The sequence below is a fragment of the Gossypium raimondii genome, chromosome 11 (genome assembly GCF_025698545.1).
Source record: "Gossypium raimondii isolate GPD5lz chromosome 11, ASM2569854v1, whole genome shotgun sequence".
Taxonomy (NCBI): Eukaryota; Viridiplantae; Streptophyta; class Magnoliopsida; order Malvales; family Malvaceae; genus Gossypium; species Gossypium raimondii.
In genome coordinates, this window is record NC_068575.1 from 3,245,810 (window position 1) to 3,389,988 (window position 144,179).

Consider the following 144,179-nt stretch of genomic DNA (forward strand, 5'->3'; position numbering starts at 1 on the left):
TATTGTTTTTCTTATGTCTCAATTTCCTCCTCCTCCTCCTCCTCAAGACGATTAGGATGCATTTTCCTTTTTCATGCATTTATCTTATTTACATTGCACATTTTCCCATTTCTATGATTAGAACTTAATGTTTATTTTGGTACATGTATGTTAGTTCTTTCTTTCACGTTTCTCAATTTCCATTATTGAACTAACCAAGTTTCTCATAAGTTTTATTTGTTGATTTTTGATATAATAAAAAGCGGAGAAGAGAAGGAAATGTAAATTTTTGGTATTTTGGTTGATTATGTTTATGACTAATCTTTTAATGCCAACATCAAGTGCTCAAATTTTCTCTCAAATCTTTATTTCTAAATTTTATGAAAATCATTATTCAAAAAATTATAAAAATCAAAGTCATTTTATTCAATTTGAACTTTAAGATGGGGAGTAACAAATTCAAAAATAAATTTATCAAAATGTTTTGTTATATCAAAAGGGAGATTGTTAACCTAATTTTATTTGATAACTTATTTTGATATAACAAATAAAAATATTTTGAATGAAATTTGTTTTTGGACAAAGAATTTATTAAGCTCAAAGCATAAATATCATTTCAAGACTTCCACACTCTTTGAAGATACTTTGAACACTTAGAAAATTTTGACAAGATTCAAAAATCGTTTTAAACTCTTAAACTTGATTAAAACAATTTTTATCATTTTGAAAACTGCTCCCAAAACAGAAGTATCAATATTTTCCTAAAAATATCAATACCCATATGAATTTATGGATACTATTATTTTATTTCGATATCATTCTTAATAATATTTTAATTTTTTAACATTTTAAATTTTATTTAATACTTTTATAAATTTTAATAATATTTTACATATTTATAAAAATTTTAAAATTAAAATTTTAAAAGAATTATTTTTAAAATTAAGCTTTAAAATAAATTAACCCTGGACAACTATATGTCCAACTTAATTCCAATAAATTTTTTTAAGTATTCCTTTTAATTTTTAATTTTCTTAAATTTTATATTTTTATGATGTGATGCAATCTAAGCTACATTTTCGGGATTAAAACTATTAAAAAAACCAAAACTGTCAACATAATGAAATTTCAGTACTAATAAATTGAGATAAAAAAACCATAAATATTAACTTGTGAAGAAGTGACAAACTCAGGGGTTAAATGAGTATTTAAGCCTATTTATATTTAAATCAATTTGCACATGCATTAAATTTTTAATTGTGTTTAAATGATAAGAAAAGAAAAAAATATAAATTTTGAGCAAAAATAAACTTGAATAAAACCACTTACAATTATAAATAAAACCAATGATAAAATGTATGATGTTAAATATTTTGTAAACATATTTAGGCTCTGAAATATAGTATAGATCATGAGGATGAAGCATCATTGAATCCTTAATTTGGAAATAATAGATGAATTCCGCACTGCTTTACCTTGCATTTAGACGAATTCCACTCATCAAGGTAGAAATGAAAGGAAGCCACATTGTAAATACGATTGTTTGATGCCTTACTTCTAACAAACTCCCTAACATTGAAACCATCATATACGAGGAACACGTGATCTGACAATCGGCTTCCAAACGTAAAGGAGAAAGAACAGCTAAGGTCATGATTGTCGCCATTACAGGATTTTAGATGACATTCAGACGTAAAGCGAAACCCCATACCATTATAAGAGTCTGGGAAAGAAACAGCAACGGAAGCAACGAAACATGGAAAGTTTATCCAGCTATTATTTGACCACCACTCTGAAGGCAATTGGATGTTTATGGAAGATCCTAAGCTTTTGAAATCAAACCATTCCGGGATTTCACTTCCAGGGACGCATGTAACAATAATTCTTCCAAGGGATGCTTTTTTTATTCTGTTTTTTCTTCGAGGGGGTGCCTGTTTGATTACAATTATTGGAAACATGATTGATTATTCAGAACATAGCTATCTACCAGACTGAAGACATATAGAGAAGAAGAAACTGACCTGATGATGATCTGTTAGTGCAGTGACCATATGCTCAAATGGCATCTCCAACTTTGGGGTTTCAGGACTCCTCACAGCTTTCTGATCCAGTTGGAAACAGTTGGTAAATAGCCAACCCAAGGATTTACAAAACACTACTTGCTTCAAAAGATTCTTTATGCTTGAGACTTCCTCTACTGAAGTGCTGTCATATGCATCTATATCATTCCCCACACATTTCTCACCCAGTTTGAAGCAGTTGCTAAATTTCAACTGCAAGAATCGATTCGATCCATCCTCACAAAACAGTTCTTGCTCAAAAAGCTTCTTAATGCTTGAGACATCCTCTAATGAAGTACAGTCATGTGCATCTAAATATACCAGGCTTGGTGGAAGCTCTGGTAATGATTTCAGTCTCTTGCATTTCCTCAAGATTAACTCTTCCAACAAGGGAAATTGCTTGATGGTTGTGGGCAAGTTCTCAAGATTGCTTTCGGATAAATCTAACTTCTTTAACGAGGATAACCAAGGGAGATGTTTCTGCTTCACTGGTCTGTCTCCAATGGCAGTAAACAAGTTTTCTACGACTAGATTTGAACTACCACAAAGACTAAGATGCAAAAGAGATTTCAATGTATAAAGGCTGTCAGGAAGGCAAACAAGGTTTTCACAGTTGTTCAATCTCAAATACTTAAGACCGATAAGATTGTGAATTGAAGATGGTAATTCCTTCAAAACTGTTCCACTTAAATCAAGATCTCTCAACCTCTTCATGATGTCCAAGATTTCTGGGAAGGTCTCCAATCTTGAGCAATCTCCAAGATTGAATTTCTCAAGAGATTTCAATTTATGAATACCTGTGGGGAGAGATTTAAGTCTCCTGCAACCCCGTAGGTCCAATAAACGAAGATTGGAGAGACATTCGATGGAGGAAGGAACTTCTTCAATTGCAGTTCCACCTAACCATAGCTCTGTTACATTCGATGAAACCTCTGGAAAACTAAACAGATTTGAGCAGCCACTAAGATGAAGTTTGGTGAGGGACGTGGCTTTATAAAAGCTAGGCAGAGATCTAATACTTCTACAATAACTGAAATCCAAGAGAGTTAGCTTCTCCAGATGTTGAAGGGATGAAGGAAGCTCACGCAAGTTAAAACACCCGCAAAAGTTTATCTTTTCAAGATTTGTGGCGCTTGAGAGATCTGGGATTCTTACAAGGTTCTTAGAATTCTTGAGATTGATCACCTTCAAATCTACTAAATCCTGCAACATCAAAGTGTTTGATAAATTTCTATACATTGAAGAACAACAATGCAACAGATATGACCAAAATAATCACCACATTACAACAAAAGATTGAACTATCTACAAAATGGTATAATTAAGGTGTAATTAGTTTGAGTATTAGAACCAACAAGTTTGAGCTTCATTCCAACTCATCCCTCAAATTTTGGTTCAATCTAGATTTGGTTCCCTTTTAAAATTCAAGCTCAATTTAAGATAAAATTGCCTTCATAGCTCATTATTTTTCAACTTCAAATAATTAAAATTTCATAAAAATAATAAATACTTATTTTATAACACGTGTCCCGCTCTTAAATAAAAATAAAATGATCTTATATTATAATAATTTCAAATTATAAATAAATATAATATCAATATAATATTTTTATTTTATTTTTCTATATGCGTTTAAATTGTAAATTATTTTTATTATATTATTTATCATATATTGTTATTTTATAATTTTTTCACCCTCATCATAAATGGCTCATAATTATAAATTTCTTAAAAATTAAATTAATATTAGACCGATGAATAAAATTATTCAATCCAAATATAAATGAAATCGATCATCTAAATAAACCTAAACTTGTTTATAATTTGGAAAAAATATATAGAAGAATAAACCCAAATTTATCTTTAAATTTGTTAAATTTTAGTATGTTATCAATCTTTTATGTAAAATTTTATAAATGTCAACTATCAAAATATATATTTTTAAAATTAAGTGACCGGAAATTTTAAAATAATAATAATAAAAGGTGAATTTAAGTTGAAAGAAAATCATTTTTAACATTGTCATGTATCTTGTGACAATACCTTTTAGTACATTTGATGATCAAAATTTTAATGTCCTTAGCTTTCGCTTAAATGAATTACTCTAGTAATTTTTTTGGTGAAAAGAATTACTCTAATAATTTAATATCAAAACAAACCTCATTAATAGTTGAGTATCATATATGTAATTTATTTATTTTTATTAATCATATAATATTAATTTATCTATTATTCTTTATACATTATCGTTTTAGAGTTATTTTATATTTTCTGTTAGTTGCTAATTAAAAATAACTGATAATTTTACTATAAAAATTTGCTTTTAAGTAAAGACTAAAATTTTGCATTTAAACAACTCTTTTCTTTACTCTAATAAAAAATGTCTAATAATTTTAAATTTAAATAAATTAATAAAAATTATAGAAATTAAATTTGATTAATTTTAACATAAACTGTAAACTCTATTTTTAATTATTTATTAGTTTAAGTATAAATAAAGTAACAAAATTACATATATAATATAATAAAATATTTCAAGGAGTTTATTAATATAAAGGTTTCTAATTGGATTCGATTTTTCCCTAACATAACCCTAATAAATTAATATTATAACTCCTCTTTTGTTTTAATGCAAAATAACTTAAACACTATTCATATTGAAAATGGTCTTTTTTCTTGAGCTATTATGAAAACATTATGACGTAGATTGATATGTAAAGGAAACTTTAATCAAGAAATAGCAATGGAATTAGTTCCAAACATGCTTGCATCAATCTACAGAACACCATAGATTTATATCAAAAGAAAAAAGAGTACCTGTTTTCCCTCCCAGAGTTGCTCCACATGGCTGCAACTCATATCAAGTTCAACTAGGTACCTTGGATGAAACGTGGAGGGCAAAGTTTTCAAAGGGTATCCCTCCCAGCAAAGGTACCTTAAATCGTCAGGAAGTGATAAAAGCCCTTTCAAAAGTAAGGTTCTTCCACACGAATGATAGAATTTGAGGATTCTAAGCTTCCGCATCTTCATAAATGCTACTGGTTCCAATTCCAACTTTGCAAGTTTGGACATATCAAGTACAATGCCTGTGATCGTTTCCGTTCCCTAAACCCAAGAGCAGTTTATGGAGTCAAAATATAGGCAAAATATTAATTCAAGATGTATAATTTAATAAAAAGATGTGTGTTCGAATAAGACTAAAACATGACCGTCAAACATGGATGTGTTCAGAGAAAATGAACAAGGCCCTTACATTGTTTTTTGTTAGCACATCATAGATCTCTTCAGGAATCCACAGCCTACTGCGAGTTTCAGGCTTTGAAGGTGATTCATAGTGAACAATACTGCGACCCACATGTTGCCATATATCATGCATTTCTATTTTATTTTGTGAAATATATATAAGAGACTTATCAATGAGGTTTTCAATTCTTGAATATGCAGAAGGATAACAGGCCTCCATGATCCTTGTTACAAAGTCTCGATCCTCCCCTTTAAAGAAACAAGCAATATCAAGAAATATGTCTTTCTCTACAGGATTTAGTCCATCAAAACTGCTTCTCAACAATTTAAGTATGTCTGGGCTAGGAATCTGCTTTAGGTCTTTTACTGCACTTTCCTGGTAGTTTTTGTTCTTTCCATAAAGAGAGGACCCGAAAACTTTAATAGCCAAGGGGTTTCCATTAGCAAAACTTAAAACCATCCGTGATAGCCCCAACTGATATTTTATAGGATGATTGCTTTTGAAGGCATGTTGGCAAAAGAGCTGAATAGATTCATATTTATTTAATTTCTTCGCTTCATAAATGAGATTCATGCCACACTGGAAAAGCACTTGCTTATTTCTAGTTGTAACAATGACTAGACTTCCACGGCCGAACCGATCGATTCCTCCGAATAAAAACTCGAATTGGCTTAACTCTGACACATCATCATAAACGACTAAAACCTTCTTTCTAGAAAGCATGTCCTTAACAAAGCTTGGTATGATTGTGGGTGTTGAGATATCTAAATTTTCGTCTTCCAGTATATCTGAAAGAAATTTCTTACGCAATTGGGATAAATTTCTTGATTCTTCATGTTCTCTCACGTTTGCCAGAAAGGAGTGGTTTTGGAAACCATTTAAAACATGGTAAAAAATTGCTTCAGCAAGTTTAGTTTTGCCTATACCTTGCATACCCCAAATACCTAGCTTTAGAAAATCTCCAACCTGAAATAATGACACAAGTTGTTGCGTCCGCCGCTCAATTCCAACTAAACCCTTTAAATTAGCGCTTGAGCTTCTACAATCCAGTTTCTTTAATATATCTTTGACGATTTTATCTACCAGCGTTGAGTCAGGCCTATATATTAAATGAAGAAACAAATTATGGGAGAAATAAAAAGGAAACATAAGTACATAAATAAAAATGATATATAAGAGTATTCAATTGATTAACATTGTTCAATGTAGATGCTTGGCATGTTATTCAGTACCTGCCCCTCAACTCGAATCTGGGTAACATGAATCACTGCTTGAAAACAAAGTCCAAGCTTAATCTATTTTCTTCCAAATCAATATATATTTAAAGAAAAAAAAAGTGGGCGTAAAGAAAATAATATAATAAACTTGATATTTAAAGAAGAACAGATTTTTTTCAATTTATATATATATATAGATATATATATATATATTTGCATTTTCATGTATTAAATATTTTATTCATGAGGGAATCGTAGGAAGGTGTAAAAAGTTTGAGTTAAAGAAGAAAAAAAGAAGGCAGAATGGAAAAGGAAGGAAAGAAGAACATTGTTGAATATAAATGCTACATGTTACTCAAATTCTTCATATATTTTCTACAATATGTGTCCGCTCTCCATGTCCACAAAACTATGGTCCTTTTCTACTATTAGCCCTATACTTTATGAACCTTATAGTTTTAATCTCTATACTTTAATTTGGTTATTTTAATCTCTATACTTTTTAAATTATAAAATTCCAATTCTCACAATATGATAATTGTTAAATTCATTAATTAAGTTTTGTCATTTTCAAATATAATGCAACAAACCTATCATCATATGTGTAATGTCATACCAACTTGTAATTTCCACTATAGATTGACAACTACCATTTGCGTCAAGATTGAAATTTCAAAATTTGAAAGTATAAAGACTTAAAATGATCCAATTGAATAATATACTAAATCTAGAACTGTATGCATAATACATGACTAGTAATTGAGTTTAACTAAGGGTTCGTTTGTTTACATGTAAAATGTTTTAAAGTAAATATTTTTTATATTTTCCTGTGTTTGTTTGTTTCACAGAAAACAATTTGGTCAAAAGAAAATGACTTACAGGTCAACGTAAAATAAGTTGTTTTCCCTGTAAAATGACTTACCATTTTGAAAAGCGTAAGACATTTTCCAGAAAATATTAACTTTTCCAAAAAAGTAAATCATTTTTCAAAAATTATTTTTCGAAAGTTATTTTCAGTGAAATAAACAGAACCTAAACGAACAACTTAATTGCTATTGTTTGGGTCAAAACTAAAATTTTAAATTCTGAAAAATATAAGAACTAAAATTGACCAATTAAAAACATAAGAACTAGAAATAATTAAATTAAAATATAGGAATTAAATCTACAATTTTATAAAGTAATAGAAAATTTTAACCTAAAATTTTAAAAATTATCCTTCATGTCAAATATCCGCCCTCAACTGGAACAGGGTAGTATAGATGGATCACTGCAGTGAATACATATTTTGATTCTTGTACTACACATTCATTCTATATTCTATGTTTACTTTAGCTTCTCCAATATCATTTTATCTATCCCTTATCCTATTTCACATTTCTTTTTAAAAGTACATCATCCAAATAATCAAATGTGCAAAAAAGGAAAACTTTAAAATTCTAAAAATAGATAAAAATCCAAAATTTTGAGAACTTTAATTTATAAAAGAATCGTATAAAATTATTTTGAAATTCAAAACTAAAAACAAAATGTAGAATTTATTTTGAAATTATTAAAAATCACATGCATAAAGTAATTGGACAATTAAAATATCCAGATTCAAATGAAGCTATATTTATTTGATTTCTGAATCTAATTTTTTTAGTAATTCTATAATTTTTTTAAAAAATAATATAAGGATTGAACCTCTCTTCTTCCAAATCAATTAAAAAAAAAAAAAAGAGGATCGAATGTAAAGAAAAGGAGTTGCAATTACCGAGTGACTTGAGAATCCCAACCAGATAAATCGGCAGCAGAAGTCAAAGCAGTTCTCCAGGATTTCACCTTTTCAACATCATGCTTGAAATTTTCTTCATGCTTTGCAAATGCATCTGCAAAACTCCCTCTTTGTTTCCGTACATCTGAGGGATCTACACCGTAAAATACAGGAACCACAAAATAATGCCCTTTCAACTTCTTGCAGTTCATGATCTTGACCACCTCGTCCAAGCACCATCTTGAAGAAGCGTAGCCTTTGGAGAAAACAATGACTGAAATCCTCGATCCTTGAATGGCCGTCAACAGTGACTCTGAAATTTCATCTCCTCTTTGAAGCTTCTCGCTGTCTATAAAAGTTGCGATATTCTTTCGACACAAATCCTTATACAGATGACTTACGAAACTGCAACGAGTATCCTCGCCTCTGAAGCTAAGGAAAACATCGCATGTCCTTTCTTTGTTCGTATCTGCAGCAGCAGAAGAAGAAGGTGTTGAAGGAAGCATATTGGTGTTCCGCCGGATTTGATCAAAGATTTTTGGATTCTGAGTAAAACTATTGTTTTTGAAGTCAACTACGCTTACATCAACTGCAAAAGCGTGTGGAACCATAGACATTTGGAGATAATTGGACGACTTTTAAGAGCCTCCGACAAATTGGAAGCTGAGTCTTTGGAAACCATTTATATTCTACTAATGTTTTAACCCTTCCTCCCAAGTTAAAAGTAAAAATATATACATACAACTTTTAAAATTTTATATTATTTTTATTTCGAATGATATTTAAAAATTATAAATAGAGTCAACAAAAAATTTTAAATGCCTAAATCAGTTCTAAAAATATATATTTTTATTAATGAATTGATTTATTAATTTATAATAATTTTATTTTAATATCTCGACTCCTTTTTAATTTTATTCTTAATTTTTCTTGTGTTAATTTTATTTACATATTATATTTATCGTATAATTTTTATATTAAAATGTTTATTTGTTGTAGAGATGTGGATTGTCACATTGATGTTACATTAGTAATTAATTAAGTTTTTAAAATATTAAAAAATATTTTTAAAAGTAAAAACAAAATTATAAAAATATTTTAAAATTTTATTAATAAATGTTAGTTTTTTTATCTATTTTAGGATGATTTGATAAAAATAAAATTTAAGATTTATGGCAAATATATATTTTGATTAATGAATTTGTTTATTTCATAATAATTCCTATTTTAGCATTTGGACTCCATTTCAATTTTATTCTTAAATTTGTCTATATTAATTTCATTTGCAAATTATATTTATCACATAATGTTTATTTATTATATACGTCATATTAAATAATTTTTATATTATATAAAATAAAATTATTTTTTATATATTTGTTATTTTTCTTATGGCATATATCTAAAATCATTCTAATTTTTCCAACCGAAAGATAAGCATCCACCACTACAGAAAGAGACGAAAGAGCAATAATTGCTTTATACTTTTTTTTTTTAAAGAGTTTCATGGAAATAAGGTAGTGGGATATTCGGCCGATATGTTTGAATTGATATGAAATAATGTAAAATCAACGTTGACTCAATTACCTAAATTCTTATTTTGGCAATAAAAATATTTTATTGTTATGAAATAAATAAAAGAGAAAGTAAAACAACCATAAATAGAAAAATAAATGAGAACATATAAATTTTATTCGTCACCGAAATGTTTACTATGATTCTTCAAAGTTTATATTTATAGACATAATATATATATATATATATATATTTTAAACAAAACAAAACTTTACTTCTAATGATTATTAGAATACTAAAGTATATCAAACTTATCTTGATGTTATTAATATTCACTTAATAATAAAATATTCATAACGCTTTCGCTTGATGTCTATTGGTAGATAATGTGTCTCATTAGAATCTTACTAACATAAAAATCCTATGGAAAAAATTTTCTAATGGAGGAAAAAAAGTACACATATTTATAATATGCATAATATGCATAACATATTTATAAAATTTCCTAATGGAGAAAAACCTTATCAGTGGAACAAAACCTCGGTTAATGGGAAAATAGTACAACACGTATTTACTCCCCCTCTTGACATCACATAATATCTCGTCTTCTACGTAAATGTTAGTTTTTCAAATGATCACTTACACGTATTTGCTAAGCATCTATACCACCATTCTTTTGAAAGTCATCAATGAAATTTTTTTGGGGGGAAATATGTTTTGATCTCCTCAATAGTTTTCAACAATAATCATAACAAAACTTTGATCATGATAATTTCATACTAATACATATGTTCAAATCAATTCATATATATTTTTGGGGAGTTTTTATATGCTTCCGGCATTCTAAATCCTTCAAGGATTTAAATACAAACTTCCACTATATAAGTGATTTATATAAAGATTGTAACAACAATCATAAGACACTTGTCAAATCTTTCATGAACTATCAAACTAATAATATATCTAAAGGTTATTGCATTTATAACAAAATAATATTATATTTTCTCATAATCACTGCCAAGACTTAGCAAAAAACTATATTTTATTATTTCATTTTGCAAAACTACTCATTTAATTATACTTTTAGATGCTTAAACTATTGGTCCGAAACTTCACAAATTTAATTATACTTTAACTGTGTCTTTCCGTTTTAGTCAATCTTTTCCGTGTCTATATTTCTTGACAAATTTATTCAAGATCCTCATTTTTTTCATCATTTCAATAATAATATTGCATGCAAAATTGTTGTCGATAACTTTTATTTTCACAGTTCCATATTTTCTTGTATTGACATAACTTATTGAGATATTTTTATTTTCACTATTTTCACTTTCAATTTCAAGTACTTGAAATTCTTTTAGAATTTTAATAATTAGTTATGACTTTGATCTCTTCAAAACATCCACCTCCACTATATAACCATCTATATTTATTATTTTTACGAGAATTTTCTATATATTTAAAAAATTAAAAGTCCTAAAAATATACAATTCAATTGATTTGTATTTGAATTCATGTTAAAATAACAACAATACTAATTCAATTAAAGTTGAATCCCCAGCTGTAATCTTTTTTTCCAATCAATTGGTTGGAATTGGTGTTCACAATAAAAGTAAGGGTAAATTACACCAACAGTCAATCAACTTTCGGGTAGCTGACAAAATAGTCACCTAGGTCTCATTTCAATCACTAAACTTTGGAAAAGTGACAAAATAGTCACTGATTAACAATTTCTGTTAGTGTGTTAATGGGACCGCTGATGTGGCAAGTTAACCAACTGATATGGCCAGTTAACTTGCCACGTTGGTGAAGCAGCTGATGGGTCTTGGTCTGAGGCGGGTTTAGGGGAAAATTTGTAGGGTTATGTTGGTTTAGAGTAAAAAATTAGAAATTGATTCTGATTAAGGGGATTTGGGGGAAAAAAAGAAATCGATTTGGGAAAATTTTGATTGTGATTTGGGTTGGTTTGGGTTTGAAACTGATTTGGGAATCAATTAAGAAGGTTGGTTTAGGGTTAGAAATCGATTCAATAATTGATTAATAGGATATAGGGTTAGAAAATGATTGGTTTTTTCGTTTAGGGAGAAAAGAAGACGAAACCAGAAACCTATCAGTGTTTTTTATTCTCAGCAAAAATAGGGTAAGTTAGAAGCATATACTGTAACGGGTAAGTTAGAAGCATTTAGTTTTTTATTTTTTGAATTTAAGGTTATTTCGATTTAGGGTTCTTTTGGGTTATTTCGATTTTGATTTTGATTTTGATTTTGATTTTGATTTTGATTTTGATTTTGATTTTGATTTAGGGTTATTTCAATTTCGATTTTATTTGTTATTAATGTGCCTGAAAGATTAAGGTTTGATTATTAAAGTGAATGACAGATAATATGTATGGTATGCCATATGCATGATGTTTATTGTTTATATCAAACTGATGTTTGTTGTTTGTATCTGCCATTGTATGAATGACATTATCAAACTGATGTTTATTGTTTGTATCTGCCATTGTTTGTATCCTAGCTGCTATATTGTATGTGGCAATATCAGATTTGTTATTTACCTTCTATATTGTTTTGGTTATTGTCTGTCATTGCCTAGGTGTAGGGTTAAAGTATTTGGTTATTGTCTGCCATGTGCATGACAGAAATGGTTGTGTTTGTATTAAATTATTTTTGTATTAGTTATTGTCTGAAAAAAATGGTTAAAATGTTTGCCTATGTTGTCTGCCCTTATTGATGAGTAATTTGTTTGGAAAATTTAATTGATGACAATTTTAATGAGAATGAAGAAGAAATGTCTGGTAGTGATGTGTTTAATAGTGATTTGTCTTGTAGTGATGCATCTGAAAGTGATGTGTCTAATAGGATAAGAGTTAATTTAGATGGTTTAAAAATGGATGATATAGAAGTAGGTGAACTGTGTGATAGTGATGATTCTGGGAGGTTAGATAGTGCACTTGAATATGACTCAGATGACCAATATTGGCTCGAGTTCAACCTAGAGAATGACATGAGTAATTCTAGACTTAAGGTTGAAATGTTATTTAAATTTAAAGATAGTTTAAAAGAAGCTGCCAAGCAGTATGGTAGGTTGAATAGTTATTTTATTATGTTTCCCAAAAATGATCTAAAAAGGTTAAAGACAGTCTGCAGTGGAAAATGTTCTTGGTTCATATGGGCCTCTAGATTAAATCCTAATGACCCTACTGACTAGACTTGGCAAATTAAGAGTTCAAACCCTCACCATACTTGTTCTAAAGTCTATAAAAATAAGAATGTAACCTCGACTTAGATAGATGAACATTGTCAAAACCATTTTTTTATTTTGAAAAAACAGGGATCGACTTTGAGAATGAAAATGGAGTCGCCACCGACCTTTTATTGAGGTGTGATCGGCTCACATTGAAAACGATTTTGGTCTGCAAAATTTGAGAAAATAGGTTCGGGAGTCGGTTATGCACGAGGAAGGGTTAGCACCCTCGTAACGCCCAAAATTGGTACCGAATCGATTGTTTTAATGTCTTAGTTTCGAAAACTTGAAAAGATTTTAAAATACGATCCTTTTAACTTGAATAAACGAATTGGATGGCAAGACATACTCATTTCAAAGAAATAACTGTCACACTCAGTGAGTTAGGGTGCAACTGTTTAATCTTTAAAACTAAGTTTATCTTTTTAAATTTTAAAATTCATGCATTTTGAAAAGGATATTTGGTTATTTGGGTCAAACAAGAAATCAGAATCCAGTAAGTTAGGGTTCAATTTCTCAAAATTCCTAAACACCGAATATTACCTTTATTTAAAAAATCCTTAATTCGAGGTAGCAAAATGTCATATCCAGTGAGTTAGGATCCAACATTTTGAAATCCCGAAAAACTTTATTTAACATTTGTTCGGTTTTATCACAAAAGAAATACTTGGCTATTTAAATTCGTCGAAAAGAATTGAAGCCTAATAAGCTAGGGCACAATACTCTCGAGAATCGTGAACACCGAGCATTTTTTAAAATTTACGAAATAGAATGATTTTTGTGCTTCAATGAAAGACAATTTTTAAAATAAATGTAGTGTAATTGAATGGTAATGTACACCGTAAAGGATAATTTGTAAATAACACACGCCAATAAATAACAAATAATCAATATATAAATGTGAACAAGTAATACAATGTGCATAATAACAATGCTAACATTTAAGAGTTAATGAATTAAAAAAGTCAAGGCACTAAGTGAATTAACACATACGAAATTGTACAAGTTTTAAAATAACTAATAAAAAAATACAATCGGTCAATCATATGTTACAATAAAATTAAAAAAATATGTATATAAGAATTTTTAAAAATGAATCCAAGGATGAAATAAAAATAAACGCTGTAAAAAAATAGAAGTATAAGAATAAGATTTTTATATGAAATATATAAAACAATATACATGTTAACCTAAATGAATGTTAAATGAAAAGCATAATAATAACATAAACGATAATATGTATACACAATAATATTAACACAAAAAATGAAAAAAAATATAAAGTATGTAAAATAAGGTTTAAAGAAAAGAAAAATTATATGTATAAATTAGTTTAAAAACATATAAACATAATTTTATAAAAAAATAAAGATTAATAGTTATAATGATGCGAATTCAATAATATAATCATAAAATAAAGATAACTTAATAAAAACTATGTATATATAATGGTATAATATAAAAGTATTATCATATAGGTTTTAAAAGTATAAAAATATAAAAGAGAATTTTAAAAAATATTATAGAACTACAGAAAGGATACAAATTATATTAGGTTAATAAAAAATTATTAAATTTAAGTAATAAAACTTGAAAACTTAAAATGATATTATATGAAAAATTTTATATAAGATTAATAGTAAATTTAGAATAATTAATGATAAATTATAAATAATAACACATGAAGAATTAAAATAATACATAAAAGAAACATTTAAAATAATAACACAATAGATTTAAGCAATATCAACAATAAATTTATAAAAGTAAGTTTAATTAGAAATTATACTAGACTTAAAACTAAATATATTAAAAAAACAGAATAAGAATAAGAAGAAAAGAAAATATATATATATTTAACCGAGTTTTTTTATTTTTTTTTAAAAACTAAAATAAGGATTAAATCGGATTTAGAATAAAATTATAAAAAAATGAAAATAAAATAAAATTGAGCGGCAAAATGAAACGTGCGTATTTCATAAGGGACTAAATGGGAAATATTCCCTATCCCTCAAAACGCATCACAACAGTGGGGGCCAAAATCAAATAAAACAAAATGTTAGGCTAGATTTAAAAAAACTAAAATGGACTAATTTGAAATGCATTGTAAAAGTGGAGGGATCATTTGTGAAAATTGACCGTAGAAACAAAAAGCGCGGATCGGAGATTGAATCGGGTCGGGTAATCGGGTCATTGGCCCTTAAACGGCGTCGTTTTGGAGCCATTGAAGCAGGCCCTAGACGGCGTCGTTTCTTTCGCTATACAAAACCTATTTTGAAACCCTAAGTTAGCAGAATCAACAAAATCAAACGCCTCTGCCTCAAAACCATGCTCTCAAACTGGCCGTTCTAAGATCCTTCACTCGATCTCCGATTGCAATGGAGTAAGCAAGGAATCGATCGCCAAGTAAACTCTTCGTTTTCTCACCTCTCTTTCTCTTTTATTTTAGTACCATTAATGAACAAAATCAGTAAAGAAAAAAACAAAGAAAAGCGAGTAAAAGTTTAAAATCACCTTTTGAATACCAGATTTCCTTTTGATCTCCTTGAATCTTTTTTTGTTTTTGTATTCAAATATCCTTGCGTGTAATCGTTTACAGTGCTTTTCTCCCCTTTTTATAGCCAGAGATAAAATAAAATAAAATAAAAATACAATCAAAATAATAAAATTCTAGTTTGTTTTTGCTATTATTTTTCTGCTATTGCGTTTGTTTTCTTTGCGGTTATTCCCTTTTTGCTCGCTGTTTATTTTCTATTTTTTTCTTTTTCTTTTTCTTTTTTCGTTGCTGGTTCGTTTGTTGCATTGCAGGAGCCAGCTGGAGATGGAGGCGCACATGTGGTGGTGGCGCAGCATGCGCGGAGGAAACGATTGGTGGCTTCGGCGCGACGCATGGGAACCTGGTTGCTGCACGGAAAGGTTTCTGGAGGCTTCAGAAGAATGGGCAACTTCGAATTGGGCCACTGTAATTGGGTTTCGGGTTTAATTGGACTGCTTGGGCTTCTGCTTATTGTAATCGGGTTTGGGGTTGAGTTGATGTATTTTGGGTTTGGGTTTTAGATTTAGGCCTGCTGTTTGTAATAAAAACTGGACATTTTGTTTTTATTCTATTTAGTTTTTATATTTCATTTTAATTTGGTATTTATTTATCTATAATTTTGGGCCTGAGCTAAAATTGGGTATTACAAACATTATAAAGAAAAATTTATTGTTGATCCTGATTATTCTCTGAAGTCATGACAACAAGATGTTAAAAGAGATTTATGTTGCATAATCTCACTAACCAAATGTAGGAGGGCTAAATTTAGGGCATTGAAATTAATTGAATGAGCTCATAAGACTCAATATGAGAATATTTATGAGTATTTGTTAGAGGTTAGGATCCAAAATTAGGGAACAACAACAATTTGTTATCCGGATAACAGGTTGTTTCAAATGATGTATGTCTACCTGTAGGCATGCAAAGATGGCTATAGGGCTGGTTGTAGAAGGATAGTAGATTTAGATGGATGTTTCTTTAAAGGCTACTATGGTAGCTACTTACTTGCAGCTTTTGGGATAGATGCAAATAATGACATCTATCCTATTGCATATGCTGCTGTTGAAAGTGAAAACCAAGCATCATGGCTTTGGTTCTTGGAGTTGCTTACAATAGACTTGGAATTGTGAGCTCATACCATATATCTTTTATGTCTGACAAACACAAGGTAAAACTCCATTTATTTATTTTTTTATGTTGTTTCTATTTAGGGTTTAGGGTTTGTCAAAGATTTAAACTATATTTGTTCTAATTACAAGGACTTTTAGAAGCAATATGTATGTTGTTTCCTAATGCAAAAATAAGACACTGTGTTAGGCACCTACATGCCAATTTCAAGAAGGCTGGTTTTCAAATAAAGGAATTGAAAGATTTGCTTATGATTAGTTGAAAGAAAATAAGGCAAGCACTACAAAGGATTTTAAGGATGCCATGGATGAACTGAAGAAAACCAATCAGCATGCTTATGATTAGTTGAAGGACAAGAAGCCTACTAACTGGTCAAAGTCTCACTTCTCAATTAGGAGCCATTCTGACATGTTAGTGAATAATCTTTCTAAATCATTTAACAAGGTAAACCCCTATGTTTTATGTTTCTTACTAATCATTAGCAGTTCACTAATCCTTTATGTTGTTTATTGGTAGATTATACTTGAAGCAGGAGTGAAACCTATTCTGACCATGATAGAAACAGTAAGGACTAAGATTATATTGCTGATTGTCAAGAAAAAAGAAGAAATTGAAAAATAGAAAGGAATGTTGTGTCCAAAGATCAAGAAAAAACTGGATGTCAATATCAAAGATTCATTGAGGTAAAGTTACCCATTTTAATCTTTTTGATGCCTTTATTCTAACATTATGTTGTTGGTCACATGTTGATGTAGTTATTCCTTTAAACTTTTCTATGTATTTAGAAATTTGTTAGAGAGTCATATTCCCATGCACATATGTCTAAAAACAACTCTAATATAAACATTAAATAGTAATTAATTATAAATAAATGCTAATATCTTTAAACTTTTAACTCAAGACCCTTAAACTCGATATCCTAAATCTTAGATTTATTAATATTTATTTATAATAGTTACTATTAATGTTTAATCATGTCTAAATACAATTATTACTATTTATGTAAAAGTCTTCTATATATTTTTTGTTTAATTTAATAACGATATGTCATGTTATTATATATTAAAAGTACACGAACTTATGTACTAACGATACATCAAATATTATTCTTAAAATATTTTAGTTGTTTTATAATCTTTAGATTTTAGCAAAGAGGAAAAAAAACTTAGCAAAAGAAAGAACCAAGAACAAAACCCAAAATTTTGAACTATGTTTTCTTTTGTTTATGTTTGAATAAAGTCAATTATTACAAGATGTTAAATTTCTCAATGCTGTCTTACCAAAAAGAATTCTCAATGTTGAATCTTGCCATTTAACCAAGTTTTGTATTTTATATATTTCATATATATGTATATATATTTCCAGTTATATAAATAGTCAAAATATTAATTGTTGTCTTTTTTTTCTTCTTCTTCATTCATGATTCAAAACTGCAATCTATTTTATTTTGGAAAAAAACAACTTTTCACTTATATCTTAAAAACAAGGGTAAACTACACCCATGGTCACTTTTGTTTACCTTAGGTTACGTTTTAGTCACTTATGTTTGAAATGTTACGTTTTAGTCATTTACGTTATCATGTTGTAACATTTTAGTCACTGAGCCATTAATCGTCGTTAATGGTGTAACGGTAAGCTGACGTGGCACGTTAAATCATCATTTCAAACAAAATTTTAGGTTAAATTATACAATTGATCCCCATTTTTTTTGTTTTAAGTAATTTAATTTTTTTCTTTTATGTTCTTTAAACTTTCCTATTTTTTTCCATTCTCTTTTGTTTCTTCCTCTGTTTTCATACATTTCCCATTTCTTTTAACATATTAGGAAGTCGAATTGGCAATGAAAAAAGAAGTAGGAAGTCAACTGTCATCATTTGCCTATAACCAAAACCCTATAACCAAACCCATAAACCCATACCATGCTTCTTTCTTCACTACCAATTCGACTTCCTGGTATGTTAAAAGAAATAAAGAAGGTAGAAAAACAGAGGGAGAAGCAGAAGAGAATGGAAAAAAAAAAGAAAAAACAAAGAAAGAAAGTTAAAAGAAAGTTAAAAGAAAAACGAGCTTTTGGGCGCCGTTCCGGATAAAATGGATGGAGGTAAGGTGGAGATGGGCTGGTTACGTGCCACCTTCCCCGATCTGAATGAAAATTCAACCGAAATTGAAAGAATCCGATATGCTCGATCATACATTCTTCAAATAATTGGAGGCTATCTCATGGCCGACATGTCACGGAGCCGTGTACATCTAAGGTGGCTGCTAAAACTCGTTGATTTTAGAGCAGCCGGTGAATTTAGTTGGGGATCTGCCGTCTTGGCAACATTATATCGGGAGATGTGCGGTGCGACCAAACCGAGGAGAACAAAAATCGGAGGATGCCTGTCATTACTGCAATCATGGGCACAGTTTCGCTTTCCATTTCTACGTCCTCGAGTGAACCACCCATATACATTCCCACTCGTAACGAGGTAAATTTTATATTACATTTTGAAATTGTTATGTAGATTTTGTAAGAATAAAAGTATGCTAAAAATTTATTTAATTAGGTGGAACCATCTAGCGAGTTATCGTGGATTACCGTCTGAACTTGAAGATATACGGCTTCTATTGGACCAACGGTCGGAAGCAGAAGTAAGTATTATTGCAAATAGATATTTCCATACATTCGCTAGTGGATTGATATTTAGTATTTACTATTTAGTATTATGTATATAAGTAATATTTCTATCATGTTCATGTAGTTTCAATGGGCACCATACGAGGATCCGGCAATCCGGGCAGTAATCCCGAAAGAGTTTTTACAAAATCCGGACGCTTGGCACGTGAAAGTGGTGTTGATCAACTATGCAACTGTGGAGCCCCACCAAACAGACAGAGTCCTACGACAGTTTGGATGTAGACAACCGATCCCTGCGAACCCTGAGGTGTTTGATGAGCACCACAAAATTGACCTTCGGCTATTAGGTACGGATTGGACTAGATACTGGTTAGAGTACACGGAAATGTGGGAAAATCGGCATGAATATCTACCTACTCGAGAACAAATCATCGTTCCCGAGTTAGCGTGCGTTCCAGAATACATGCCATGGTTTAGGATCCATGGGAAGCCATATTTACTTACGCCAGAGGAGAGGCAGCGGCAAATACGCGTCGGAAGGGAAAGACGCGGGCCTCTAAATCCAATGGGACAAGACTACAAGGGCAGCCCATCAACGAGGCCCAGACATTCACCCGGCTCATCATCAGTGGCCATGCAATCACTGTCCCCAACAAGAGCACCGACGCAGTCACCTGACGCAGCAATTCAACAGATGATACCCACGCAATCGCCTTTCTTTATGATGCTAGGTATGTTTCCTAGCCCTTATATGTACCCTAACCCGTACATGTATCCTTTTCCGAATCCTATGGCAGGTTGGAGCCAAATGCCCGGATCAGCTCCATTTCCTGTAATGCCGAGCGGACCACCGATAACTAGGCCATCGGCGCAGGAGGGGTCGCAAGGGGGGCCGTCGGGGAGCTCTCCTTTTTACCAATCACCAGCAACGCATGGCTTTCAAACTCCGTCGCCGTTCATGATGCAAACACCTCTACATACACTATTCTTTGAAGGTGGATCATCGTCCCAAGTCCGACAAGCAGATGCCGAACCGGAAGAACAACAATCACCACCCGAGGAAGAACAACCCTAACTTAACTTAATTAAAAACCCTAACCTAATTTAACTTAATTAAAAACCCTAACCTAATTTAATTTAATTAAAAACCCTAACTTAACTTAATTAAAAACCCTAACCTAATTTAATTTAATTAAAAACCCTAACCTAATTTAATTTAACTAAAAACCCTAACTTAACTTAATTAAAAACCCTAACCTAATTTAATTTAATTAAAACCCTAACCTAATTTAATTTAATTAAAATCCCTAACCTAATTTAATTAAAATCCCTAACCTAATTTAGTTAAAACCCTAACCCTAACTTATTTTAATTAAAACCCTAACCCTAACCTAATTTAATTAAAAACACTAACCTAACTTAATTTAATTAAAAACCCTAACCATAACCTAATTTAATTAAAACCCTAACCTAACTTAATTTAATTAAAACCCTAACCTAATTTAATTTAATTAAAACCCTAACTTAACTTAATTAAAAACCCTAACCTAATTTAATTTAATTAAAACCCTAACTTAACTTAATTAAAAACCCTAACCTAATTTAATTTAATTAAAAACCCTAACCTAAATTAATTTAATTAAAAACCCTAACTTAACTTAATTAAAAACCCTAACCTAATCGAGCACATTTTATGTCGAACGAGTCATATGTCACCGGATCAACAGAAGAACAAAATCGATACGTCATTGACAGAACTTTCATTGGCGTCGTTCCGAAGATTTTACGCCTAATTCTTTTACGGAGTTCTGTCAAATCTATATTTTGGCCAAATGACAGTCGCACCGTATTCTCCGACAAAAAAATAACACCATTCTCGGTGTGGCAAACCTCACCATCGTAGTAAATAACAGCACTAATACGTTCACTCATTTTGAAACTCTAAGTTTCTTAGCCTCTCTAAAATGTTTCTGCTGTGAGTTATGCATTCTAAGAACATTTTCTGCCTAATTTATAGCCTCAGCCCAAACTTGCTACTGTAGCAAAATCGCGTCCATGACGGCGCGATTTCACAATTTCTTCTCATATAGCATCCTGGTATCAGCGATTTTATACTATTTGCTCAGAAAACGTCAAAAAAAATTATTTCTTACATGATCACTGTAGCGAAATCACGTCCACGAGGCCACGATTTCACAATTTCTTCTCAAATAGCATCATGGTAGAAGCGATTTCCCACTATTTGACCAGATACGTCAACTCGAAAAAAATTTTTTCGGGACCCCTAACCCCTAAAAAGCCTGCACCCTAAACCCTAAAAGCCAGAAAACATGTAAAATCAGCGTCAAAATCGCGTCCCCAGTACCGCGCTACGTGGAGGACATCGCGTCCACATCAGTGATGACTGCCGACGTGGAAGGAAATCGCTTCAAGGACGCGATTTCCTTCCACGCCGCAGGTCGCATTGACGTGACGCGATGTCTCGTCACGTAACTCGACATCGCTACCGACGTGGCGCGATTTCGGGGAAAATGGCCCATTCCGGTAAATAATTAAAAAACCGGCCCATTTTGGTAATTTTTTAAAAAAATGGGCTTTTTTTGGTAAATTAGCCTCATATTTATATATTTTTTATTGTGTCGAATAAAATTATCATATTTTTTTCTTATATCATATATCTAAAATCATTTTAATTTTCTCAAGTGAAAAAATAATTTAAAAATATTTATATGAAAATTTTATTCATACTCTATGTTTCTAGTTTACTAACAACTATTTCAGGTAAACAGTTGAATTTATTTCATTTTTAGACTTAGAAATTAGATATTAGGTTTTTATTATATTTAATTTGAGTTTAGTCTAAAATTTAGGCTTCAAGAGTTAATTTCATTAGTCATTTATAAGCCTTAAATTTTAGTTTTTCTGAGCTTTTAAAATCTTAAGTTCTTAGTATTTTATCTTCTATTTAACTTTAAATTTAGAATATTTTAAAATATAGTTTTAGATGATAATTTTGGAAGATTTATTTGCTTTAGTATTAGCTTTTAGTCATGGAATTTAGGTTTAGGTTTCTTTAGTGTTTGATACTAGATTTATTTGAAGTCAGAGATTAAAATTTTCAAGTTAGAAGCTTTAAATACCAAATTCTATAGGACTCTCTTTGGATAGACATTATAACGGTACTCTAACCTTCTTTACACATAACCGTACTCTCAAATCTAAATTTAAGCTTTATAACTATTTTTGGATAGACATTGTAGGGGTACTTTAACTTCCATGCACATAACCATACTCTTGAACTCAAATCTGATTATGAGACTAAGCTTTAGTTTTTAGGACTTTTTTTTTCTTAAATTTATTTTAGAACTTTAAAGCAAGAAGATCATCCTTAACACATAATGATAAAAATGAAATTTTGAATTGAGTCTTGTAAAGACAGTGAATAGTTGCACAAAAGATCCCATAAATAAGCTTAACTACCTAGTGAGTTAAACTCCTAACTCAATTACTCAAGTATGTTTAAATTTTTTATACTATGTATTTCTTAACATAGGGGATTACTAACATTGCCATAAATGTGGTAGTAGTTGTGACAAGCGATAAATTGTTAAGGATGATGAAAGATACGGTGATTGTAATGATTGTAAAGTAAAAGTTATAGAGAGAATTTTAAAATTCTTAAATTTGTTAAAAGAACGAAAGGCTATAAATGAAATGTTCAAACCTTTTCTTATATCTTTTTGAATGAAGTTATCAAAAGTGGTTATAAAAAGGGGGGGGGGTCAACATGCTAAAGGGATATGGGAGGGAGAGAGAGACTAGAGAACACATTTATAAGCAAGGAGAGAAGCTACGAATTTGGTATTGGGGATGAAATAAAATTATAGATGTTTAGGAGGGTAAAAGTAAAAAATTTGTTTGAAAAGGCTTAAATTGAATACTTAACAATTGAGAGGAATTAAAGTGACATTGTTCAACCTAACTAGGGGAGTTACAAAGATTATATGAAACTTACTCTCAATTATTTATGTGGATGTCACATTTAAATTGTTATTTATATGTCAGTGTACTTTTGTTTAACCAAGAAGATATTTCAAGAAATATTAAGAAGTATATTCTTTAACAATGTTCGTATTCTAAGCTTTCAAGTCGTACTCTCTAGAACATATTAATAGTAAAGCATCCTAATAATCCCATCAAACTTTCAAATTTAGCTCCACAACCGCTGCTTAGTTGTTTATCTTTGTAACTCTACCTTCTAAGTAATAAAGAGTATTGCATGCCAATGGGTTTATGTTTTAAAGTGGCTTGCCAAGGAGCTTTGTTACCAAGGACTCACCTTACAAGGAATTATACTAGAATTGTTAGTAAAAAGAATAAAGATTATTTATAAATAATGATAATATGTAAATTCATACAATAGGTGGCACTAATGAAGCTTCAGGCGATATATGAATATAAAATTTGAAAGATAACATCATGGACATTCAAATGCTCTTTCAATGAGAGATCTCTCTCATTTTTAAAACAAAATTATAATGAAATTTCAATGCGCAGTTTAAGGAAATGTTTGATAGTATTCTCCTATGAAATGATAAAAACTAGTTTGCAATTTATTAAACAAGAATAGGTTTGGGATGATGAGCATCTGGTTGCTTGGACTCAAATTTGAGTATCACATACAAGTATGAATGGATTTGATATCAAATACAAGCATATGTCTAACACAGGCATATTCAATCTTTTTCAAACTTTTCTATATATTTGAAAAATTCTTGGGGAATCATATTCCCATGTATACGCCAAAAAAATGTGTCCAACATAAACATTGGACACAAGTGCTTTAATAAAAATTAAGAGTCATACATGACTTTGAAAAAAAAAAACATGATGAGAATATTAACTCAAAATGGAATCGAATCGCATTGATATGCATTATGTGTTGTGCACAGATATTACACAGTTCTTTGTATATGTACTAATTTTGAAAGCATTGAAGGAACTATCTTTTCTGATCTATATCAGCTAAGTTCTCTTGATTTTTTTTTCTTCCAAATGTTGAAAACTTACAAAAATTGAGCAAAATCAAAACAGAGACATGAATTTTATCTCGGACTTAGATTTTCGCTGAATGGGATCTACTTCAAAAGCCAAAAAATATGACCTGATTAGAGAAGCCAGGAAAATCATGCTGGAACACAGAAGGATGAACTAGGAGCAGGAGGCAAGACGCGAACCAGGTGACATCCGGCAGGACTGCAGCTTATACTCACTTCATCGATACCCGGAAGCCCAAGATGAGGAGGGTGGATGTATCCAGCAACAAGGGGCATGCATAATATGGAAATAACTATCCTTGAACCTGGAAAAAAAAAAGACAATTTCAAGCAACAGAAATGAAATATTAATGCTTTCTGCTTAGCTGCAAAGCACAGGAATCGATATTAAAAGGTAAATGGGGAAGCTGTTCCTAAACCTTGCTTCATGTCGAGAGAAACATGCCCTCTTTTCCTCCCGGCAATCATCCATTTATCAGAATTTGCATTGATTTCATATAACATCTTGTCCTGTCATTATAATAAACATAATTTGTAGTAGCTGAATGTAAACAAAAAGTAGAAGCGTTGCACAGTATTCACTAATAGCTTCTCTAAGGATTTTCCTTCTACAAAGCAGGCCATAGTCTGGGGAAAGAGGGAAGGGATTGCAGTTGTTAGGATCCGAACCCCAAATCTGTCAAATGCAACCTCTTGGGTGTGACTAAATGAATCAATTATGTTAAGCCTCGGGTGATGTGGGTCTTTTTTAACGAGTAATATGCCAAAATTTAACTCAACTTCTGGTGCATGGGTTCATGCTTATACCTGACTGAATTTGGTGGATTATAAGATTGTTTTAACTTACATTGTTTTGAGGAACTCTTTTCTCCTCAATGTCTTTCAACCTTTCAACCCTCCATTTCATGGTAACAAGTTGCCCAACTCGAATACTATCGGAAGGAAGAGGTAGAAATCCTACAGCCAGGCACGGGCTAAGGACAGGCTGCTGCAGAACAAGAGCACTCCTGAAGACTAAATTCTTACTAGTATCCTCAGCATTTTCATTCGATTTCATAGTCACAGGTGGGTGTGCCCCAATGGTCCTATCACCAGCAATTTCATATCTTATGTTTAATATGTTTTCTGGTGGTACGTTATTCTCATCTGTAAAGCAAGAGATTGATTGCTTGTCATAAGTATGAGGCAATGTGAGAGGGTACAACTTCTCTGAGAGGGTATAACATATAGAGGTCGATGAATTTAATTTGAATAAACAAGAGTCAAAGAAATAGAAGCCTACAGCCATATACCCTCATACGATAAAAAAAGGAAAAGTTGGTACCTTCAGCAGTTCTCTTCTCCAAGCATAAACAGAAGAGGAGTCCAGCTCTTGAACTTGGAGATATGACAAGTGGAAAGAATGCAGAAATAGGTCTTCCATTACCTTGTCCAGCATGTGTAAATCCATCGTGAAGGTCAAGCCAAGCATCGTAAACAGACAATGTGGCATTCACTTGGGAGTGTAGTGTTACCTGGAAATGACATGAACCAACATGAGCTTCATGCAAAATATGATCTGCCGGTTGACGAGTTAAAATATGTTAGAATTGTGATTGTTTGGCGAAAGATAAATTGGTGTGTTTGATGTGATGATCCTATTGTTTTGTTTCTTTCATTAGCATTGTACTCTCCAGAGGCATTGCTGGGGTTTTCTATTTTATTAATGAATAAACTTTTGCAAAGCATAAAAGAAAAGAATGAGAATGTAGTTTTCAGCATAAAACATTAATGGTAAGATTGAAACAACCTCTCCTATTCACATGCAACACATACATCTACTTTACCACATACAACAAATTTCTAATTCAACATGCACTGCCAGATTATTTCATATGAAGTGGTATAGTCACTGGTTGAGTAATGCCATTAAAAGGTATAAGCTTATCACATTTGTGGATGCTATACATCAAGGTCAAGCATGTCATCTGACAACTGAAGATAAGCATCAAAAGTAGATCAGACAAAAGTAATACTACTTTCGATAAAATTATTTATAAATTATAGTCACTTAATTAAACTGTTCATTGCAATCTCCAATATATAAGAAAATCAAGACATGAGGAGCTTGAGCTCTTATATCTATAAATTATAGTCACTTCATTAACATGTTCCAAAAGAAGCACACATACACAAATGTGTTTGAAACTAAGGACATACAACCTGTAAAAGCAAAGTACTATCATTGCATTGATTGGCGACTCTTGTGCTCACATGGAAAGGATCACTGAAATGCAGAGCTATGGTTCTGCACATAAGAGTAGATCACGTAATAAAGTTCAGAATTCAAATACAAAACCAGTAAAAAGCCAGATAAACAAGATATGAGAGACGATGTTGAGGGCTTATACAGATGCTGGTGGGTGTTCTGTGAATGTGAGTGAGTGAGAGAAAGAGAATTCATACTCAAATGTATAGAAAAACTAAAATATATATATGAGGAAAGGCACTACGTGTCATAGATCTGGTTCTTTGATATCCCAAACTCAAGCTTCAAAGCTATTGTCCTCATTCTGTCCACAATACTTTGTTTCTCAGGGGCCCCTGCCACAGCATGCAACATAACATAAATGATCTATCAGATGCAGAAAACTCTAAAAACTTAAACCATCATAACTTTCTTGTGCTTTTTTTTCCTGACCTGAAGATGACCCTCTTGCAAGCTTATCATCAATAGCACGAATAGGAATCCATAAAATTGAGGATACATCACTGGCCCAATCTGGAAACTCTATTTTACCGCTTACAAGACATAACTGCTCAAAGTGTTTATCAGCAGCTGGAGAACAATCTTTTGCAGCCACAGAACTATCTTTTGTAGCATCACCAGAGTTTGCCGTACCAACCGAGCCCTGTCCAGCCTTTTTGTTGCTCTCCATCTCAATGGAATGTGACTCTTCAATCATTAAACCAGGACCAGTATCAATATGCAAGACAGCACCTTTTAAGGAGTAGTTTATAGGCTGTGCTATAATTCCAATCCACTGAGTTTCATTAATCAGTAAGGCAGATGATATACTTGCAGACAGATCAGCTAGAGGTCTTGGTTTGAAAACCTAAGTGAAAGAGAAAGTTTGATCAGAAGATTGAAGAAATAGAACAAAAGAATGGACGGCTTCCTGATATTACAGCTGTGAATGTTACCAAGTTATATTTTTAATAATAAAAACAGTTTGCATTTTAAAATGATGATGAAAATTATTGTCCTGACATTTCTTAATCCATATTACATGAGAAGACACTACTTCAATCCAAAAGAGAGATGGACAGAGAGAGTACCTTCAAGATAGGCCGGGTTGGCTTCTCATAGCTCATGAAATCATCACTATCTGCTGGACCTCCCTTGGAAAAACTATGAGATCTGAATGTCAACTGTCCAATGTGGCCAGTAAGAACTCCCAAGACATAGGAACCAGGCTTCTGTGGTGGTAAAGGAAATGTGATTGTATTCCTACCAGGCTTTAGTACAGTGGCATTAGAGTTCCGTAACTGAAATATGAATCAAATTAATGAGTCATATCATGCTACACCATAGCTTACAGACATTCTAGCATCATCTTGTCTTAGAAACCATACCTTACCACCTTCATCAGCATTATATGTAGCCATCAAAGTGAGAGTAAGAGAATCGAGAGTTATATCATCAGGAAATCCACTCCAAACGGTCACAGATAAGGTACCAGTATCCCCATCACATAGCGCCATAGGAGGCCCAGGATTTCCAGAAAATGTAATTAACGATGATACATCAAGAGGAACATGGTTCGTCATTTCATTATGTGCTAGACTAACAACTTCTGATTGAAAAGCTTGGCGTTCCTTCGATAAGAATAAACCTTTATCTAGCGAAAGCAATCGCACACAAGATAACAGGTAGCCAGCTTCATCATTGAGTGACTTTTGACATTCAGCTAAACTGGGCAAGACTTCAGCTAATAAATCTTCCCATCCTTCACCAGCATAAAGGGCACAAACCTTCTCATATGACTTTGCAGCTAGGTCAAAGTTCCCACGCTTAAAGCAGACAGCTGCAATTTCACCATCGAGGACAACTCCATATCTTTTCCACCAAGAATGATGGTAATTGTCAGCAGCACCTTTAGTGAGCTCCATATATTTTTGCTGCCATGACCCAAATAGGAATTGATGAGACAAAAACAGAAGATACACAATATTGAATATCAGTGCTCCCACATCAGAAAATAACTATTGGACTATAGAATGAATAAAGGTCTAACATCTAAACTCTTATGGACTCAAAGTGATAACCCCAAGGAGAATGTAATTTTGGTGTAAATGTTTGTTAATTATTTTAAGGAATCAAATATGAATGGGGAGGAGACAGAGATTGTCAAGTATATTCAATTCAACTAGAAAGGGTTGAAGAAGAGATTGTCCTCTCCCTCCCTCCCAAAAAGAATGGTTCTCAACAGTGGAAACATGAACAGTACATGTGTGTAGCCTTAGTTTGATACCTCAAAGTTCTCTACAGATGACAAAATTTTCTGGAGATCAGGATTTGAAATTGTTTTCTTCAGAGCATGTTCAGCAGCAACAAAAATTTCAGCAAGTCTCATAGGTCGACCAATCGAGCAATCGAAATTTCCAGGAGATGAGTATGTACGTGACATCATAAATTCATGAGCTTTATCTGCCTGGGGCATCTTTGCTGGTACATCTGCAGCTAATCTGTCAGAATGCATATATTTACTTGACATAACTTTTAATTCTGAAAAACAAAATGGCAAAATGAAAATGCAAAATCAAAAAAGAAAGGTCAAGTAATTTCTTGAAATGAAAAACTTTCAATTGAATAGTAACTCATCTTCATAAAACAGCCAAGAAACGTTTGCCTTGATTCTTGAGATTTCCTTACCCATCATTGAACTCTACTCTGCCATAAAAAATCTCTGATGAGTTTCCAACAGAAAGCGAAGACCTTCGCTGGTTTGCCTCACGTACAAGGATAGTAGGTTCCAGTGGCAAGGGTTTCCTCTGAATGCCAAAGTGCTTGACTCTAGGAGTTTCTTGCAGGATCATCTGAACCAAATAAAGAAGGTAAAGCTGATCAAAATAGAAAAAGACATTAATGGACTAGATAATTGTGTATGCATAAAGCTTATGACTATGATAACATGCAATTGCAATGATGCTTTATTACAATCTAGAACAATAATACTATTCAAGTGGTATGATCATATAGCACTTTAACTTTAGAAGCTATGAACTTGACATCTGAAAAATGATTGCCGTTAAATAACCTATATTTTGAAGATTTAAAGTGTTACTATGTACTTCCAAAAAAGGGCCACTTTCTTCGAAGTTTTAGCAAGGTAAGGTAAGGTAAGGTAAGGAAAGACCACCGTTAAACAACAGTTCTATGTTGATCTGAAGCATGCAGACAATGAAAGACATAAGCTACTAACTTGATCTAGTTTCTTCCCTCAGAAAAGTTTCTACTTCGAAAAAGCCTACTGAATAAGAATAGGTCATTATAATGTTTTGAATGTTGAAAAATACATGATGGGGAGAAAAACAGAAGCCCTATACTACTTCCAAAGAATGAAACACATAAACCTGCACTAAAATGGTGTAGTTATTATTAAAAAAAAGGATGTTCCTTTTTTTTTTTTTTTTGGTTTTATGAGTTTTTAGATGTGGAATAATTACATGCCTTTTCTTTCACAACCACCTCAGAGGTAGCATCATCTGGAACTGAAGGCCAAACTGCCGGCTTGGGCCAAGGCAGCATGCTTAGAGAAGCACTTCTCAAAAGAAAGAAACAAAAGAATTAGATTGTAAGAAAACTGGCCTCAACTGCACAAGTAACCAAATTCATGGAAAGTCAAAGGTAGATTTGATCTCCAAAAATTGAATGCGTACCTGTTAACAGGACTCCTTTCTATCTCTGTTCCATATCCAATTAGATATGCAAGCCTCAATAACTGCCACAATTATCAATATGTTTCAGTGGTTGTTCTACAAAATGAACATCCCTTATTTATTTAAAACAAGAAATAAAAGTTTTACCTTAATCCTACATAGTGAGTAAAGATCACCTTGAACGCGATAGAACTCCTTTTCTGTCTCAGGGGCTACATCTTCATCATTATATTGAATACTGGTTGCATCGACTAAAGCCAAGCATGCAGTGATTACCCAAACTTCACGCATACAGAAGGGCAGAATACTCTACAACAAATCCATGAGGAAAGAATACATGAAAAATGGAAACAGTGACCAAACTGTTGCTGGAAGAAAACAAACATTATCAAATACCTCATTCGATTCCAAGGCTTTTGAGAAACTAATTATAAATGAATAACCCCTCAAAGCAACCTCAAAAGGATGATTCAGTTTGAATAAGAGCTGCAAGTTAACACTAATCAGTGAGACACAGTATAGGCACATACACAGAAATTTCAACTATGGGCTTGAAATTAATAAGCCAATTACAAAGAAATAAACACACATTGAACATTTGAAGGAAGACTAAAGTTAAATCATATGGAATTGCATAGCCAACAGCTGTTGAAAAATTAACCATAAGATTCCAATAACCCATTAAGAAGGGCACTTTGATAAAATTCTAAAAATTGACAATAACAAACACAAACTCATTTTAGTGGTAATTACTCACGGAATCAGATAGTGAGATGCATAAGTACTTAAAGTCACCTTTGATTGACAAGCAAAGAGATACTGTCTGAATTCAAATTCCCTGAATGAGTCACCTTGAACAATCTGCGTCAATGATTTGTTTCCAGGGTTGAGCAGTGCTGCCCGATCATCACCACAGTCTAGTCCTCCAAACTCCCTATGTTTCCCACCCATATTAACTGCAGTTATATATTAATAAATAAGATCAAGAAGTGCTATGGGAGAAAAAGAAATTATTAAATTCACAAGAAAAGGGAAGCATTTCAAGAAAACACCTTCACAATTACCAGTCATAAATTTGGCCTTATGACAAATGTGCTCACATATCTACCAAGTCAACTCCAAAAAAAGAAACTGAGATATGCAGTCATATCACATTAACATTGTGTCATAATCAATATCTTGGGGCTGCCAAATTTCAAGTAAAAAAACTACAGGAAAAAGTTAAACACTATATAAAGAATAGTTATTTATAAGCTTGTATGCATTGAATGGTTACCTAACTACCCACCCTTATTTAGTAGAAGCCAAATAGTTTATCAGGCTCAACTTTATTGTTTTCAAGTGTTACAAGAAAAACTTAAAAATAGTCATGTGCCAAAATCACAGTGCAGATTGGAAACATAAACAGAAAAAGAGAATATGGAGTAGCAAAGTTAAAACAAAACAAAATGGGCACTCAACACATAGGAACATATATATATTATTCGTACCTGTTTCCAAGTAGCACAATTCTAGTTCATCATATTCACGTAAGGCATCCTCGTGAAGATGAGCAATCTCAAACATAAAAGCCAAGCTTTCCTAAGAAAAAGAAAAATGAAGCACTAAACGTCCAAGGTTAAAATAATCTGTTTTTTCTTTGGGATATGTAAACTAATGTGATAGTTAATAAGGATTTATATTAATTAAACAGAAAAATAGATTTGGCCAAGTTCGCCTTTTCTTTTACAATCTCCAGAGATAGAAACCAGAAAAGGATTATGATATATGTTTAAGATAAAAATGAAGCTGAGTTAACACAAAAGAATGGAAAACCATAAAGTTTATCCCCGGATCAATATCAGCCATGACTGCATTACTTTCAGAAGAGGACCAAACCTTCAGAATGAAAAAATTACAGAAGTTCCAAATCGGCATGAATCGTTGTTCACTAAGCTTGCGTATCTCATCCTCATAGAATTGTATTCGTCTATCCAATGTATTTTTGATAGAATCCATAATCCTGAACTCTAACTCTTCCCAAAAATTTGGTTCAGGACCATATATGTCAAATTTGCAGCACCTAAGTGAAGCACAGTTTTAGAATATCAGAAAGCGACATCAGAAAAGTCAAACACCAATTTCCTGAGGCTGCTACTTTCAAAGTTTCACCTAATTTTTCTTTTGCAAAGATTTGGAACATGCATGCAGAAGATCAAAGCATTACTTCAACAATAAAATCATTGGCAACAATACAAATAGTACTTGTGACATCAATAAGAACATATATGCAAGCTGCTGAGAGCCGCAAGCTTACCTTTCCCTCTTCTTGGAGCTGAAATCAGCTTCAAATTTGGCATATACTTTCTTAGCCATTTTAGTGGCCTGATCATTGTTTGGATGAGCTTTAGATAAAAATATAATAAACCATTCCCGCTCATCATTTTGAGCAAACACTTTCAGGCGTGGTTTAACAATATTCTTGAACTCATCAAGGTCCTGGGGACAATGAACGTGAATAAAACAGTAAGCACACACACAAAAATGAAAAATGAACATCAACATGTAAGATGAACCAGACACTAATAAATAAAATTTAGAAAAAAAAAAAAAAAAGAACCGTTCTATTTTTCTCATTGTGTGGTCATAGGTCTATGAATCTGTAAACAGGTTAACAAGACTGAAAGTACCTCACATGTAACAAGAACCAGAGTTGCATATGGTTCCCGAAACCAAAATAAGTACTGCTCTTGAGGAAATCTGCTACGTAATCTTGCATCAGTGGTTAACACAAATTCAGCAGGCAAATTCTCCAAAAACACAGGGTTACGGGTCTTGTTATTCAAGCAAGCTCTTCTGAATGGCAGCCTCTCCTCGAAATTGTTCCTGACGGCAGGCCATAAGTCACTGACATCTTCAACTGTAAACGGTTCATTTGCAACAGTTAGAAATATAGGTAAGGAGAATATCATAATAGATTCCTTGCTAGTTCATGACTTCATGCTAAGACATGGCTCACCAGTTATTATTAACATACAAACATCTTGCAGAGCAGCAAACTTGGAATTCATCCAATTAGAAAGTAAAAAACTAGACTCCATATTGACACATTTAATAAACAATACATTTAAAATGTACTGATATATTTTGCAGTTTGTATTGTATTTATTTTTACACACAAAATACATGAGAGTGACCAATCAATCCCTCAGTCTTTGAAGAGCCCACTTCGTAAAATCAACTAAAAAGCTTAAAGCTCAAATCATCAATAATTAACACCAACCCTTCACAAATTTCCACAACAAAAATCCAATTAACAACTTACAAATTCCCCCAAAAAGAGAAAAGCCCAAACCCAAAGTTAAAAAGTTTCAATTCAATTAAAAAGGGATTTACCAGCAATGATGAGATGAGCACAAGTGCTCTTTATTGTTTGAAACTGAGCTAAATAGTTCGCCATTGTTTTCTTTTTGAGATCTACAATAAACTAATAAAATCCATAGAGCAAATGCAGAAATGTGAAGGAGAAAAAGGGAAAAAAATGGGTTTATTGCAGTGAGATTAAGTGTTCGTTTCGCTTATACTCCCAACTCTCTCTCTCTCTCTCTCTCTCCATGGATTCAAATCAATCTCCCAAATTCCTCGTTAAGCTTTTCGGTTGAGACAAGTTGGATTAAGTCAAAGTAAAAATTAATTATCTAAAATTTTTATTAAAATTATAATTTAAGAAAAATTAAAATCCCCTTCTTTGAGCAAAAATTTCAAGCTTTTTTAAAGAAAATTAATCAAAAACATTTTATAAATGAAAAAATTTGCATATATTTCTTAGAGGTGTAAAATCCAAACACGTCCTTAACTTCATCTGCCAAAGCCCAAAACATCCAATCAACAGCTTCCACGTAATCACATTTCTAGATGAGGCGCGCCAAAACCTCTCCCATCTTTCCTTTCTGTAACGACCAGCCTTCTACTTTTTTTTCCCCTTTTTCTTTGCAATGGCGTTTCCTTTATCCTCTTCCATTACTCTTTCTTTCACTCCTTCAACTCCAAAGCGCCATTTTTTATCGACCCATTTCGCTTTTCGATTCAGTCAAGCTCGTAGTCAAGAGAATGCAAGACCCTTTCAGCTTAAAGTTCAATGCAAGGCTTCTAAAGAAGCCTTTATCAAGGTTGGGGTTTTACCTTGAATTCTTGTTGAATTTACCTTTATATAATTTGTGGGTTTGATGTTTTCAGTCTGTGTTCAGTGACATGGTACTTCTTAATTTCATCTCAATTCAGAACAATTTAGATAGACCATGATTTATGCCTATGACTAGCCATATGCTACATGATCTTTTTTGAAGTTAGGATGAATCATTGATGATTCCGTATTAACGAACTAAAATTATCCAAGCAGTTTACTAGTTCTTAGTCATTAATCTTTGTGATTCTTTTTCAAACCCAATCCTGTTTTCAAGCTTTTCCCTACATTCTAAAAGTGCATTTAGTGATGCAGGATAAGTCACAATGCCGAAATATTCCTACAAGTTTCAACTTGTCAAATTTGATTAATGGAACGATGAAACTTGAGAATGTGATTGCTGTGATACTTATTTTAGCCGAAATTACCTCTCCATTACCTTTAGCTGGTTGGGACTTCTGGTCTATTTCACCTGCAAATGCTGTGCTTTACTCTCCTGAAACAAAGCTTCCAAGGACAGGGGAGCTTGCTTTAAGAAGGGCTATCCCAGCAAATACAAACATGAAGGCTATACAGGTTTTAAACTGATAATTGAATTCACATATTGTGTATGGTTAGATGCTAATCAGCCTTTTTTTACCATCTTTCTTTTGCTTATAGGATTCTTTGGAAGATATTTCCTACCTGCTGAGGATTCCACAAAGAAAGCCTTATGGAACTATGGAGGGTAATGTCAAGAAAGCTCTAAAGGTACCTAGTAGTTCCTTTTGTACACAATTTAAAGAAGTTAAGGAACTCATACCATTGGAGCTCACTCATATTTGAATTCATCTTTGTTCATTCTATGTTGTTTTCCCATGTCAATATCTTGTTCCTTTAAGTATATGCATATGGTTTTCCTTATTGTCTTTTGATTTTATATCTCTTTGATTAATTTCAGATAGCTGTAGATGGAAAGGATTCTATTTTGGCAAGTATACCAGCAGATCTAAGGGAGAAGGGTTCAACTCTTTACTCATCTCTTGTTGATGGGAAGGTACCGTGAAAGAAAAGAATCATCTTAACTTAAATGAGACACTCGATAGTTTTTATCTTCTTTTGTCTCCTTGAGATCACATTCCAGCAAGAATAACTACAAACTACTTTTTGGTTCACCAAAGGAAGAAAAAGAATGTGATGAGAATTTTAAATACAGTATCAGATATTTAATTTGACCCTCACCCATTTGAATATAATTTGATTCTTGAAGTCAATGGCTAAACTTTGCTCCAAGTTTCTTCGACACCAACATCATTTGTCCCTTTGTTGAGCTAAATGTTCACTTGGATATGATTGCAAGGTTACATGGCTGGATAAAACCTGGTTTGTAGCCAGAAAAAAATTATCCTAATATCTGAAAATGGATTGCTTTTTTCCTTAGATTGCTTTTTGTCACACCAAAATGCTCAAGCAAAAAATTTTATATGGGTTAACCTATGCTTCCGGGGCTCAGTTATGTATATTATGCTTTGGTAGGGAGGACTTTTCCCTGATGAATGGATTCATTCATTTGCAGAGAGACCTCATGGACTGATTGTGATATTCCTTGGTTTACTAGGGTGGATTGGAAGCACTCCTAAAATCTATCAAGGATCAGGATCCAGATAGAGTATCTGTTGGCCTTGCATCTTCACTAGATACCGTTGCTGAATTGGAGTTGTTGCAGGTAAGTACTATACTACTATTCCCTAGTTATACTTTGTGCGTATTCTGATTCATGATTTTCTATAAGATATTTGAAGGATCAAAATATTGATTGGCTTCCTTTACTTGTGTTATAGCTGCTGATTTTATATGCAGAAATTTTGTTGATTGTATGTGTTAGGTTTAGTTGTTAAAATAGTACAAGTATAGTAACATCACAACTTATTATTGTGGAATAGGCCCCGGGGTTGTCCTTTTTGTTACCTGAGCAGTACTTGAAATATCCAAGGTCAGTCTTCTACAGCCAAAGTCAGAATTTCAATGTTTTACTGAGGGTTGTTATATTCAAATGTTTTAAATTGATTGGTTAATGCAATTTATTTTGTTAATCTACTTTTGGTTTACCTATTTTGAAGCATGCAACATAGTTTTCCCCATTTTCTTTTCCACAAACATACTTACATGCAATTCTATTATCTTTTTAATATCTAGCCGTTTTCTCTACTATTTGACTGCTGTTTATATATTTTTACAATTCATTTGCTCTATGGTAACAATTTTTCATTCAGTGCCCGTTTGGCTTGCATGATTGCATTTGTGATTAGTAGGCTTTAAGTTTAAACCGGTTTTGTCTCTACTTTTTTTTATTTTAAATGGTGTTAGTTATGGTCTCTAGGCTAACAGGGAGAGCAATTGTTGAACTTACTATTGAGAAAGGAGATGGTTCGTCATTTTCCCCAGAAGCTGGTGGTGAACTCAGAAAGACTGCCACAATTCAGGTATGTTGAACCTGACAGTTTTATAAATTTCTCCTTTTGCGTCTATCACCTTAAGACTCTATCACATGTCGATAGCAACTGTCTTGCTACATCTCTGATTGTCACCTAACACGTTATTTGGAGCTCAGGCCTCAGAACGACATTGAATACTGCTGAGACAAACAAAATCATGACAATTGCTCTAAATCTGCTTACTATACCATCTTTTGTGACGGGTTGGGGGTGTTGCAAACAATAACAGAGCTAAATTGAATGACGCTTTACAAATTTACAGTTAACTGATTATCTTCTATCAATTCAGGTTGTTTTGGATGGATATTCAGCACCACTAACCACCGGAAATTTTGCAAAACTGGTAAGGTAGTTAAGCTTCTTTTTTTTGACATCGGTTTTTATTGCTATATCATTTTACATTTTAAAATAAATTCAATTAGGTCTATGCTATAAGTTTAATGACATGTTGTTAGTGTCTTCACTATTGCTGTCCATTGACGGATGATAACATGACTATACCCTCATAAAAGCAAATGCTTGACCTAATCAACCCTAATAGTTGGAGCAGAGCCTTAATTGGTTGAGCTATATCTATTTGTTAATGATAAACGTAGCAAGGCTGAAATCTTACTATCTTAGTAGATGAATCGGTTTGTGCTTTGATCTTTCTGATTAAAACCATGCTAGTTTTCTGTATGCGAATTGGTTAAAAATGCTGCAATATCTGTGAACAATAGCAATTTAAGGTGATTGAACCACACATACGCTCCTAAGAATTAGTTATAATTCTTCAGGTGACAGATGGAGCATATGATGGAACAAAGCTGAGCTGTATTAATCAAGCTATCATCTCTGAAAACGATACTGGAAAGAATGGTTACAGTGTTCCCCTAGAAATAATGCCATCGGGACAGTTTGAGCCTTTGTACAAAACAACCTTAAGTGTTCAGGTATGACTCCATAGCTGATTTTTTACATATGTCCAGAAATTGCAGCTATACCATTTTCCAGTTTAGTGTTCATAGTCTCATTCTTTTATTTCTCCTGGTAGGATGGCGAATTGCCGGTTCTTCCCCTATCTGTTTATGGAGCTGTTGCTATGGCACACAGTGAAGTCTCTGAGGAATACTCGTCACCATATCAATTTTTCTTCTATCTATACGATAAAAGGAATGTAAGTATACTTCAAAGCTCCATCTAATTCAATGCTTACTATCTGCTTCCTATGTTACCCAAACTTGGTGTGAGTGTCAAATATGGCTATGTTTCCATCACAAGTATTATGAAGTTTTAAAAAAAAGGTTTTTCCATATATTTAAATGATGAAACTGCGGTAGCCATAACTGAATATGGACCAAACACAGATATACTGGTAAAATAGTCTACTTCTACCATCTGCTCACCCTTGCCTGTCCAATATATCTTCCAGTTATCTGGTTAAAGCTGTATGATGATGATTTTACTTGTTTATAGTCTGGTTTGGGAGGCATATCGTTTGAAGAAGGTCAATTTTCCGTTTTCGGGTAATGTCATTTTATCCTTTGGATTAGATACATCTATGTATGAGCTAATTGTTGGCTAGACTTTTCATATGAATTTAACTTCAACATACAGATATATAACTGCTGGAAGAGAGATTCTACCACAAATAAAAACTGGAGATATCATCAAATCTGCAAAGCTAGTTGAAGGTCGAGATCGCCTTGTATTGCCAAGTGAAAGCTAAAGAACTTCTTCAGAAAGGGTCATCTCCATAAATTTTGAAGTCCATGTATCATTCTCAAAATTTAAGTGGTAAGGCTATTCTATAAGCTGTAAAGGTCATTTTTGGAGTTCTTGCTGCAGTTTGAGTTGAAGGTATTTACTCTTTTTAATATGAATTTTTGTTGTAAATTATTAAAACCACTTTTACTTTTTAAATCAATTCACTGAAGCTTTATTAACAAGCATTAGTTCTAAACTTGCATCCATTGTTTCTTCTTAAGAATTCTTTACATTCATCCACTTTATCCCTTCACAAATACAAGAAGAATGGACTGGATGGAGGACAAATTTGAAGCTAAGATTTTACTTTCTTCAAGCCACATATTTAGGCAATATTTTTATGCATGAATTAATTGATTATTAGTCTAAAATTCAAGATAATGTTAGCAAAGATGCACAGAAACTTCGTAAAAAAGAGTATTAAAGAAAAGTCAACAAAAGTTAAGAAATTTTCTCACAGAAGTCTCATGTTACTTTCATTATATAGATATAGTATCTAAAGTTATCAGATTATCTTGAAGAATGAGGCAGATTTCCGAATCTCCCTGGCAATTTCAAAACTTTTAACAACTTTATAATTAAAGATGTTTGGGTCAATAAAGACCAAAGTGTGAATTCCATGTGACGTGGTGCTACTGCACCGGCCACACCCCCCTTTTCCTAGAAGCTACTTTGCACTGGATTTTGGTCATAAATTTTTTATTTTTTTTAAAGATATAATTAGACCCAAATAGATTCTACTCTCAAAATGAAAAATATAAATAATATTTGTTATTTAATATTTATCACAAATTCGATATCATTTTCCGAATAAGATCTGATGGTTAAAATATACTATATATATAAGTTGTGTACTTAATTTGGTGATTTTTAATCTTTATGTTTTTAAGATTTTAATTCTGATAATATGATAGCTATTAAATTAATTGAGTTAAATTTTATTATTTTCAAAATTTGATGTGCCAAACATATTATTATATGTATAATGTTAAGCCACACATTATTCCTAAAACAAATAGTTAATAGATTTAGTAATTATGGTTTACACAAAAACTAATATTTTAAAATATGAAAAACTTAGCAACTAAGAATAACCTAATTGAAGAATATCTTTACGCATAATATAAAAATAATAACATAATTTAACTAAATAAGTTTTATTATTATTGTATATTCAGGACTAAAATTTCAAAATATAAAAACCAAAAACTAAAATTAAACAACTCGAAAATACCAAAAATAAAAATAATCAAATTAAAATATAAATATTAATTAAGCAATTTACACAAAATATAATGATTAATAATAAAATTTTAACCAAATTCAAAATAATTTTGTATATAGTCATGGCATCATTATCATGTAATAATTAAAATATTTTATTTTTCTAAAAATAAATTTTATTTAATATACATTTATAACTAAAGATGATGACTTCAACATCAATGAATTAAACTATTTGATTGAGAAGGTCAATTAATATTTAATTTAGTTTTGTAACGATATTTTTTACTTTAATTTTGTTTCAATGTAACCCACCCTTATCTTATCTCATAAAGTAAAGTGAAAGTTTTTAGATAACAGAAGAAAAGTAAAAAAAAAATCTTAAAATATTATGGTTGTCATTAATAAAGCAATTATTAGTCTCTTCTTCTTCTTCTTCTTCCCCTTTTATACATGTCGATTTCATTTCTTCAAAAACTGAGCAAAAGAGAAAAAGATGTCTGATTATTTGCCTGCAGAAGTGATCCTTGAAATCCTTAAAAGGCTCCCAATAAAGTCATTGGTGAAATGCAGGTCAGTTTGTAAGACCTGGAACAGTCTCATTTGCAACCCGTCTTTCATTTCAACCCATTTACAAGCTTCACTTTCAGAACCCAACAACACTCCTTTCATCCTCCTTAGGTGCTTTAAAAAGGGCAAAGAAAACTACTTTTTACATTATGATAATGATGACTTTGATGAGTTCAAGCAGCTTCAATTCCCTGTTTTTGGGTGTTTGTCTTGTTCTGCAGTGGTTGGTTCTTGCCATGGGTTAGTTTGTCTTACTTTTTTACCACAAGATGTTTTGAATTTCATTTTTTGGAACCCTTCCATTCAAAAATACATTACATTGCCTCAACCAAATATTTGCTGCTATACTGATGATGTACGTTTAAATTTTGGGTTTGGGTTTGATTCGAGAACCAATGATTATAAGCTACTTATAGTTGGGGTTGAAAAAGGTGAGACGTTGATTGAACCCTATTTGTTTTCACTTAATGAAAATTGTTGGAAAAGGGTTACTCCCGCTTCACCTAAGTATGCTGTTGAAGCAGGGATTTCATCCACTTTTGTTAATGGGGCACTCCATTGGTTAGGGTATCAGAGAGGGAAAAATGGTGGATTCAGTAATGCAATTTTGGGGTTTGATTTAAGTAGTGAGGAGTTTCTTGAGATAAGTTTGCCAGAAACTTTAGTTTGGTTGTGTCCTATGGATTTATCAACTATGAGATATGGGGAATCTTCCATTGCAGTGCTTAAAAGAGATTGGGAAGATGGTGAGTTGTTTGAATTGTGGGTCATGAAGGAGTATGGTGTGGTTGAGTCATGGACTAAGGTGTTAGCATTACATTTGATTGACCAAAGTGGATGGTTCCCAAGGGTATTGGGATTTAGGAAGAATGGGGAAGTCTTATTGCAAGTGGATGATGGAGAGATGGCTTCACTTGATTTGAACTGCCAACAGATGGAGCCTCATGGAGTTGAGGTTGGGGCGGAATTGTTATATGTTGGTAGTTACGTGGAGAGCCTAGTGTTACTCGACAAAGCGGTTGATGTCCGCAGTGTGAGTGATGCAATTCATGCTATAGATTCAAGTGATTCTGACGAATCAAGTGAGGGAGAGTGTGAAATCACATAGGACTGGTAAGTGCATTCACCTCTTATTTTCATAGCTGTCTTAAGTGATGGTTTATATGAACTTGATATTTACTAAGTTTTGCCTCTCTATGTATCTCAAATTCATGCTTGCAAAAGAGATTCGTGCATAACTCCCTTTACGTTAGCTTAATTGATTAAATACTTTAGCAACTTCAAATTAAGCCGTCTATCTCACATCGGGAAATTGTAAGAGTCTGCTTTGATATATGTGTAAAACCTGAAACCCGTCCTTGTGAGGTATTTGTGCAACAAATTTGTGGGTGTGGATCTCCATTGAGATTAATGCTATTGGCCTTGGATAAAGCCTAAATGAAAAGCTATAGAAATAAGGGAAAACTTTAACCTTTGGATCCGCTTGTTCTAACTTCTTATTCAGAGGTTATGGAGTAAACTTTGTTATATTTTCATGCGCATCCTATTGTGCAGGCAAGACATTTGTATGTTCCTTGTAGCATATCTGCTTGATATGTACCATGTATTACATGTATTTAAGCCTGTCAATCTATCTATGCTGCAATCTTAAAGATCAAAAGTACTTTTTTATCAGGCATGCTCACACATGCGCACACATGTAAGCATGCCCGTATATACAAACTCGGGCATGTCTGTTCTTTGAAGATTACAAATATAAACCCCTTGTTTTTTTCATGTAGGAATGGGCTGTTGTACTTATGCTTTCATGTTAGTAGAAAACCAAGACAGTGTGTTTGTTTCCGAATGCCAATTCCTGGAACGATATATTCTCTTCATTACTTCAATGACACTTTTATTCTGATTTCTTACAGGGGTATTGGGAACGCAGCGGATGTTCAAACCGTTGAAGCATAAATTTGCCTTTTCATCAAGGAACAGGCATTCAATATGGTCTTTTATCATATGTCTGCACTGCACTGCAGTGCACTGCACTGCATGTTTTGTTTTAGTTAGAATAGACTCGTGGTTGTACTGAGTCATCCCTAGGCAGTTTTGTGACATCCATTTGAAATGGCACAAACGGTCTTGCTAATCTTGAACAGCCTCTTTAAATCAATTTTAGCATATAAATTAAAGAGGGAATTCTGTATTTGGTTGGTTTTCTTTTTGGGTAAAAAAGAGACGGTATCTTGGAGAGATTGTAAATGTTGATACCTTTTAAAGGTCATTGCATGGACCATTGAGCTAAACCTTGGGTTGGGTTACTTTTTATTGCAATGCAAGGGAAACATGTTGTATCCAAAGATATTGCCTAATATAGCAAGCAGGGACTGATAACTAGTAATGATGAAAGATTGCCGTGTTTATGATGTGTTGGTTTTCTGTTTTTGAACTGATTTAGGATTTTCAGGAAACTGGATGTAACCTTTATTTATTTGCTTGAATGTTTACGCTAATCTTATACTTTTGGCCTTGGTCAAGGCTGTTTGAACCGAAACCAGACTGGCCGGTCAGATAGGGAATTGGTCGAGGTATTGATTCGAAGAAGGGTATTGAATTGGTTGATTGGGGCAGGGGACTGGCCCCCTAAAATTTAGGCTTTTTATAATTTTTATAATTTTAAATTAATAAAGTTAAAATTGCACTGGGTCCCCTACAAATGATAAAATTTTATTTTAATCTTTTAAAAATTATAAATATAGAGGTTATTAAATTGATGAAATTATATTTTTATTATTATAAAAATAGTACGGATTGGTTGTAATAGACAAAAAAACAGTTGAGTCAAGATTTTAATATTTTCTTTTATGATTTTTAATGATTTATTTAATTGAACTTGACAAGTCGATTGAAATAGTGAACCAGGAACTTGATTGGTTTAACCGTTGACTTAACCTAAAAACCTTGAAATTGGTTGAAATTGTGTATGGCGTTCATGATGAGATGTTATTAGTTATAGTACAATCATTGGTTAATAGATGCGGGAGGAATAAATAATACGTATAAATACTTTATTCAATGGATTTAAAATTTAAATTTCTTGCAATCGAGTCTTAGTTTTATTAGTATCGACATTGTTGTTAGTATAGAAATGACATAAATTTGAGTAAGTTGAAGTGTATTTATCTTCATGTTTAAGAATTAAGATAAATTATTTTTACTTAAAAATGCCTAAATGGTTATAAAAATTCTAAATTCCTAATTACAAAAAAACCCTTAAATTCCTAACTTTTATTTTAAATTTGTTTTTACTTAAAAATAAATTATGCGCCACAATAATTATTAAAAAAATAATTTATTTTTAAATGTACTTAATTTTAAAATTATAATTAAATAAACCATATTATTAAGTATTGGAAGATCCCAAAATATTATTTCACCCTTTTTTTATTTAATTTTTGCAGTATAAAAATGTGAGAAGAAAATTTTAGTAAAGTCCATTTTCCAGCCCAATCTAGATTCAATGAGAACCCAAGGGAGCCCATCTCTATAAACTCCTGGACAAGCCCAGGAATGAGGTTTTAGCTAGGGTTTATCAAAGACAAAATCTTTAGTATCAGTTTCAGCAGCAAAAAAACCCTAAAAAAACCCCTACCCTTTGAATTCCATCTTTTGTTAAAACAATGGGGAAGAAACGGAAGCACAGCGAAACCCAGACAGCTGAACCGAAAAAGAAAGATGAAGCAGCTCCAGAGAGACCCAAAAGGTCACTTTTCGGTTGGAAAGACAAGGAAGAAGTTCAGCAACAAACTGAGTCCAATACGGATCCTCCCCAAGTTTTTAGAAACAAGGAAAAAGTTATGGTGACTTGTTCACGACGCATCAATTACAGGTTTGGTTGGTTGGATGAAGAATGTTATTTTCTTTGCTTAGATGTGTGGTTGACTTTGTTTTTCTTATATGGGTTTTAAAGTCTTTTTTTTTTTTATGGTTTTGGGTTTTGTAGGTATAGGCATTTGATGTTGAATATGGTTTCACTTTTGCCTCATTGTAAGAAGGATAACAAGGTTGAATCAAGGAGTAGTAAAGGGGCTACCTTGAATGAGCTTATTGAGTTGAGGGGTTGTTCTTCTGCTCTGTTTTTTGAGGTAAATATTTAAGCTTTGTTGCTTTTAATGCACTTTCCATGATAAAATATGAAATTTGATGAGTTTGCTCGGTTTGGTTCACTGAAATGCATAGAATTATGTAAACCTTGGGTCATATGTAACTTTTGGACATGGTAGTCACTTAAGACTTTTTTAATCTAAAATTAAGGTGGTTTTATTTTGTTTCACTTCAGAATTTTATGCTCAAAATGTTCAAAGTTTATAAACACTTCTCTTGTTTTTGCCAGTGTAGGAAACATCAAGATCTTTACCTGTGGATGGCAAGGTGTCCCAATGGTCCATCTGTGAAATTTTTGGTTAACGCTGGTAATATTTCTCATTTAATTTCTTAAAATGCATTATTATGATTTGGTCCCTATGAAATGAAGATGTTGTTTAGTTAGTATTAGGGTATGATGATTCTTCTTGTTTCTTGTGGCTTAATGAAGTTCCTTTTGTGCATTTCAGTTCACACAATGGAAGAACTGAAGCTCACTGGAAATCATTTGAAAGGTTCACGTCCTTTGTTGACCTTCTCGAGCAATTTTGAGAAAGATGCTCATTGGAAGCTTCTGAAAGAGATGATCATACAGGTACCTTGATGTGGTTTTTCCTCCTTTTAAATAAATGCTCTTTTTCTGGTCATATTTCTCACATTTAGATGAAACATGTACTTCTCACTCTTTGAATGAACTCATTTGAGTTCTCTCCCACGTCTTTCAAACTGTTGCATTGTAAATGCTGTTTCTTGCAAATGATATTTGATATGAACAATAGATGTTTTTATACAATTTACATAGACTGTTCCTCTAATCAGACATGTCCTTTATGAATGCCATTGCATTTTGACTTGTGAAACGGTATGAACATTGTTTGGTATAACAGCTTTTTAAGATGATTCTCTTTTGTTTTCTTTCAAGCCATTGAGATAATGTTCTAACAACTACCTGTGCACTGAGTGTTGCAATTCTGTTTACTGATTTAGTAGATTTTTTTACTTCAAATATACCGCAACTTGCAAGTTCTCCGACACTTTCTTTTCTATTATTTTCTTTCAGATATTTGGGACACCAAAGGAGCACAGGAAATCTAAGCCTTATCATGATCACGTCTTTGTTTTCTCCATTGCTGATGACCACATATGGTTCCGCAATTATCAGGTCAGTGAACTATACAAGATATATGGCACAAGTATGGAGTATAGATTAAATTCTTAGTAGTAGTTTGAAGGTTTTAAGATTTAAACTGGAATCAGAAATTTCATTTATCCGTCTTTCTTTCTGCATTATATGGGCATTACAGATACTGGTTTGGTAATAAACTCATTATAGCTGCCAATTGAAGCATAAACATGTTAAGTGGTGATTGCTCTAATGGATGTGAATTGCTGCTCTAGTACAAGAGTTATCAACAGGAAGAGCTGTAGAGCTTAGTTATTTCCATCCTTAAAACTTAGCTGAGATCGTCTAGGTTAAAGTGGAGGACCTTGACTTGGCTGGACTATTGTAGTTTTCTAGTAAAATGCCTATGTGGTTCTCTTATCTACATTCTCCCCTTGACATCATACGGATTCTTGAATTGAGATCTCATATATTTTAATTATGGTACTACTTTAGTATAATTGAGTCTATTTTAATATCTGTTCTTTGAGACTTGGGAATCTGTTTCTCCTATTGTATGGCTTATATTGTGAATGATAGATGATTCCGCTTGTCTTAAAGCCTACAGAGGAAAATGGTTGATGAAATGAGCAGCATAAGCTTCTGTGATTTTATATGTTTTCATCTTCATTATTTTTTGATGAATGGATTAACATTTCAATTTGCCGAAACACAGTTTTGTAATGCAGACTTCATGTATTTGCACCTTTATTATTTGTTTATGGATGAATTAATATTCAATTTCTCTTAAAACCGCTGTTTCCTAATGCAGATATCTGTTCCTCACAATGAATCAGACAAAATGGTTAGAGGGGGACTTGATAAAATGACCCTTGTTGAGGTATGCACTATGCAGTGATATGTGCTTTATTATAATATATATATAAGAATAAATTATGATTTTGTAGTACTGTGATTGTAATTTAATGCTAGATACTGGCTCTGTATAGGTTGGTCCAAGATTTTGTTTGAATCCTATTAAGATATTCGCCGGTAGCTTTGGAGGTCCAACGCTATATGAGAATCCTTTCTATGTCTCACCAAACCAGGTTCGAGGATTATACTCCTTTACCTTTGTCCTAGTCCTAATATGTGTCGGAAACAGTGTTGTTATATAGACTCGCATTCCTCTACAAATTTTAATAATTTGCCACATTTTCTCTTTCAGATCCGAGCATTGGAGAAAAGGCAGAAAGCCGGGAAGTATGCTAAGAAAGTCAAAGCTAAGACAAGGCGGAAAATGCACGAGCTATCTAATCCTTTGGAGCCTGATGAATTTGCAGATATGTGGAGGGAATGATATCTCAAGATTCTTGTTCTACAAGTTAAATCAAATCATTATTGACTAAAATAGTTTCGCGTTGGCTGCCAAAAATGGATTTTAGTCAGCTATTTTCTCTTCAAAATTTTGTTAGCATCAGCATTCGGTTTTATCAATGGATTGGTTATACAAAATTGATCAGAATGTATTTGTAGTATCATCTATCTACGACTTATGAGCAGAAATTGGTATCGTCTACAGTTTCTTTTTATGTTCATCGTTTGTGAAATGCAGAAATGTTTTTGGTCAAGTAAAAAATATCATTGCTGGTACAATTTTAGTAGCGGATTTCTGTTCATGCTCAATAATAAAATGATAAGAAATAGATTCGAATGGTGTATAAATTAATAGCGTAAGTATCACAACTGAAGAGAGATACATTTGAGCACTCAAAGGGGCTAAATGTTCCAGAACAAATTTACAGGAAGGAGAATAGGCTATTGTTTATTCATGTATTTTTCAGTACCAATAACACCCGAAAGCCTTGCACAAACGCCATATGAGTTAAGGTTAATATGCTCTCCGGATATTTGAAGAAATATGAGTTCCTCAAAAAAAAATGCTGCAATCAGTAAACAATGGGGTTCTAAAGCAAACATTTTCCAGTACGAGACATTGAGTGGTATCATTCAATGCCAACTAGAAAGACTGAACGAGTGCCGTTTATACTGCCACCGATGATTGAAATTCAATTATTTCCCGTTTATTCCTGAGGTGAAAAGAGCCTAGACATCACTGCAAAGAAGCTCTTGCCGGCTTCTAATGATCATGCCATACCAAGATGCCTCAAAGAGCTCAACATGCTACGATGGAGGAGAGAAGGTTAGCCAAAACCCGGCCTTTGCATGCTTCTTTGGGCTTCCATGAGAAACATAATATTGTTAGTTATCAAATGCCACGTGAGTTCAACTATTGTATACGATCAAGTCATGATTGACTATTATTGAAAATATCTACCCCACACATTCCGTAATAATGATTAAATGGTAGGTTCAACACATTAACATCATCCTACACAAGAACCGCCTATAAATACGTTTAAGAATGAGGAAGAAATGACCAACTCTCCAAAGATGTCAAATCTACACCCAACTATCTTACCTCCAGCGCCCGACTTTCCTGCTCCACTTTTTTTTTCTTCTTCCTTATACCCTTTGGCTCTCCGCCTCGATTAGGTGAACCGGCTTCTGTGACAACTACTGTATTTTATTCCTTATCGCTTGATTAGTGTATCAACAAATTATGTTGTTTAATTTATAAAATACAAACCAACATCCAAATTATTTGATACAATGCCAGTAAAATTTTTAAACTTCACAAATACGATTAGAGATTGACAAGTATAATAAAATATTAAAAAATAAATATATATTTTAAAAAACATGTGACAATTTATTAAAACTACTTATAAAATAAAAAATTCATTACTAGTAAATATTAACATTAAAGATTAGCCAAAACCTTAAAAAACTAAATAAATAACCAAACAAGCTGCAACCATTAGGGTGAATTGGTTTAGTTTGATGTTTTTTTATTTAGATTTTATACTTATTTTAGTAAATAAACTTTGTTTTATGAATTTTTAATAAAATTTCAAAGGTTTTTCATAGTATTAATTTTACTTGGAAATTATTTTTATACAAACTTTTAAATTATTTTTATTAATTTATTATAAAATACTTATTTTAATATCATAATAAAATTAAAATTAATTGTAAATACATTATAATAAAAAAATTTGTTCGATTTTAGAAAACTGCAATTTTTTATCCAGTTGATTTTCGATTTTCTTGCTAAATTACCTATTTTATTCCATCCTTTTCCGTTCATCAAAACCCTCTTTTATAGAAACACCTTACCGACGGCAGGGGATCCTCTCCCTCGGAAACCCTTAACTCTTGACTAAAATCGCAAGGTAAGGATAATGGGTAAAATATTTTGTTTTTCTTTTGTTTACTATGCTTTTGAGGTAGAGTATGTTTAGGTCTTAACAGTTCTCTATTTATGTTGATCGGAATTATTTGGGGTTAGCTTAAAATCACTACAAAGTTAGATGTCTCCATCTCTGCAAGTCCCCAATATATATATATATATATATATATATATATTTTTTTTTTTTTTGTGAAAAATTTTGAACTTGGGAGAAAGATATCTAATTCTTATAGATTGGTTTATTTTTCTATATGGAATGGACATTGTTATCAGTTAATCCCAGCTGCTTGATGAATCTTTCTTCTTCTTTGACTTCTCTTAATCTGTTTGGGTATCGTATGCAATGGAACTTCTCTTAATCTACCTCGAATACAACTAAATAAAAATTCACATTTTTTCAACCATTCTTCTGAAAATTTATTGTTTGTTTTGCAGTATCTTTAAAGTGTAATATTTTTTTTCTGGGTTTGATTAAATGGAGAAAAACAAGGATGACGATTATGGAGAGGAAGAAGATTCAGAGTATGTATTACTTGATCTTGAAGCTGTTCGTGGGCAGATTGACATCCCTCCAAATGCACCTTATACTCTTTCTGTAAGTTCTAAATTTTTCTATGTTACAAATTTGTTAAGGTTTTTTTTTTGGCAGTTATGTGAAAAGTAGAATTTATAACTGAATGAGTATTTAGGAAGTTTAGTCTTGAATACATATGACAGATACAAATATTTTAAGAAAACTAAGAATCCGAGAAGAAAGCTTTGCCTTCGGTTTTTGTTGCTTGATGTTCATTTTATATTTGTTAATTCATGAAACGAAAGCTCTTATATTTTTACTGGTCAGCTTATGAGGATTAGGGAATTTTCATGTGTTGATAGAGATCTTAATCTAGTTATATAATACTAGCTATCCTTGTGATTGCTTTAATTATGAAGAACTTAATCTAGATAAACCTTGTTTAGATTATGTATATACTTGCTTTGCACTTGTTGGATTTAATAAATATTAGATTCGGCAATCTGCATTTCAGCATTTATGGTGTTATATATTTATATAAAATTTGGCAAGTTTATAATTTGTATTATATAAAATTTCTTATATTTGCGTATTCATTTAGTTTGCGATATGGTTGATCTTAATAAAAATCAACCTATATATGTTTTTGTTCTTTGATTGGAGCTCTGCATAGATGAATACGGATTTGATTTTGGTGTGTAATTGTAAGCTTCTAATTATTTGTTTAGCGATATTCTTGCCTGGAAATATTGCTTACTTGATTTACTGGTATTTTGCTGTCAGTTTTGAACAAGGTTTGATTGTTGTTTTTAACCCTTTTTTCTTTGATTTATCATATTGTGATGATCAGATTGTTATGAATGTCAGGGTCTGGATACGATGAATCCAATATTAATCATAGACAAAAAAGTGAAGCTGGTGAGTTGTTAACTTTGCAAATCTTGCTATATTATTTAAATCAAGGTCAGTGTCAGATGTGGATCTGTACGTGACATGGATTTACCAAAATTTTCTATGTTTTTCTCTATATTTGGAGGACCATTCCTCCACACTAGTGTCTGAATATGTTATGTATACATAAAGAAACTGAAAAGTCCGAACAATATTAAATCTAGTATTTACCTTGAACAACGAAGGTTCCAACTTCCAGGTTATTTATGTTTTGAAAAGTTTATTTCTCTTGATGACCATACTTACTAAATATCTTAGGACTACCATTATTTATTTATTTATTAATGTTTATTGCTAGAAATTTTAAATGGTGTATGAATGTCTCTGTTATGCATGAGAATGACGTAAAGAATTCAGGAAGCCATAGACTGAATATGGTATTATAAATGGAAAATATTATCTAGAGATCATTTTCCAAATCATTATCATTCAAGTCTGGATAACTGGATAGGTATTCATATCTGACATTTGTTTCCAATTCCGGTAATGTAAAAGTTTGCTTTGATTTGAACTAGGGATTTGGTGGTCCGCAATAGGCCTAAGCTATCGCTTTTATAATTGCTCTTTGATTTGAGCTCTAATAATCACCAACTGATGCTGAGATGAGGGTTTTTTAATTCATGAAATTTTCATGTTTTAAGTTAATTTATTTTCCAAATTACAGATCGGAGAATATGAAGAAACAATTGGGACTTGCTTTGTTTTCTCTGAAGATGGTGAGCAATATTTCCTGTTATACTTACTTTGAGCTAAACCGGGACTTGGTTAACTTACTTCATCCTATTCTCTCTTTGTTATCATCTTCTTGCCCCTTGCATAGCGGAATAGCAAGTTACTTGTACAATCCAGGCACTCTTGTCGTGTTATTATTATTTTTCTATGTCGTATTGCATTTAAGGTGTTATATAGTTTGTGACACGATAAATCCATGATAGATTTTGGCATGTTCGTGCATACATGTTGTGTTCCAGTAGTTGAACTTCAGTCCGTAACATAGGCTGCCTCTTGGTTTATTCTGTTTCTCAAACATTTTGCATTGCATGAATTAATAACTTGTGTGTGAAATTATGATTTACAGAAGCTTCACCTGTAGTACATGAAGAGACAGGTCCATCAGAGGCAAATCTCTTCTCAGGCAAATATATACTAGATCCAAATCAAGCTCCAAGAAAGCAAGTAAAACCGGTCGCTCGACTTCAGAAGATTCTCAAGTTCAGATTGTTACTCGACGAGGATGTTCAAGTCGAAACAAATTCCCAAAATAATTCAATTTTGTAAACTAGCAAACTCAAAATTTGTAGTTAAATGTTGATCCTTAACTTTGAAAGTAATTTAATGAAAATTTGAAAGTAATTTAATGAAATTCAAGCTTAGTTATGCTCTGAGGAAGAGTCCATATTTTTAAGCGGTGGATCTTGTATATAAACTATTTCAGCAAATTGCGAATTATAATGCAGCAAATGTAACTTTTTAGTAATGAAGGTGTGATTGATCCGAGTAGAACCGAGGCTGAGTTAATTGAGTTGAAAATTTTAATTTTCAACATTTGATTGAGTTTTATATTTATAATTTGAATGAAAGTTGAATTACTCGAATTTATTTGATTGACTTGATTTCAACTTAGAAATGGAAGAGAACAAAAATAGTTGACCTTTGACTCTGCAAGTGTCAAAAGTTGTACACCATTACACTTTGCTTGAATATTATTATTACTATTTCTTCATGACAGTTTCCATGAAATTGACTCATAAAAATAAAGTTAGTTTTCTTCTTTTCATTTCTGAATCTTCCATGGCACCTTACCTCTTTCAACTTGGTCTTTCCTCCAGCTTTCTTTCTTCACAAAGTTGTTAAATCTTTTTTCATGGTTGATTTGCGTTTTTTTTTCCCTTCAGTGGCAATCAGAAGTATCAGGTAACTTTAATTTCTAATTCTCTATTTCTTTTGATTTTCACAAATCTTGTTCTTGAAATATTTCTATGTTATTGCTTCCTATCTTTTCTAAAATCTTCCCTTGACTCACTTTTGATTTGGGTTTTGCTTCCTTTTCAACTTTTAGCTGAAAATTTATTCATATGCTTTAATTTTCTGGTTTCTTCATGATTAAGATGCACAAATTTGATCAAGCAATTACCATGTACCAGGATTAAAAACTGGAAAAACCCCATTTTGGTAGTGAATTTAAGTCTATAAAATTGGTATGGGTAAATTCTACCAACGGTCACTCCAGTTTGATATAATTAGTAAAACAACTACTCTGATTTCAATTTAATGCTCAACTTTCGAAAAATAATAAATTAGTTGTTTTAAAAGTTAACATACGCATCCTAGCTGTCGTTTAAGACCTCAAAGCTTCGAACAAGGCTTCAACGGATCACCACCATATTCCAACCGTAGCTTTTTTTCGACCAACCATAACTCTTGACCAGGGATTTAAATAGCGGTCCGATACCGGTATAGTGGCCACTATATAGAGGTAGCGGCACCGTCCAAAACCGCTATTATGTTTTACAATAAGTTGTGCGAATTTTAAAGCGATACCCACAGTAACCGCAATAACATCCATTATCTCCACAACAGCGATAAATGCAACGCGACCGAAAATGCGGCCGCGACCGCAATTTAAATCCCTCCTCTTGACCGCTCGAATCATCAAATTAGTGGTTCGAGTTCTCTAACTCATAAAACCCGAAATGAGTGTGGTTTTCTTCTCTTTTGATTATTTTCCTTTTTAAGTTTTTGTTTTTACTTCTCTTTTGATGCAGGCCAATTTAGGATTCTTATTCTTTTTTTGCTGGTTTGATTTTGGTTGCTTGTTATTTGATATTTTTGTTTTTGGTTGGGATTTCACATGTCTAGAATGTTTAGGGGTTGGGATTTGGTGGTTATGGTGGTGGTGTCTTAGCAAAGGAGTTGTAGTGAGTGATGCTGGTGTGGTGATTAAATGATAGTAGACTTGTGGAGGTGACCAACATTGAGGGTGGTGGTGAGGGAACCAAGAGGGATGAAGAAAAATGGTGAAAAAGACCCCCACCTTTTTCTCTTTCTCTTTTTGTTGTTTAATAGGGGCATGTGAGAGCAATGACAAAAAAAAAAAAAATTCACTGGCCATGTCAGCTAGTTAATTGTCACATTACTTGGAAAATATTAATGAATGATTGATTTGTCACTTTTCAATAACGTTAGTATCCGATTTGTTAATTTTTGAAAGTTGAGTAACTAAATTGAAATCAAAATGTCTATTTTGTCAATTATATCAAAATTGAGTGACTCTTGCTGTAATTTACCCAATTTGTAATTAAACTGAAGTTGCTGGAATTCTACTGAAAGATGTTTTTAAGGGGCCTTTTAATATCTGTTTCTATCTCGAGATGATATCTGCATGCAGAATTTCGAATATAGTATGGGAATGCTCCTTGTATGAAAATACTTTAAAAAAATTATATCCTAAAATTAATATGTACATTTCATTTTTCTTTTTGCAGGTATCCAGATATCATTTCAAGAAACAGGCTTATTTCTATCCAAAATCTGTTTCTCATTTTCTTGAGATGGGTTCAGCAATAAAACATTTCATGTACGTAGAAGTTTTTATTTCAATGTGGACAGTTATGGATTTCTTGATAAGAGTTCCTTTTGTTATTTTTAATCATGTTTTTGCAGTATTTGGCCTTTGATTTATGAGCAGTAATGGTGTTCCCAAAACTGACAAAAGCATGACCAATGCTTATATGGTATTGGTGTTGTGCAGGGAGTTATTTGAACAAGCCGGGAATGTTTTTGAAGTTGGAAATACTCTATGGGGTTTAATTGAAAATCATTGGAAATTCCCTAAGGCATTGATCAGAATGTAAATAATCTCAAGAGAAAAAGTGATCAACTAAATGGTCAGAAAGAACGCATTGAATCAAGAATCAAATTAGAGCTGCGTCCGAGAAAGAAAGTGACGAAAGAAGTTGATCTGTGGATTGAAACCTTTCAAACTCTAAATCACTATAATCTAAAGGCAATGTGTACTACTTTTATAATTCTATTAGTGGAGTCTAATATATATACTCCAAAGTTTTCATTAAATAAAACACAATTTAAAATGATTTAAATCCAAATAATTTTATTTAATTGATTACTCAAATTTATTTAAAAATTAAAATGATACAATAAATCTCAAACACTAAAACCTAAAATTATCCAATTTTAATAGAAAAAAAATCAAAATAAACTACGACATACTATACATTCATTTTCATGGTGTCGGGGGTTTTTTTTTTCTTCACTGGCAAACAGAAGTATCAGGTAACTTTAATTTCTAATTCTTTGTTTGTTTTAATTTTCACAAAACCTGAGAAAATTTTTGCTTTTTCTTGAAATATTTCTATGTTATTGCTCCCTATCTTTTCTAAGATCTTCCCTTCAATCACTATTGATTTGGGTTTTTGTTTCCTTGACCCTAGGTTAATAGACATTTCTGAACTTTTAAGTTTAATTATGCGGACCAAAATACCCCTAACTCATGTTAATTCCCATTTAGAGTCGATGTCGCAGCACATTAAGACATGTGTCGTGACATAGAAGTCAATATACTTTTCTTGGGATATCTTCAGGGGTCGTGACACCCTTACGCTGTTTCGTGACACCATAATTTTTTTGCCTTTGCTTTCTTCTCCATTTCAGTCCCTGTTGTTGGTCTTCCTCCCTTTGCCATCATCTCTGATATTTTTTTAGTAAACAAAATCTCTGATGTCTTAGATCTGAATCTCTATCCTGCCAGGTTTTCGATGAGTTTACCCTTTCTACCTCGGTTTTGATCTTGTTTTTCATGTAAATCAAAACCTTATTTTGTTTATCTGCCTTAAAATTCATTTATACTTTCCTAAGCTGCAAACGAGAAGTTCAACTTTGTTGATCAAGATCTTTCCTTTTCCAATAGTTTATGTTTTGGCTTTGTTGAATTGAATATCCAAAGTCTTGATCTTTAGTCAATAATCTGTTGAACTGCCTATCTGGGTATGCTTTGTTTACATAAATCTGGAAGATTTTCAGCCAGATTTCTATTATCATGAATAACTATCCATTTGGGTCAAATAGTCCTAATTCCTTTAATGCCTATCCAAGGGTTGACTTTGATATTGAATCAAGTAATATCAAAAGAACCTGAAGGTCTAAAGTTTCTTCGTTTTACCCTATTAGAATGATCAAATCCTAGGCTAATAGCTTTTACTACTACTACAAGTTACATCCACTCCTTGTTTTCTTTGTTTCCTTGGCATTTGGGGTCATAATCCTTATAGGTTTATCGCTATATACGCATCACTATAAGATGCTGAGAAATTATAGGAAACTTGATGAGAGGTTCAGTTATTACTATCCCTATGCCAAGCTTAAGAATCTTGTAATGGTTATTAAGCATTCAGTTTATACAAGGAGTAGTTGTGAGAAAGTTGATAAGGAGGATTCTTGGTTTTTGGAGCTATAAAATGGACTATGTAATATTGCTTCTTGAATTATTTAATGACCCGATAGTTAGGGGTGTCAAAAAAACGTATTTTTGGGACTCCGTAATCGTAAACTGGACCCTTTACAAGGCTAACTTAGTAGCTAATTAATTTTTAGATTAGCAAATTTTGTGAAATTAGGAGTTTTGAAGGTACAGGGGCTAAATCATGTAAGATTTAAAATTTAAATTATAAATTGAAATAAACTAAAGGGGATAAAGTAGCAATTGTACCACTTAATTAATGTGGTGCGCATAGGTGGCCGGCCATGGACCAAGTAAAATTGCATGTATATATATTATATATATGTTAACTTTAATGAATATTTTATATTAAGTAATAATAGTAGTTATAATAAAAGAAATAGAAAGAAAGTGGAAAGAAAGAGACAACTGCTAGCAATTGAAATTAAAAGAAATAAAAAAACAGAGAAAAAAACAAAGTGGCAGACAGTAGCAAGGGCTCCAAACTTTTAATTTTCAATTGGTTAGTCAATTTATTCCTATTTTCTTGTAATTTTTACATTTTTGGAATCCCAATACTTAGGGCTACCCGACCCATATTGTAATTTTTAGTATTGTTCAAGGTTTTAGATATTGACATTGTTGAATAGTTTAAGTATTAGGGATTAATTAGATAGATTTTTAAGTTAGAATGGAAAAAGGACTAAATTGTGAAAAGTTTAAAATTAAGGGTCAAATTGGAAAAGAGAAAGCTAAATTTGGTCTGGAGTGAAATTAATATAAAAATATGAAGTTAATTATGAAGGTTAAAATTAGTCTCGATTTAGGGACTAAATTGAAGAATAAGTAAAATATAGTATGAAAATTAAAATTAATGTGAAATTAAAATGTGAAATATTAATGTGATTTAATTGTTTTATTTCACACCTAATGTCATATCGAAATCCTTGAGTAAAAGGAAAGCATAAAATCAATGTCGAATAGCTCATAAATCACGATTTGTGTTTCTATAATCCGAATTAAATAGTATATTATTGCATATATAATTGTTTGCATATGGTAAGCATTTAAGGTAAGTACTTTGGTACTTTGCGATTGAATTGAATTGAAAATTGAAATGAAATTGATTGATTTTATATATTATGAAATATATTGATTATGAATATATGTGTATTGAGAAAGATGTGATTATTATCAAATTGAATATATGCTTATATGTGATGATATATATTCATGAAATTAAGACATTGGTTGTATTGACAAGTGAAATGAATCCCCATTAACTGTACCGGGCTGAGTCGGATATAGATGGCATGCCATAGGATAAGAAGAGTTCAGGGATTACTTCGACCTCAAGTTGATGAGGCACTGGGTGCCAATTTGCTTCGATTTAACCGACGAGACACTGGGTGTCAATTTATATAGTGCTGGGTGCAGTTATTACTTCGGATTTATCCGATGAGACACTAGGTGCTAAACTTGTGTGTTGGTTGGATCCATGCATCCGTCCGAGTCTGTATCGTGTTAATAGGGGAAAGTGAAATAATAATTTATATGATTAATATTGAAATGGCAAAGATGACAAATGAATATGAGACTGAGAAAATATTGAAATGACAAATATGAGAAATCATTATGAGATGATAATGAGATATGAAATGATGAATTGAGATATGAAACTTGAATGAATTCAAGTATTGATCAAAGATATGAATCATGCCATTACATGAGATGATGTATTCAAATGTTAAATGAAATGTCATTGATATATACTTATATATTTGAACATGTAAAATTTTAGTAGATGTGAATAAGGAATGATAAAAAAATTTTACTATTGAATTGAAACACATGAATATAGCTTGTTGCATTTTGCATTTTAAATACTTTTATCAAATTTATGTTATTCGGATTATAGAAATACCACTAAGTTTTACTTAGCGTGCAGTTTTGTTTTCCGTGTACAAGCTAGGTACTATTCAATTTATCACAACTCAACATCAAATCACAAATCTCGAGCTCAAGTGTGGTGATATTTCATTTTGTATTGGCATGTACCTAGGAAGTCTTTAGTTGATATTCTTTATAAGGTGTGGTTGTCTTAATTGCTAGTGAAATGATGCTTAAATGTGTATTGGTTGTGGTTAAGGCTATGTTGGTATGTTAGCCTAGTTTATATTTAGTATGTGCTAGATTAAAGTTTAGTAGCTTAAATGGCTAAGTGATAATCCAGTTATGGTAAATGCGATATGAATAAAAGTCTTGAATGTTTAATATGTTGTTGATGTATTTGAACATATAAAATGTGGTACCAATGAGGGTACATTGGTCAGGCATATTAGGTGAAGAATTTGGTGTATTTTGGGCATGTTTTGAATAGGTAAAAGGATTGGTAATTGAGTTGCTTAGTGCCCAAGTAAGTAGGAAATGGTAAACTTGAGTTCTAAGGTACTTTAGGTGCACACGGCCTGGCCACACGAGCGTGTGTCACACATGGGCAACACACATGGGCATGTGTCACACACGGGCAACACACATAGGCGTGTGACCCAAGTCAGTGAGTTACACGGGCTGGGACACGACCATTTGTCCCAACTTCAAGAGTCACATGGCCTAGACACATGGGCGTATGTCCCTATTTTGATTGTTACACGGCCTGAGACACGAGCATGTGTCTCAGTCGTGTGAGGCACACGGCTTGGCCACACGAGTCTGTGACCCTTGTAATCAAAATTTTTTGTAATGATTTCCTAAACTTCCAAAATTGTTTCAAATTAGTCACTTCCTATTTTTAAAGTACTTTTAGGGTCTCGTAGACTCGTAATAGTGGCTATAAGAGTAACTTTTACTCTGAATTAGAATGGATTAGCAAACCTAAATTAAGTGCATTCCACTAACATCATTGAAGCTAAATTAAAATATAATCATAGACGGAGTATGGACCAACACTTTGATACTAATAATTGAAATAGTCTTGTATGTATCCGAATTTTGACATTCAAGAAGGGATAAATAGTGATAAGAGTGTAGACAGTGGAAGACTAAGTTTAGCAATGTATAAATAGTGATAAGAGTTTAGACAGTGAAATACCAAGTTTAGCATTGTATAACATGAATCATTATTTGATTGTATAATATTTAAGTATGATATGATCTGATTGTTTGTGACTTGCCCTGTATATTATATTGTTAATGGCTAGTATATATACATATGTGTAATTATGATTGATTAATTGTATGATATGTTAGTAATGCCCGTGACCCTAATCCGACGATGGAAAGGGGCTAGGGGTGTTACAAATTATGTGCTCATTTTATGGTTTATGTAAAATTGTTTCGTAAATTCGTGTAACAGCCCGGTTTAGACCCTAGTCGGACAGTAGTTTCGGGGCCACAGATCCAAGTCAAAAAATATTTTAATATTATTTTCCATGCTTATAGTATGTGAATTGATATGTGTGAAATTTTTATGATTTAATTTATCCGTTTGTGTGCTTAATTTGTGAAAAGGGCTAAATCGCATAAAAAGTAAAAGTGACATTCTCATTGTTAATATGCTAATTTGTTATGATTTGATTTATGGGAAGTCCTTAAAAGGTTATTATGCCATTATAAGGTTAGTGGAAATTTATGACCATGATTCAAATGACTTAAATTATGATTTTGTTAAGGTTAAAATAGTAAAAAGGTAAATAACATGAAATTAAATAAAATAAAACATGAAAATGGCCATGAATGTTCATTATTTTTGGCCGAAATTTGAGAAAGAAAATAAGCTTTTGAGCTTTTAGGTATTCGACACTTTGGAGCTTAAAATTAGGTATGTTTCTTGTTTGGTTTTCGATAATTTTTATGTTTTTGAGATCGTTGTTTTGAATACTAGCTAGCCCATGCTTGAATTTTTGAATTAATTGTTGATTTTATGATTTGCCATTGTTGATAACTTGAGATTTTTTTTTGTTTGATGATGGAAAATAAATCTTTGATGTTTGATTATCATGTTTAATTAAGTGATTTTTATAAATCTAAATTAGGGATTTATTTGTGAAATTAAAAATTTAGGGCTTAAATATGAAATAAATGAAATATATGGGCATATATGAAGTGTATAAATATTCGTCCTAGCATGTGTAAATTGAAATTTTGTGTATTTTGTGATTTTATGAAATAGGGACTAAATTGTGAGAAATGTAAATTTTAGGGGTTAAATTGCTAATCGCCCAAATTGTGTGTTGGTGGTTTAAATTGAATGAAATGTGTTATTAAATATCTAAATTTTAATTTATCTAGATCAAGAACAAAAGAAAATAAAATTAAAACGGGGAAAGTCGAAAGTGGTCGAGTAGTCAATTCCATCAGTTTGTCTTCGTCCGAGGTAAGTTCATAGTAATTAATTGTTGTTAAATTCATATAGAAATGTATGTAATTGTGCCGAATTTAATTATAGTAATTATATATTTGTATACCAAATTGATTTAATTATGGGAGAAGTAACTATGAGCTTGAATCTATGGATTTACAATGTCTGAAGGCCTCGTATGAACCATAGGAATAATAGGGATATATATGTCATGACATAGAATTCCGATATGAGTAATCATGTAAGACCACGTCTGGGATGTTGGAATCGATTTGATATTTACGTGTAAGACCACGTCTGGGACGTTGGCATCGATTTGATATTTACGTGTAAGACCCTGTTTGGGACAGTGGCATCAATGTTTGATTACATGTAAGACCACGTCTGGGATGTTGGCATTGTACGAGCTTTCTAAGTTATTTGAATATACTTATGGACTCCGAATGGTTCAACGGGCAATATTGAGAAATGAATGATTATGCAGTAAATGTATCTGATTTCGTAGTGAGAGCAGTAGCAGCTCAGACTTTTTTTCAATTTTTTTCATCAACTAATGCGTTCTGCCTTTGGTTTTTTGTTAAGATTTATTTTTATTTGGATTTTTTAGTTGGGAATGATCATTAGGCTAATTTTAAGTTTTAAAAGATCTAAGTTTTGGTTTTTCATTATTATTTTGGGCCTGGATAATTTAACTCAAACTATAAAAATCGGTTGAATCGATTTCTTTTCAGTTCACAGTCCAAGGTAGTTCTCCCCGGTTCACAGGTCAATCAGTTACTTAGCTTATTCTTTTTTTTAAATCAAGTTACTTAGCTTATTTTGATATAATTTATCGAGTCTATTTTCATTTCATTTATAATCATTTTATTTGTTCAGGAATAATTTCTTTTTAAAACACAAAGAAGTTAAGAAATATAAAATTCAATAGGGATGTTACTGGAAGGTAGTCATTGTAATAGAGTATTGATGTTAAGCTGTTTCATTTGCATTTTTAAAATTGATTCTTCAATTGTGATTTACCTAATAAACTTTTTCATTTATTGATGATCTGACTGCCTGGGAATGTGTTATGTTGTGAATGATAATGCGAGTATAAGGTCTCACATACCTAGTTTTCTAACTTGTTGAGCGAGTATTTTCCAAGAGGGTTTGTGTAAAGTTCGTTTTCGATGAAATCGAAGTAGTGATTTTGAGACCACAAATTTGAGGTCAAAAAAATGATTTTTATATTATTTTATGATCTACAACATGATAGTATTACCGTATAAAAATTTCGTTAAGAAATTTTACCATTTACATGTTCAATTTGATAAAAAAAGAACTAAATCGCGTAAAATGCAAAATTTGTGTTCTATTAGCTAAATGTAACACCCCTCAACCTTATTCAACGCCAAAATACGTTTACGGAATATTACCGGACTTATAAAACAATCAAACATTCACTTTGCATACATTTTCACATTTCATATAGTTATCATTCAATCTCAATCAATATGTCTCCAATACGAACCTACAATGCCCAAAACATGCATTGGGAGTGGTTTGGGACTAAACCGATAACTTTGGAAACTTTTTGAACACTTAACAAATTTTCTTAAAAATAGGAGACTCACGCCCGTGTGGTCTAGCCTGTGTCTCACAAGGCCAATAGATGCCCCCGTGTCACTAGCCGTATGGACATTTGAAATGGGAGCATATGGCTGTGTCCCAGCCCGTGTCCAACCCGGTGTAACTCTCTGACTTAGGTCACACAGCCAACACACATGCCAGTGTGACTAGCCCTTGTGCCCTAAAAATGACCATACACGCCCGTGTGCCAAGCCGTGTGCTAGGCCGTACCAATCCTGTAGGGTATACTAACTTATACCATACAGCCAAGTCACACACCCGTGTGTGAGGCCATGTGAAGTATACTGACTTAATTTTAATTTCAACTCCAGGGGACACATGGGCGTGTGTCACACACGGCTGAGACACACGCCTATGTGGACAAAAATAGGCTATTTGCCAAGCCATCTTGCAACCCAAATTTGCATACACCTACATCAAACTCAAATGCACCAATATATAACATCAATAGGCATTTAACAGAAGCTCCAACCAAGCTCAACTCACCATTTCAATACCAACAATTTACATATTCACATTACCATGTATTGTTAATTCAAATCATAATAATTCCTCATTCAATATGCATTATTTCAACCAAACATTTTACTATGCCTAAAATCACAAACATACAATAACCATTTCCAGTCATTAGCTAACTTAAATACTAAACTACCATAAACCATTTGCAAGCAATTATGAACCATATTATAGGCCATTTTCACATGTATACATTTACATCCAAAACAACCAAATTAAGCCAACTCTCATAGCTATATATACAAACTAAAACATAAGCATTTACAAGCCAATTGATATGGCTAGAATCATTAGCAACACATAACCAAAATGACCATAATCCTATACACGCCATATGACCAAAACACAAGCTCAAAAGTATCAAATTGATAGTTGGATTGTGTGACGATGTCTCTGAATGATCCCCGAGTTTGAGCTAGCTTTAAATTCACTATAAAACATAGAAAATTAAACAAAGTAAGCTATATAGCTTAGTAAGCTCATATAAAATAAACTCAATCTTAACATAAATAAACAATTCATCAAATTGAACAATATCAACATATAATTTATTTAACTAATGAACTATTCACATTTTCTATCATAATCTTATGTATGGACTTCATAACTTCTTCGTTTTAAGCTTATACGGTTCAAGTACATACCTGTACCATTTTGTATCAATGCATACACAACCACGTCTTTCATTACCCGTTGAACCATTCAGAATACTATCGGATACATGGGAAATTCACACCCAAAGTGCCACATATATAGCCGAAGCTATCTCAATCTCATATCACACATACTGCTCACACTAGAGCTATCAATGGGCTTGCTCACACAAGCTGTGGGTCAAGAGTAGCTACACGGTACTGCTCTCAGAAGTTGTCAAGTAACCGCAACACATGCCGGTATACTCAGCCATCGGTAAGATGTACATGCCCAGCACCTGGATCACATAATCACAATCACAATAACCCCTAATGACATGTCATTTGTATCTTATCTATTCCTAAGGTTCAATCGAGATTTCCAATGCTGAATTGTCATCAAATCTTAGTCGAACATGTCCATAAAGTTGTATTCACAATTCATACAATATCAAAGTATTTAAAACATAATTATAACAAAGCTTATTGCATACGAACTTACCTCGGATGCAAAAACGGCTAAATTGGTCGATTAGTCAATAACTTTATTTTTCCCTCGATCTAGATCCAAATTTCACTTTTCTCAATCTATATGCAATCAAAATTAACTTATTTAATCATCTCTATATTCAATTTAGTCCAAAATTCACTTTAAGGAATTTTTACACAATTGCTCGTAATGTTTCACAACTTTGACAATTTAGTCCTTATTTCATAAAAATACAAATTAATGCAATTTAAGACTAACCCATGCTATCCAAATTAATATTATGCCCCTATAAGCCCATATTTTTCATTTATTTCACATTTTAACCACAAAGTTTCCACATTTCACAATTAAATCCCTAATTTACATTTTCACTAAAAATCACTTAACAAAATTTGTATAACTATCATAAAAAATTCATAATCTATCATAAATCATCAAAACACACATGTATTTATTAATGACAACATTCAAAATCTTTATCAATTTTGCAAAATAGTCCCTAGGCTAGCTAGACCTAGTTGCAACAATCTCAAAAATATAAAAATCATTAAAATAGATAAAAAATACGTACCAATCTTGCAAGAATTAGTTGCCGAATGCTCAACCTCAAAAATGGCTTCTCAAGCACTAAATTTCGGTTCTCCAATGAAGAAATAAGGGTGATGTTTGGTTTTGTTTTATTTAATTATAACTTATTTACTAATTTACGTAATTAACCTTTTAATTTCAACCAAATTTCAAAAATACCAAGCCATCATATTCCACTATCAATAATTATGAGCTAATTATCACTTAAGGACCTCCACTTTAAAGTTTTATAACTATTAGACACCTTTAGCTAAAAGAACTCAAGTTTTACACTTTACATAAGTTAGTCCTTTTATCAAATTAAGCATTCAAATGATAAAAGTTCTTAATGAAATTTTCACAAAAACATTAAATCATACTGAAAAAATAAAATAATAAAAATAATTATTTTGACCTCAGATTTGTGGTTCCAAAACCACTGTTTCAATTTGACTAAAAAGGGATGTTACATAAAGATATTAAATAGCTATAGACCTTTAAAGTGGAAGTCCTTATATGAAAAATAGACCATTAAATGTGATATTGGATGTGCATGGCTTGGGATTAGTGTAATTATTAAATGTTTTAAAGGTTAATTTGGTAAATAGGTAATAAATGATAAAATAAACAAAACATAAAGCTTTCATCTTTATTTTTCTTCTTCAACCGAAATTTCAAAGAAAAAGGAGCCACGGAAGCTTTAACTTTTGACCAACCTTATTTTGATTGCATGTGAGTACCGTTTGTCTTATTTTTAATGATTTTTATGTTTCTGGGATCATTGTAGCTTAATCTAGCTAGCCAAGGTACTAATTTGTAAAACTATTAAAGTATTTGAGTTTTTCCATTGATGAATATGCTAGGGTTTTGAAGTTTAAAGGTAGAAAAAGAATGGTTGTTGTTAGATAAACAACTTTTGTAAAGGAATTTTTGGTGAAATTATCAATCAAGGATTTAATTGAGAAACATGATAAATTGTGTAGTGAAAGTGTGAAATTTGAAATTTATGGGTTGCTATAAGCATGTTTAAAATTTAGCTAGGCTTGGGTAGGGATAAAATTGAATGAATTTCATTTTCTGAGCCTAAGGACTAAATTCAAAAGAATTAAAAGTATAGGGGCAAAATGGAAAATTTTCTAAAATATGTGTTGGACTAAATTTAATGTGACTTGAATTGAATTGAATTAAATTTATTCATATAGATTCGGTTTGACCTCGTACGGAGTTAGATCGAGGCAAAGAGAAAATCTCAAATTAATCGTCTTCGAATCTACGTAAACTCGTCGAGGTAAGTTTGTGTAATTAAATTATGTATTTATATGCTTTAATTGAAATACATATATGTGGATTGTATAATTGCTATGTATAATTACCGATCGCATATCCAACGACATATGGCGATTACTGAGCCCGTTTAAACCTTAGGAATCCATAGGATACAAAGGACATGTCATTAGGGTTACCAATTTAGTTGAGGTCCTGCATGTGTTGCGGACACACCACTGATCGTATGAGCTTATTGATTTGTAGCTCTTGAGAGCTTACCAATTCTCAGCTTTTATGAGCTTACCATTAATCAACTCGAAAGAACTTTTTATTTATAGCTCGCATGAGCATACATGTATAAGAATTGATGGATTATAGTTCAATACACCTCTTATGTACTATCCAAGCATCTAACGATATTCTAAGTGGTTCAACGGGCACAGTTCTATTACGAGTTTATATAAGTTTGATATGAACTAGTACAGGTCTTTACATGAATTACATGGACATGGTTTATATATGATATACAGATACATGGTATAGATGTTTAATGTACATGAAATTTTAATAATTGTTGAACTCATACATGATTCTCTGTTTTTATATGAATTACATGGCTAACTTGGTTGATGAATATGTGTTAGGCTTTGGCCAAATTGCATTGTGGTATGCTTTGAGTTACTTACCTAATTTATGGTTAAATGGTAAGTTAAATTCTATGTTATATGAACTTACTAGCTTAAATGCTTACTCAGTGTTATTTTTCGTGTTTTATAGTGGTTCAGAAGCTCGTTCGGGTTGGAAGTTTGGTAGAGCTATATCACACTATCTATTGGCTATTTTGGTACTTTTGGTTATCTAATTTTGGTTATAATGGCATGTATAGGTTATTTTGGCTAATAATAGCCTACATGTTTTCTTATGTTTTTAGCCAGTTGAATTGACTTGTGTTTTGGTATATTTTGTTATGTATATATGTAAATGGCCTTTTCATGTTTGGTGTATGGTTATCATGTAAATGATTTATTTTGTGATTTGGCATTTTGGGTACCAAATGGTTGAGCTTGATAAATGACATACATGTTAAGTTTTGGTACAATTATGTATATATGTATTTGGTCATTTAGGTAAGTTTGGATACATAGTTGACATGTTTTTAAATGTTCATTTGGGGTGCCTATGGGCATATTGGTTGTATGTGATGATATTACATGTTTTAAGCTTGATTTTGGTTGGTTTTGAATGCCTATTTATGTGCAAATTTTTGTGTTTAGGTTGGTACCAATTTGGGTGAGAAGTATGGTTTGGAAAATGGCCTAGTTTTGTCCACACGGGCAGAGACAAGGGCGTGTGTCTTAGGTGACAAGATCGTGTGTCCCCTGTATCTTAAATTTGTACAAAATAGAATGCTTAGACATCCTAGCAAACAGGCGCGAGGCTTGGCCGTGTGACTCAAGTCACTATGCTCAAAATTTTCACACGGCCTAACATACGGGCATGTGGTCGGGCCATGTGATCCAAGTCAGAGAGCTCACAAGTTTGGACATAAGCTGGGACAATGCCGTGTATCCCTATTTCAAATACCCACACGACTTGAGACACGGGCGTGTGTCCCTTGACCTTTGAAAATTTTTAATATTTTCTGAAAAATTCTTTGAGTACCCGATTTAGTCCCGACTTATTTTTAATGTTTATTTTGAGCCTCGAGGGCTCGCATAAGGGACGATATAACTGTATTTGATTGGTTTCTGATATGAATGTTATATGAAATAAAATGTTTGTTTGTTTGATCTGTAAATTTTGGTAATGCTCCGTAACCCTATTTCGGCGACAGATTTGGGTTAGGGGTATTACAGTTTGTTTTTTTCTATTTAAGGTCTTTTTAATGTAAGGTTCCTTGTAAAGTCTTTGCCTACAATGGTCAATTGCTTTATATGTTCTTTTCACTAACAGGAACTTGTTGAAAATCGAGTGGTTCTTCCTTCCTTTTTTTCTGGTGTTTTAGGTGGAAAAACAACAACATGAATATTTGATGGCTCATGAAAGTAACTTAGCCAGTGATTTATAGTATCTTTATGCTGTATTGAGGATATAATTGGCTTTACGTTAAATGAATTATGAGAATTCTACTAATTTAGTAATAGAGATTTGGTACATGTAAAAATGAAGTTGCATGAGAGTTTGTGATTACTCATTTACTACCAGGATGAGGTTTAAATTAATATTGAACATGCTATGTTAATTGACTCCAAAGGTTGAGCCTATTGAATGTTTGACGACTCTCTTGACATGCTATGTTGTAAATGTGGCATTTTGTAAATGGTATTACTGTTATACTTTTCATTGTGTAGGTTTTGGGTTGAAGTGGAATGGATTGTGAAGGGTTTGAAACTTATTAAATGTTCGTTACATAAATAAAAATTAAATGTATTAAAATTTTAAATGTAAATAAAATACATATAGTAAATTTATATTATTCATTTTTATTTTACATGAGATTCTTATATTATATATGCAAGTTTAGTAGCATAAAAACAATTTGTAAGTTAATGAAAATATGTCAAAAGAATATGTAAAGCATAACAATTTCATCAGTTGTTTTGTTGTATTTCAACATTTGTCTCTAAGTAAAAATATTTGAGACAAGAGAAAGACACGTATTTTCCATTTTCCCCCTTTTCTTTTAAATTGTTCTTTAAGTAACATATAGATTATGACATATAAATTAAATTATTTGTTTCATTAATGATATTCTAGCATATTAAATATGAATTGCATTAAAAAAGTAGGTTATATATTATTTTTCTAATATTATATATTTTTATTAATTTATATTTAAATAATTATTATATTAAGAATGTTATTAAATTATATATTATTATTTTAAATTATATTTAATAATAATTTTATTAAAATATGATTAAATTATAATCCTATTAAAATTAAATAACAATAATCATCCATCTAAAAAGGTTCTTCTAAGGGTACTCTAGTTATTTCAACTTCTTTTCTTATATTATTACAACTTTATTCCATTCAACCAAACACAAGAATACTATTATAGTTTTATTCTATTTCATTCAACTAAACAATTAAATTACTAATTAAAGCTCTATTCCATTACAGTGAATCAAATGGGGTGTGAAGTTATTGTGCCCAACTTTCCTCGTCTTTTCCTAGAGTTTCATAGTAGCTAAACCTGTTCAAGGGTCTGGCCACCTAGCCCAGCCCGAAAGTCTGGCTAAAATGTGGGAGGGTTTGGGGAAAAATACAAGCCTGAAAAATGGGTTTGGACAAAAGAATAAGGCCTGTTTAAAAAACGGGTCAGGCCTCAGGTAAGACATTTTTGGCCCAGGCCAACCTAAATTCACTAAAGAACCAAAAAAACCTATTTTTTTTAACATTATTTTCGTGTTGTTTTATCCTTATTTTGCTACCATTTTACTATTGTGCTACTATTTTGTTGTTATTGTTTCGATATTATATAAAACTTATTTTATTGTTAAATTTGTTATTATTTTAAAGACATTTGTTAATTTTTTATTATTTTAGAGACATTTGCTTGTTAAGTTGCATCTATCTTAGTGTTATTTAAGTATACATATTTTTAAATATTATTTTCAATTTTTTGAGAAATATTTATTTTAATGTTTCTAGTATTTTTGATGTATTATATACATTTAAAAATTATATAAAAAAATTAATAAGGTCGGGCCAACCTGGACCCAAAATTTAGCATTTCTATTCGAGTCGGGCTTGGGCTAAATTTTAGGCCCATTTTTCAGATCGGGCTGGGCCTAAGCCTAACAAATGACCCTAACTTTTTAGTCGAACTCGGCCCGACCCGACCATGAACACCTCTAATAGCACCTTCCTCAACATTTGACAAGGTAAAAGCATTTTATTTTTTGTTAAAAATATATAATATTTTTTTCATTTATAAGAATAAAAACTTGAAATCTAATTTTCAAAGCATACGTTAAAATTTGTATTTACTTTTTATCTTTTTAATAAAATTTCAACAAATTGAGTTGTACTAAGATGAGCTTAGAGAATGTGAAAACAGTATTCTCATTTAACCCAATCTTCGTCTGTCGTTTTCTGCCTTCCTTGACGAAGTAAAAGCATTTTATTTTTAGTTTTAAAAAATCGTCATATTTTTCATTTTAAAATTTTAATTTGAAGATTTGAAGTAGAGGTATTCATGGGCTAGGCTAAGTTCAACTAAAAATTTAGGTCCATTTGTTAGACTCGGGCCTGGCCCAAGAAATTTGTCTAAAATTTTACTCAAACTCAACCTAGATAAAATTGCTAAAACTCGGGCCTGACCCAGTCTGCCCGTATTAATTTTTTATATTATTTTTTATATAATTTTTAAATATATATAATACATCAAAAACTAAAAATATCAAAATAACTATTTCTCAACAAATTAAAAATAAATTTTAAAAAATATGTATACTTAATTAACACTAAGATAGATGCAACTTAATAAGTAAATACCTCTAAAATAATAACAGAATTAACAAATGCCTTTAAAATAATAACAAAATTAACAATAAAGTAAGTTTTATACAATATCGAAATAATAATATTTTGGAGTAGCAATATAATAGTAAAATGGTTGCAAAATAGGGAGAAAACAACATTAAAAAAAATAATTTTTTTGTCCTTTAGTGAATTCAGGCCGAGCTAGGCCCGAGCAAAAAATACCTTACCTGAGGCCCGACCCTTTTTTAATACGGGTTTTATTTTTTGTCCAAGCCCATTTTTTGGGCCTATACTTTTGCCTAAACCCTCCCACATTTTGGGTGGCCCGACCCAACAACAGGTCTAATTTGAAGCAGACATCAACTTTATTATTTACTTTCATCATTTAATAGGATTTTAACATAGTTTAACTTAATTAAGAATGTAATGCCCCAAAATTTGAGCTAGAAATTTAGATCGAATCTCGGAGGTTACATTGATCACCAAAATGATCGTTGGCCAAATTTGAGTTTAACTAGCTAGAAAACATATGATATTTAAGTTACGATAAAACTCTCCATTGTAAAATCCATATATTACAAAAATTTTAGTCCAAAAGTCGCTTACATGCGTAAAACCCCAAAATTCATACCACAATATTCAAATTAAAACTTACAGTTCAAACCATTTATTTGTAAATGCAGAATTTATGAAAATACTTTTAAAACTGATTCTAAATGTGGCTATCCGAGACCTTTGACGTCTCGAGTCCAGCAACAGCATATGAAAATACCTGAAAAAGGGAAACTAAGAGGGGTGAGCTACACGAGCTCAGTGTGAGTTTGAAACGTTTAACAACATATTTACAGAAGAGAATTCAAGATAGTAGTTCAATGACAAAACACAATTATAGAAATATACAGAAACAGAAGGTAAATTCGAGGTCAACGTCCCAACATAATGTAACAAACAAGCACGCCACATTATAGATAAAAACCTAACCAATAACCCGTCAATGGGTCAGTGCTAAAACACCTATCATTACAGACATGATGTTGCAAAATGTCATCACGCTAACACTTCAATACACGTAAAAACAATCACACATGTTAAGTCAACTAGATAGAATACCCATAAATGAACTTACATCCAGTCATTTAACCATATGCGCATGGATGCTGTCAAGTAGTAAAGGAACTCACCCATCCAGCCAAAACACCTTCTGTCCCCCGATCACACCCCAAAAGAGCTATTTAAGCTCATCCAACTAAACACACCACATAGGACCTCGAAAGGCCCATCCAACCCTACACACAATGTATGTGGACTAAGCCACTCAGATAATAATACGTAGCAAGGCTGGTGTATGTGCAGTACAGTGCATTATTGTGGTAAACCACTGTATCGATAAGTTGTAGTTAAACTATCAGATCAGAAACAATCTTCCTTCTCTTCACAAACCAACCCAAAAAGACTAATGCAAATGCAAAATGCACACCATTTGAAAATAGATTTATAGAAACAGAATACAAAATAAAAAAGGCACATGTTTAAATGCCTGGAATCAGAATCAGATATAACATAATATTAATTAACACTCAACCGAATCTCTTAATTAGAGCTATGATTGCGAATAACGCACAAGTCCAGGCTGAAACAGAGTCCCAACCACCCTTACAGAGACCTAGCCAAGGGTCAGAACACATAGAATCATAATCAGATAAAAAACAAACACAGTACAAAAACAGACACAATACATAGAATCATAATCAGATAAAAAACATAGAATCATAATCATAATCAGATAAACCACCCTTACCGTGTGGAAGTGCCTAGGCCGTGTGGGGGTCTACACGCCCATGTGAATGCCATACACACTCGTGTGAAAGCCACACATGCCTGTATGGAGGGGTCACACGCCCGTGTGAGCAGCTCGTGTAACTCACTGTCCAAAAGTGCTAAAAATTAATAGTAGAGGAGACACAACCATGTGGATATCTCACATGCCCGTGTGGGGACACATTCTCGTATGGCTAGGACATGGGGTACCAAAAATAAATTGAAAACCCTAAATTCCCAATTGCACACAGCCGTGTGGACCACCCGTGTAAGTCACATGCATGTGCCACCCATGTGGTCACGAAACCATACTGAAACAACCCAAAAAACACGAATTTCGACGTCAAAAAATCATTAACCTCTAATAGTGCAGAAACACACCGTAACTAATTGAATTTTATGCAATTTAAAAGCAATACAACATTACAATTACGCAATCACTGGAACACCTGAAATTACCAAATTTCACAAAATTGATTTAATAATTCACGATTAAATTAAAAAGTTACGAATCCCACACCTAAATTTGCCATTTAAACACCCAGAATTGTTCAACTCGCTCCACCAAGCCAATTTAGAGACCTCAATTACAAACACAACTAATTATAAGATTTTTTTTTAATTTAAGAAACACAACAAAATTAAGGCAATTCCTTCATTAAAACAAAAGACAGAACTTACCCAATTTCAGAACCAATAAAGCAGAACACTCGAGAACTAAGCTCCCTTGACAAACAACAAAGCGGAAGAAGCAAAAAGAAAATCAAAGGAAATTGAAAAAGAAGAAAATGTGAAGAAAGAAGAGAAGAACCTGAGAAGAGATTTTTTTTAGAAACAACTTCCTTTTTTTCCAAAAATAAAAATACCATAAAATAAATAACATCATATATATATATATATAACATAAAAAAATAAAAATCAAATAAAATTTATTCCTCAAACACACATTAGGATTCAAACTCAGAATCCAAATACAAATTAACACACAACCAACCACCAGACCAACAAGACCATTCTGACATAAAACACAGCAACAAACCCAATTGTTCGATCTAGCCACTGATCTTACCTACAAATCTCAAAACTTTCAACCCCAAATTCTGAGGTGTTACAAAGAATATATTTATTTTAAAAAGGTAAACTATAACAATAGTCACCCAACTATACATTTTGTTATATTTTGTTCCAACTATTAGTTTTTTTAATATAAACATTTAACTTTTAGAATCGAATAAAAGTTTAATATGGATTTTTATTGATCTAATAACAAATTTAGCCCTTTAATGTTTATATATTTTATTAATTTTTAAATATAAAATATTAAACAAATTTACTGCTTAATTTTATAAAATTTGTAATTTTAGTTTTAATTCTAAATTTTTTTTATAGTAGTAGAAAATGGAGTTATATTTTAGCCATGTTTAGACACTTACAACTAGTGGTGGAGTCAGAAATTATTTTTGAGGGCTCGGAATTACATTTTATATTTTTATAATAATAAAAATGTAAATTTTACTATTTGAATAATCTATATCTTTAAATGATTAAATCAAATTTTTATTATTTTTTGGGGTCAGTGCAATTTTACTAATACTAATTTAAAATTTTATAAATTATAAAGGGTCTAAATGAAAATTTTTCCATTTTTGGGGGGCCAGGCGCTGCCAGCCCCCTGGCTCCGCCACTGCATACAGCTGACGATGCATTATTATTTAGTTTCTACTTTCTAACATATTGCATGTTATGTAGTACTCTTGACTTACAGCCATGGACTTTGTTCTGAATAAGATTGATAAACAATGGGACAATAACAGAAGCCTTGATCAGCAGATGAATGACCTGAAAAGGGAAGTAACGGGATTAAATGGTCTGAAGGAAGATACATATTCTAGAATGAGCTGCCGATCTGCAGCCAAGAAAGAAACCCAAGAAGGAAGGTCAGATATGGTTGAAAAATGCCGAAAGAATCAATGGCGAAGTAGAAAATCTTAACGAACAAATCGGTGAAAGCAGTACTCTTACGTATGGATTTCACGCAGACGATGTTTCAAAGAGGATAAAGGAAATTGAAGAACTTATTCAACAAGGCAAATTTCAAGAAGGTTTGGTGGTTTACAATACTCAATGGATTGGACAGGTTTTATCGGCAACAAGATTATCAGGTAAAGGTACAAAGGCCCGTGTGGAAGAGAGATGGATGATGAGGTTCGAAAGATTGGAGTTTGGGGGATGGGTGGCTTGGAGAAAACCAGCATCATGAAACTTATAAATTTTCAACTCTTACAAGAGACGAAGGAGTTCGATATTGCATTTAAGGTGTTATATGGTTCGTGACATGATAAATTCATGATAAATTTTTTACATGTTCGTGCATACATGTTATGTTCTAGTACTTGAACTAATTCAGTCCTTAACATAGACTGCCTCTTGGTTTATTCTGTTTCTCAAACATTTTGCATTGCATGAATTAAGAACTTGTGTGTGAAATTATGATTTGCAGAAGCTTCACCTTAGTGCAAGAAGAGACAGGTCGATCAGAGGCGAACCTCTTGTCAGGCAAATATATGATAAATCCAAATCAAGCTCCAAGAAAGCAAGTAAAACCGGTCGCTCGACTTCAAAAGATTCTCAAGTTCAGATTGTTACTCGACGAAACATATTGCCGAAAATAATTCAATTTTGTAAACTAGAAAACTCGAATTTTGTAGTTACTGGCAATGTTGATCCTTAACTTTGAAAGTAATTTAATGTAATTCAAGCTTAGTTATGCTCTGAAGAATAATTCATGTTTTTAAGTGGTGGATCTTGTATATAAATTTTTGTTGTGATCGAACAAAGATAGGATTGTAATAAACTATTTGAGCAGATTGCGGATTAGCATGCAGCAAATGTAACTTTTTAGCAATGAAGGTGTGATTGATCTGAGTTGAACCGAAGCTGAGTTAATTGAGTTGAAAAACTTAATTTTCAACATTGGATTGAGTTATATTTTTATAATCCGAGTGAAAGTTGAATTACTCGAATTTATTTGATTAGGCTTATAAATTCGACTTGATTTCAATTTGGAAATGGAAGAGAACAAAAATAGCTGTCCGTTGACTCTGCAAGTGCCAAAACTTATACACACTGCTTTATTAGTATTATTTCTTCATGACAGTTTCCATGAAATTGACTCATAAAAATAAAGTTAGTTCTTCTTTTCATTTCTGAATCTTCCGTGGCAACTTCCCTCTTTCAACTTGGTCTTTCCTCCAGCTTTCCTGTTTTGCCTTTTCTGAATTTTCCGTGGCAACTTCCCAATTTCAATTTTTTCATGGTTGTTTTGCCTTTTTTTCCCCTTCACTGGCAAACAGAAGTATCAGGTAACTTTAATTTCTAATTCTCTGTTTCTTTTGATTTTTACAAATCCTGAGAAAATTTTTGCTTGTTCTTGAAATATTTCTATGCTTTCGTTTCCTATCTTTTCTAAGATCTTCCCTTGACTCACTTTTGATTTGGGTTTTGTTTCCCTTTCAACTTTTTGTTGAAAATTTGTTCATACGCTTTAATTTTCTGGTTTCTTCATGATTAAGATGCACAAATTTGATCAAGCAATTGCCATAAGCCAGGATTAAGGACTGGAGAAACCCCATTTAATCTCTTAAAGTCTACGTTGTGGTCGTGAATTAAAGTGAAGTTGCAGGAAATCTATTGAAAGATGTTCTTAAGGGGTTTTTTAGTATCTCTTTCTATCTTGAGATGATATCTGCATGCACAATTCGAATATAGCATGGGAATGCTCCTTGTATGAAAATACTTCAAAAAATTTATGCTTAACCGAGCTGGAAATACCTGCATCAGCCCCTAAATCTGATAACATGGATCTTGAAATTTGTTTTTACAATAAATTATATCCTAAAAGTAATGTGTAAATTTCATTTTTCTTTTTGCAGATATCCAGATATCATTTCAAGAAACAGGCTCATTTCTATCCAAAATCAGTTTCTCATTTTCTTAACATGGATTCAGCAAAAGAGATTTTCATGTACGTAGAAGTTTTTATTTCAATGTGGACAGTTATGAATTTCTTGATAGAGTTCTTTTTTGTTATTTTTACTAATGTTTTTGCAGTATTTGGCCTTTGATTTATGAGCAGTACTTTTCAAATTACATTATTCAAAATTATTTTAAGCATCAGTAATTAGAAAATGAAAAATTTGTTCCCAAAACTGACAAAAGCATGAAGCTCAGTATTATGAATAATACGAAATTCCTTAGCAATGACCAATTCTTTTACCAAAATTAAAATATATGCTTAGATGCCAATTCTTATGCTTGTATGGTATTGGTGTTGTGCAGGGAGTTTGTTGGACAAGCCGGAACTGTTTTTGAAGTTGGAAAGTCTATATTGGGTTTAATTGAAAACCATTGGGAATTCCCTAGAGGCATTGATGAGAATGTAAATAATCTGAGGAGAAAAGGAGATCGATTAAATGGTCAGAAAGAAGGCATCGAATCAAGAATCAAATCAAAGCTGCGTCCGAGAAAGAAAATCAGTAAAGAAGTTGTTCTGTATTTCGAAGATGTCAAAAGGATGAATGGGGAAATTCCTATTCTCGTATCCAAAGTTAGTACTAGAAGCTTTTTCTCCCGTGGATTTCTTGTAAATGATGTTCGTAAGATGGGAGAAGAACTTGACGAACTGCTTGAAAAGGGTAGATTTTCTGATGATTTGCTTGTCGATGATCTTTCGTGGATTGGTCAGGTGTTGCCAACACCAAGCTTTGTCGTTGATGCAATAGAACTTGTAAAGAATAAGATTATAAGATACTTGAGGAATGATGGAGTTCAAAAGATCGGAGTTTATGGAATGGCAGGAGTTGGAAAAACAACTGTTGTTAAGCTTGTCAACAATGAACTCTTAAAAAGTGTAAGCAATTTCGATATCATAGTATGGGTCACTGTATCGAGGGAATTTAGTGTTATTGAACTACAGAAGAAGATTGCAGAGGCAATGAACGTTGTTATTACCGTAGATGAAGATGAAATATTAAGAGCAGGGATGTTGTATGAAATTTTGACTGAAAAGGGTAGATTTGTTTTATTCTTGGATGGTGTATGGGAGGGATTTTCCCTTGAAAAAGTTGGAATTCCTGAATTTTCTGGGGGTAAATTAGTGTTGACAGCTCAATCAATGGATGTATGTCGACAAATGGATTGTCATGTCATAAAAATGGAGCGGCTTCCTGAACAAGATGCATGGCAATTGTTCTTGGACAATGTTGGTCATAATCTAATGAATTTTACAGATTTACTACCGATTGCAAGATGTATCGTTGAGCGTTGTGCTGGTTTGCCGTTGGTGATAGTTACAGTTGCTTGTACCATGAGAGGTGAAAGGAGTCTTTCAATATGGAGGAATGCGCTCGTAGAATTGAAATCAAACATACTGGTATGGGTTAAAAATGAGGTGTATTCGCAACTGAGATTCAGCTATGATCGATTAAAAGATCCAGGAATTCAAAAATGTTTTCTTACTTGTGCATCGTATTGTGAAGATTTGGGAATTTTGAAAGGACAGTTGATAATGGATTGGATTGAAAAAGGATTAATAGATGAAATGGGTAGCAAGGAAGTAATGTTGGACAAGGGCCAGGCTATACTAAGAACACTAGTTGAGAATTGCTTGTTAGAAGATGTAGGCAACGAAAGGGTGAGAATGCATGATCTCACCATAGATATGGCTAAACTTATCATTCAAGAATTGTAAGAATCATGAATTAACAATGCAATTTTTAACACATGTATTGTTAGTTTCAATTTTTTTATTTATTATGAACTTAAAGTAATTTAAATCCAATTAAAAAACTCCTATATATAAATTAATTTAATTAACAATTCAAACATTTATGATTTGGAATTATTCTAAAGCAACAGTTGATAAGAGATTGGGTTGGAAAGGGATTAATAGAGGAAATGGGTAGCTTGGAAGCAAAGATGGACAAGGGAGAAGCTATACTAAGAACACTAGTAGAGAATTGGTTGTTAGAAAATGTAGGAAATGAAAGAGTAAGAATGCATGATCTTGTAACAGATATGGCTAAACTTATCACTCAAGACTTGTATTAACATTGCAACTCTCTAACACTTTTATTTTAGATGAATTAAAATGGTACAGTCAGTTCAGAATTCGGGATTGTTTCCCAAAATATGTTTTCCTTCTGATAGCCGATTTGTTTCTAATTTTAAACAGAAACTTTTCAAACTCTAAATCCCTGCCTATTTCTTTTAAGCCTTGATAAATACTGTTAATAATTACTTGTTGAATTGAGAATCTAAGTCACAGTCTAACCTTAACAAAAGGAAACCCCGATGTAGTTGATTAAGCTAGATGATTTTATACCAGTGTTGAGTCATTAATGGATAAAAAAATATCTTTTAAACTATCCCTAAAACATATTTATCATCAACTTTAAATCTTATTTATAAATAATTAAGAAACAAAAAGGTTAAACCGTGTGGGTGCTTTCCTCGTCTTTTCCCACGCCAGCCTTTCTTTAGCCAAGCATTTCATTTTAATTTAAAAATTAAATTCCAAAAATTTAAATTAAATTTGTATAAGAAAATCGTCATTGTTTTTGAGAGAATTTTATTTAAATCTTACTTTAATTCTTAATTTAGATCGGATGACATATCTGTAATTATATAAAAAATAAATCATAATTTCTCATTTACAAAATTTTAAATTTAAATTTTAAAGCATATATCAATATTTTCTTTTATCTTCTAATGAAATATTAACATTTAATTTAAAGATTAATAAATTAAACAAAGATAATAGTAAGTATATATTGAGTTCAAATACTGCTACATGTTTTTTTTAATTCTTAAATTATATATATATTTACTATGATCTAAAGGCAACTTATACCACTTTTATAATTTCATTTGTGGAGTAAAAATACTCTAAAATTTTCATTAAATAAAAGATTTGATTGATTATTGAAAATCACGGGCAAAGTGTGAAACTTGCTTTTCGTACTGGTTTCCTCGTATTTTCCTAGAAATTCTTTTTTCCCTTTATATGAGTGGCTTTCGCACCGGTTTCCTTTGGGTTGTAGGTGAGTCAAGGGCAGGCATAGAAAAACCCTTTCGAGTGGCTCTTTTCTAGCAGTTTGGCATCATATTATCAGGACCTTCTTTTGCTGCTCATCATCTCCCATCCAACAGATTTGTATATTTTTTCAATTTCGCCTTTTTATTCTTCTTTCTAAGGTCTTAAGCTGCAACATACTATAAATTCATTTTCATGGTGAGTGCCGGTTTTTTTTTTTCCTTCACTGGCAAACAGAAGTATCAGGTAACTTTAATTTCTAATTCTCTGTTTCTTTTAATTTTCACAAATCCTGAGAAAGTTTTTGCTTGTTCTTGAAATATTTCTATGTTATTGCTTCCTATCTTTTCTAAGATCTTCCCTTGACTCACTTTTGATTTGGGTTTTTGTTTACTTTTCATCTTTTTGTTGAAAATTTATTCATATGCTTTAATTTTCTGATTTCTTCATGATTAAGATGCACAAATTTTATCAAGCAATTACCATAATCCAGGATTAAAAGCTGGAAAAAAACCCCCTTTTAATCTTTAAAGTCTGCATTTTGGTCGTGAATTTAAGTCTATAAAATTCATTTTCATGGCGAGTGTCATTTTTTTTTTCATATATGTTGAAAATCGTAAAATATGTAACTAAAATGGTGACTTGTCCAGGTTGGTTCTGAAGATTTAAGTACCAAATTCAAGCACCTCCATATATATATATATATATATATATATTAACCCTTTATCCTAAAGTTTTCTAGCAGCTTTCTTAGATGAAGATTTTAGTTTCAAAATAAATCTATTAATTCATTTATATATAAAAAATTTAGTTAAAATTTTAAAAATCATATGTATTTATTTTCCCCCTACTTTTTGTCAGCTTTCAGCAGTGGTTTCCTTTGTGCTGTAGGTGAAAGTAAGTTTAGGTGAGTGAAAGGCAGCTACATAAAACCCTTTGGAGTGGCTCTTTTCTACCAGTTTCCCATCATATTATCAGCAAGCAAACAACTTCTTTTGCTGGCTTTCCTCATTTGTGGTCATCATCACCGATCAAACAAGTTAGTCAGAAAAGGTATTTATTGAATTTCACCTTTTTATTGTTCTTTTAAGTCTCACTAAACTGCAACAAACTTGGTTCCTTTCAATGACATATATTGCTTTTTGATCCATGCTATTAACTATATATGTTGCCCACTTCAAGGGTGAGTGTCAGTTATTTTCATATACTAGGAAGATCACATCTATGTATTTTATATCTGAAGACATATGTGTTAGAATATAGAAAAAATCAAGACTCGATAACAGATGTCGCTAACTACAACTTGATATAATTGTTTATGATTGGTGTTCTAACTTGGTACAACTACAGTTCATGTGCTTCCAGGATCCCATTAGGCACATTTTATTGTAGAAGAGTAAAAGAAGAAAAATTATCCTAACATTGAAACTGAGATTTGGATTTCCTTTCTAAAGTATAATTTGCAATTTAGTAAATGATGATGCCACTGAAAAAAGAAATGATGCTATTGCACTGAAAAATCAAATATTAATGTATAAGAATTCCTTATGGTAATTTATTTGGATTGACTCTAGATATCTTTTTTCTATTAACTTCATTTCATTATTTTTGAGGGAAAATTTCTTGATTACATCTTTATAACTTCTAAAAGACTTGTGGAATCTGCTCAGAAAATGATAGCTGACAAAGCTTTATTATTTAGTTTCTAACATACTACATGTTATGCAGTTCTCTTTAACTTACAGCCATGGACTTTGTTCTGAGTATGATTCGTAAACACCTGACTATGTTTCGTAAACCACTGACTATGTTTCGTAAACACTTGGAGAATCATAGAAGCCTTGTTCGGCGTATGAATGGCTTGAAAAGGAAAGTAATGAAATTGAATAGTATGAAGGAAGATACAGATTCTAGAATGAGTGCAGAGTGGCTGCCAAGAAAGAAACTCAAGAGGGAAGTCCAGTTATGGTTGGAAAATGTCGAAAGAATCAATGGCGAAGTACAAAACCTTGATGGAAAAATGGGTGAAAGCAGTCGTTTTACACGTGGACTTCATGCAGACGATGTGTTAAAGAGGATAAGGGAAGTTGAGGAACTTATTGAACAAGGCAACTTTCAAGATGGTTTGGTGGTTGATGATCATCAATGGATTGATCAGGTTTTGCCGACAACAACCTTATTGGGTGAAGGTGCAAAGGCCTGTGTGGAAGAGATTTTCCAGTGCTTGATGGATGATGAGGTTGGAAAGATTGGAGTTTGGGGGATAGGTGGTGTGGGGAAAACAAACATCATGAAGCTTATAAGCGATCAACTCTTAAAAGTGACGGGGAAGTTCCGTAGTGTAATTTGGATCACTGTAACCAAGGACAAGAGTATTGTTAAGCTACAGGATTACATGGCAAGTAAGATTGGAGTAAGCTTTTGTGGTGATGAAGATGAAATAACAAGGGCAGGGATGCTGTTTGGAACATTGTCTCGGAAGAGTAGGTTTGTGATGATCTTGGACGATTTATGGGAAGAGGTTTCCCTTGAGAAGTTAGGAATTCCTGAGCCATCTACTGGGAGTAAATTATTGTTGACAACGCGATCATTTGATGTGTGTCGAAAAATGAGTTGTAGAGCAATCGAAGTGAAGCCTTTGGTGGAAGAAGAGTCGTGGAAGTTGTTCTCGGAGAAGGTGGGTCAGGATATTCTAAATATTCCAGGGGTGGAACCAATTGCAAAAAAGACTGCTAAGCTTTGTGGGGGTTTGCCATTGGGAGTAATTACTGTAGCTGCTTGTATGAAGGGCATTGATGACCTTTCTGACTGGAGGAATGCACTAAAGGAATTAAGTGAATGCAAAGAAAGTGTTAATGGGTTGGAAGATGGGGTGTTCCAGCAGCTGCGATTTAGTTATGATCATTTGAATGATCTAAAACTTCAACTTTGTTTCCTCAGTTGTGCATTATATCCTGAGGATTGGGAAATTGAGGAGAGAGAGCTTGTTCAACTTTGGATTGCCGAAGGGCTTGTGGAAGAAATGGATAGCAGGCAGACAGAATTTGACAGGGGTCATGCAATAATGAATAAACTCAAAAGCAATTGTTTGTTAGAAGTTCTTCCTAAAACTGAATATGAAAGACGTGTAAAGATGCAAAATCTTGTGAGAGACATGGCGTTACATATCACAAGTGTGAAACCTCGATTCTTGGTAAAAGCTGGAATGGGATTAAGGGAGCCACCGAAGGTGCAAGAATGGAGCGAGGATTTGGAGAAGGTTTCATTGATGTGGAATCGGGAGTTAGAAGTTCTGTATCCCTTGGAAATGTCACCACCAAAGTGTCCGATGCTCACATCATTGTTGCTGCCTGGTTGTGGTATAAAGAGCATTCCAGAAGGTTTCTTCAAGCATATGGATGGACTCAAGATTCTTGATCTTTCTCGGAATCCTATGAAGAGTCTCCCAAATTCCATATCAAATTTGAAGAATCTCACTGCATTATTGCTTTACTACTGTGATCATTTAGAGTATGTGCCATCATTGTCAAATCTTAGAGCTTTAAAGGAGTTGTATGTTACAAAAACAGCTGTCAAGGAATTCCCTCATGGAATGCAAAACTTGCCTCTCAAATGCCTAAATCTAGATTCTATATACATAGATGAGATCCCGAATGAAATATTCTCTAGACCTTCTTGCCTTCAAGAATTGAATGTTGGTGGAACATTGATAAGTGGGGAGGAGGTAGGTGAGTTGGAGAAATTGGAAATCTTTGAAGGGAGGTTTTACGACTTGCCCAACTTGAACATGTATCTCCAAGCTTTTCATGGTCGAGAAGAGCCTCGTCAATACATCATCGTTGTGGGTAAAAGAGAAAGGGAATGGGAAATTCATACATCAAAAAGGATTGAATTATGGGATTGTGATATCTATCCCAATCAGATTATGCTTCCACGTCACATTGAGGAATTGTATGTCATGCACTGCACTTTCTATGGTCATGAAGAATACCCGATTATCTCCAGATTTGTCCTCACTTCACTCGGCACCTTTTCCTCTCTTAAATATCTTGTTATATGGAATTTAAAAAATAGAAAAAGGTTATTCTCTCCAAACTGTGTGCCGCTAAATTTACAAGTGCTTGAGGTTTGGAAATGTATGCTACTGGAGGAAATAATAGCATCAGAGGAAAGTGGAAGGGTTACCATGGAATTTTGTCTTCCACGACTGAAGGAAATTGTATTGAAAAATCTACCTGAATTGAAGAGCATTTGCAATGTTGATGCAGTAATGGTTTGTGAATCTCTTGAATGGCTTGTGGCACATAATTGTCCGAAATTAGAAAGGATGCCTCTTAAACTTCCCCAAACCCGATCATCTTCATCTCTTAAACTTTTTATAAATCTAGAGCCGATGGAGTTGTGGGAATCAATGGCATGGGCTGATCCTGATGCCAAGTCTCTTTTGATCCGGAAACTTTGATGAATGCAATTCCAAACTGTATTATTTATTTCTACATTTTATGAATAAGCTTTGAATATTTTTATTTGTAATCCAACCGAAAAGATATAACTTTGTTTTGTATACATAAAGTTTTGCTTTTCCATTCTCTACATTTTGCTTCAGAATAGTCTATATTAACACCCCATCCATACCATAATCGACCTCGAAAACGATGAAAAAAAGGACCTCATGAATAATATGAACGTTAAAAAGAATAGCTGAGGATGGAATCCAAAATCTTTAATTTTTAAGAGGATTCATCAGTTGCCCTGCTCTGTTTTTTATGTTGACTAGTGGGCATTTTGGTAGGTTTTTTAATAAATCGTGTTTATGATAGCATTTTAATTCAAACTGATAATTTTAAGACAATTAAAGCTTTTTAAGAGAGGATACCATCAAATAAAATTGCCCCAATAATAAATTGTAACATAATGGTATAATTAAAAAGTTGACACAATTATCTAAATGGAATTGCAATTATCCAAAAATATTAAGAATACGAGAAAAAGAAATATTAGTTTTAACATTTTTATTTGAGTCGAGCTTAACCAAAATTTTAGGTATATTTTTTAGGCCGAATCTAAACCTAATAATCGGGGCTAAAATTTCGGTTAGACTCGCAAGAGCATTTCTTATATTAATTAACAAAATTGACATTAAAGATTTTACTTTTGAAAAGGATATGAAGAAATTGAGTAATTTGAGAATTGAAGTGCTGGAATTGAAGTTAAAATTTAAATACTCACTGTTTAGCATGTGCATTAGGAATTAGTACAAACTCAAGCTAAATAGTGCTTCAAAATTTAGTAAAGTTAGTAACTACTGGTTCATTATTACTCATTGACTTACCCAAAATAAAGAAAAAGGGTCAGAAACCTTTTTTTTTGAAAACAATAAACTTATAGAACTGTATTCATGAGCCGAGCTTCAATTTGATATTTTCAATTTTGGACTAACCCAACCTAATTTACTATTTAATAATTAAAAATATATAATTTTTTACTAATAAAAGAAAAGCTAATAAGCAAAGGACACTTTGCCTCCTTAAATTTTATTTGTGTAGTTTTTTGGTAAAAATATTATGGAGGAATCCATACTAAGAGTTAGATTACATTTTATTCCTTTTACTAAAAAGTGGACAAATTAGTCCTTATACATTACATCAAAGAGTAAACTAGTTCAATCTTTTAAAAATCTCATCACTATTAAAATCTAATATCGTTGATGAATAACCAAACAATTACAAGTGTTGTGTCATATAATAACTAATTTTAACAATAAAATAGATAAATTTTTAACAAAAAGTTCAATTTATTTTTTAATATAATGTACAGAGACTAATTTATCGTTATTGATAGTTACAATTGTCAGTAGCATGAGAGGTGAAGTTAGTCTTCCAATATAGAAGAATGTGCTTGTAGAATTGAACCAAAACATATGAAATTTCATCGATGATGAAGACATGGTGGTGTATTGGCAACTAAGATTCAGTTACAATCGATTGAAAGATTGAAGAATCCAAAATTGTTTTCTTACTTGTGCATCGTATCTTGAAGATTCAGAAATCCTGAAGAAATAGGTGATAAGGGATTGGATCGAAAAGGAATTAATAGAGAGAATGGGTAGAATGGAAGCAAACTTGGACAAGGGCCAGGCTATACTAAAAACACTAGTAGAGAATAGGTTGTTAGAAAATGTAGGAAATGAAAGAGTGAAAATTCATGATCTTGCAACAGATATGACTAAACTTATCACTCATGACTTGTATGAATCATGAATTAACATTGCAACTTGGACATATGTATAGTTATTAGCTCCAACAATTTTATTTTTGATGAATTAAAATCATACAATAAATCGAAAATAATCTAAATTTAAAATAATTCAAATTTAATTAAAAACCCTAAAATTAACTTAATTAATAATTCAAACATTTATGGTTGAGGATGATTTTCAAAATATGTTTTTCTTTTGCATGTACTTAAAGATAGCCTATTAATAAAAGATTGAAACTGAAGTATTTTGTTTCTAGTTTTGAACAAAGACTTTTCAAACTCTAAATTACTACCTATTTCTTTTAAGCCCTAAACTATAAATTGCAATATTTGACAAATACCGTAAAATTAATTTGCTCAACCTATTTTTACTACAATTACTTGTTGAATTGAGAATCTAAATTAAAGTCTAACCTTAACAAAAGGAAACTCCGATTTAATTGATTAAGCTAGATGATTTTATACAAATGTTGAGTCATTGATGGATAAAGAAATCTTTTAAACTATCCTAAACTTTAAGAGAATGGATGAATTCTAAAATTAAGATTTTAGGTACCAAAAAATTGTTACACCATCAAATTTTAAAGTCCTGAAATTATTATTATACACTAATCCATTGAAAATTTATTTTATGTACCCTTTCCACCACATTATTTATGGCCTCTTTCCAATTATTTAATAACATTTCAACAGTTTTTTCATGTCATTAAAACATAATTTTGATATATATATTTTTTACTTTGAACCCTAAATTTAAAATCCTGAACCCTGAGCTTATCACCTATAATCTAAAATTGTAAGCTCATAACCCCAAACCCTTGAATCCAAAACTCAAACCGTGAACCCCGAACTCATAACACATAACCCCAAAACTTTAAACTTTAAACCCAAACCCTTAAACCTTGAACTCAAAACCCAAAACCCAAACCCTAAACCTCAAATCTCAAATCCAAATCCTGAACATTAGGGTTCGAGGTTCAAGGTTTGGAGTAAAATAATTATGAAAATTATGTGTCAATGATATGAAAAAATAGTCCAAAATTACTATTTTTTAAAAAATTTGGATGCACAAAATAAAAATATTAACTTATGAAAAAAAAAACAAAATGACTAAACTTTGTAAAAGAATAAAAGATGATTGCTTATAATTTTTAAAGTAATTTAATTAAATTTAAATTAAGTTAGAGGAGATATTAGATATAGATGAGTGTATAATAATACTTTGTTATATTTAAAATTTAATGACGTTGTACTATTTTATTGGTGCCTAAAAATTATATTTTTTAGTATCACCCTAATATAATTTATTCTCAAACTGTAAATCTTATTTATAAAAAATTAAGGAACCAAAAAAGTTAAACCGTGTGGTCCTTTAAATAGTAATGCAAACTGATTAAGTTTTAGTTTGGATGAACAATGCGTTTACTTCTGATGAGGTTAAAAATGATAGTGATGGTAAAATTAATTATCGTAACGATGAGATTAGATACTATAGTAGTGATATTAAAAACAACAATAAGAGTACATATTTAAATTCAAACACAGCTGTAATAATGAAATGAAAATAGAAAATGACTATAAGAATGTGTGGGAGGTGTGTCAACTTGAGAAACAAGTGAGGTTTCCATTTCTTAAGAACAGAGCATAGCGAGCCACTGAAAAATTGCACTTAGTACATTCTGACATTTGCGAACCCATGAAAACAAGTTCCCCAAATAGAAGTATATATGTCGCAACACATTAGGACCCGACATAAAAGTTTAAACCGTGTGGGTCCTTTCCTCGTCATTTTCCATAGATAGCAGCCTTCTTTGACCAACTAAAAAGCATTTAATTTTAGTTTAAAAATGAAATCATATTTTATCAAACGAATGGTTGGAAGCGTAAAGCATTTAAATTATATTTGTATATGGAAGCGGTGGAAAAGTTTTATTTAAATATTTTTATGTATTTAGAGTTTTATTTTTTAATTTAAATTTTAAATTTTAAATTTTAATTATTAATATTGGTAAGGTATTTATTGAATTTCACTTTTTTTATTGAACTATTAGCTACTGATGAAATTAGCAAAACTAAACAAGTTCAAAATATATTACAAACCCAAAAGATAAAAATTTATTTACATAAGTGTAAAAACAATCTGAGCTCCTATATGTCGTCCGATCCTAAGTCATATGTTTACTTGAACAGATAAAAATAACACAAAAAGGGTGAACAATAAATAGAGTGTATAATCACACTCAACTACAATTAAACAAATCATAACCTAGAAATCAAAGTAACAAAAAGAACTTAATAACAGTTATATAACCAGTATGAAACAGATCTAACGTCTCACAGAGGTTTCAACAATGGTAGTACAATAAGATAGAGAAAAACAGATTCAGACCAGAGTAAAATAAACAAATCAAAACAGAACCAAATAGAACAGAGCAGAACAGGACAGAGCAGAACATATTAGAACAGGACAGGGCAGAACATATCAGAACAGGACAAACCAGAATATAACAGAATAGGACAGAGCTACAAAGAGGATGTTCGTTTATGCAGATGCCATATTTTTCAAAATTGATCAAAATGCAGATTTATTAGAAAACATCCTACCCAACTTTGCTACACACCAAAATAGATTTCCCCAGAACTCATCCAACCAAATCACACCAACAGATAACTGTGGACAATGCCATCAAAATTTTGTAGGTAAAACTACCAAATCAGATACATGTGGTCAAGCCACTATATTGCAGCCGAGCTGCCAGAACAGAAACGTGGATAAACCACCAGATAATACAAATCATGAAATTGATAAAAGCTTCCTCCTTTCACATCATCCCAAATCCTATACAATGTGTTATGGCATGCATATACAAAAGTAGAGCGATAAGCATGTAAGTCATGCTATCTAATAGTAACAAAATTAATAGGCATGGGAGTCCATGCGTTACAAAATAGATTTATCACAACTTAACAAATAATATCAAATTTGTCATGAAGTCATATGCATGGTTACAAATCAAAATTAGTACCAATCAATTCAACACATTCGGATATTACATGTTCGTAAGCAACAGAGTAATATAAATGCGTACCAACAAACGTAACAGAATACAGATCGTACTTGGATAATTCACATACATTAGACAAGAGCACATTACATGCATTAGACAAACCCTACTTACTTAGGCAAACATACATGCATATCACAAGTTATTCATCATCAGATCATCAGATATCAAATTATATAGCCTAATTCAGATCGCACGGGCATTACAGTAGGCTTGCGTTCATTTTGAACAAAGCTTGTGGCCCAAGGGAAAAATTCAAAATATTGGTTCACACGACCGTGTGGCTTCACACGGCCTAGAAAGCTAGCTTGTGTGCCTCCACATGGTCTGGCACATGCCTGTGTGTCCCACACGACCTGACACACGCCCATGCCACTTGCCTATGTGGTCCTAATTTGCAAACAGTGAGTTACACGGCCTAGACACACACCCATGTCCTTAGCCCATGAGCACTGCATAACACATAACTACACGGTCTGGGCACACATTCGTGTGCCTCCAATTTTCATGAACAGTGAGTTAATGGCCTGCCGCACGACCTAACACACGACCGTGTGGCATCGACAATTGATTTTTTGACTACTAAACTCGAAACAAAAGTTGGGTTATTGGTACCCACCTGATACGGATTCGATGCAGAAGCAAAAAAGATGAATTCCCATCCCTAAAATGTCATTACAAAGACAAATCAAACAATGTATTCGCACTCGAAATACTAAGATTCATGTTTGAGACTGAAGTTATGTTGAAGAACTTTCGGCATAACTTTAAAGCGAACTTACTGGTAATGGATTGAACCAGAAAGGAGAAGTCTGACCCTGTACAGAATTAAGTTGGCATAACATAGCAAAAATGAAGGTAGTTTGTAGAGAAGATCAAAACGAAGAAAAATACAGAAATAACAGAGGAATGATAGAAATAGAAAATGAAAAGTGAACAGAAAAACAAACAATACCCCCAACCCAAAAGGTTTCTGGGAAGTTCTAAGTAACAAACCGAAATTAACTACCACGCAACGAAATTCAAAAATAAAGCATTCCCTATTGCTTTTGCCGAGATTCAAACATAAGGCCAAAGAGTGCATAGAAGCTTAACCATTGAACCAACATGCTTATTCTTACTATTAATTGACTGAATTTAACTTATAACCCACATGTCTAAGGATAAAGTTTAATCAAAAGTAGAAAAATTTCAAGAGATAGGATTCAAACCTAGAACCTCACATACATAACCAAAACACTTAGCCACTGAACCAAATCAATTCACTTATCAAAATTTTCCAAAATCTAAACTCAAAATCGAGGGATGTCCACTCTTGATTTCAAAACTCAATTTCTTCTAACTCGGTTTTTGGGATGTTACATTGAATCTTTCTAAATCATAAATTTCAATCTATTTCACTAAAATAAAAACGACAATATCTAACCTTCCTTCCTTCCTTCCTTTCTTTCTTTTATTTTATCATGTTGTTACAACTTACAGGTAAAGGGTGAAAATCATACAACTAAATTCCTACAACTCTCAATCTCAATTAATCTTTAGTACTAGTAATCAATTAGGAAAAGACAATAGCACCTAAACTAACTTATTCTTTTTTTAACTTACACTATAAAATTATGAAAATTGTAGGTGAATTTTGATTAAGTGAATGCGGGGAGAGTAAATCCATTTGAGTGTCTTTTCTAGTAGTGTGTGATATCGTATTATTTGCAACTTGTAAGTAGGAACGTCTTCCGGTGGTTTATTTCATTTATGGTTCTCTCCGATTATCATCTCCGAACAAGTTAATTCAAAGAAGTATTTATTGAATTTCACATTTTTATTGTTCTTTCAAAGCTCATAATTATGCTGCATGGTTTTGGGGTGAGTGTTGATTTTTATCCATATATATACCCCCGAACATGTGTTCTAACTTGTTAAAACTATAGTTCACATGCTTTTAAATTCCATTAGGCACATGAGATTGTAGAAGAGTAAAAGAAGAAAAACTACATTTATCCAAAGGTTGGGTAGCTCGTCTGGTCTGATATGCTCGACTTAACTTGGGTTGGATTTAATCAGCCCAACATCAATTTAAATAAAAAAATATTATTTAAATTTAAAATATATTTTTTAATATAGGCTTGGACTTAAAAAAATTTTGGTTGAATAAAATTCTATCACTAAACAAAATCTAACTCAAAACTTTTATAATTCTAATTAACTTAGACCTATCAATTGAAAAAAATTGAATGAAAATTTAAAATTTGATTGAATAAAATTCTTTGACTAAACAAAATCTGACTCAAAACTTTTAAAATTCTAATTAACTTAGACCTGCCAATTGAAAAAAATTGAATTAAATTTTTGTGTGGTCAATTTTAACTAAGCATTTTGGCACTAATTACGGCTATAATTGGATGAAGGATATTTGCAATATTATGACATTATGTACCTACAAATATATCATTCTATTGCATGTTGGTGTAATGAATAAAATAATTTCAAACAACCAATCAAATCATTTCAGTATCAACGATCAATATCAGTGAACGATCACTATCAGTGAATAGAATGAAGTTTGTCTGTTCATTATCTAAAAAAGATAGATCTATCATATCCTTCTATTGTGTATGAAATTTATGATGCCCATTGGCGCAAATCCAATCTTGAAATTTAAGATGAGGAAAAATATATCCATTGGTAGCAAATGCTTATCCATTATGCAGGGAAAATACTATTTAAAAAGCAAAAATATTATTCTTTGACTCTTGCAAAGAACGAACTAAAAAGGTTGGTTTCCCAATTAATCCTCATCCTTACATACCGTTACTGTATAAGATACATCTTGTTGTAAAAGATCTATTACTGAAAAATTTATGAGTAGAGACGAAGAGTGTGAACTGTACAAGTTACCAATTAGATGAAGGGATGAGCTTTGTCATATAGAGAAGGCCTCATCGTTTAAGAAGTAACCATAGAAATGAGGGAACCTACTATTTATTTATCCATTTCGATTTACTCCTTTATTTTAGTTAATATGCCTTTTTTTTTATACCTAATATCAATACAATTTCTTATTTCAAGGCAAAATGAAATGCCTAGAAAAAAAAGGGAAAATCATGGTTGAGACGTTTAGAATAGCAAAAGTCATTGGAATTTTTATTTTATACATTGGAAGAATCTGTTTTGTTATTAATAGATTAGGAAAGAATAATTGAAAGAAAGAATTAGTTATTCATCAAAATTTCTTTTATTCAATGACCAGAACTAAACGAGGACATATAGCTTGGAGACATCAAACAAAAATCAGTTTATTTGCATCAAGCTTTTGAGTGGCTTATTCAAGACTTACTCAAACTATTACTCAACAAAGAATAAGAGCTTTGGTTCCGGCTAATCAAGATAGAGATAGGGAAAAAAAAAGGGATTTTCATCGTTTGTTGATCACTCGAATAAATGCAATAATTCATGGAGTGGGGATATCGTATAGTTATAGTAGATTAATACACAATTTGTACAAGAAACAATTGTTTTTGAATTGTAAAATACTTGCACAAATAGCTATCTCAAATAGGAATTGTCTTCATACGATTTCCAACGAGATTAGAAAATAAAGAGATTAGAAGGAATCCAACAAAATGTTTTAAATGAAATGGGATTCCCTCAAGAATGAATTCAGGGAAGGAAGAGTAGAAATTAATATGATAAAAAGTTCTGATAAGGTCATCAAAACAATATGAGTAAAGATGCTTAGTAATTTTTTTTCCTTCCCCAACTGGATTCGATTCTTTTATTTATTTATTCTCACAACACAACAATTTTGATTATCAAATTTTTTGACTAAAGCATCAATCTACATTTGATAATTTTGAATCAGAAGGGGTAAGCCTATTTATTTATGTTTCTAAGAGCAGTAGTTCTAGTGGTCGACTCGCTTCTTTCAAACTATTTCTCATCATTAAGAAAGTGTAACGAAAATAAAATACGGGCTTATTTTATAGCAATAGTAATTAATGATTGTTGTTTTAAGGTCAATCTATTTACTCGCATAGATAATATTTTTCTTTGTTACTAATAAATCAACTAATTAAACTCATGTTTCTATCATCATTTAGATCCCTCGATTGGATCGGGGCAAATGCCTATGAAAAGATGGCTTGGATTTAAGAAAAGTTGGTTGGATTTATCAATGATTTCTTTATTCCTTATTTCTAAAAAGAATCCTATATTTATCTCTATTTCCAAACTCCTATTTTGAAAATTCAAATTATAGAATTAATATAATAAATAGGATTTGTTTTATTTATTTTATTATTTATCATTTAAATATATAAAAAATTAAATATATTAATAATTTAGAATAATATATAAATAAAATATGTGTTATATATTATATACTTATACTTAATATATTATATACCTAATGTTATATTTTCATATTCTCGGAAAGTGGTGACATATGAGCACTTGATTCGATTTATTTCTTTATCTCTCCATGAATTGTATGTTTGTAACAATAGAGACAAAATTTCTTCAATTCTAATTGATTGGACGTATTGTGTTGATTTTTTTGAGTAATATACATGGAAATACCCATTGATTCCTTATTAAAGCCGTTTCGAACAGAACTGGTATATTCCAAAATAATTGTTACTCGAACATTTTTACTCTTGGCCATGAATCTCCTTTGAGTTTTTAATTCACCCAACTTTTCTATTTTCCAATCAAAAGTGAAGATGAAAGGAATGAAAAAACAATAAAAGTTGCTAGCTCGAAACCAAATCTTGAAAGATTTTGTTGCAATCAATATAATAAATCAATATAGATTTATTGTAATAGCTCGATTTTCAGTGGTGTTAGAAATAGTAATTTAAGGACCACAAATATGACATGTTAGCTCCTAAATATTAATTATTTAGTGTTTACGAGGTCATTAATGTTGTATTAAAATTTAGTTACGAAATTTTATCGTTCAAATAATTAACTAAGTAAAAGGACTAAAACGTAAAATCTATAAAAGTTTGTTTCTATTAGTGGAAGGTGTCAAATGACATAGTGAAGGTAAAGTAAGGGATTCAAATGGTAAATATATCATTTGAAGGTTAGTGGATGGTTTTGGGCTAGTAAGTGATGAAATTTGAATGAATTAATAAAGGGTATAATGGTAATTTAGTTAATAAGTAAATAATAACAAAAAAAAATACAAAGACAATAACTCCATCATCTTCATTTCTTCTTTCTTAAGCCGAAAACACTAAGAACTTGGGGGGAAGCTTCGGTTGAGCTTTAGTCCTTCGGTTTGGTGAGTAAATCATGCTCATTTTTAGTAATTTTTATGTTTTTAAACTCGTATTAGTTTAATCTAATTAACTCGAGGATTAATTTGTCGTCAAACGTTATAAATTTTTCCATTGATGAGTTGTGTTGTTTCTTGAAGTTTATATAAAGACTTTTAAGCTTTGTTGTTGTGCTTAATTATTTTGTAAAATAATTTTGATGATTTTAACGTTTAAGGACTAAATTATTAAAATGATAAAAGTATTTGGACTTGATGTGAAATAATTGTATGTAGGGGCTGTGATGAGACCCTAGATGATTCGACTGAGCTTAGAATTTGATGGAAATGGTTAATTTGCTTGTTTAGGCCTTAGGGACTAAATTGAATAAAAGTGAAAATTGAAGATAATTTTATAAAATAACAATAAGGGACCTAATTACATGAAATGGATTAATTATGCTGTTATTTTGGTTAGTTGAATGAAACTATTGTTTTAAATCAAAAAGGTATTGACGATCGTGGAAAGAAAAAGGTGATAGAGTAGTTTCTATATTGGAACCATTACTGCAAATCAATCCTGTAAGTTCGCTTATATAAGTAAATTAATGATAAATTTCTTAATACTCGCTTTTACCTTAATAATTGTAGTGTTTCGTAATTATTGAATATTTAATTTAATTGGGTTCAATAGTGAAAAGATTTGTATGAATTTTAACAAATCTGTTGTTGACTCTCAACACTTTTATTTTAGATAATCCAAAACAATCCAAATTTAAAATAATTCAAGTTAAAATTAACATAAATTTTTAAAATATAAAATAACTTAATTAACAAATCAAACATTTTTGGTGTGGGATTATTTCCCAAAATATGTTATCTTTCTGAAAGTAGGTGGAATGAAACTCAAGTATTTTGTTTCTAATTTTAAACTAAACCACAATCTATTTCTTTTAGGCACTAAATGATTTGATAAATACCGCAAAATTAAATTGCTCAAACCTATTTTGACTACAATTGAGAATCTAAATCAAAGTCTAGCCTTAATTGATTTTATACAAATGATAAAGCTATCTATAAATGATGAAGAAACAAACCGTGTGGGTCCTTTCCTCGTCCTTTTCCATAGCATCTCATTTTAGTTTTAAAATTAAATCATATTAAAGAGGTGCATTCTGGTCAAACTTTAAGAGGTGGTTGGATGGAGAGAAGAGTTTGTTGGGTAGGTGGTTGGTTAAGATTAGATTTTTTTTTTTTTGGTTATTTGTTTATTTGAAAAATATAAATAAATCTGATAAACTCAAAATCCCTCCCCTTTTCCCTCACCTTGCTTTTTGTTTTCCCATAGTCCTATTTCTTTTTCTTTTTCCATTCTTCACCTGAGTTTTGAGAAGAATTGACGAATTGTTCTTTTGAAGTACTTGATCTCTAGTGCTTTGCTTTCTTTAATTCTTGATATTCAATTCGCTAGGGGGGTGTTCATGTGTTTAGGCTTCTATGTAATTGGTAAGTTCGTCTTTTTTTTTTGTTTGAGGGTTATAGAACAGTTCTTTTATTTTTATTTTTGTTAAGAGATGGTGGTTAAAGTGTAATTGATTGATTGGCTTATAGGTGAGGTTTGTGAGACGGACGATCTCTCGGCAAGTTATGTAATAGCCCAAATTTCAGCGACGTAGGAAATAGTGGTTCGAGACCATTAAATTTGGCAAATGAACTCGTAAATTATATTATTTAATTTTTACGAGCCAAATGTAACTTTTAAAAGATTTTTGAAATAGTAAACCGTGTTTTATAAAGATTTATTTGGTTAAGAAATTGAAGAAAAGAGGTATTGAGATCTCAGTGTTATAAAATAGCCATAAATATTTTTATGAATATTTACGAAGTGTTAATAAAGTAGTATTAAAAATTTGTCAGAAAATTTTAACGATTCGGTAGTTAATTAGATAAAAAGAACTAAATTAAAAAAGTGCAAAACTTGCTAAAGTGATTAAATAGCTTAACCATTAAATAGGGAAGAACTAAAAGGGAAATAGACCATTTTAAAATGGTTGAGGCGGCATAGCGTAAAAAAATCAAAGATTTTTATGTAAAAGGACAAAATTGGAATTTTAACAAAAGTTACATGGCCAAAGTTGATTTTAATGATTTCTAGGCCATTTCTTCTTCAACTTCTAGTCAAAAACAGCCATGGAAGAGGTTTTTGAGCTGGTCTTTCATATTTTAGCTTCAAGTAAGTTCAATTCTTGCTTTTTTCGTGAAATTTTTTATTCTTAGACTTTTACAATTAGGTCCAATTTAGTATTCTATTATTTTTTGATTTTATTGAAAATTTTGGAATTTACAATTGATAATTTCATATGATTTTTTCGACTTGATGATGAAATTGAGATGTTAATGGATGTTTAAAGGTGTTTTATTAAAGAATTTTGGATGAAAACATGTTTTAGGGGTTAAATTGAAAAGTGTTGAATTTATGGAAAATTCTAAAATTTCATGGAATTCATGGGCTATGATTGGTATGTATGAGGATAATTAGGCTTGGAATAAGGATTAAATTGCAAGAGTTTCATTTTTCGAGCCTAGGGACGAAATCATCATGTATTAAAAGTTTAGGGGGAAAATGGTAATCAACATTTTACAGTACAACAGTTTTGGACAGCAGCAGTAGTCTAACTTTGAAAAATCACAAAAAATTATGGGAATCAAATTAGACGAAGAATAAAATATGAAATTAAAGCTTATTGAGTCTAGTTTCTCATAGAAGAAACGGTGTAAGCAATGAAATTGTAAATCATGAGATATAATAAATTTTGTGAGACAATGTCAGAATGATTTCGGGTTCCGCTGTTCTGACTTTGGAAAATCATCAAAAATCGGAGAAAAATAATTAGGGGTTTAAATTTATATGTTTAAGAAACAAACGGGAATATCATCCAAATTTTGTGTTAAGAGATAATTAATTTTTAGTACGCAAAGGTCAAAGCTGTCAAACAGTAGAACAGCGATAAATTTGAAGATTTTACTGTACTAATTGGATAAACTATAAATTCTGAAATTTTTTACTGTAGAAGGATATATGAATCTAGTTTCAAAAACATTAAGCGGATCTTAATTTGGAGTTCTGTAGCTCAAGATAAAAATAATTTAGTGACCATGACACGGATGGATAGCTTTGAATATACATATAAGTAAATAGTGAGATTATAGATAATGTTACTTATAAGCGTGATATATATATTAAGGATGTGGAATAGAGAGGAGGATGAGAAAATATATGAATGACTTGTGTATAAATTGATTTTTAAATAAGATTTTTAAATAACGATAAAGTCATTGTTAGGATTCATAAAACTTTCAATAATTATTCATTGTGAAAGAAAATAAGATTTTTAAAATCTATTTAAGAATGATTGTCGAATTAACTCCTAAAAATGACTCAAATTAAAAAATTCTCAAAATAAACTTAATTTCTTGAAATGTAAATTAATCTAATCCAGATCAAATGAGGTAATTATCGCATAGCAAATGTCAACATTATCGTCATACATCAAATAGAAAAAGACAATAGCACGGCCAGCGGTCCAACGAATTGAGGACCGAATTAAAAACCACAACAAACCTACGGTCCAAATTACAAAACAAGGAAAAAAAAGAAAAAGGATTAAATCAAAACAAATCGATAATGCGGAGGAGCCAAATGGGAAAATAGCCCAAAACTTAAAAATGCGCAGATCCTTGGGAGCGTGTCGGGTCGACGAGTGGGTTATGGGAGTAAAACGACATCATTTTACGGCTATCATGGTCAGCCTTAAATGATGTCGTTTAAGGAACCTATTTAAGTCATTTTTTTTAAAATTTCATTTTTCTTCGTGCTTAAAAAAAATCAAAATTTCTTTCAAATTCCCTCCTTCCCCAGTCTTGGCTCCACCGATGATCGCCATATCTGACTCACCATTTGCCGCCAAATGACGGTCTTCCACAAGATAGTGGTGAAAATTTAAAAAAGGCACATTGTCACTCCTTTTTTTGAGCAAAGCCTCGATTTGGGGTTAAAACAGTCCAAAAGGATCTCAAAAGCAAACAAGAAAAAGAAAAAGAAAAAGAAAACAAAACAAAAACCCTTCGGTTCCCTCTCGCCGCCACTGGGGTCCTTTCGGCGAGCCAGTTGGCCTCACCACTCTCAAGACAGAGGAGTCTCCAATTGCGCCCTCAAAGGTAACCAAAATCCAACCCTTATTTACTAATCCTTATTTACTTATTTCGAAATATGTATACAATAAGTAAAAAGATGAGTACCTTCTTTCTTTGAATCTATTCAAACTTTGCTTCTTCATTTTTGGATCGGTGTCTATCTATTACAAAAGAATGCAAAAGAGGAACCCCCGTTACAAGGATGATCTCCCTCCCCCTTTCCATCAACTATTTAATGTCTGTTTTATAGTTATTTTGCAACTTGTTCCTCTTTGTTGTTGCGTATGGCTCGTTTTACAGGTGTCAGAGGGGTCAGTGGCGACATGACCGTGGGAGTGGCAAGTGGGCAGGTGGCTGTGCGGTGGCAGGTGTCAGAAAGGCTAGGGGTTTAGCTTTTCTGAAACCCTAGTTTGACTTGGTTTGTTGGGCAAGGGTGTTGGGCTTATTTTGTAATTGGGCTCGGGTTGTTGGGCTAGGGTGTTGGGCTTATTTTGTAATTGGGCTCGGGTTGTAATGGGTAGTAGGTTTGTTGATTTGAAAATTGCACTGGACTTTAATTTTATTTTGGTTTTATTTGTTCTTTGGTTTAATTGGGCTCGAGTAAAAATGGGCTTGTACAGCTGCCCATTTTTGCTCGTTGTCGTGTAACGAAAGCAGAGCAAAGACTAAGAAAGACCAATTTTGTCCGGTCTCGCTGATTCTTGACTTGTTCTGGTGGTTTTTTTCTTCAGGTGACTTTATTCCAGTCCACTGTGTCTTGTTGCCTCGATCGACTCCATTGTAGCTTCAGCAAAATACAACTTGTAACTTCAATCCACTCTACTACACTTCAAAGAGATACGATTTGTAGCTTCAATCCACTCTGCTGCAACTTCAGATACAACTTTTAACCTCAATCTACTCTGCCACAATTTCAGGGAGATAAGATTTGTGTTTTAGTCTGCTACGCTGGAACGTCAGGGAGATAGGACTTGTTGCTTCAACCTACTCCGTTACGACTTCAGAGATATAGGATTTATCATTTTAATTCACTCCACTGTAACTTTAGGGGTATAGGATTCATCGTTTTAATCCGCTCTATTACAATTTCAGGGAGATAGGACTTGTCGTGATTTGCTCTACTGTAACTTTAGAGAGATAAGATCTGTTATCTCCAGTCTTCTATACTGCAACCTTAGTGAGATAAGACTAATGGCTTCAATCTGCTTCCTTACTACTTTGGGAAGATAAGATTCACCGTCTATAATCTGCTCCACTACTGCTTAGGGAGACAAGATCTGCAATCTTCAACCTACTCCATTGCGGCTCAAGGAGATAGGACTGGTGGCTTAAATCTGCTTCCCTACTACCTTGGAAAGATAAGATTCACCGTCTTCGATCTGCTCCACTACTACTCATGGAGACAAGATCTGCGATCTTCAACCTACTCCACTACTGCTCAGGGAGATAGGAATGGTGGCTTAAATTTGCTTCCCTACTACCTTGGGAAGATAAGATTCACCGTCTTTGATCTGCTTCACTACTGCTTAGGGAGACAAGATCTGCAATCTTCAACCTACTCCACTGCTGCTCAGGGAGATAGGACTGGTGGCTTAAATCTACTTCCCTACTACATTGGGAAGATAAGATTCGCTGTCTTCGATCTGCGCCACTACTGCTTAGGGAGACAGGATCTACAATCTTCAACCTACTCCACTGCTGCTCAGAGAGATAGGACTGGTCATGGTGTGATCCACTCTACTGCAACTTTAGAGAGATAAGATCGATTTTAGTCAGTCTACTCCTCTGTAACTTTAGAAAGATAAAACTCATTGGCTTTAATCTGCTCCGCTGCAACTTCAAGAAGATAAGATTTGCCATCTTCACTCTGCGTCACTACAACTTCAAGGGGATAAGACTTGTTTTCTTCAATTTTAACACCATGGAGATAAGATTCACTGCCTTCAGCTTTAATCTACTCCGCTGCAACGCCAGAGAAACAAGATAAGAAAAGGCGTGAAAGGACGGAGGGCTAAATGAGCAATAAACCCAAATTTCAGACCACGCCCAAGGGTCCAACGAATCGAGGACCGAAGTAAAAACCACAACAAACCTACGGTCTAAATTACAAAACAAGGAAAAAAAAGAAAAAAATGATTAAATCAAAACAAACTGATAATGCGGAGGAGCCAAATGGGCAAATAGCCCAAAACTTAAAAATGCGCAGATCCTTGAGAGCGGGTCAGGTCGAAGTGTAGATTATGGGAGTAAAATGACATCGTTTTATGGCTATCATGGTTAGCCTTAAACGACTTCGTATAAGGAACCTATTTAAGTCAGTTTTAAAAAAATCATTATTCTTCCTGCTTCAAAAAAAAATCAGAATTTTTCTCTCAAATTCCCTCCTTCCCTAGTTTTGGCTTCAACCGATGATTGCCATAACGACCACTGGCCGCCGGTGACGGCGTTGCCGCGCATGGTGGCTGAAAATTTAAAAAAGGCACCTTTTCACTCTTTTTTTCGAGCAAATCCCCGATTTGGGGTTAAAACAGTCCAAAAGGCTCTCAAAAGCAAAAAAAAAAAGAAAGAGAAAGAAACAAAAACCCTTCGGTTCCCCCTTATCACCAGTGGGGTTCTTTCGGCGAGCTAGTTGGCTTGACCACCCTCAAGACGGATGATTCTCTAATCACGCCCTCAAAGGTAACCAAAATCCAACCCTTATTTACTAATCCCTATTTACTTATTTCGAAATATGTATACAAAAAATAAAAAGATGAGCACCTTCTTTCTTTGAATCTATCCAAACTTTGCTTTTTTATTTTTGGATCAGTGTCTTTCTGTTACAAAAAAATGCAAAAGAGGAACCCCCATTACAAGGATGATCTCCCTCCCCCTTTCCATCAACTATTTAATGTCCATTTTATAGTTATCTTGCAACTTTTTCCTATTTGTTGTTTCGTGTGGCTCGTTTTGCAGGTGTCAGAGGGGTCGGTGGCGACATGACCGTGCTGGTGGCAAGTGGGCAGGTGACTGTGCGGCGACAGGAGTCAAAAGGGCTAGGGTTTCAGCTTTTCTAAAACATTAGTTTGACTTGGTTTGTTGGGCTAGGGTGTTGGGCTTATTTTGTAATTGGGCTCGGGTTGTAATGGGTATTGGGTTTGTTGATTTGTAAATTGGACTGGACTTTAATTTTATTTTGGTTTTATTTGTTCTTTGGTTTAATTGAAATGGGCTTGTACAGTTAGGATTCCGCAAAAACGTTCAATAATTATTCACTGTGAAAGAAAATAAGATTTTTAAAATCTATTTAAGAATCATTGTGGAATTCAATTTGATCTACTATAGTTAACTCCTAAAAATAACCCAACTTAATAAAATTATGAAAATTGTAGGTGAATTTTGATTAAGTGAATGCAAGGAGAGAAAACCCATTTGAGTTGAGTGTCTTTTCTAGTAGTGTGTGAAATCGTATTATTTGCAACTTGTAAGTAAGGTGGTTTATTTCATCTCCTAACAAGTTAATTCAAAGAAGTATTTATTAAATTTCACATTTTTATTGTTGTTTCAAATTAGCTCATAATTATGCTGGCATAGTTTTGGGATGACTGTCTATTTTTATCCATATATATAAACCTCAAACATGGGTTCTGAAATTAGTTCACATATTTTTAAGGTCCTATTAGGCACATAAATCTGTAGAAGAGTAAAAGAAGAAAAACTAAACTTATCCAAAGGTTGAATAATTTGTTCGGTAGATTTGACTTCACTTGGGTTGAATTTAAACAAAAATTTTTGTACTAAATAAAATCAACTCAAAACTTTTAAAATTCTAATTAACTTAAATATTTTGGCACTAATTACGGCTATAATTGGATGAAGGATATTTGCAATATTATCACATTATGTACCTACAAATATATGGTTCTATTAAGAATGTCAACCTTGTCAACTCCGGGGTGGTTAAGTTAGAAATATATAATAATAAAATCAATAGAAAACAAGCAATAAATGTGAAATGCCAGCAAAATGTCAAGCAACCCCATTTTGAAAGTTTGAAATTTAATTTCGAACTAGATTATTCTAGGATTTGCTTCTTCAATTACAAGACCATCACTAGTTTTTCTTTAAGTCACATAGTTGTATTTCTTTCCTGATTCCAGTTCTTGATTCGGTATATCTTTGCTATATATTGTATATTTATGACATCGTAGCTGCTTCTATAGCTTATTTCTGCAGTGTTCATTTTATATTCAAAGCCAATCAATTCTTGGTCTCCGGTATGTTTCACTTCAGCCTTTACTAATAGGGATTGGTAATTTGAAGATAGAATTCTGATGATGGTTGGATTGATCTCTGTGAGGATTCTTTGTTATATGGATTCAGAATGAGTGCACGATATTGAAATTATTTCATACAAGTATTTTTAATTTTCTTTAAATTTGTTCATCTATAATTTACAGTATAGAAAAGAGATTGCCATTTTACTTGTGAGTGAAAGGCCTTTTAATTATGCTCCTCTATTATTGCTTTCATTTCATTAAACGTTAGATGAGAGCTTTTCTTGATTTACATGTCTCTATAGAACCCACATATTTAATATCTTGTTAAAAAATTTGTGAAATCCATGTATGCACAGAAATTTAGACTTGACAATGCATTCTTAGTTTCTAATATATTGCATGTTATGCAGCATTCCTGACTGAGAGCTATGGATTATTTTTTGAATAAGATTGATAAACACTTGGACAATCACAGAAACCTCGATCAGAATATGAATGAGCTTAAAAGGAAATTAAATGATTTGAACGGTCTGAAGGAAGACATAGAATCTAGAGTGAGCTCAGAGCTGCAGCCAACAAAGAAACTCAAGAAAGGGGTCCAAATATGGTTGGAAAATGTTGAAAGAATCAATGGTGAAATACAAAGCCTTGATGGAAGAATCGGAGAAAGCAGTGCTCTTACACGCGGTTTCCACGCAGAAGATGTGTTAATGAGGATGAAGGAAGTTGAAGAACATATTCAACAAGGCAAATTTTGTGAAGGTTTGGTGGTTGACAATCCTCGACGGATTGGACAAGTTTTATCGACTTCAACTCTATCAGGTGAAGCTACGAAGTTATGCATCGAAGAAATTTCGCAGTGCTTGATGAATGATGAGGTTCGAAAAATTGGAGTTTGGGGGATGGGGAGTAGGGAAAACAAGCATTATGAAGCATATAAACAATCAGCTCTTGAAAGAGACCCACAAGTTCGATGTTGTGATTTGGATCACTGTATCAAAGGAGATGAGTCTTGCTAAACTGCAGAAAGACCTTGCAAGTAAACTTGATGTAAAATTTTCTGGCAATGAATGTGAAACAACAAGGGCAGGGATGTTGTTTGAAACATTGTCTTTCAAGTTCAGTAGGTTTGTGATCATCTTGGACGATGTATGGGAGAAGGTTTCCTTTGAGCAGGTAGGAATCCCTGAGTCATCTAATGGGAGTAAATTAGTGTTAACAACGCGATCACTTGATGTGTGTCGACATGTGGGTTGTAATAGAGTAATTCAAATAAAGCCTCTTGCAGAAGAAGAGGCATGGAACTTGTTCTTGGAGATTGTAGGTGGGAATATTCTAAATATTCCAGGATTGGAACCAGTTGCAAAATCAATAACTAAGCATTGTGCGGGTTTGCCCTTGGGAGTAATAGTTGTAGCTGCTTGTATGAAGGGACTTGATGACCTTTTTGAATGGAGGAATGCGCTAAAGGAACTAAGTTTAGCAAGACAAAGTGTTAATGGATTGGAAGATGAGGTGATCCAACAATTGCGATTTAGTTATGATCGTTTAAAGGATCAAAAACTTCAACACTGTTTCCTCAACTGTGCCTTATATCCTGCAGATTTTGCAATCAGAGAGATAGATCTTGTTCATCTTTGGATTGCAGAAGGGCTTGTCGAAGAAATGAACAGTAGGCAAGCAGAGTATGACAAGGGTTGTGCAATAATGAATAGACTCATAAACAACTGTTTGTTAGAAGTTCCTACGGAAACGGAAACAGAAAATGGAAGATGTGTAAAGATGCATGATCTTGTAAGGGACATGGCATTACATATCACATGTGGAACACCTCGATTCTTGGTAAAAGCTGGCATGAGATTAACGGAGCCACCAGATTTGCAAGAATGGAGAAAAGACCTAGAAAAAGTTTCATTGATGGAGAATTGGGGGTTACAGCTTCCCTATCCTTTGGAAATATCGCCACCAAAGTGTCCGATGCTCACAACACTATTGTTTTCCGGTTGTAACATACAAAGCATTCCAGAAGGCTTCTTCAAGCATATGCACGGACTCAAGATTCTTGATCTTTCTGCAAATCCTATCAAGAATCTCCCAGATTCCATTGCTAATTTGAAGAACCTCACGGCGCTATTGCTTCGTCATTGTCGAAGTTTAGAGAAGGTGCCATCATTGTCAAAACTTAAAGTCTTGAAGGAGTTGAATCTTGAAGCAACAAGTATCAAGGAAATCCCTTGTGGGATGGAAAACTTGTTGAAACTCAAATACCTGAATTTGAATGGTATAGGAGACCTACATGAGATTCCTGATCGAGCATTATCAAAACTTTCTTGCCTTCAAGACTTGATTGTTGGTGAAACATTGATAAGTGGAGAAGATGTTGGTGGATTGAAGAAACTGGAAATTCTTAAAGGGAGGTTTTACGAGTTGCACAACTTAAATGCGTATGTCCAAGCTTTACATGGTCGAGAAGAACCTCTTGAATACATCATCCGCGTGGGTGAGAGAGGATGGGTGGAGCAAATTAATACAAGAAAGTACATTGAGTTATGTGGTTGTAATATCTATACCAATCAGATTATACTTCCGCATGTTGAGGAGTTATACATTAAGGAGTGCAATCTCAATTGTAGCGAAGGGTATCCTCTTTTCTCCAGGTTTATTCTAATCTCACTTAGCACATTCTCCTCTCTTAAATTTCTTGATATATATAATTGTAAAAGCATGAAAAAATTGTTCTCTCCAAATTGCTTGCCACTAAATTTACAAGAGCTTAGCGTATCGGAGTGTAACAAGCTAGAGGAAATAATAGCAATAGAACTTGGATGGAATCAAAGTGGAAAGGCTACCATGGAGTTTCATCTACCACAATTAAGGTTATTTTCACTAGGGAATCTACCAAAATTGAAGAGCATTTGCAGTGCTAATGGAGTAATCGTTTGTGATTCACTTGAAATAATTGAGGTAAGAAATTGTCCGAAATTAAAAAGGATGCCTCTTAATCTTTCCCAACTTGATAATATTAGACTTCAACCATCTGGCCCTCTCTCTCCTCTTATTTGGATAAAGCCAGAAGAGTGGTGGGAATCGGTGGAATGGGATCAGCCGAATGTCAAATGTATTTTAGAGCCCTTGTTGAGGTCTTGCTGGTAGTGTTGAATTTACATTAACTCCAATGATTTTTTTTTTCAACAACTTCTAATTGCTATTTGTATTCTAAATTTTGTACAAGTGGAATAGAAATTCCTCACTCTGGAATTGTGGAAAAACCAACTGAAACTTTTACCTGTTCAAAGTCGAAACATGGTTATAATATCTTTCATGAAAACTATTACGTGAATTCATGTTTCAAGTGGTGGAGCTTTATATAAATTTATGTTATGGCAAAAATAAGAAGATAGGAGTGAGCCGTCCAAGAATATTCAAGAAAATAACTCGAAAAACACCATTGGAGCGACTTTAAAGCATATTTCCATCAAGATTGAAGATTCCCAATTGATTTCTTAGGAAGTTATGATGGGTTTCTTTAGTTCTTTTGTTATACTGTATCTTGGATGTTTTTACTTTTAATTATGATCTAATTTCTAAATACTTAGGGGAGATGAACCCTATGAAGGATTCTGTCGTTTGATTTTTATTTTATGCAATAAATACTTAGTTTCTTGTTCTCAATTATGTGCGCATAATTCTTGGTTTAATATTTTTTAGATTATTAATCCATGTTTGATGTGCTTAAATCGGAGGTTGAATAGACCTTGTTTAAGAATAGATCTCGTGTAATTGAGTGGAGTTGCATGCAATTATAGAAATAGGACGACAAAAATATAACAGATTAGAGTCAAATCTAATAGGGGAATTCATATAGCACGAGTTAATACGATAATAGGGGTTTTAATTAGAAATTTTTTTCAATTAATCAACCTAGAGTCAGTTACTTTTTCACTATTAGCATAATTCAAGGGTTTTCATGTATGAAGGAGTTAAGTAAACAAATTGCAAAATTTAGATTGATAATGATAGATGAAATCATTGCGAATTCTTTTCTAGGTATTATTTCGCTTTTTGGTTGTTAATCGATTATTTTCCTAATTTATTCTTTGTCGTGTTAGTTAGTTAATTAATTTAGTTAATTTTAGTTTCAATCACTCAAATTATTCGGTTAAATAATAAAAAGATGGTAATTACTGGTAGTTTTAGTCTTTATGGGAACGATATCTTTGCTCACTGTAGCTATACTATTAGTTGATAGGTGCATTTTCTTTAATCAAATTTTTAGTTAGTTCCGTGACACATCATCTAGTTACGACCGATTGAATGATCAAAGAATAAAAAATTGTTTCTATAGTTACACATCGTATCGTGAAGATTCAGGGATCCTAAAGGAATAATTGATAAGGAATTGGATTGGAAAATGACTAATAGAGGATATAGGTAGCATGGAAGCACACTTTGACAAAGGCCAAGCTATCCTCAGAACACTAGTAGATAGTTGCTTGTTAGAAAATGTAGGAAATGAAAGAGTGAAAATGCATTATCTTGTTAGAGATATGGCTAAACTTATCACCCATAAGTTGTATGAATCACGAACTAGCATTGCAACTTTTACACATGTATTGTTACACTCCAACATTTATATTTTTGATCAATTAAAATCATTCAATAAAAAACAACCAATCAAAACTTACAATAATTCAAATTTAATAAAAATAAAACCCAAAATTAACTTTGTTGATACAGAAATACAACAAAATAATTCAAATTTAATAAAAATAAAACCCAAAATTAACTTTGTTGATACAGAAATACAACAAAGAGAAGATATGGGAAATGACATGGTGGTGATTTTGGAGGTTGATTCACCCAGTTGAGAGCGGAGAGCTAGGGACTACAGAGAGTGAGATTGAAGAGAGTATGTAGGCAAAGTGTTGAGGGTAAGTTGACAGAGTATATGTTTGTATGTTTGGAGAGTCAATCATTTCTTCATCGTTCTTGAGGGTATTTATTGGAGGGGGTCTTGTGAAGGTATTGTTAACGTGCTAAATTTGCCATCTAACCATCATTACGGAACGTGTGGGGAGGATGCCTCTGATGAGACAGATCTTGTTATTCATTATAATACGACAGTGCAGAGTAGTTGAGCTCACGGGATTTGGAAACCAACAATATCAAGTTTTTACCAAAAGGTGAAGAGTTCAAAGTAATGAGTAGTTTTAAAACAAAAAAGCCTATGAAATATTGAAACCTACGCAACAACCCTTTGAAATATAATAAAAAGCCAAAACAAAAACAGATTAAAATGGTAAAAGGCTAATCCATCGCAACTTCTTTCTCTCTACCTGCTTTTAAAATTCTTAAACACAGTTACGAAAACTGTCTTTAATTATATATGGTCGGTGCCCACCGAAGTTGACTTAAAGGAGTTGATATATAGGATTGATAAATCAGTTTTTATAATATTACCATTCATTTTATTATTAACAATTAATAAGATACTTTTAATAATTATTGTTTATATATTTTTATATTAGACATATTGATAATTTATTTTTTATTTTACAAACAACCTTAAAAAATTAATATATTTTTATTTTTTAAATATTTTAACAACAGTGTAACCAATAATTTCATTACATTTAAATAAAAATATCTTTTCCCCATCATTGAAAGCTTCAATCAAGGCTTCGGCTTAGTTTGGATGGGCGGTGTGTTTACCTTCGGTGAGGTTAAAAATAGCAGTGGCGGTGAGATTAGTTACTGTAGCGGTGACAATGGATACTGTAGCAGTGAGATTAGAAACAATGGTGGAGTGTGTGTTTGGATTCAAACACAGCTGTAGCGGTGAGGTGAGAATAAAAAATAGCTATTAAGGACATCAGATTAGAATTGATATATAATAGAAGTTTTTAAATTATTTTACTTTTATAAAATTATTAAAATATATGAATTTATAAATTAATTTAATAAAATATTAAAATGTATCTTTCAATATTTTATTATAAATATTTTAATAAATTATATAATCAATTTAAATTATTTAATAGATAAAATGATAATTATTTTAATTTTATAGCTAAATATTCTTTTATAACAATAATAAATATTATTTTCACAAATAGTGACATTATACTTGGATCAAATTTTGAAGTATCTAAACGGATGATTTTTAATAAAAAAATATAGTAACATAAGACATAACAAGTTTCATTATTACTAGAAATTAGATTATGATACAAAATGTTTTTATAAATATGGATTCATTAAACTATAATATAAATGCACTCCAAACTTAATAGTCATAGTTGTTCTTTTGAATGAAATTGATGAACACTTTAACAGCAGGAGAGGTCTCGATGAAACCCTTGAAAAAACCATTAAATTAAATTTTTTTACCATGGTACTTAAACTTTTCTTTTAACCTAAATTGATACATAAAATTATATTTCTCTTAACCAATTCAGTCCACCAAAATTAGAGTATACCATGTGACACTTCAATTCAATTAGAAAACTTCACGTGACATTCATAAGTACTAAAAGAAAAAAATAGATTTATAAATTCTAAAATAAATTTTAAATTTTAAATTTAAAAATAATTTATCAAATAAAATCTAATTAAAATTTTAGTAAGCTATCATTTTATTTTGACTCAACATTGATTATCGCTGTCCTAATAGTATTTTCAAGTTTTATATTATTTTTAGTTTTCAAAATTTAACTATTTTTTAATTCTAAAATTTTGATTATATTTTTTGGTTTTTTAAACAAATATTTAAACTATATATATAAGCTCTAGAAAGTTGAAATAATTTAAAAATATTTGTTTCAAAAAGCCAAAAACAGTATAATAATTTTTAAAAAATTGGAAAAATAGTTAGATTATGATAACTAAAAAGAATATAAAAGTTTTAGAAAATTTTAAAAATTTAAAATATTTTTCACACAATATATATAAATTTTAAAATAATTTTCTAATATAAAACTTGAAAATACTATTAAGTCAAAATCGATCAATCCCGGTCAATTTCATTTCAAAGTCAAATGCTAATTTTCTAAAATTTCTATTTTGTAAATTATTTTTATAATTTTATTTATTATTAAACTTTTTAGAATTTAGAAATTTAGTTTTATTTTTAATACATATAGATGTCATGTAACACTTTCTAATTGGATTAAAGTGCCATGTGACACAATTTAATTTGGCCACATTTCAATAATTTTTTAACAGTGGTGGACTGAATTAGTTAACAAAATGTAACTTAAGGAATCAATTTGGGCCAAAAAAAAAATTCAGGTACTAATATGAGAAAAATGATATACTTTAGGAGACAAATGATGCTTTAAGCCAGAAAATTAAAAGAAAAGAAACCTCCAAAATTAAAATAACATGAACCTTTGTATTAGGGGTTAGATTACATTTTGTCCTCTCAACTCAAAAATAGACAAATTAGTTGCTATATGTTAGATTAGTGAATAAATTGGACATTTTGTTAAATTTTACATCAATTTCTATTGATAAAAACTAGTTCTTGTACATCATGAGATACATATGACACACCACATGTAATTGTTTAGTTATTACATTAACCCTGTCAGTTTTTAACATATATATCACAGTATAGTACTCGAACTTGACAACTTGTACCTACTTGACATTTTTTTTTAACCTAATTGGTTCATGAACTTGAAAACTGCAAATTAACTTAATTTTTTAGATACTTGACTAATATTGTCAAATTTATCATCTTCAATCAATTAGATTATGCCATGTATATTAAAGAACCAAGTATATTATGTCACGTGTACCAAAAATAATTTAATTTAAAAATTTTTAATTGTCATTAATTAAAATAAAAAAACTTCTACTTAATTAACTGATATTTTATGTCTACTTCCGTTTCTTCTTCTTCTTCTCTAAGTTTCAACCAAATCTCTAAGTCCGCCCTCGTTCTCTGCGCCAACATTGCTGGCTCTCAGTTTAGGTAGTTTGAATCAAGGGACTCTCTTCTCCCTTTTATTTTTTTTTCTTTTTATTGATTATTGGCTATAGGTTTATTGAGTCTTTGGTTGAGTGGTGGGCGACGAGTTTGAGGCTTGTTTTAGGAGGGGTCAGGTGAGTCAGGGTCGACAATTGTGCATGTCACAACTGTATTTTATTCGGATTACGCTCAATTCGAATTACGTGTTTTTTTTAAAAATTTCTTAGTTATTAATTATTATTTATGGGGGACGGTTTTACAAAGGGAAGTTGAGTAAGAGAAGAAGGGGGATTCTCTCTAAAAGAGAAGTCTAAAGACAATAGCTCCATTTCTTTCACCTCCATTGAGTCTCATACTCTAATTACTTACATCCTATACCATCAAAACCCCACACATTTCCTCAACCTTGACCGTTAACCCATCCCTGGGTTTGAAGCAGTGAAAGCATTCAACTTTGGTTACTGGACAGTGATGATTCCAATCCAAGGAAGACCGGTTTCCATCATATTTGTGACCAAACAAAGAGTCTGCAACTTTATTAAGGAGAAGAAAACGAAAAATTGAAGAGGCCCTCCTTGACTCGTGATATTCAAATCTCAAAGTACCATTAGTCCCATTGGCATTATTTTCATCCTTTACTTTCACCATCATCTTATTATCATCATCATTTTATATGTTGTTGAATGTCATTCTGATGTTGAAGTTATGGAAAATTTACGTGTGTCATGTGGTATATATATTTCGACTATTTTGGTCCAAACATTTTTTTAAATATTTATATTATTTCAATAGTTAAAGTTGAAAATTTTTAAATGATTTAAAAGTTATAGCACTCAAGAGTTTTACTATTTATAATGATGAGTTATATTTTTATTGTTAAAAGTTATATTTATATAAATATGAATAATTATATTTAAAGACACGAAAACTCTTATGATTCATTTGTTTAATAGACTAAAGTAAGAAACAAAATTCCTTTTGATTCTCTTCCATCTTTTACTATTTTTAAATTGTTGTATAAAAATTTATTGTAAAAATTTGTTATAGAAATCATGCATAAAATAATAAAATCATACACGCACTAACACTTATCAAATTAACTTGTATCATTATCACTGACGTTTAGCACAAACCTGCTTAAAATCATGCTTTTTCTTCCTCAAGTGTATTTGTAAAATATTTTATAAAATAATAAGATATCCTTTGACACGATATTAATATTGGAAGTCATTGTTGGGATTCCGCAAAACTTTCAATAATTATTCATTGTGAAAGAAAATAAAATTTTAAAATCTATTTAAGAATGATTGTCGAATTCAATTTGATCTACTATAGTTAACTCATAAAAATAACTCAAATTTAATAGAAAAATTCCCAAAATAAACTTAATTTCTTGAAATGTAAATTAATCTAATCCAAATCAAATGAGGTAATTATGGCATAGCAAATGTCAACATTATCATGATACATCAAATAGAAAAAGACAATAGCACTTAACCCAACTTAATAAAATTACGAAAATTGTAGCTAGGTGAATTTTGATTAAGTGAATGCAGGGAGAGAAATTCCATTTGAGTTGAGTGTCATTTCTAGTAGTGTGTGAAATCGTATTATTTGCAACTTGTAAGTAAGGTGGTTTATTTCATCTCCTAACAAGTTAATTCAAAGAAGTATTTATTAAATTTCACATTTTTATTGTTGTTTCAAATTAGCTCATAATTATGCTGGTATAGTTTTGGGGTGACTGTCTATTTTTATCCATATATAAACCTCGTTCTAAAATTAGTTCACATGCTTTTAAGGTCCTATTAGGCACATGAATCTGTAGAAGAGTAAAAGAAGAAAAACTAAACTTACCTAAAGGTTGGGTAATTCGTTCGGTAGGTTTAACTTAACTTGGATTGAATTTAAACAAAGATTTTTGTACTAAATCAACTCACAACTTTTAAAATTCTAATTAACTTAAATATTTTGGCACTAGTACCGCTATAATTGGATGAAGGATATTTGCAATATTATCACATTATGTACCTACAAATATATGATTCTAGTAAGAACGTTAACTTTGTCAACTCCGGGGTGGTTAAGTTAGAAATATATAATAATAAAATCAATAGAAATGCCAGCAAAATGTCAAGCAACCCCATTTTGAAAGTTTGAAATTTAATTTCCAACTAGATATTAATATCTAGGATTTGCTTCTTCAATTACAAGACCATCACTAGTTTTTCTTTAAGTCACATAGTTGTATTTCTTTCCTGATTCCAGTTCTTGATTCGGTATATCTTTGCTACATATTGTATATTTATGATATCGCACCCACTTCTATAGCTTATTTCTGCAGTGTTGATTTTATATTCAAAGCCAATCAATTCTTGGGCTCCGGTATGTTTCACTTCAGCCTTTACTAATAGGGATTGGTAATTTGAAGATAGAATTCAGAATGAGTGCACGATATTGAAATTATTTGATACAAGTATTTTTAATTTTCTTTAAATATGTTCATCTATAATTTACAGTATAGAAAAGAGATTGCCATTTTACTTGTGAGTGAAAGGCCTTTTAATTATGCTCCTCTATTATTGCTTTCATTTCATTAAACGTTAGATGAGAGCTTTTCTTGATTTACATGTCTCTATAGAACCCACATATTTAATATATTGTTAAAAAATTTGTGGAATCCATGTATGCACAGAAATTTAGACCTGACAATGCATTCTTAGTTTCTAACATATTGCATGTTATGCAGCATTCCTGACTGAGAGCTATGGATTATTTTCTGAATAAGATTGATAAACACTTGGACAATCACAGAAGCCTCGATCAGAATAAGAATGAGCTTAAAAGGAAATTAAATGATTTGAACGGTCTGAAGGAAGACATAGAATCTAGACTGAGCTCAGAGCTGCAGCCAACAAAGAAACTTAAGAAAGGGGTCCAAATATGGTTGGAAAATGTTGAAAGAATCAATGGCGAAATACAAAGCCTTGATGGAAGAATCGGAGAAAGCAGTGCTCTTACACGCGGTTTCCACGCAGAAGATGTGTTAATGAGGATGAAGGAAGTTGAAGAACATATTCAACAAGGCAAATTTTGTGAAGGTTTGGTGGTTGACAATCCTCGACGGATTGGACAAGTTTTATCGACTTCAACTCTATCAGGTGAAGCTACGAAGTTATGCATCGAAGAAATTTCGCAGTGCTTGATGAATGATGAGGTTCGAAAAATTGGAGTTTGGGGGATGGGGGGAGTAGGGAAAACAAGCATTATGAAGCATATAAACAATCAGCTCTTGAAAGAGACCCACAAGTTCGATGTTGTGATTTGGATCACTGTATCAAAGGAGATGAGTCTTGCTAAACTGCAGAAAGACCTTGCAAGTAAACTTGATGTAAAATTTTCTGGCAATGAATGTGAAACAACAAGGGCAGGGATGTTGTTTGAAACATTGTCTTTCAAGTTCAGTAGGTTTGTGATGATCTTGGACGATGTATGGGAGAAGGTTTCCCTTGAGAAGGTAGGAATCCCTGAGTCATCTAATGGTAGTAAATTAGTGTTAACAACGCGATCACTTGATGTGTGTCGACATGTGGGTTGTAATAGAGTAATTCAAATAAAGCCTCTTGCGGAAGAGGAGGCATGGAACTTGTTCTTGGAGATTGTAGGTGGGAATATTCTAAATATTCCAGGATTGGAACCAGTTGCAAAATCAATAACTAAGCATTGTGCGGGTTTGCCCTTGGGAGTAATTGTTGTAGCTGCTTGTATGAAGGGACTTGATGACCTTTTTGAATGGAGGAATGCGCTAAAGGAACTAAGTTTAGCAAGACAAAGTGTTAATGGATTGGAAGATGAGGTGATCCAACAATTGCGATTTAGTTATGATCGTTTAAAGGATCAAAAACTTCAACACTGTTTCCTCAACTGTGCCTTATATCCTGCAGGTTTTGCTATCAGAGAGATAGATCTTGTTCATCTTTGGATTGCAGAAGGGCTTGTCGAAGAAATGAACAGTAGGCAAGCAGAGTATGACATGGGTTGTGCAATAATGAATAGACTCATAAACAACTGTTTGTTAGAAGTTCCTACGGGGACGGAAACAGAAAATGGAAGATGTGTAAAGATGCATGATCTTGTAAGGGACATGGCATTACATATCACAGGTGGAACACCTCGATTCTTGATAAAAGCTGGCATGAGATTAACGGAGCCACCAGATTTGCAAGATTGGAGAAAGGACCTAGAAAAAGTTTCATTGATGGAGAATTGGGGGTTACAGCTTCCCTATCCTTTGGAAATATCGCCACCAAAGTGTCCGATGCTCACAACACTATTGTTTTCTGGTTGTAATATACAAAGCATTCCAGAAGGCTTCTTCAAGCATATGCACGGACTCAAGATTCTTGATCTTTCTGCAAATCCTATCAAGAATCTCCCAGATTCCATTGCTAATTTGAAGAACCTCACTGCGCTATTGCTTCGTCATTGTCGAAGTTTAGAGAAGGTGCCATCATTGTCAAAACTTAAAGTCTTGAAGGAGTTGAATCTTGAAGCAACAAGTATCAAGGAAATCCCTTGTGGGATGAAAAACTTGTTGAAACTCAATTACCTGAATTTGAATGGTATAGGAGACCTACATGAGATTCCTGATCGAGCATTATCAAAACTTTCTTGCCTTCAAGACTTGATTGTTGGTGAAACATTGATAAGTGGAGAAGATGTTGGTGGATTGAAGAAACTGGAAATTCTTAAAGGGAGGTTTTACGACTTACACAACTTAAATGCGTACGTCCAAGCTTTACATGGTCGAGAAGAACCTCTTGAATACATCATCCGCGTGGGTGAGAGAGGATGGGTGGAGCAAATTAATACAAGAAAGTACATTGAGTTATGTGGTTGTAATATCTATACCAATCAGATTATACTTCCACATGTTGAGGAGTTATACATTAAGGAGTGCAATCTCAATTGTAGCGAGGGGTATCCTCTTTTCTCCAGGTTTATTCTAATCTCACTTAGCACATTTTCCTCTCTTAAATTTCTTGATATATATAATTGTAAAAGCATGAAAAAATTGTTCTCTCCAAATTGCTTGCCACTAAATTTACAAGAGCTTAGCGTATCGGAGTGTAACAAGTTAGAGGAAATAATAGCAATAGAACTTGGATGGAATCAAAGTGGAAAGGCTACCATGGAGTTTCATCTACCACAATTAAGGTTATTTTCACTATGGAATCTACCAAAATTGAAGGGCATTTGCAGTGTTAATGGAGTAATCGTTTGTGATTCACTTGAAATAATTGAGGTAAGAAATTGTCCGAAATTAAAAAGGATGCCTCTTAATCTTTCCCAACTTGATAATATTAGACTTCAACCATCTGGCCTTCTCTCTCCTCTTATTTGTATAAAGCCAAAAGAGTGGTGGGAATCAGTGGAATGGGATCATCCGAATGCCAAATCTATTTTAGAGCCCTTGTTAAGGTCTTGCTGGTAGTGTTGAATTTACATTAACTCCAATGATGTTTTTTTTTCAATAACTTCTAATTGCTATTTGTATTCTAAATGTTGTACAAGTGGAATAGAAATTCCTCACTCTGGAATTGTGGAAAAACCAACTGAAACTTTTACTTGTTCCTAGCCGAAACATGGTTATAATTTGTTTCATGAAAACTATTACGTGAATTCATGTTTTTATTGGTGGAGCTTTATATAAATTTATGTTATGACTGAATAATTGTAGGATTGTATTAAACTATTTCGAAGTTGGAAGCAACATATTGCGGGTTAACATGCGGCAAATGTGTAACATTTTAGCAGTTAAGGTGCGATTGTTTTGAGTTAAACTGAATCTAAGTTAATTAAGGATGTAATTGAGTTGAGCCTAAATGTTGAAACAGTGAAAAAACTAATTTAAATTTTATTAGAATTGAATTTGATTAAGTTTTATTTTTATAATATGAATAAATGTTGGTTTAGCAAAGAACTAATTGAAGCATAGAAAAAATATGAATAAAGGGATAATTTAATTCATTAACAAAGTAGCTCTTATATATAAGTCAAGTAACAACTTCAACAAAAAATTCAAATTGCTACTCCTACTAACAAGCTAACAAATCACCCTAGAACTTAGTCTTATTTTTAAAAATAGATGCAACCTTGAGACAATAACATTCTTCTTCTAACTCAAGTGTTACAAACACCAAGTTTATTCTTAAGAAACTCAAATCGACTAACATGAAAAATTTAGTGAAAATATCTGTCATCTGATCCTCTGATTTGCAATAAACTAGTATTTTCAACATTTGCCTTCTATGAATTCTTTCTCAACTAGTGTAGCTTCAAGAGTTGCCTTCAATTGTTTCCTAGCATGCAACTCCATCTAAATCAAAATTTCCATAATTCAAAATCATCACAAGCTGCTCTAGAAAAGTCATGAGAGTGGTCAGAGTGCCACCCTTCTTCCAAGGTCTTGTATTGTCACTATACTTGCGATTAATACCATTTATGGTTTGATTAACAAATCTTCTCACAGTTAATAATTCCTTTTTCAATTTTGCATTTTGTACTAAAAGCTGGATCATCTTAACAACTAAATTCTTAAACTCAATAACATCTATAGATGTCAATTCTTCCGCATATGAAGCTTCTTCAGAAGCTTTTGATTTTGGAAACATAACCCACTATTCTCTTCTAAAAGTTGCACATTACTCTCGATTTCTTGAGATAGAATTTTTTTTAGTAGCTAATCAATAGGTTCTTCAAATATTTCATATGCAAAATATGATAGTTTATCATCAAAGAGAGATATCAACTGCTACCCCAAGAGATTTACCTTTGTCTACAACTCCTCATTCTCAAAACACTTGATTTGCAGTTGTTCTTGCAGGATACAATTATCTGCCAATTTTATCTTAAGGTTAAAACTCTTTTTATTACATTGTGTCATCAATTTTATAATTTTTTGTTGCATTGATGTCATTCTTTCCTGATAATTGGATGCCACTTGCTCCTCCTCAAATGGATTCAATGAGAAACTCTTCTTCTGCATCTTGATCCTAAACAATTCATTGCCACTAGAGTCAAGGATCAAAGACCTTCCCTCTTCAAACATCATCTTGAATCCCTTCCCTACCAATTGCCCCACACTCAACAAGTTTTGATCAATCTTAGTTACAAACAAAATATCTGAAATCAACTTAGTTCCAACACAAGTCTCTATTGCTACTGTACCTCTTCCCTTATAGGTATTCTCCATTTCCTACCCTTATTTTTTACTTTCATGACCTGTCAAGGTATTTAAACAGCTTCTCATCATAAGACATGTGATTGGTACAACCACTATCAACTAACCAACTGTCACATAGAATGCTTGATGAAAAGCAAGAGACACCAAACAAATGGTCTTCTTCTTCTTTAATTGCAGCGTGTGCTCCACCTTGCTTTTGATTTCTCAGTTCCTTGTAGAACCTCTCAATGTGCTCAATCAAGTTGTACATTTTGCATTTCATATCTGGCCTTCTCCAACACCTGAAATGGGGATGATTCTATTTTCCACAATACTTGCATGAAGAATACTTATTATAATTTTTAGTACTATTACCTTTTGCAACGATTTTTGAACCACTATTGCAATCACTCTTCTTCTCATTCCACTTCTATTCCTCTCTTTTTCGCCTACTACATCTTAGCCTTCAATGCTTCTTTCAATGCTTCCTTTATGCCTCATAATCCTCTTTTGCTCTTATGCTTGTAAAATACTGATCAACTCCACTGCTCTCAACTAAGTCAAGTCCCTAGTGTTCTCCAAAGAGGCAATTGTTACTTCATATTTCTCAGGAATAGAGACATGTATTTTTTGCAAGAGTCTAAAATAAAAGAGATCAGTCCTAAGAACTCTTACCTTGTTAGCAATATCTATCAGCTTGTCCGAGTATTCCTTGATTGACTTAGAGTCCTTCATTTGTAGCCTCTTGAATTCTCTAATCAAGTTCAACATCTTCATGCTATTGGTCCTCTTATCTCCTTGATACTTAGCCTTGAGGTAGTCCCATATCTCCGTTGTTGATCCAAAAGCCATAATTCTATTAAATATGGCTAGTGAAACAGAAGCATAAAGGTAAGCCTTTGCCTTAGCATTCCTGGTGGTTCTCTCTTTGTGCACTTTGATCTGGTTCATAGTTGGATTGTTGGGAAGTAGAGTCACCTCATATCCTTCTTTGATAGCTTTCCAATAATCACAACCCTTCATGTATGCTTATATTCTCACGACCCATGCTTGATAATTCTCTTCATCAAATACAGGTGAGGTTAAGGCAGACAGGCTACTTGATCTCGATTCTATTTTCCTCAAAACCTCACAAGTGCATCTTTCAATTTTCTCTCAAAACTCTCACAAAACTTTTCTTATAGGTCTTTCAAGAAAAATAGGCCTGATACCACTACTGGTTTAGTAAGGAACTAATTGAAGCATAGAAAAAATTGTGAATAAATTGATGATTTAATTCATTAACAAAGCATGATTTAATTCATTAACAAAACATCCATTATACATAAGTTTCAAGTAACAACCTCAACAAAAAATTCAAATTGCTACTCCTACTAACAAGCTAACAAATCTTCCTAGGACTTAGTATTATTTTTAAAAAATAGATACAACCTTGAGACACTAACAATAAAGATTGTTTATATAGTAAACACAATCAATGCAAAAAGTAGTGCTAAGACTAATTCCAATAGCTTCGGTACAAGAAATGTAAACTTAGGACTCTTAATTAAGTTAAACATTTTATTATCACATAATAATGCACTCTAAATACACATTCCTTATTGAACAATATAAATGCTCTCAACTTATGCAAAACCTATACAAGTTCACTTACTTTATTGAGCATAGGCCTACTAACATAATCAAATCTATACAATCAATTATCTCATAATATAAGATAAGTATGACATAAATCACAAGGATGGGCTGGCAAGTATCATAATCAACTAAGTAGATCATAGTCCAAGCATATTTGTTATCAAAATTTGTCAATCCAAACAAGACAATTTTTCAAAATCATGAGTGTTAGAGGCCATTGTCAAGTTATGTGATTATAATATCCATACCAATTAAATTCTTCCACATGTTAGGGAGTTATACATTAAGGAGTGCAGTCTTAATTTTAATGAAGGATATATGCTTTTCTCCAAGTTTATCCTAATCTTACTTAACATTCTCCCCTCTCATAAATTTCTTGATATATATAATTGTAAAAACATGAAAAAAGAATTGTTCTCTTCGAATTGCATGCCACTAAATTTACAAGAGCTTGGCATAACGGAGTGTAACAAGCTAAGGGAAATAATAGCAGTAGAACTTGAATGGATTAAAAAAGGAAAGGCTATCATGGAATTTCATCCACCACAAATGAGGCTATTTTCATTATGGAATCTATCAAAATTAAAGAGTATTTACAGTGTTAATGGAGTAATCATTTGTGATTCATTTGAAGTAATTGAGATAAGAAATTTTCCAAAATTAAAAAGGATGCCTCTTGAGGGCATAACCACTCAACTCTTGAAGGGAAAAACTGAAAACTCTTTTCCCATACAATTTTTATTCATTTATGTGTAAGACCAATTCTCAATAGTTAAGCCAACTCAGCTATTGTTATCACAGAAAGAAATAACATAAATAAAACTAATATGAAATAAAAGACAAAGAATAATAATTTTATTTAATTACTCTTTTGCTCACTATAAAAGTAACTAATTCATTACTAGACTCAGTTCACCATACCAAAATTAGCCCACTAAGCTAAAGGCCTAAATCTTGCATTTGATCTAGCAATAGTTAAAAGGATAAATAGGTGAAATATGTTAAGCTCGAATTCAAAGTTTGAGCTAGCAAGTTTTTTCTTTTGTGATTTTCTTGTAAACAATGTTGAGAATTGCTTGTTACAAAATGTATGAAATGAAAGAGTGAAAATGCATGATCTTGTTAGAAATATGACTAAACTTATCACCCATGACTTGTATGAATCATGAAAATAACATTGCAACTTTAACAAATATATTGTTAGAGGAAAACAAGTATCATGAATCTTGTCAACAATGAACTCTTAAAAGGGGAAATCGAGTTCAAGATCATAATATAGGTCACTGTAGCGATGAAATGTAGTGTTATTGAACTACAGAATAAGATTGCAAAGGCAATGTATGTCAATATTTTCAAAGATGAAGATGAAAATTTTAAGAGTAGGGAAGTTGTTTAAATTTTGAACAAAAAAAAGGTAGATTTGTTTTAATTTTGGATGGTGTTTGAGAGAGGTTTTCACTTAAAAAAGTTGGAATTCTTAAGTCTTTTAGGGTTAAGTTAGTGCTGACATCTGGATCATTTGATGTATGTTGACAAATGGATTGTAAATTTATAAAAATGGATCCACTTCTGAAAGCAGATGCATGGACATCGTTCTTCGACAAGATTGGTCAAAATCTAATGAATTCAGTAGATTTAATACTGATTGTAAGATCTATCTTTGAGCGTTATGCCAATTCTCCATTGATAATAGTTACAATTGCCAGTAGCATGATAGGTGCATGCAATCTTCCAATACAGAGGAATGCATTGGCAGAATTGAGTCATAAAATACTGAGTATCATCGATATTAGAAACGTGGTGTATTGGCAAATGAAATTTAGCTAGGACCGATTGAATGATCAAAGAATCATAAACCATTTTTGTAGTTACACATCATATCATGAATATTTAGGAATCTTAAAAGAATAGTTGATAAGCGTGGAAGCAAACTTGGACAAGGGCCAAGCTATCCTAAGAACACTAATTGATCACATATTGAAATGCACGGGCAAGGCATCTATATTCAATAGGATTAGCGAGACGATCACCTTCATCTTTAGACAAAGCGGATGAACTTATCATCGGTGTGTGAACACTCTTTGCATTAGCCAAGGAAATTCTGTCAAGTAGATCCTTGATGTACTTGTGCTGGCATAAGTGGGGACTCCCAGTGAAAGGCCGAGTGACTTCAATGCCTAAGAAGTAGTGAAGATGTCCCATCATTAAGCACTGCTAATTTCCATTCCTTATCATTAAGCGCTTCCTTAATCGTGCATGGCTCATAGTCGAGAGCTTTAACAGACAGAGCCTTTGGTTTAAAAATACCGGCCTTAGACCTAGTAATCATAGTATGAGTATTTCCCAGAGGAACAGACAGAGGATCTGAAGGAACTGTGGTTAGATCGAATAGACTAACCCCACCCGATGAGGTTGAGGGCCGGTGCACCTCACGAGCAGATCCTAACTAGGCTAGCGAATCAATAAATGCAAGCTGCATGGAACTACAATTAGGAGCAGAAGATGAAGTTGCAGTGGGTCTCGCGATCGACGCTGTGGAGTGGGAAGATGTAGGCTGGACAAGAGGAACATATATGGAGACATACGAACTAGACTGAACGGTGTCCGTAGTAGGTGAAGAAAATATGAACTAATGTTCATAAAAAAAATGATAGGAGATAATTACCTTACCATCTGGTGTTAGACAATGATAGCCTTATGTTGGGAATTATACCCTAAAAACGTGCATGGCTAAGAATGAAAATCCAACTTGTGATGCATAAACGGACGCAGATACGGAAAACAACAACACCTAAATACCCTTAAATGATCATATGTGGGTTCACGACCGTGAAATACCTGATATGGAGACTAACCTGTTAGGACTAGAATAGGTAGACGATTTATGATATGAATGACTTTGCAAAATGCATAACCCCAGTAATCCATGGGCATATTGACTTGGGCTAAGAGTGTAAGACCGGTCTCAACAATGTGTCTATGTTTTCGCTCAGCAACACCGTTTTGCTCGGGTATATATGGGCAGGATAAGCGATGAAGTATCCCATGACCAGCCAGAACCGACGTGAATGCACAAAACTCACCACCCCAATCACTTTGAAATCTTTTAATATCTTTCCCAAACTAAGTTTTGACCATTTTCTGAAACTAAAGAAAGCACTCAACTGCCTGTGACTTACGTTGAATTAGATAAACCCAAGTAAAGTGACTACACATGTCGATAAACGAAACATAATACAGATTATTACCACATAGAATCGACGCCAGTCCCTATAAGTCGGAGACAACCAAATAAAAAAAATCCTTATATTCAGTAGAAGAACTTGAAAAAGGCAGTTTATGGGACTTCCCCTTTTTAACTTGAAAAAAATAAGTTTTTTAACTAGTAAAATCTATATTTAGCCAAACTATAAATAACTTAATTGATTGAAACTATTTTTAGTTAATTCAATACACTTACCTTTGTTATTTTTAGCCAATGAAATTCTTATACATACATGACTCATTTTTACTTTTATATACTTTAAGAAAATCTCTCGTTTTCCTCTCTCTCATCTCCTCCTCCTTCTAAGTTTGTTGACTATTTTCTTTTATAATGTATTGTTAGATTTTTTTTTTGTTCCCCGTTTTATAACCAAAGAGGTTATCAAATCTTAAGAGATACACTATACGGCAAAATATCCTTAAAGTCAATGTCTAATACGCTTCAACTTATCTATCTTAGCTCATTAAATTGACTATTTACAGCAATACATACTAACACTTTTAATTCCTTGTTTTCTTATTCATATATATATATATTCATACATTGAAAGTTGGGGGAGTCAACGTGGTTTCACAAGCTTTGAATCTTAGCTTAATCCCAACAAAACCTTGACAAATCATTTTTCACTAGCTAGGCTACTAGTTTATTGGCCGCAATATTCATGTCCATGTAAAAATAAAATAAAATGCAAGCTCGTTCTTTTTTCTGTTAAGCCAACATAATGGAATAATTTAACACTATAATACAAGGCACCTATGCAAATTCATTAATTTAAATATCATACTTAATTCATTAATTCTTTTATATATTTAAAATATCATATTCATATCCTTATTTTACACCTTTTTAATTAATATTTTATAAATTAGTTGCTAAACCATAAAGGTACCCACGAAACCTGCCTTTGCAAAATTTAACATTGGAAAATTATTTTTACTTTGAATACACCAGTATCTTATCACATCTATGATTAAATATAAAAGAGTGAACTTACAACTTTGAGCATTATATACTTTTATAATTTCAGTCACTCACCATTACATATTTTTCTCATTTTAATCATTAATTGTTAAATTTTTTAATAATATTTTATAAACTAATCCCCTAATTTTAATGACTTTTCAGGTCTTGAAAGGAGTTGAACCTTGGAGCAACAAATATAGGAAACCTACATGAGATTCCTGATCGAATATAATCGAAACTTTCCAGCCTTCAAGATTAGATTGTTGGTGAAACATTGATAAGAAGATGGAAATCCTTAAAGGGAGGTTTTACGATTTGCACAACTTAAATGGGTATGTCCAAGCTTTGCATGGTCGAAAAGAATCTCTTGAATACATCATCCACATGAGTGAGAGAGGGTGGGTGGAGGAAATTAATACAAGAAAGTACAATGAGTTACGTGATTGTGATATCTATACCAATCAAATTATACTTTCACATGTTGAGGAGTTATACATTAAGGAGTGCAATTTCAATTGTGGTGAAGGATATCCCTTTTTTCTCCAAGTTTATCCTAGTCTCACTTAGCACATTCTCCTCTCTTAAATTTCTTGATACATATAATAGTAAAAACATGAAAATTTGTACAAGAGCTTAGCTTACGGAGTGTAAGCTAGAGGAAATAATAGCATTAGAACATGAATGGGATCAAAGAAGAAAGGTTACGATGGAATTTCATCTACCACAGTTAAGGCTATTTTCACTGTGAAATCTACTGAAATTGAAGGGCATTTGTAGTGTTAATGGAGTAATCGTTTGTGATTCACTTGAGGTTTAAAAGTATGCCTCTTTAGGGCATAACCACTCGACTCTAGAAGGAAAAACTGAAAACTCCTTTCCCATACAATTTCCATTCATATATATGTAAAATCGATTCTCAACAATTGTTATAACAAAAAGAAATAGCAGAAATACAACTAATATGAAATAAAAGACAGAATTTTATTTAATTACTCTCCTGTTGACAGTAGAAGCAACTAATTCCCTGCTAGGCTCAATTTACCATACCAAAATCAGCCCACTAAGCCAAAGGCTCAAATCTTGTATTTGATCCAGCAACAGTCGAAAGGAAAAATGGGGGTATGTAAGCTCAAATCTAAAGTTAGAGCTAGCAATTTTTTCTCTCGTGGATTTCTTGTAAATAATAATGGTAAGAAGGAAGGAGTTGAAGAACTATTTGAAAAAGGTAGATTTTTAGATGCTTTGGTTGTTGATGATGTTTTGTGGATTGGACAGATGTTGCCAACATCGAGCATGGTGGTTGACACAGTAGAATTTAAAAAGAATGAGATATGAGATACTTGAGGAATAATGAGGTTCCAAAGGTCGGAGTTTATGGAAAGCCAGGAGTTGAGAAAACAAGTTTTGTAAATCTTGTCAAACAATGAACTCTTAAAAGGGAAAATCGAGTTTGAGATCATAGTATGGGTCACTGTAGTGAGGTAATGTAGTGTTATTGAACTGCAAAATAAGATTGCGAAGTCAATGAATGTCCATATGTTCGAAGATGGAGATGAAAATTTAAGTGTAAGGAGGTTGTTCAAATTTTGGAGTGAAAAGGGTAGATTTGCTTTAATCTTGGATGATGTATGTGAGAGATTTTTCCTTGAAAAAGTTGGAATTCCTAAGTCTTCTAGGGCTAAATTAGTGTTGACGTCTCAACCATTGGGTGTATGTTGACAATTGGATTATTAAATCATAAAAAAGGATCCACTTCTAGAAGCAGATGCATGAACATTATTCTTAGACAAGGTTGGTCAAAATCTAATGAATTCAACAGATTTGCTACCGATTGCAAGATCTATCATTAAGCGTTGTGTCATTTTGGCATTGGCAATAGTTACAACTGTCAGTAGTGTTGCCACCATTTTTTTTTTATTGAAAACGGGATCGACTTAGGTTCTGAAAAATGAAACGGGAGTCACCATCAATCTTTTTTTATGAGGTGTGATTGGATCACCTCAAAAAGTGGTTGTTTTTAATAAACGGTTTGATTTTATTAAAACAACAAATTTGGTCCACGAAATTCAGAAAAACGGGTTCGGGAGTCGGTTACGCACGAGGAAGGATTAGCACCCTCGATACGCCCAAAATTGGTACCTAGTTGATTACTTAATGTCTTAATGTCGAAAATTGAGAACTTTGGAGGATTTTAAAAAATATGATCCTTGTATTAAAACGTTAAAAATTTTCAGGAAAAATGGCATGTTTCACGTTATTCGAGAAAGAGAATCATATCCAGTAAGTTAGGACACAATGTCTCGAATTCCCGATACGCGAATGAAAATGCTTGTTCAAAAGATATTTAACTATCTTGGATAAAAAAGGGATCACGACCAGTAAGTTAGGACACGATCTTTTTTTAATTCCCGATATCGTTTAAAACTTGAGTTTGAAAAGATTCATGTAATAAAGTTTAAAAGAATATTCAATTGTTTAAATCAAATAAAGAAATCGCAACCCAATACGTTAGGGCACAATTTATCAAAATATTAAACATTGAATATTACATTTATTTCGAAAAATCCTCATTTTGAGAAAACAACGTGTCACATCCAATGCGTTAGGACACAACATATTGAATTCTCGATAACGAGCTTTTTATCATTTTTAAAAGAGTAATCTCGATTATTTAAGTTCAACGAAGAAAGTCGGAACCCAATACGTTAGGGCTCGATTCTCTCGAAGATCCAAAATACCGAATATTACTTATTTCTAAAATTTCTTTTTCGAAATCTAAATAAAAATGGGTGTAATGGAATAACGATGATAATGATGATAGTAAAATAATAATACGAGCAATAGCATCAAAGATAAGATAAATAAAAAAGGCCAAATCAATAGCATACAAAATAAATATATAAGAAAATAAAGTTAAAGCATTCTTTTAAAATAATAACAAAAATATAAATAAATAAAGAAAACGAACAAAATATAAAAATCTAAAATGTAAAAGGATGTATATATATAAAATTATAATATATATATATATATATATATATAAAAGTATGTATACATATATTTGTGAAGATAAAGAATATAAATATAGATATATGTATATAAGTTATAAAATATAAAAATATATAAGTATGTATGTATATATATATAAATTATGAAAATATGTACGTGTATAAATATATATATTATAGAAATGTATATATATATATATGTATATAACAAAATTTGAGATTAAAAGATAAAAATGAGTAAATAATAATAATAATAATAATCAATAATAATAATAATACAAGATTAATGGATATTTAAACTAGGATAAATAAATAAAATAGAAATACAATAACAATAATAATACAAAACTAATAACAAAATATAATAATATAATCCTGAGGAATAAATATAAAAATATTATAATAACTAAGTTAATTAACAAAATAACAAAAAAAATGACTAATTTAAATTTTAAAACAAAGATTTGGGGCAAAATCACAAATAAAATAAAAGGAAGGACCAATCTTAACACGCTAATAACATGGAAGGACTGAACAGGAAATTTTCCCTTTCCCCCCCAAAACACACAATTTCATTAAGGACCAAATTGAAAACGCAACAAGTTATGGGGGCCAAATTAAAAAAATAAAAATACATGATTAAAAAGCCTAAAAAATCGGAAGGGCTAAAGGCGCAATTAGCCCTTCCAACAAAAACACGCGGATCCTGGCTTGAAGCGGGTCGGATCGGGACGGATAGCATTAAAACGATGCCGTTTTGGCGTTTTAAAGGACTGAGCAAAACGACGCCGTTTTGCTTCCCTATTTAAACCAATTTTTTTTCCAAAAACTTTCATTTTTCTTTCTTCTTCAAAAAAACCCCCAAAAATCCTCTCAACTCTCCCATTTTCTCTCCGAGCGCCGGCCAAGGGTCCGGCCGAGGGCCACCGCACAGGTCGTCGGCGCCGGCTCCGCCGTACACGGCGGCGGGAAGACCAAAAGTCTCCCTTTTTTTCGCCGAATGGTCTCCTCGTCCTCCTGATCGCTCCGGCATCGATAAAAAGGGTAAAAAAGACTCATTTCTTGCTTTATTTTGTACTTCGAAATAAAAAATGAAAATAAAAAAAAACGAAACAAAAATAAAAAGAAGAGTAACCTTTTATTGCCTTTTTAATCTTTGTTCTTCCTTTTTTTTGAATAGATTTCTTTTTTTTAAAAAAAAAACCCCTTTAAAATCTGTTCAAAAATGGCTTTATAGCCGAAAAATACAAGGCCCTCCCTATTGTTTTTCAACTTGTTTCTTTTTTGTTGTTTGTCTGCTTTGTTGTTTGTTGTCTTTTCATTTTGCAGGGCGATTGGAGCAGGTGGGGTTGGTGGCGATGTGACTGTGGCAGTGGCAAGTGGGCAGGTGGCCGTGACTTACGGCGTTGGAGGCTGAAGACCTAGGTGCGGCGCACCTAGGGTTTTCCCTTAGTTGAAAATTGGCATAATTTTTTGGGCCATTTGGGCTTAGGGTTTGATTTGTTTGGGTTGTGTTGTTTTTGGGTTTGTTTTGGGCTGTTTGGATTTAATTTGGGCTTGATGTGTCATGGGTTGTTTGGGTTTAATTTGTTTTGGGTTTGCTAAAAGTTTGGGTTTGTATTGGTTTTGGCCCCGGGAAAATTTGGGCTGTTCAAGTAGCATGAGAGGTGAATACAATATTCCAATATGGAAGAATGCATTGGCGGAATCCAGTCGTAACATATTGAGTAACATCGGTATCAAAGACATGATGTATTAGCAAATGAGATCCAATGATAAGTGCTAAAAGTAACATGTTTTAACTTTATTCTTAATTCATTTTAGGCGATTATTTGATATTAATTGTGACTTTTATGCTCCTAACCCTTTTAATTCATGTTTTAATGCTTAATATGCACTTGACTGCAAAAAGAACGAAAAACGAGTAAAAATCAGAGCGTCGAAGCAAACTACAATAGCCACATGGTCTGAATCATTCCACACGGCCAAACCACATGAGCGTGTGGTAAGCCGTGTTGATTTCACGGGATTGCATACCGAATTGCGAATATATGACAAAAATAAGCAGATAGGAGTGAGTTGTCAAAGAATATTCAAGAAAACAACTCAAAAAATATTATTGGAGTCGACTTTGAAGCATATTTCCGTCAAGATTGAAGATTCCCAATTGATTTCTTAGGAAGTTATAATGGGTTTCTTTAGTTCTTTCGGTTATACTGTATCTTGGATGTTTTTACTTTTAAGCATGAACTAATTTCTAAATACCTAGGGGAGATGAACCCTATGATGGATTCTGTCGTTTGATTTTTATTTTATGTAATAAATATTTAGTTTCTTGTTCTCAATTATGTGCGCATAATTTTTGGTTTAATATTTTTTAGATTATTAATCCATGTTTGATGTGCTTAAATCGGAGGTTGAATAGACCCTGTTTAAGAGTAGATCTCGTGTAATTAAGTGGAGTTGCATGCAGTCTTGGAAATAGGACAACAAAAATATAACGGATTAGAGTCAAATCTAATAGGGGAATCCATAGCACGAGTTAATACGACAATAGGGGTTTTAATTAGAAAAAAATTTCAATTAATTAACCTAGAGTCAGTTTTTCTTATGCTCGAAAGAGTTATTAGCATAATTTAAGGGTTTTTATGTATCAATGAGTTAAGAAAACAAATTGCAAAATTTAGATTGATAATGACAGATTAAATCATGGCGAATTCTTTCCTAGGTATTATTTCGCTTCTTGATTGTTAATCAATTATTTTTCTGATTTATTCTTTGTCGTGTTCATTGGTTAATTAATTTAGTTAATTTTATTTTTTATTTAATCACTCAAACTATTCGGTTAAATAAAAGAAAAATGGTAATTACTAATATTTTTAGTCTTTGTGGGAACAATATCTTTGCTCACCGTAGCTATACTATTAATTGATAGGTGCATTTACTTTAATCAAATTTTTAGTTAGTTCTGTGACACATCATCCAGTTACGACTAATTGAATGATCAAAGAATCAAAAATTGTTTCTATAGTTAACACATAGTATCGTGAAGATTCAGGAATCCTAAAGGAATAATTGATAAGGAATTGGATTGGAAAGGGACTATTAGAGGATATGGGTAGCATGGAAGCACACTTTGACAAGGGCCAAGCTATCCTCAGAACACTAGTAGATAATTGCTTGTTAGAGATATTGATGCGGAATCCCGGATCTAGACACAAGAGAAACACAAATTAGAAATAAAACGAGAATAAATAAAATTAGTTAAAATAATAATAAATAAATAAATAATAAAAAGGATAGATTTTCCCTATGGAACCCTTGGTTAACTTGTAACCAAAAACGCCAATGATTGAGCGGCTCCCTACGAAACCCCTAGAAGAATAACCTCTAGAAACACCGATGAACGGGAAAGAAATTTGAATATTTGCAACTCCGAAATACCCTCGAAAGTAACAAACTCCAAACTAAATAGCAAGAGAAGAATCACTCTACTCCCAAAAAATTTGCCTCACACAAATTTGAAAGAAAACAAATACTCTTCTTTTTCATTCCTCCCAATGTGTAGAAAACAAGCCTATTTATAGGCAAATTACAAGAGTAATTGAATCCTAATAAAACTCTTTCAAGAGTAATTGAATCCTAATAAAAACTCTTTAAAGAGTAATTGAATCCTAATAAAACTCTTTAAAATTATCTAAGAAAATAAATAAATAATAACCTAACCAATAAAATTACTTAACTCATAAATGATGTGTCCCAACCAATGAGAATTAAGTAAATAATAATAATATACATAAAAGATTAATCCACCAATTTACGGGCTTTCACTATTCCAAGATTGGTCCAGTGAATTGTATTCTCGTATTTGTCAATGTCACGAACAGGATGAATTAAATTTGTAGCAACAAAGTCTTGGACAAAAGTATTCATCTTTAATTTTAATTGTTGTGTCTTGCTTCGAGTAATTGGACCACTAGGAAAAACAACCCCTTGAGTGTCACCTCCTTGGCTCGTATCAGATATGGCTAAACTTATCACTCATAAGTTGTATGAATCATGAATTAACATTGCAACTTTTAACACATGTATTGTTAAGCTCCAACATTTATATTTTAGATCAATTAAAATCATACAATAAAAAACAACCAATCAAAACTTAAAATAATTCAAATTTAATAAAAATAAAACCTAAAATTAACTTTGTTGATATAGAAATACAACAAAAGGAGATATGGGAAAGGACATGGTGGTAATTTTGGAGGTTGATTTACCCAGTTGAGAGCGGAGAGCTAAGGACTACAAAGAGTGAGATTGAAGAGAGTATATAGGCAAAGTGTTGAGGGTAAGTTGACAGAATATATGTTTGTATGTTTGGAGAGTCAATCATTTCTTCATCGTTCTTGGGGGTATTTATTGGAGGGGTCTTGTGAAGGTTGTTAACATGCTAAATTTTCCATCTAACCATCATTACGAAACGTGTGGGATTAGGATGTCGTGATGGGATGAGAATGCCTGTGATGAGACAAATCTTGTATACGATAGTGCAGAGTAGTTGAGCTCACACGGGATTTGGTAACCAACAATATCACGTTTTTAACAAAAGGCCAGGGGTTCAAAGTAATGAGTAGTTCTTGTTTGTCTAGATAGTTAGGACGGAGATGAAACTTGGGGCAGCCTTCCAATTGGTGGTTGGTGAATTTGTTGCCTAGGTGACCTTTTAACTTGTCACGTGTCCTTATTCAAGTAAGAGTATAATAAACTCAATTTTTTAAAGATGTAAATTAGTTCAATCTAAGTTAAACAAGTTAATTATAAAAATTAATTCACAAAACATTTATGTTTTAGGATTATTTCCCAAGATATTTATTTTTCTTTTTCTTTTTGAAAGGTACTTGGATGGCCTATCAATAAGAACCTTTTGAACTTTAAATCCTAATCTATTTTTTTAGACACTAAACTTTAAATTAAAATATTTAATTAACTTTTAAAGAGCCCACTTTTAAAACAGAAAAGCCTATGAAATATTGAAACCTACGCAACAACCCTTTGAAATATAATAAAAAGCCAAAAACAAAAACAGGTTAAAATGGTAAAAGGCTAATCCATCGCAGCTTCTTTCTCTCTACCTACTGACGATAAGCAGCAAATTTCAGTATATTAAACATGTTATATAAATTTAAAACTCTTAAACACAGTTACGAAGTCATAAAAATACAAACTGTCTTTTAATTAAATATGGTCAATGCCCACCGAAGTTGACTTAAAGGAGTTGATAGGATTGATAAATCAGTTTTTATAGGTTATTTTACCAATCTAACCTAAAAAAATTTAATATTTACAATTCAAAAACATTCACTAAAATGACCTGAAATGAACAGTAAAATTAAGTTATGGGAAATAGATGGCCGGCATCACTTTTTTTCTATTAAAAAATAATTTTTGGGTATTGGACACTAAATGGCCGGCACTACGTATTTTTTTTCAAAAAAAAATTTTTGGGTGCTGGCACACTGATGGCCGGTACCCCTTTATCTGATTAAAAAAATATTTTTTGGGGGAAAGTGTTGCCAGCCAACAAAGGGCCAAAATCACCCAATAAAAAAATTTGAGAATATTTCAACATAGCCCCTCCTTGTTTTCCCATCTTTTTTATTTCCCAAGTTTAATTACATATTTTATATTTTAAACAATATTGAACTACTTATCATGTTTTTTAAATTATTATTGCATTACTCACATTATTATTAAATTTAAAAATTAATTTAAAATACATTGAACTACATATTTTATAAAATTTAAAATTTCCATCATATTTGAATTTTCATGATTTTTTAAAATTTCTGTTTTTATTTTGTTAAATGTAACTTGATTGTTGCTAAACTCAAGTATAAATAATAAATTAAGCCTAAAAAAATATATTTATTTTTAAAAATATTTATTAATTTTAATATTGAATTTTATAATTGTGAAAATATATTAAAATGCTAAATACAATATCCAAAATGACAGTAATTGATACTAAACTAGTTAATTTTCAAATCAATAATTTAAAATTAATTTAAATTTAATATGCACAATTAAATTATATGTTTTTTGATAAAATTAGAATATGCTTTTATGCTTTTCATCCTTTATAATAATTCAAATAAACATTGCTAAATTATTTTTATTTTAAAAATAATGAGTAATATATTTATAAAATATGTAGTTCAATATATTTTAAATTAATTTTTAAATTTAATAATAATGTGAGTGATGCAATACTAATTAAAAAACATGATCATATTATTTTAAAATATAAAATATGTAATTAAACTTAGGAAATAAAAAAGATGAGAAAACAAGGAGGGGTTATGTTGCAATATTCCCATTTTTTTTGTTGGGTGATTTTGGCCCTTTGTTGGCCCACACCACTTTCCCCCAAAAAATATTTTTTAATCAGATAAAAAGGGTATCGGCCATAAGTGTGCTAGCATCCAAAAAAAAATTGAAAAAAAAGACATGGTGCTAGCCATCTAGTGTCCAAAACCTCAAAAATTATTTTTTAATAGAAAAAAGTGGTGCCGGCCATCTATTTCCCATAACCTAATTTTACTGTTTATTTCAAGTCATTTTGGTGAATGTTTTTGAATCAGGGTCATTTTTATAAATATCAAATTTTTTTAGGTTAGATTGGTAAAATAGCCGTTTTTATAATATCATCATTCATTTTATTATTAAAAATTAATAAGATACTTTTAAAAATTATGGTTTATATATTTTTTATATTAGAAAATTTTGATAATTTATTTTTTATTTTACAAACTACCTTAAAAAATTAATATATTTTTATTTTTTTAAATATTTTAACAACAGTGTAACCAATAATTTCATTACATTTAAATAAAAAAATTATTAAAATATATCTTTTTAATATTCCCTATAACCAGCTTGAAAACTTCAATCAAGACTTTTGGATGTTATCCAAACAGGTATATGGAAGTGGAGTTATTTAAAGACCAGGCCCCTTGTTAGTTTACAAAAAAAGGGAGCTTCGGAAATGGAAGTGGAGTCTGTCTTGCTTGCTTTGCTGTTGATAAATGCCCTTGCGTTTTCGCAGCTTAATCTGGCAGTTGAGGCGGCTGAGTCTGTTCCTCTATCACCATCGGATGATTTCTCGAAAGAGTTGAAAGCTTTGTCTAGGAGGAGTCGGCGAATAACTCCACCATCACCCAGGATTAATGCTCCTGTTCACTTCAAAAGGCCTCCTCTATTACCTCGACCTCCTCCGCCGCCACGGTCACCACCACCTCCATGTCTGTGGCGTCCACCTACTCCGTTTGGATAAGACGATTGTTTCCCAGATTTCACACAATTGATGAAGCTCTCATGTCATCAGCTTTTGTTTGTAAATTGTAAAACTTTAAAGTGCTTGTATGTTAGCAGCAAATACCAGCTTTGTTTAGCTCTAATAATAATTAAATTTGTAATGATAAAAATAATAATATGTTAAATACAAAAATGAATAAATGTATGCATCACTTTCACTTAAACACTCGTTAAGAAATTGTTTAATAAGTATCCCTTGTCTTCCTTTCCCATCTCTTTGAAGTCTCCCGACCATCTCTATATGCAGCATAAATGATGAGCAGCTCCCCATCAACGAGGACCTGGGTCCTCAAAGGCCAACTAAAAACAACAATCTCTACGTCTATGGAGCCTGGACTGCAGAAACTGAGAAACCTCCAATTCCAAGCTCCCTGGTTCGGTGCGAAGGGCATTAAATACCCAACTACCATATTTATATTGGCCACTCCACTCTAGAGGTGATCATGAACCGGGCCAGGTCCGGTTTGAGTCAGGTCCAGATAAAATTTTAAGTCCATTTTATCGGTCCGGACTCGACTCGGCCCGAAATATAGGTATAAAAATTTGTCTAAGCCCCGCTCAAAAAAATTGTTAAGTCCGAACTCGACCTAGCCCATATTATTATTTTTAACTTATTTCATTAAATAAAAATTTAAAATAAATATTAAAACAAAAAACAAATTAAAAATGAGATTAAAACAATTCTTAAAACAATACACAAATTGAAAATATAATAAAAAGTGGTTATATTAAAATTAAAACAAATTAGAACTAAAATAATAACTAAATTAATAATAAAGCAAAAGTATATTTGATTAAATATAAAATATATATATTTAATATATAATTCAAGCCGGGCTAAGTCGGATCCAGCCAAAAAAATTTTACTTAAGGCTTGACCCGTTTTTTAAATGGACCTCATTTTTTGCCTAAACTCATATTTTGAGCCTATATTTTTATTCGAATCTTCTCATTTTTCGGATAAACTATCGGGCCAAACTGAGTAACCTAACACATGATCACCTCTACTCCACTTCAATAATCATTTGACTCTGGCAGGCAAACCAATACGAAAGTCAAGTTGATGGGACTGGGGGTCAAAATTCATGCACCAAGCAATCTACGCTGCTAGACCCAAGACCATTCTTCAGCTTGATGAGCCCAATGACCAGAGCCAATGCTCTACTACTAGCTCCATGAAACCCAAAATGCAGCAAGAAACTCATTGTAACGCTCCACTTTGTTGTGTTTTAGATTGTTAAAGTATGTTAAATAATTTAATTTGGTATGTGGTTAACCGTCTTAAATGTTTGTCTTAGGCCTTGAGTTTAATTTTTTTATTTTGGATTTTTTATTAATTTTGATATTATGTTAAGCTTGACTTTTTAGGCTTATCTTTTAATTTTATTAGATTGTTGATAAAGATGAGCTTATTAGTCTACTAAACCGTCCATTTCACCTTTTTCCTCCTTCTTGTTGTTTTCTATTTGGTTCTTTCCTTTCTTTTTTTTTTTTTTCCTCTTTGAGCTTTTTTCTTTTCTTTTGCTTTGAATCTCCGATTTCGATTATAATCCAAGGATAGCGTAAGTTTTGTTAAATTATTTTGGTGTTAATTCATTGTGCAAGGGTGAAATTATCAGTTTAATCCTTTTAATATATTATGATAAATATTCTATTGATTCTCTTATCAGATTAAATGGATGTGAATCGAAATCTTAAAATTTTTGGAATATTTAATTTATTTAAAAATTTTAAATGATAAAAATATTATATTTTTATGAAGATATATACTATTCAAATGATGAAATTATATTTTTATTATTATAAAAATTAAATTTTAATTTCAACATTCCTAAAAATATTTTCTACCTTTGCCTCTTCCCTTACCGATCACAAACATGGACATCATATGGCGAACAAAATTTATATAAATTTAAATTTTTTTAAACACGGTTACGTCTTTCTCCAGGTTTGTCCTAACCTCACTTGGCACCTTTTCCTCTCTTACATGTCTTGAAATAAGGGATGTAAAAATATGAAAAAATTGTTCTCTCCAAACTGCGTGCCGTTAAATTTGGAAGTGCTTAGGTTTCATTACGTGTCCAACTGGAGGAAATAATAGCATTAGATTTTGAATGGGACGGAAGAGGAATGCCTACCATGGAATTTTGCCTTCTAAAATTAAACATACTTGTACTGGAATGCCTACCTGAATTGAAGTGCATTTGCACTGTTGATGCAGTGGTGGTTTGTGAATCTCTTAAATGGATTGATGTAATAGATTGTCGGAAATTAAAAAGGATGCCTTTTAGTCTTCACCAGCTCTCTCATTTTCTATTTATGTAGCGGGAGAGGAGTGACATTGGCATTACTTATATTTTCTTGTTTCTAGGCAACTTTGATGAATGCTATTGCAAGCTGTCTTCTTTATTTGAATCAAACCTCATTTCTTTTGTGGTTGTAATAAGCTTTGGTTATTGTATTTTGATGCTTGTTTAGGGTGTCTTCCTTTTCCATTCAATACTTTTACTTCATAATATTCTATATCAACAAAACCATATACATATTAGAAAAATTGAGATATTTCAAAGAAATTAAATCTCATATTCTTAAAGAAAGATTTTGAGATATTTGTTTATAAATCTTTATACTTCGTGAGTTAGAGGTAATCAAGTTGAGAAGGTAGATTTGTGCATTAGATTCAAAAAGTTATTGTAATGGATTTTGAACCTTTTAGTTTTAAAAATATTTTTATTAGATTTTTTAGAGTCCAAGAAAAATAAACTTTTAACTAATAAAACTTATATTTAGCCAAGTTATAAACAGCTTAATCTGTTGAAATTATTTTAGTTAAATCCAAATTCATTGAACTATTTTCAAACTATTTCACTTACCTTTGCTATTTTTAGCCAAAAAATTCTTATATATATGGTTGGAAGCCAATGCAACTTTTGGATAAAAGCCAAATTTATCCTTTAAAAGATTTTTTTTTGGAAGATTCTAGAATATAAAATAAAGAAATAGGATATTATCATAATACATGAATATTCTAGTTATTAAATATTTGTAAAATTAATAGTAAGGATATTGATATGTATCAACAATCCAACGGCCACTAAACTCTATAAATAGGGGTAAGGGCTTTTATTCTTGTAACGATGTAAGAGAGAAGTGTGTATTATATTATAATTGTATTGTATATTAATAAGAGTGTTTTCTTCTTTTGTAATTGTAAGTCTCGGTTAAACCTTAAGTTTCTAAGCACTTAGTGCACTTGGATTAGCTTTTATATATAGTGCACTAATAAGTTAGAAAATAAAAGATTAACCGACTTCAGAAATTTAGTGTAGCATTAGTTGTAGGTCCGGCGAAATATCATTAAAGACAGTATCCAACACGTCTCAAGTTATTCAACTTTTATTTTTTATTCTTTAAATTGAATATTTACAAGAATACATACCAACACTTTTAATTCTTTGATTTCTATTCATATATATTTATATCATCCATATTTATTCATACATTCAAAGTTGGGAAAGCAGTTGTGATTTTGTGAGCTTGGAGTCTTAATTTAATCCCAACAAAACCTTAACAAATCATCAGCAAATGAGATTCAGCTACAATCGATTGGATGATCAAAGAATAAAAATTGTTTCTATAGTTATACATCGTATCGTGAAGATTCGAGAATCCTAAAGGAATAATTGATAAGGGATTAGATTGGAAAGGGATTAATAGAGGATATGGGTAACATGGAAGCAAACTTTGACAACTGTCAGACTATACTAAGAACATTAGTTGATAATTGATTGTTAGAAAATGTAGGAAATGGAAGAGTGAAAATGCATGATTTTGTAATAGATATGGCTAAACTAATCACCAATGAGTTATATGAATCATGAATTAACATTGCAACTTTAACCTATGTATAATTTAGCTCCAACATTTATATTTTTTATTAACTAAAATGATACAATAAATCAAAAATAATCAAAACTTAAATTAATTAAAATTAACTTTGTTGATATGATAATGCAATGAGAAGACATGAGGAAGGACATGGTTGTGATTATGGAGGTTGGTTCACCCAGTCGGGACAGAGAGCCAAATACTACAGAGAGTGAGAATGAAGAGATGTGCAAACAAAGTGTTGAGGGAAACTTTTTTCATTGTTCTTAGAAATATTTATTGACGGGGTCCTATGCAAAGTGGGGTTAACGTGCTAAATTTGTCATCTAGCCATCATTACGGAACGTGTGGGGAGAATTTCTTCAATGGGACGAAAATGTTTGTGATGGGATAGATCTTGTCATTCATTCTAATACGTCAATACAGATTAGTTTAACCCACATGAGATTTGGTGACGAACAATATCACGTTTTTAATAGAAGGTCAAGGGTCGAAGTAATGAGTGATTTTTGTTTGTCCATATGGTTAGAACGAGACATGAAACTTGAGGTATCTTTCTGATTGGTAGCTGACGGATCCTAGTTTGAGTAAGGGTATACAAACTCAATTTTTTTAAAAGATATAAATTAGTTCAGTTAAACAAGTTAATTATAAAAAATTAATTCAAAAAAATTTATTAACATTATTTTCCAAGATTTTTTTCTTTTTGGAAGGTACTTAAATGATCTAAATCACAACTTATTTTTACAAGCCATTAAAACATTTGATAAATGCTGAAAAATTATTTTACTACAACCTATTTTTACTACAATCACTTGTTCAATTAATTTAATTAGTTTTCATGACCATAAATTTACACAAATGTTAGAGTCATTTTTCCATAAAGAAATCTTTTAAACTAATCGTAAATAGTGTTATCTTAAATTTTAAAGGGATTTACTTATATTAATGTAAAATTTAAGTAATATTACATTTTTTGTAAATTATTATACGCTCAATAGTTTAATAATTTAACCATCATATTTCATGCTTCGTTTATATAGATCATTCATATCAAATTTGACATAAATTAAAAAATTATAACTATTCATTTTATGTAAAAAAATTCAACCGTTAAATATATATTAATATAGATAATATTTTAGATCGATATGACATAAATATCAAATCAATTTAAAGAAGTACATGACAAATGTAAATATGTTAATAAATTTGACGAAAATATTAATAATATAAAAAATTAAAAATATAAATTTATTTAAATTTAATATTAATGTAGATGCATCTTCCTTAACATTAAATCCTATTTAAAAAGTTATTAAGAGAAGGGTGAGGGTCCATCACTTGAGTTGACCCATCTTGACCCAATTATTAGTCAAATAGGACAAAAGGGAAGTGTGCTGATAAAAGGGTGTGGGTCCTGCTTTCTTTCACCAAATAAAAGCATTTCATTTTTATTTTAAAAACAATGTTAAATTCGTATTTGTATTATTTATAAATTTAGAATTTTATTTTTATATTTTTAAGAATTTAATTATTCATTTATCATAAGAAAAGGGATGTGAAAACACTAAAAAAGTGATTGGACCCAAGCTTACCTGTACTTAGAGTTTCATAGCAGCCATCCTTGACTAAGTTTTTTTAGTTTAAAATTAAATCTATTTATTGTTAAAATTTTAAAAAATATCAATATTTATATTTATTCTTAACTTTGGGTTAGTAATAAATAACTTCAATTATTCAAAATCTTAAAACGAAAACTGAACTCCACCACTTTGCCATCATATTTTCAGCAACCATCCAACTTGTTTTGCTGCTTTTCCTCGTTTGTGGTGCTTTGCTCTTTTTTTCCCGCTCCGGTTATCGTCTTCGAATAAGTTAGCCAAAAAAGGTATTTATTGATTTCTACATTTTTATATTGTTTTTTCAAGTCTCATAAACTGCAACAAACTAGGTTCCTTTTCATGCTTGCAATGACATACATTGCTTTTTGCTCCCACTTCGAGGGTGAATGTATTTTTTCATATTTTAGGAAGATCACATCTGCATATCTTATATTTGAATATGTGTGGATTATAGAAAAAAGCAAGACTCTTTAGCATAGGTCACTGAGATGCTGATACAAATTGTTTATGATTTGTGTTCTAGCTTGTTACAACTTACAACTACAGTAAATGTGCTTCCAAGATCCCATTAGGCACATTTTACTGTAGAAGAGTAAAACAGAAGGACTATCCTAGCACTGGAATTGAGATTAGGAGGTGAAACACGGAGCTTAATAACAGCATGTTAACATACCATGAAAAACGGCACTGAAACCACAAACGCTGCTATTGCATTGAAAAATCAAATAATCACATAATGGAATTCCTCATGCATGGTAATTTATGTTCTATTAATTTCATTTCATCATTCGTGAGGGGAAATTTCTTGAATACATCTTTATAACTTCTAAAAGATCTTGTGGAATCTGTTCAGAAAATGACGTTATTTTTTAGCCATGTTTAGATACATACAGCTGACTTTGCATTATTATTACTATTATTTGGTTTCTAACATATTACATGTTATGCAGTACTCTTAACTGACAGCCATGGACTTTGTTCTGAATAAGATTCATAAACAACTGGACAATCACAGAAGCCTTGACCAGCATCAGAATGACTTGAAAAGGAAAGTAATGGAATTGAATGGTGTGAAGGAAGATACAGATTCTAGAATCAACGCAGAGCTGCAGCCAAGAAAGAAACTCAAGACGGAAGTCCAGATATGGTTGGAAAATGTCGAAAGAATCAATGTCGAAGTTCAAAACCTTAATGAACAAATCGGTGAAAGCATTACTCTTACACGTGGATTTCATGCAGAGGATGTGTTAAAGAGGACAAGAGAAGTTGAGGAACTTATTCAACAAGGCAAATTTGAGGAAGGCTTGGTGGTTGACCATCCTCAATGGATTGGACAGGTTTTGTCGACTACAACTTTATCTGGTGAAAGTGCAAAGGCCTGTTTGGAAGAGATTTGGCAGTGTTTGATGGATGATGAGGTTGGAAAGATTGGAGTTTGGGGGATGGGTGGTGTGGGGAAAACAAGCATCATGAAGCTTATAAACAATCAACTCTTAAAAGAGACGGGGAAATTCCATATTGTAATTTGGATCACTGTATCCAAGGACAAGAGTATTTCTAAGCTACAGAAAGACATGGCAAGTAAGATTGGAATAAGCTTTTGTGGTGATGAAGATGAAATAACAAGGGCAGGGATGCTGTTTGAAACACTGTCTCGGAAGAGTAGGCTTGTGATGATCTTGGACGATATATGGGAAGAGGTTTCCCTTGAGAAGGTTGGAATTCCTGAACCATCTACCGGGAGTAAATTAGTCTTGACAACGAGATCATTTGATGTGTGTCGAAAAATGAGTTGTAGAGCAATTAAAGTGAAGCCTTTGGTGGAAAAAGAGTCGTGGAAGTTGTTCTCGGAGAAGGTGGGTCGGGATATTCTAAATATTCCAGGGGTGGAACCAATTGCAAAAAAGATTGCTAAGCGTTGTGCGGGTTTGCCCTTGGGAGTAATTACTGTAGCTTCTTGTATGAAGGGCATTGATGACCTTTCTGAATGGAGGAACGCACTAAAGGAATTAAGTGAACACAAACAAAGTGTTAATGGATTGGAAGATGAGGCGTTCCAGCAGCTGCGATTTAGTTATGATCGTTTGAAGGATCCAAAACTTCAACATTGTTTCCTCAGTTGTGCTTTATATCCTGAAGATTGGAGAATTGAAGAGAGAGATCTTGTTCAAATATGGATTGCAGAAGGGCTTGTGGAAGAAATGGATAGCAGGCAGGCAGAGTTTGACAGGGGTCATGCAATAATGAATAAACTCTTGAGCAATTGTTTGTTAGAAGTTTTTCAAGGAAGCGACAATGACAGATCAATAAGGATGCATGATCTTGTAAGGGACATGGCATTACATATCACAAGTGCAAAACCTCGATTTTTGGTAAAAGCTGACATGGGATTAAGGGAGCCACCGAAGGTGCAAGAATGGAGTGAGGATTTGGAGAAGGTTTCATTGATGTGGAATGGGGAGTTAGAAGTTCTGTATCCCTTGGAAATGTCACCACCAAAGTGTCCGATGCTCACAACATTGTTGCTGCCTGGTTGTGGTATAAAGAGTATTCCCGAAGGTTTCTTCAACCATATGGATGGACTCAAGATTCTTAAGCTTTCTCTTAATCCTATCAAGAGTCTCCCAAATTCCATATCAAATTTGAAGAATCTCACTGCATTATTGCTTGCTTACTGTGATCATTTAGAGTATGTGCCATCGTTGTCAAAGCTTCGAGTTTTAAAAGAGTTGGATCTTCGAGGAACAAAAATCAAGGAAGTCCCTCATGGGATGCAAAACTTGTCCAGCCTGAAGTGCCTAGATCTAAAACATTCGATCGTACTTGAGATCCCGAATGGAATATTGTCCAAACTTTCTTGCCTTCAAATTTTGAATGTTAGTGAAACATTGGTAAGTGGAAAGGAGGTTGGTAAGTTGAAGAAATTGGAAATGGTTGAAGGGAGGTTTTACGACTTCCAAGACTTGAGCATGTATCTCCAAGCTTTTCATGGTCGAGAAGAACCTCCTAAATATATCATCCATATGGGTAAAAGACCATTTCCTGCGGCCATTTTAACAACAAAAGGCATTGAATTAGGGGATTCCAATATCTCCAACCAGATTATGCTTCCACGTGACATTGAGGAATTGTATGCTGGTAACTGCACTTTCTGTTGTCACGCAAACTACCCACTTTTCTCCAGGTTTGTCCTAACCTCACTTGGCACCTTTTCCTCTCTTACATACTTTGAAATAAGGGAAGTGAAAAATATGAAAAAGTTGTTCTCTCCAAACTGCGTGCCGCTAAATTTACAAGTGCTTAAGATTTCATTATGTGTCCAATTGGAGGAAATAATAGCATTAGATTTTGAATCGGACGAAAGAGGAATGCCTACCATGGAATTTAGCCTTCTAAAATTAAAGAAACTTGTATTGGAATGGCTACCTGAATTGAAGAGTATTTGCAATGTTGATGCAGTGGTGGTTTGTGAATCTCTTAAATGGATTGACGTAAGAGATTGTCCGAAACTAAAAAGAATGCCTCTTAAACTTCCCCAACTCCGACCATTTTCACCTCTTAAACTTCGTATTTATGTAAAGCCAAAGGAGTGGTGGGAATCAGCGGAATGGGATGATCCTGATGCCAAGTCTCTTTTGAAGCGCTTCGTGAATTTTGTAATCTGGTAACTTCTTTTGTAGAGTGAATGCAATTCCCAAGTGTTGTATTTATTTCAATCAAACCTACTTCCTTTTTAATAATGAAATATTTTTATTTGTACTGTGCTTTGTTATGTATTCATAATCTCTTGCTTTTCCATTCTCTACTTTTTGCTTCGGAAAAGTTTATGTCAACATGACATACAATTAGTAAGGTTTAGAAAGTTTTACACTTTTTTTTCTTATTTTTTGCACTCAATTCAGTATTTGAACTTTCAAAACACATCAAAACAAAGCTTTTAAACTTTTCAAAATAACAATTAGATCCATGCCCCTTTTTTTTTCAATGCATCAAAGAGCCTCTTTCATCATTAACTTTAATAGTTGACCATTAAAGTTAATTATTCTTAATTTTTTCAGTTAAAGCCACCACATGTTACAATTATAGTGTGACATGTGACAAAAAACTATAAAAATAAAAATAATTAAATTTTAATAAAAATAAAAAAAATATAAAATGCATCAAAAGGACTTTTTAAACATTAACTTTAGTCGTTCACCGTTAAAATTAACGATCCCTGTTTTTTTTTCAATTAAAGTCATCATGTGTCGCAACGCAGCATGACATGTGGTGAAAAATGATAAAAATAAAAATCTTATAGAAAAATTATAAATTGCTTCTTTGTTACGATAATTTTATAATCTTTATGACTGTATAGAATTTTATAATTTTTTCTTCTTTTACGATTTTTATAAAATTTTATAATTTTTTTACAATTCTTATATTTTTTCTAGTTTTTAATAAAATTTAAATATTTTTATATTTTATTAAAATTTAAATTTTAATATTTTTATCACATGTCACGTCATAGTTGTGACATATGATGATTGTTAAAATTAGTGGTTAAAATATTTTTTAATACATTTTCACAATTCAAATATCCAATTGAGTATAAAAAATAGAATTTTAATTGATTTTTTTAAAAAAGTTTGAGCGCACCCAATTGAGTGAGAAGAAAACAATGGCTTAATTTAAAAAAAAAATTCGAGGGCTTTCTATACTATTAAACCATTTTTATTATCATCAAAAGATAGGATTGTAATAAATTATTTCAACAGATTAGCATGCAACAAATGTAACTTTTTAGCAATGAAGGTGCGATTGATCTGAGTTGAATCGGGCTGAGTTAATTGAGTTTAAAACCTTAATTTTCAACATTGGATTGAGTTTTATTTTTATAATCCGAATGAAAGTTGAATTACTGGAATTTATTTGATTAGGCTTAATTTCAATTTGGAAATTGAAGAGAACAAAAATAGCTGACCGTTGACTCTGCAAGTGCCCAAAGCTGTACACTCTTACACTCTGCTTTATTAGTATTATGTCTTTTATGGAAACAAAGTTGCTTCTTCGTTTCACTTCTGAATCTTCCATGGCACCTTCCCTCTTCCAACTTGGTCTTTCCTCCAGCTTTCCTTCTTCCCAAAATTATTAATCATTTTCATGTTTTGCGTTTTTGTTCCTTCACTGGCAAACAGAAGTATCAGGTAACTTTAATTTCTAATTCTCTGTTTCTTTTGATTTTTACAAATCCTGAGAAAATTTTTGCTTGTTCTTGAAATATTTCTATGCTTTTGCTTCCTATCTTTTCTGATTTGGGTTTAGTTTTCTGGTTTCTTCATGATTAAGATGCACAAATTTGATCAAGCAAGTACCATAAGCCAGGATTAAAAGCTGGAAAAACCCATGTAATCTCTTAAGCCTA

At 32.1% G+C, this 144,179-nt stretch overlaps 12 protein-coding genes and 3 long non-coding RNA genes across 21 annotated transcripts in view; 13 read left to right on the forward strand and 2 right to left on the reverse strand.

Annotated features, from left to right (window-relative positions):
• Positions 1 to 1,298: 1,298 nt before the first annotated feature.
• On the reverse strand, positions 1,299 to 8,897 carry LOC128034914 (disease resistance protein RPV1-like). Its single transcript, XM_052624303.1, has 5 exons — positions 8,257 to 8,897; positions 5,293 to 6,382; positions 4,857 to 5,144; positions 2,001 to 3,242; positions 1,299 to 1,910 (listed from the first exon to the last, which is right to left on the reverse strand). The coding sequence occupies exons 1-5, from the start codon at positions 8,871 to 8,873 to the stop codon at positions 1,416 to 1,418; spliced, it is 3,732 nt and encodes a 1,243-aa protein (XP_052480263.1). The 5' UTR covers positions 8,874 to 8,897; the 3' UTR covers positions 1,299 to 1,415.
• A 6,256-nt stretch (positions 8,898 to 15,153) lies between these two features.
• On the forward strand, positions 15,154 to 16,148 carry LOC105761241 (uncharacterized). The gene is made up of 2 exons (XR_001123664.2): positions 15,154 to 15,423; positions 15,826 to 16,148. It is a non-coding gene; the product is annotated as an uncharacterized LOC105761241 (long non-coding RNA).
• An 8,054-nt stretch (positions 16,149 to 24,202) lies between these two features.
• Positions 24,203 to 34,006, reverse strand: LOC105761242 (trafficking protein particle complex II-specific subunit 130 homolog). The gene is made up of 21 exons (XM_012578992.2): positions 33,656 to 34,006; positions 32,950 to 33,179; positions 32,577 to 32,758; positions 32,159 to 32,342; positions 31,771 to 31,861; positions 31,076 to 31,236; positions 30,677 to 30,766; positions 30,428 to 30,589; positions 30,281 to 30,342; positions 30,072 to 30,162; positions 29,274 to 29,437; positions 28,873 to 29,086; positions 27,974 to 28,519; positions 27,677 to 27,886; positions 27,039 to 27,453; positions 26,851 to 26,941; positions 26,561 to 26,645; positions 25,683 to 25,872; positions 25,206 to 25,504; positions 24,778 to 24,868; positions 24,203 to 24,663 (listed from the first exon to the last, which is right to left on the reverse strand). The coding sequence occupies exons 1-21, from the start codon at positions 33,717 to 33,719 to the stop codon at positions 24,488 to 24,490; spliced, it is 3,798 nt and encodes a 1,265-aa protein (XP_012434446.1). The 5' UTR covers positions 33,720 to 34,006; the 3' UTR covers positions 24,203 to 24,487.
• Positions 34,007 to 34,201: 195 nt separating this feature from the next.
• Positions 34,202 to 38,858, forward strand: LOC105761244 (peptidyl-prolyl cis-trans isomerase CYP37, chloroplastic). Of its 3 annotated transcripts, none has more exons than XM_012578995.2 (12): positions 34,203 to 34,428; positions 34,758 to 35,018; positions 35,103 to 35,192; positions 35,383 to 35,478; positions 36,040 to 36,147; positions 36,365 to 36,414; positions 36,802 to 36,904; positions 37,206 to 37,259; positions 37,693 to 37,848; positions 37,950 to 38,072; positions 38,372 to 38,421; positions 38,513 to 38,858. In XM_012578995.2, exons 1-12 carry the CDS (start codon positions 34,255 to 34,257, stop codon positions 38,622 to 38,624), a joined length of 1,377 nt encoding a protein of 458 aa, XP_012434449.1. In that variant the 5' UTR covers positions 34,203 to 34,254; the 3' UTR covers positions 38,625 to 38,858. The 3 variants fall into 3 exon arrangements, with proteins under 3 accessions (XP_012434450.1, XP_012434449.1, XP_052480480.1); XM_052624520.1 differs by having other exon boundaries at positions 34,285 to 34,428; positions 34,750 to 35,018; XM_012578996.2 differs by lacking the exon at positions 38,513 to 38,858 and having other exon boundaries at positions 34,202 to 34,428; positions 38,328 to 38,414.
• A 1,432-nt stretch (positions 38,859 to 40,290) lies between these two features.
• On the forward strand, positions 40,291 to 42,867 carry LOC105761245 (F-box/kelch-repeat protein At3g23880). The gene is made up of 2 exons (XM_012578998.2): positions 40,291 to 41,569; positions 42,370 to 42,867. Exon 1 carries the CDS (start codon positions 40,383 to 40,385, stop codon positions 41,562 to 41,564), a length of 1,182 nt encoding a protein of 393 aa, XP_012434452.1. The 5' UTR covers positions 40,291 to 40,382; the 3' UTR covers positions 41,565 to 41,569; positions 42,370 to 42,867.
• A 1,172-nt stretch (positions 42,868 to 44,039) lies between these two features.
• LOC105761248 (ribosome biogenesis protein BRX1 homolog 1) lies at positions 44,040 to 47,278 on the forward strand. The gene is made up of 8 exons (XM_012579005.2): positions 44,040 to 44,330; positions 44,445 to 44,586; positions 44,835 to 44,913; positions 45,055 to 45,179; positions 45,645 to 45,746; positions 46,519 to 46,587; positions 46,697 to 46,795; positions 46,915 to 47,278. The coding sequence occupies exons 1-8, from the start codon at positions 44,122 to 44,124 to the stop codon at positions 47,044 to 47,046; spliced, it is 957 nt and encodes a 318-aa protein (XP_012434459.1). The 5' UTR covers positions 44,040 to 44,121; the 3' UTR covers positions 47,047 to 47,278.
• Positions 47,279 to 48,817: 1,539 nt separating this feature from the next.
• On the forward strand, positions 48,818 to 51,827 carry LOC105761250 (uncharacterized). The gene is made up of 5 exons (XM_012579006.2): positions 48,818 to 48,982; positions 49,435 to 49,594; positions 50,381 to 50,431; positions 51,129 to 51,180; positions 51,543 to 51,827. Exons 2-5 carry the CDS (start codon positions 49,475 to 49,477, stop codon positions 51,740 to 51,742), a joined length of 423 nt encoding a protein of 140 aa, XP_012434460.2. The 5' UTR covers positions 48,818 to 48,982; positions 49,435 to 49,474; the 3' UTR covers positions 51,743 to 51,827.
• Positions 51,828 to 54,738: 2,911 nt separating this feature from the next.
• LOC105761247 (disease resistance protein At4g27190) lies at positions 54,739 to 77,807 on the forward strand. Its single transcript, XM_052623456.1, has 3 exons — positions 54,739 to 54,757; positions 75,624 to 75,715; positions 76,030 to 77,807. Exons 2-3 carry the CDS (start codon positions 75,690 to 75,692, stop codon positions 77,438 to 77,440), a joined length of 1,437 nt encoding a protein of 478 aa, XP_052479416.1. The 5' UTR covers positions 54,739 to 54,757; positions 75,624 to 75,689; the 3' UTR covers positions 77,441 to 77,807.
• On the forward strand, positions 74,901 to 83,377 carry LOC105761246 (probable disease resistance protein At4g27220). Of its 3 annotated transcripts, none has more exons than XM_052623453.1 (3): positions 74,901 to 75,053; positions 79,676 to 79,837; positions 80,513 to 83,377. In XM_052623453.1, exon 3 carries the CDS (start codon positions 80,532 to 80,534, stop codon positions 83,244 to 83,246), a length of 2,715 nt encoding a protein of 904 aa, XP_052479413.1. In that variant the 5' UTR covers positions 74,901 to 75,053; positions 79,676 to 79,837; positions 80,513 to 80,531; the 3' UTR covers positions 83,247 to 83,377. The 3 variants fall into 3 exon arrangements, with proteins under 3 accessions (XP_052479413.1, XP_052479414.1, XP_012434454.1); XM_052623454.1 differs by lacking the exon at positions 74,901 to 75,053 and adding an exon at positions 78,772 to 79,030 and having other exon boundaries at positions 79,646 to 79,837; XM_012579000.2 differs by lacking the exon at positions 74,901 to 75,053 and adding an exon at positions 78,772 to 79,030.
• Positions 83,378 to 94,649: 11,272 nt separating this feature from the next.
• LOC128034682 (uncharacterized) lies at positions 94,650 to 95,162 on the forward strand. Its single transcript, XR_008190824.1, has 2 exons — positions 94,650 to 94,870; positions 94,976 to 95,162. It is a non-coding gene; the product is annotated as an uncharacterized LOC128034682 (long non-coding RNA).
• A 7,514-nt stretch (positions 95,163 to 102,676) lies between these two features.
• LOC105801296 (probable disease resistance protein At4g27220) lies at positions 102,677 to 105,489 on the forward strand. The gene has a single exon (XM_052623455.1). It carries the CDS (start codon positions 102,688 to 102,690, stop codon positions 104,968 to 104,970), a length of 2,283 nt encoding a protein of 760 aa, XP_052479415.1. The 5' UTR covers positions 102,677 to 102,687; the 3' UTR covers positions 104,971 to 105,489.
• A 7,070-nt stretch (positions 105,490 to 112,559) lies between these two features.
• On the forward strand, positions 112,560 to 115,286 carry LOC105801300 (probable disease resistance protein At4g27220). Its single transcript, XM_052623055.1, has one exon. The coding sequence runs from the start codon at positions 112,560 to 112,562 to the stop codon at positions 115,284 to 115,286; it is 2,727 nt and encodes a 908-aa protein (XP_052479015.1).
• Positions 115,287 to 126,710: 11,424 nt separating this feature from the next.
• On the forward strand, positions 126,711 to 127,698 carry LOC128034683 (uncharacterized). The gene is made up of 2 exons (XR_008190825.1): positions 126,711 to 126,935; positions 127,221 to 127,698. It is a non-coding gene; the product is annotated as an uncharacterized LOC128034683 (long non-coding RNA).
• An 11,199-nt stretch (positions 127,699 to 138,897) lies between these two features.
• LOC105761252 (probable disease resistance protein At4g27220) lies at positions 138,898 to 142,551 on the forward strand. Of its 2 annotated transcripts, XM_012579012.2 has the most exons (3): positions 138,898 to 139,041; positions 139,726 to 141,959; positions 142,235 to 142,390. In XM_012579012.2, the coding sequence occupies exons 2-3, from the start codon at positions 139,744 to 139,746 to the stop codon at positions 142,245 to 142,247; spliced, it is 2,229 nt and encodes a 742-aa protein (XP_012434466.1). In that variant the 5' UTR covers positions 138,898 to 139,041; positions 139,726 to 139,743; the 3' UTR covers positions 142,248 to 142,390. The 2 variants fall into 2 exon arrangements, with proteins under 2 accessions (XP_012434466.1, XP_012434464.1); XM_012579010.2 differs by having other exon boundaries at positions 139,726 to 142,551.
• A 1,245-nt stretch (positions 142,552 to 143,796) lies between these two features.
• The window catches only part of LOC105761253 (putative disease resistance protein At3g15700), a 2,419-nt gene continuing 2,036 nt past the window's right edge, over positions 143,797 to 144,179 (forward strand). The window contains exons 1-2 of one of the 2 annotated variants that reach the window (XM_052623431.1): positions 143,802 to 143,961; positions 144,104 to 144,162. The gene's annotated coding sequence lies outside the window, so the exon portion shown is untranslated. Of the gene's footprint in view, positions 143,962 to 144,103; positions 144,163 to 144,179 lie in introns of both variants that reach the window. The other variant, XM_052623430.1, reaches the window with a different exon arrangement.

Bases quoted from the DNA above. Each gene is read 5' to 3' on its own strand.
- LOC128034914 (XM_052624303.1), bottom strand. From the start codon at position 8,873: ATGTCTATGGTTCCACACGCTTTTGCAGTTGATGTAAGCGTAGTTGAC. The intron at 3,243-4,856 runs GTACTCTTTTTT...TTGATGTTGCAG, and splicing joins AACTCTGGGAGGGAAAACAG to GATTTAGTAGATTTGAAGGT. The intron at 1,911-2,000 runs GTCAGTTTCTTC...GTAATCAAACAG, and splicing joins CACTAACAGATCATCATCAG to GCACCCCCTCGAAGAAAAAA.
- LOC105761242 (XM_012578992.2), bottom strand. From the start codon at position 33,719: ATGGCGAACTATTTAGCTCAGTTTCAAACAATAAAGAGCACTTGTGCT. The intron at 26,942-27,038 runs GTCAGGAAAAAA...ATGCTGTGGCAG, and splicing joins TGCAAGAGGGTCATCTTCAG to GGGCCCCTGAGAAACAAAGT. The intron at 25,873-26,560 runs GTTGTATGTCCT...TGTCATTTCCAG, and splicing joins ATAGTACTTTGCTTTTACAG to GTAACACTACACTCCCAAGT.
- LOC105761244 (XM_012578995.2), top strand. From the start codon at position 34,255: ATGGCGTTTCCTTTATCCTCTTCCATTACTCTTTCTTTCACTCCTTCA. The intron at 36,905-37,205 runs GTATGTTGAACC...CTATCAATTCAG, and splicing joins GAAAGACTGCCACAATTCAG to GTTGTTTTGGATGGATATTC. The intron at 37,260-37,692 runs GTAAGGTAGTTA...ATAATTCTTCAG, and splicing joins CCGGAAATTTTGCAAAACTG to GTGACAGATGGAGCATATGA.
- LOC105761245 (XM_012578998.2), top strand. From the start codon at position 40,383: ATGTCTGATTATTTGCCTGCAGAAGTGATCCTTGAAATCCTTAAAAGG.
- LOC105761248 (XM_012579005.2), top strand. From the start codon at position 44,122: ATGGGGAAGAAACGGAAGCACAGCGAAACCCAGACAGCTGAACCGAAA. The intron at 45,747-46,518 runs GTCAGTGAACTA...TTCCTAATGCAG, and splicing joins TATGGTTCCGCAATTATCAG to ATATCTGTTCCTCACAATGA. The intron at 46,796-46,914 runs GTTCGAGGATTA...TTTCTCTTTCAG, and splicing joins TCTATGTCTCACCAAACCAG to ATCCGAGCATTGGAGAAAAG.
- LOC105761250 (XM_012579006.2), top strand. From the start codon at position 49,475: ATGGAGAAAAACAAGGATGACGATTATGGAGAGGAAGAAGATTCAGAG. The intron at 50,432-51,128 runs GTGAGTTGTTAA...TCCAAATTACAG, and splicing joins TAGACAAAAAAGTGAAGCTG to ATCGGAGAATATGAAGAAAC. The intron at 51,181-51,542 runs GTGAGCAATATT...TATGATTTACAG, and splicing joins CTTTGTTTTCTCTGAAGATG to AAGCTTCACCTGTAGTACAT.
- LOC105761247 (XM_052623456.1), top strand. From the start codon at position 75,690: ATGGATTCAGCAAAAGAGATTTTCAT. The intron at 75,716-76,029 runs GTACGTAGAAGT...GGTGTTGTGCAG, and splicing joins TCAGCAAAAGAGATTTTCAT to GGAGTTTGTTGGACAAGCCG.
- LOC105761246 (XM_052623453.1), top strand. From the start codon at position 80,532: ATGGACTTTGTTCTGAGTATGATTCGTAAACACCTGACTATGTTTCGT.
- LOC105801296 (XM_052623455.1), top strand. From the start codon at position 102,688: ATGATGAGGTTCGAAAAATTGGAGTTTGGGGGATGGGGAGTAGGGAAA.
- LOC105801300 (XM_052623055.1), top strand. From the start codon at position 112,560: ATGGATTATTTTCTGAATAAGATTGATAAACACTTGGACAATCACAGA.
- LOC105761252 (XM_012579010.2), top strand. From the start codon at position 139,744: ATGGACTTTGTTCTGAATAAGATTCATAAACAACTGGACAATCACAGA.